This window comes from Trachypithecus francoisi, unplaced genomic scaffold (assembly GCF_009764315.1).
Source record: "Trachypithecus francoisi isolate TF-2019V2 unplaced genomic scaffold, Tfra_2.0 Lachesis_group12, whole genome shotgun sequence".
Lineage (NCBI taxonomy): Eukaryota > Metazoa > Chordata > Mammalia > Primates > Cercopithecidae > Trachypithecus > Trachypithecus francoisi.
The window spans coordinates 65,709,609-65,837,465 of NW_022681457.1; the positions used below are offsets into that span (position 1 = coordinate 65,709,609).

Here is a 127,857-nt window from a genome sequence, read left to right on the forward strand (position 1 = left end):
ACGCCATTCTCCTGCCTCAGCCTCCCGAGTAGCTGGGACTACAGGCGCCCGCCACCTCGCCCGGCTAGTTTTTTGTATTTTTTTTTTTAGTAGAGACGGGGTTTCACTGTGTTAGCCAGGATGGTCTCGATCTCCTGACTCGTGATCCGCCCGTCTCGGCCTCCCAAAGTGCTGGGATTACAGGCTTGAGCCACCGCGCCCGGCCGGGATATTTTTTCTGTTATGTAATTACTATTACTATGTACTAAACTATTGGTTTTTGTCTAAGGATTGTAACATTGATGAACTACTTTAGTAGATGAAATGGTTTCTTCATGAGATTGAATTGTCTAAAGAGATGTTGGTATTATTTATAAATAAAAGTATTTGCCTATTCCTTTCTATATGCCTTATTTCTTTTCTTAATTTATACTTGTAGCTTGGATTATATGTCTAATACAACATTATATGGATTATATGTCTAATACAACACTAATACATTTTTGTATTGTTTGCAGAGATGGGGTTTTGCCGTGTTGTCGAGGCCAGTGTTGAACTTCTGGGCTCAAGCAATCTGCCCTCCTCGGCCTCCCAAATTGCTGGGATTACAGGTGTGAGCCACTGTGCCTGGCCAAGGAAATGTTTTTAATGTTCACCATTAAGGATGATTGCTGTAGGTTTATGGTTTTATTAATTAAAACTATTTTTGGCTGGGCACGGTGGCTCACACCTATAATCCCAGCACTTTGGGAGGCCAAGGTGGGTGGATCATTTGAGGTCAGGAGTTCAAGAACAGCCTGGCCACCATGGTGAAAACCCACCTCTACTAAAAATACAAAACTTAGCCAGGCATGGTGGTGGGCACCTGTAATCCCAGCTACTTGGGATGCTGAGGCAGGAGAATCGCTTGAACCCCAGAGGTAGAGGTTGCAGTGAGCCAAGATCTCACCACTGCACTCCAGCCTGGGCAACAGAGCAAGACTCTGTCTCAAAGAAAAAAACAAATTTTAGTAAAGGAACTATGTCAAAGTATAAATAAAACGACTTGGGCCTATATTTAGCCAGAGATTGTATCTTCCACTATTCAAAGAAAAGACTTCATGACTTTTTATATTTTTATTAAGTTGGTTGAGGTATAATTTACAAAGATTACAATTCATACTTTTAAATGAACACTTGATTAATGCTGATACTGGTATTTGTTTAGCTACCATCACAATCATAGAGGATGTTTCCATCATCCCCAAAAGTCTCCTCATGTCCCTTTGCAGTCAGTCCTTCCCTGCTTATTCGCAGCTTGCTGCAACTGCAGATCCGCTTCCTTTTTTTTTTTTTTTTTTTGAGACGGAGTTTCGGTCTTGTTGCCCAGGGTGGAGTGCAATGGTGCAAACTTGGCTCACTGCAACCTCTGCCTCCCAGGTTCAAGTGATTCTCCTGCCTCAGCCTTCCGGAGTAGCTGGGATTACAAGTATGTGCCACCACACCTGTATTAAAAATTTTGTAATTTTTAATACAAAATTAGCTGGATGTGGTGGTGGGCACCTGTAATCCCAGCTACTCGGGAGGCTGAGGCAGAGAATTGCTTGCACCCAGGAGGCAGAGGTTGCAGTGAGCTGAGATCGCACCACTGCACTCCAGCCTGGGTGACAGAGCAAGACTCCATCTCAAAAAAAAAAAAAAAGAAAAAAGAAAATGTAGTTTATGTACACGAGGGAATAATATTCAGCCATAAAAAAAGAATGAGATCCTGTCATGTACAACAACATGGATGGAATTGGAGATCATTATGTTAAGTGAAGTAAGCCAGGCACACAACGACAAACATCACAGGTTCTCACTTATTTGTGGAATCTAAAAATCAAAACAATTGAACTCACAGAGAGAGTAGAAGCATGGTTAATGGAGGCTGAGAAAAGTCATGGGGGAAGTGATGAGGGTTAATGGGTACAAAAAAGTTAGAATGAATAAGACCTACTATTTGATAACACAACAGGGTGACTATACGCAATAATAATGTAATTGTACATTTAAAAATACCTAAAAGAGTATAATTGGATTATTTGTAACACAAAAGATAAATGCCTGAGAGGATGGATACCCCATTCTCCATGATGTCATTATTATGCACTGCATTCCTGTATCAAAACATCTCATGTACCCTATATATACACCTACTACTATACACTGTTACTGTGTCTATTTAGAAAGAAGTAGACATAAGAGACTCCATTTTGTTTCCAGTTGCATGGGGTATCTTTTTCCATGTCTTCACTTTCAATCTGTGTGTACTTTAGTAGGTGAAGTGGGTTTCTTGTCAGCAGCATATAGTTTTATCTTTATTCATTCAGCCACTCTATGCCTTTAACTGGGGAATTGAGTTCATTTACATTCAGTATTATTTTTGATAAGTAAGTACTTACAACAGCCATTTTGTTGCTTGTTTTACTCCTCTCCTCCTTTCTTCTTTACTGTCTCCCTTTGTGATTTAAGTGATTTTTCTCTGGTAAGGTGTTTTAATTCATTCCTTTTTATTTTTAGTGACTCATAGGTTTTTGCATTGTGGTTACTATGAGGCTTACAAAAAACATAGATACAATAAATTATTTTAAAAAGATGACAACCTATCTTAGATCACAAATAAAAGAATAAAATGAAAAAAAAAGTCCACACTTTAACCCCTTCCCCCCATATTTTTACTTTTAGTTCTCCAAATTTGCATGTTTATATTACCTCTCTCTTAACAGGCTGTTGTGGCTATTATCGTTTTTGATAGCTATGTCTTTTTGGCTTCATGCTAGAGTTATAAGTGAATCACACACATTTATAGTAGTAGAGTATCCTGGGTTTGCCTGTTTCCTTAATTTTACTGGTGGGTTTCATACCTTCATTGAAAAAACTTTTTGCACATTAATGTTCTTTCTTTCAGATTGAAAAATTCCTAGGCTGTGTGCGGTGGCTCATGCCTGTAATCTTAGCACTTTGGGAGGCCAAGGCAGGCAGATACTTGAGCTCAGGAGTTTAAGACCAACCTGTGCAACATGGCAAAACCCCATCTCTACAAAAAAATACCAAAATTAGCTGGGCATGGTGGCACACACCTGTAGTCCCAGCTGCTCAAGAGGCTGAGGTGGGAGGATTGCTTGAACCTGGAAGGTTGAGGCTGCAGTGAGACAAGATAGCACCACTACACTCCAGCCTGGGTGACAAAGTGAGACCCTGTCTCAAAAAAATAAAAAGGAAAAGGACAAAAAAGAAGAAAGAAAAACTCCCTTTAGCATTTCTTGTAACATGGGTGTGGTGGTGGTGAATTCTCTTAGCGTTTGTCTGGGAAAAACTTTCATATTTGAAAGCTAACTTTGCTGGATATGGTATTCTTGGATGACAATTTTTTTTCTTTTGGCACTTCTAAAATGTCGTTTGACTCCCTTCTGTCCTGTATGGTTTCCATTGATAAGTCTGTTGCCAGATGAATTAGACCTCCTTTAAATGCCATTTGTTTATTTTCTCTTACTGCTTTCAGGATCCTCTCTTTTTTCTTGACCTTTGAGAGTTTATTATATGACTTGGGGTAGTCACATTTAGGTCAACTCTGTTTGGTGTTCTCTGACCTTTCTACACCTGGATATGTATATTTTTCTCAAGTTTTGGAAAGTTTGCTTTCCAAAGAAGACTGGAAAGTTATTAATATTTTAAAAAATAGTCTTTGTACCCCTTTCTCTTGCTTAACTCTTTCTTGAACACCAATGATTGTTTTCTTTTTTTTTTGAGACGGAGTCTCACTCTGTCGCCCAGGCTGGAGTGCAGTGGCCGGATCTCAGCTCACTGCAAGCTCCGCCTCCCAGGTTTACGCCATTCTCCTGCCTCAGCCTCCCAAGCAGCTGGGACTACAGGCGCCCGCCACCTCGCCCGGCTAGTTTTTTGTATTTTTTAGTAGAGATGGGGTTTCACTGTGTTAGCCAGGATGGTCTTGATCTGCTGACCTCGTGATCCGCCCGTCTCGGCCTCCCAAAGTGCTGGGATTACAGGCTTGAGCCACCACGCCCGGCCGAATACCAATGATTCTTAAATTTGGTCTTTTGAGGTAATTTTTTATATCTTATAGATGATCTTTGTTCCTTTTCATTGTGTGTTCTTTTTTTCTCCCTCTGACTTTGTGTTTTCAAATAGCTTATTTTGGAGCTCATGGATTCTTTCTTCTGTTGCACCCATTCTGCCATTGAGAGCCTATAACGAATTGTTTAGAAAATTCATTTTTTAGTTGCAAGATTTGTTTTTTTCTTTTTCTTCTTTTTTTCTTTTCTTTTTTTTTTTTAGACGGAGTCTTGCTCTGTCACCCGGGCTGAAGTGCAGTGGCCGGATCTCAGCTCACTGCAAGCTCTGCCTCCCAGGTTTACACCATTCTCCTGTCTCAGCCTCTGGAGTAGCTGGGACTACAGGTGCCCGCCACCTCGCCCGGCTAGTTTTTTGTATTTTTTAGTAGAGACGGGGTTTCACAGTGTTGGCCAGGATGGTCTCGATCTCCTGACCTCGTGATCCGCCCGTCTCGGCCTCCCAAAGTGCTGGGATTACAGGCTTGAGCCACCACGCCCGGCGATTTCTGTTTTTTTCTATTTTTTTCAATTTCTTTGTTAAATTTCTTTGATATATTTCTGAATTGCTTTTCAGTCTTATCTTGGAAATCACTAAGTTTCTTTAGAACTGCTATTTTCAATTTTTGTCAGAGAGCTCACATATTGCCATCTTGTTAGGGTGAGTTACTACTGGTTTCTGGCTTTGTTCATTTGGTAAGATCATGGTTCCCTCTTTAGGTGTGTTTCATATGGATGTACACTGATGTCTTTGCATTGAAGTATTATTTATTCCAGTGTTCTCTGACTGGCTTGTTACAATTTTTACGGGACATATTTGCTTAGAGGTTCTTTATCATGAGGTTACTGCCTCCTTTTCAGCTCTAGGTGGTGCCTTAAAACCTGGTTTGCCTTAGCTTTAGTAACAGTTGGAGCAATTCACTTCCTTAATGGGGTAGGTCCCAAAGAGGGTATTCTGGCCGTGTGGGAGGGCTGGCTAGGGGTTTGTGCCCAAGAGATCTGTGGAGTGAACCTCCTACAGCATGGTGCTGTTGACCAGCCACACTGAGTTTAAACAAGATCTACATGTTGGGCTTAGAGGATAAAGCTCTTATATATCTTATTTATTTATTTATTTATTTTGAGACGGAGTCTCACTCTGTCATCCAGTCTGGAGTACAGTGACATGATCTCGGCTTACTGCAAGCTCTGCCTCCCAGGTTCACGCCATTCTCCTGCCTCAGCCTCCTGAGTAGCTGAGACTACAGGCGCCCGCCACCATGCTCGGCTAATTTTTTGTATTTTTAGTAGAGACAGGGTTTCACCGTGTTAGCCAGATGGTCTCGATCTCCTGACCTCGTGATCCACCCGCCTTGGCCTCCCAAAATGCTGGGATTACAGGCGAGAGCCACCGCACCCAGCCTAACCACACTGATTTGGCATCTCCTCTGGCCAAATTACAAACCAGAGTTTCCCATGGGTTAAGGCAAGGCCAAGATGGTCGGGAGGCTGGTGGTGCACCTCAATCTCACTTTTTCCACTACAGAAACCATGAGTTGAGGGGAAATTTTCTACATGTTTGGTGCCAGGCAGAATGGGGGAAGAGGTGTCATGGGTGTGGAAGTCTGATTCTGCTACCACTGCTCAGAGATTTTTCACTTCTCTATAGCTCCAGAACTGACTCATCTTCGTATCTGAGTTCTAGGATATTGTTGGTGATAATCTTGGTGATGCACACTTGTTTTTGGTTTTCTGTTGGTGGGCAGTGAAGCCAGTTTTCTTCTGTTCCGTCATTTGGAAAGAGTAGTCTTTGAACATTTAAATTTTAGAGCCAATGACAACCTATTTGCTTTATCACCAACCTCACCACATACTCTTTCATTACTCTCTAAACTCTCTTTGCCTCCTTCAAGTTGTGTAAAAACATTATTGAAATATATTTCTAATGTACATTATTTTCAATTCATCACTTATCTCCACAGTTTTGGGTTTTTTCTCCTGGTGCAGGAAAACAACATCTGTTTTCTTGCTTTTTTCAGGTTTGGACACCAGGTATGACATAAATACATTATTTCCAGAAGAAAAAAATTTGAAATACATTAGCTGGAATACTTGACAAAGAGAAGCTGCCCACTGATGCTACTTGGATACCCCACTGGTATTGTTCACATAGGATAACCAAGATATATTTTTTCCTTTTAGATACCAGTTTTTAAGATAATAACTTTGCTCCTTATTGTTCTGTGATCACTGATTCTTTAATATTGCTATAAATTTGGGAATTTAAATGTATTTGGTGTGTTTCAAATATAAATTATTTTTATATTTAAGCTTGATTTGTCCTATCCTTGGTCATTGGGAGCCTTTCCAAGTTGGCAGTGCTTTGTCATTAATCTACTGATTTTTTAAATTAGCTTTGTTATTATTTGGTATGAGAAAATACTGCAGGCTCATTAAAGATTTTCTGCCAATACTTGGAATCAGCCACTTCTCCCAAGAAATCCTGGTTTCTTTTAGCAGGAAATGGTCCATAAATACCATAATGTATGTGCTAGTGATATGTATTGCTGCCAGACTGGTCAAAGTGATACTCCCACCAATTAAAATTCAGGAATAGAGAGTATTTACTTATTTTTCCTCTATTTCATGCAATTGAATTAGAATCATTGTTCTCGCCGGGCGCGGTGGCTCACGCCTGTAATCCCAGCTCTCAGGGAGGCAGAGGCGGGAGGATAGCTTGAGCCCAGGAGTTCGAGACCTGCCTGGGTCATAGAGCGAGACCCCGTTTTCCACAAAAAGGAAAAAAAAAAAGACAAAAAAAAAAAAGAATCATTGTTCTCAATAACCTCAATTCGGATTTGTCTGACGTTTCCTCATTTTAGATACAGGTTATACATTTTAAGCAGAAATACCATTACAGCAATGATGTTGTATCCTTCTCAGTGCATCTCATTAGGAGGCACATGGCATTGGTTTATCTATTATTGCCCTAAATAAAAAAACAAATGAACAAACAAATAACAGGCCAGGAGCAGTGGCTCATGCCTGTAATACCAGTACTTCGGGAGGCCAAGGAGGGCGGATCACGAAGTTAGGAGTTCAAGACCAGCCTAACTAACATGGAGAAACCCCATCTCTACTAAAAATACAAAATTAGCTGGGTGTGGTGGCATGTACCTGTAATCCCAGCTACTCGGGAGGCTGAGGCAGGAGAATTGCTTGAATCTGAGAAGCAGAAGTTGCAGTGAACTGAGATCGCACCATTGCACTCCAGCCTGGGTGAAGAAGTGAGACTCTGTCTCAAAAAAAAAAAAAAAAAAAAAATCTACTCTAACCAAAAAGCACAGGAAAAAAAAAAGAAAGAACCCAAAATACCTGATGCCACACATGCACCTTACAAAGGCTGAGTAGGGAACCTAGACTTCTACTCTCACTAGGCTGTAACAAGATACTCTGACCTCCCTGCCAGGATGGTTTCAGGAAGACTGAAGGGAGCCAGGACTATCACACTGCAGATGGAATTACGTAGGGCCCCTGGAGTCATTTGGGGAACCTGGATTTTCATCCCCATATGCAGCAGTAAAAAGGTACTTGTTAAACTACCTGCTAGGCCAGTGTCGGAGCAGGCACTGTAAAGTCAGGATCTTCACCACTATCCCGCCTAACAGGGCCAGCCCTGCCTCTGTGGTGTATATGGAAGGCAAATGGAAACCATTAACAAGGCACCCCTGGCTCTTATTGGGGTATAAGAGAGGTATAAAAAGGTGACTAATAGGGAGCCAGAACTCCTCATTCACACCTAACTGTGAGGAGGAGCACTTCCACCCAGGTGTCAGTGGAGGGTGAGTGGGAAATCTGGATTCTCACCCCCTATGTGGCACAGCAAAATGGCACACTTGCCAGGGACCATGCCAGGGTGGTATCAGAAAGCCAGCTAAAACAGGTTTAAATAAGATCTACAATCTCAAAATAGATAAAATTGCACATTTCAATGGAAATTCAATAATAGTAACCAGGAGAAACAAATGAGATACATTATCTCAACAAAGAATTAGTCCAGACAAGAAATTAGAAGACATGCAAAATAACCAAACAGAGAATATAGAATTGAAAATATAACTAAAATAAGCTCAAATGGAGGGACAAAGAGTGGAAACAGAGGCGAAAGAGGAATCGGTGAACTGCAATACAGAACAATAGGAGTTACCCAATCTGAACAACAGAGAGATAGTACACTGAAAAAAATAACATGAAAAGAATGAGGAACTGTGAGAATGTAACACAAGATTAACATTCATGCCCTTGAAATCCTGGAAGGAGAGGAAAAAGAAGACACGGCTGAAAAAGTACTTAAGGAAGCCTGGACAACATGGTGATACCCTGTCTCTATAAAACATACAGAAGTTAGCCAGGCCTGGTGGTGCGTTCCTGGAGTCCCAGCTACTCAGGAAGCTGAGGTGGGAGGATCGTTTAAACCCAGGAGTCGAGGCTGCAGTGAACTGTGATTATGCCACTGCACTCCAGACTGGGTGACAGAGCAAGACAACCCCTCTCCCCTACCACAAAGGACTTAAAGTAGTAATTGCTGGGAACTCACCAAATTTGGCAAAAGACAGATTCAAGAAGCTGAGTGAATTTAAACAAGATAACTCTTCCCATCCCCAAAATGTAACACCACAACACATCATCCCCAACTTGCGAAAATTAAAGACAAGGTCAGGTGCAGTGGCTCACACCTGTAATCTCAGCACTTTGGGAGGCCGAGGCAGGCAGATCACCTGAGGTCAGGAGTTCGAGATCAGCTTGGCCAATAGGGTGAAACCCCGTCTCTACTAAAAATACCAAAATTAGCCAGGTGTGGTGGCATGCACCTGTAATCCCAGCTACCTGGGAGGCTGAGACAGGAGAATCGCTTGAAACTGGGAGGCAGAGGTTGCAGTGAGCAGAGATCACATCATTGCACTCCAGCCTGGGCAACAAGAGTGAAACTCCATCTCAAAAATAAAAATAAAAAAATAAAAAATAAATCAAAGAAAATTAAAGACAAAAAATAAAAATGTTGAAAGTAGCAAGAGAGAAATACCATATTTTTAGAGGAAAAAAATTTTAAATAGCAGATTTCTTATGAGAAACCATGAAGACCAGAAATAAGTGACATTTTTCAAGTGCTGAAAGGAAGAACTCTCAATCCCAAATCCTATTTTTAGCAAAATATATTAAAGAATGAAAGAAACCTACATTATTAATCATTAGGGAAATGTAAATCAAAATATCAATGAGATACTTGACACCCACAAAAAAGGCTATAATTCAAAAAATTTTTAAAGGAAAATAAGTGATGGGAAGAATATGGAGAAATTTGAACTTTTTTTTTTTTTTTTTTTTTTTGGAGATAAAGTCTCACTCTGTCACTCAGGCTGGAGTGCAGTGGCATAATCACGGCTCACTGCAACCTCTGCCTCCCAGGTTCAAGCTATTCCCCTTCCTCAGACTCCCAAGTAGCTGGGATTACAGGACCCCACCACCATGCCCAGCTAATTTTTTTTGTTGAGATGAAGTCTTGCTTTTTCACCCAGGCTGGAGTGCAGTGGCGCGATCTCTGCTCACTGCAATCTCCGCCTGCCTGGTTCAAACAATTCTCCTGCTTCAGCCTCCTGAGTAGCTGGGATTACAGGCCCGCGCCACTAAGCCTGCTAATTATTGTATTTTTAGTAGATATGGGGTTTCACCATGTTGGCCAGGCTGGTCTTGAACTTCTGACCTCAATTGATCGGACCGCCTCAGCCTCCGAAAGCGCTGGGATTACAGGCATGAGCCACCACACCTGGCCTGAGAAATCTGAAACTTTTTGCATTGCCATTGTGAATATAAAATGGTGAAGCCACTGTGGAAAACAGAATGATGATTGTTAAAAAAAATTAAACACAGCAGGCCGCAGTGCTCACACCTGTAATCCCAGCACATTCGGAGGCCGAGGTGGGCGGATCACCTGAGGTCAGGTGTTCAAGACTAGCCTGACCAACATGGAGAAACCCTGTCTCTACTAAAAATACAAAATTAGCTAGGCATGGTGGTGCATGCCTGTAATCCCAGCTACTCAGGAGACTGAGGTGGAAGAATCGCTTGAACCCAGGAGGCAGAGGTTGTGGTGAGCTGAGATCGTCCCATTGTACTCCAGCCTGGGCAACAAGAGTGAAACTGTCTCAAAAAACAAACAAAAAAACTGAAATAAAGACAGTTTCATAAGAAACTATTTAAATCAGTTTTTCATGCAAAGAATATGTTAAAACTGAAAGTTATGAGCATGATTATGGAAAGATGCTCAATGATTATTATACAAATACTTTTGTGAATTGTTTATATACCCTACAATGGAAGTTTTCTTATATAACAAAACATCCTTAAATAATCTCTGGGTTCGTGATTGTATTTTGAGATGGAGTCTCACTCTCTTGCCCAGGCAGAAGTGTAATGGCATCATCTCGGCCCACTGCAACCTCCACCTACTGGGTTCAAGTGATTCTCCTGCCTCAAGCCCCCAAGTAGCTGGGATTACAGGCATGCGCCACACACCTGGCTGACTTTTGTATTTTTAGTAGAGAGGGGTTTTCACCATGTTGGCCAGGCTGGTCTCAAACTCCTGGTCTTAGGTGATCCACCCACCTCAGCCTCCCAAAGTGCTAGGATTACAGGTGTGAGCCACCATGCCCGGACTCAAAGTTTCAAAGTTTGGCCATTTATAAAACTGCCCATTAATACATCATACTTTCTAGTTCTTCATATCCAAGAGCTATAAAACATGAATATATATAGTATGTTTGAAAATAAAGTGGACATTGGATACAATGTTCTACTGAAACAGTACAGGGCTATTTCATGATAATCAGTAAATCAGGAGACAGGGCAGCACATGTAGTGATACCACAAATACTTTTTATTTTTTGTGGTAGCCACTGAAATGTCTGGAAATGCAAAATCAAAGGGGAGTACAATGTTCCAGAGAATGTGACTCACATGTTCCCCAAATCTTTGGTGGGTTGATGCTAGGACAAACATCCAGTTAGGCCATCTTCTCCACCTAGAAAAACAAGGTAGGCTTGCATCTTTGGTCATGAGTACAATTCTTCCATTAGTCACCACTGTTAGCATATACTACTATAACTCCCCTATAAATTCACAATGACAACATCCTTGGGTTCTCATGGGTTCTCACAGTTTTTTTTTTTTTTTTTTTTTTGAGATGGAGTCTCACTCTGTCGCCCAGGCTGGAGTGCAGTGGCCAGATCTCAGCTCACTGCAACAAACTCTGCCTCCCGGGTTTATGCCATTCTCCTGCCTCAGCCTCCCGAGTAGCTGGAACTACAGACGCCCGCCACCTCGCCCGGCTAGTTTTTTGTATTTTTAGTAGAGACGGGGTTTCACCATGTTAGCCAGGATGGTCTCGATCTTCTGACCTCGTGATCCGCCCGTCTCAGCCTCCCAAAGTGCTGGGATTACAGGCTTGAGCCACCGTGCCCGGCCGGGTTCTCACAGTTCTGATTATAAGTCCTATAATTACCTGTTTTAGTTACCTTAATAGGTTTATCCCATGTATATTCTTTAAAAAATCTTTATGCATACATAAATTAAGGCTAAATTTAATGATGCCTGTCTAGTCATTATAGACAAGGCATTTTACATATATACACACATACACACAACGTGTGTTTTCTGTATGCTACTATCAAGTCTAAATTTTTATGCTTTTGTCTCATCATCCTGTTCATATTTTGCTATGAAATTATCAGAAAAATAAGGATTGACAACAATGGTTCCATTTACTTCTGATTGGCAATGGCTGTCCCTTTCTAACAGGCTAGAGGGTCTGTTTAATATATTTAAAGTCAAATATTTGAACCATGAACCATCTTCCTGTTTATGCAGATATGGTTTACAGTTCGAAATCTTTTAAAAAATAATTGTCAGGCTGGGCACGGTGGCTCACGCCTGTAATCCCAGCACTTTGGGAGGCTGAGGCAGATGGATCACGAGGTCAGGAGTTTGAGACCAGCCTGGCCAACATAGTGAAACCCTGTCTCTACTAAAAATACAAAAATTAGCTGGGTGTGGTGGCACGCACCTGTAGTACCAGCTACTCGGGAGGCTGAGGCAGGAGAATCATCTGAACCCAGGAGGCAGAGGTTGCAGTGAGTTGAGACCATGCCATTGCACTCCAGCCTGGGCGATAGAGACTCCATTTCAAAATAATAAATAAATAAATATAAATTTCTACTGAATTTTATTACAATGACTTCATGAATGTAGTAAATATTGGTTGTAAGTAATCCTTCCCAGGAAGGACCTGCAATAACGCTATTCAAGTTGCCGCTGAGCTTATTCTTCTCGCCAAAAGGATACTGTGGAAGTCACTGTCTTAGCAGATTTCCAATTCTCAAACATAAAAATCTCTAGTCACTTATTTGGGATTTTCAGAGACTTACATTTCCTATGACATAGATTAAGGTATAAAAGGCTTGTGTTGTAGCCAGGCACGGTGGGTCACCCCGTAATCCCAGTACTTTGGGAGGGTGAGGCAGGAGGATCATGAGGTCAGGAGTTCGAGACCAGCCTGACCAACATGGTGAAACCCCGTCTCTACTAAAAATATAAAAATTAGCTGGGCATAGTGGCACACGCCTGTAATCCCAGCTACTCAGGAAGCTGAGGCAGGAGAAGCACTTGAACCCAGGAGGCAGAGGTTGCAGTGAGCCAAGATTCCACCATTGCACTCCAGCCTGGGCAACAGAGCGAGAATCCGCTTCAAAAAAAAAAAAAGAAAGAAAGAAAGAAAAAAAAAGACTCTGATACTCTCAAATCTTCCTCACCTATTTCCCTTCTCAATGTCCCTTTCTTTTGTATGAATTCTAATTCCTTGATATTAAATAAGGTGTAATAAGCTATGGCTAAAGTACCCCTAAAATCATGACAACTAGAGGATTTCCCTCCCATATGAATTTGCTTGTTTTGCATTTAAGCATTGAGAGACAGCTAAAGGCTGTCTACATTTACTGCATTCACATGTCCACGATCTATCAATAGCCTTTTCACAATTATAAAACCACAAGGTTTCTTTTTAGTAGAAATTCTCCAGTCTGAATGACCAAAAAAAAAAAAAAATCTCCACACCTGTAATCCCAGCACTTTGGGAGGCCCAGGCAGGCAGATCACAAGGTCAGGAGATCGAGACTACGGTGAAACCCCGTCTCTACTAAAAATACAAAAAAAAAAAATTAGCCGGGTGTGGTGGCGGGTGCCTGTAGTCCCAGCTACTCAGGAGGCTGAGGCAGGAGAATGGCATAAACCCGGGAGGCGGAGCTTCCAGTGAGCCGAGATCGCGCCACTGCACTCCAGTCTAGGCGACAGAGCGAGACTCCGTCTCAAAAAAACAAACAAACAAACAAACAAAAACCTTGTATACACCCTTGGAATGAATAATTCCGGTCCCAGGTATAAATTCAACAGAAATACATACACATAAACACACATGACATAAACAAGAATATTTACAGCAGCAATTTTATTATTACACAAAAGTATAAAAATACAAATATCCATCAATAGGATAAATAGGAATATATTCTTAAAATGGAATAGTATGCAAAATTAAAATACACTACTGCCACATGCAATAATGTATAGATCTTAAAAACACTGAGTGAAATAAGCAAGACATAAAAGAATTCATGATGTCTGATAAAATATATATATATATAAAATTGTAAACATGCAAAAACTACGTTTTGATGTTATAGGCTACGGAAGTGGTAACTCTTAGGTAAGTAACAACTAACTGCTTTTTATTACAGAGTGCAACGAGAAATATAGTTCATAAGTATTTTCTCTTATGGAGATTAATGCTTATAATCATTCTGTATCTTGTCTCTGCCTGTGTTATATAAGTATTTTTAAAAAATAAACTATTTGAGTCAGTAGGAAGAGCAGTTGAAAACTTTAAAATTTAGCTTCATAGCCAACAGAGTTCAATAATAATGATCACACCCATTTTATATGCTAGTAAATAGTAGACAGTTATTCAGTATGGTACTTTAATAATTATTAGACTTGTGATTTAAAATTACATTAACATGTTTCAGCATGCTTTTCTTTTTAAAACTAAAGGTTTACAATAGCTTGTAAAGAATTCATATAAGAAACCACATCATTTATTGCATTTCAGTGTTTTCTCCCTTGTGAGTTCTTTGATGGACAATGAGGTTTCTCTTATAACTGAAAGATTTACCACATTCATTACAAACATAGGGTTTCTCACCTGTGTGAGTTCTCTGATGTACAATAAGATTTGTCTTCTGGCGGAAGCACTTTCCACATTCACTACATTTATATGGTTTCTCTCCCGTATGAGTTCTTTGATGATGAATGAGATACGACTTCCTGCTAAAGGCTTTCCCACATTGAGGACATTCATAGGATTTCTGGCCTGTATGTATTTTCTGATGTACAGTGAGGGTTGCTTTCTGGCGAAAGGACTTCCCACATTCATTACAAATATAGGGTTTCTCTCCTGTATGAATTCTCTGATGTAGATTGAGATTTGTCTTTTGACTGAATGATTTACCACATTCATTACATTCATACGGTTTCTCTCCTGTGTGAGTTCGGTGATGATCAATGAGGTATGACTTCATTCTAAAGGCCTTCCCACAGTGAGGACATTCGTAAGATTTCTCCCCTGTATGTGTTCTCTGATGTGCCACAAGGGTTGTCTTCTGGCGGAAGGACTTTCCACATTCACTACAAATATAGGGTTTCTCCTCATTATGAGTTTTCTCATGAAGAGCAAGGGTTGTCTTCTGGGAGAAGGATTTCCCACATTCATTACAAATGTAGGGCTTTTCCCCTGTATGAGTTCTCTGGTGTACAGTAAGATTTGCCTTCTGGTGAAAGGACTTCCCACATTCTTTACAAATATAGGGTTTCTCACCTGTATGAATTCTCTGATGTAGAGAGAGTGTGGTTTTCTGGCGGAAAGACTTCCCACAGTCATTACACTCATATGGTTTCTCTCCCGTGTGAGTTCTCTGATGACGAATGAGGTGTGACTTCAATCTGAAGGCATTCCTACATTGCAGACATTCATATGATTTCTCCCCTGTGTGTGTTCTCTGATGATCAGTGAGGGCTGTCTTTAGGCGGAAGGACTTACCACATTCATTGCAAACAAAGGGTTTCTCTCCTGTGTGAGTCCTCTGATGATCAATGAGATATGATTTCCTTCTAAATGCATTTCCACATTGATGACATTGATAGGGCTTTTCTTCTGAGTGAATTCCCTGATGCAGAATCAATACTGATTTCCTGCAGAAGGATTTACCACATTCATTGCATGTATGTTTTTTTTCAATATTGGTTGCTCTTTTCTTTTTATTATATACAGATGGATTTTCTCCTCTGTAAGGTCTATTATGTGTAATCAGGCCTCCCCTTTTAAGGAATGATTTTTCACAGTCATTATATCCAAATGACTGTGCTGGAGTTTCTGTTTTCTGATACTGCATAAGAACTTCATTATGACTGAAAGCTCTGTCACTTTGATTATGAGATTTGACTTCAGGATGAGTAGTCTCTTGTTTAGTACTCAAGAGTGATTTCCCATATCCATTATACTCACTAAGTCTCTTTCTTGCAGGATTTAGATTACTGATGATTAATTCTGAAACATTTTTCAAAATCGTTCCATGAGAATCATATTCAGGAGGTAGATTTTTTGAATTAACAGGGTTTTTGCCTAGAGTAAATGTCTTTTCATATATTTTACTTTTCTCCTTCACCAGTTTTTTGTGGTTGATGCTTACAACTGATCTAGAATACTTCTCTTGGTGTTCCTTGAATTTTACTAAAAAGTCTTCAGCTTTCCAGTTTTCTTCTAGAAAAGAATATAATTGATAACAATTTGTGAATCTTCACACATTTGCTATGCAAAGGAATTTTACTAGGGTCTAGCATATGGCACAAAAAGAGACCCAGGACAAATGACCACTGGCCTGGCAGGGGTGCGGGGAGGGGAACCTAAACAAAAACTGCTTCAGAGTGGAAAAGGATGAAGATGTAAAGAATAAGCATTAATACCTTCTGCATTTTGCACTAGAACCTAGAGAAAGTGAAACCAACCAGGAAGTCAAAGAATGGTAGAAGGGGGTTGATGGTTAGGTAAGTATTCAGAAAAAATGAAGTGAACCTATCAAAAGCATTAAAATGTAAGTAGGATGGACAAGAAAAATTAGTAAAAATCTTTGTTTAGTGAAAATACTAGAAGAAAGATTACTTCTGGAGGACACAGATCACCTGTAATTTTTTTTTGTTTGTTTAAGACAGAGTCTCACTTTGTTGCCCAGGCTGGAGTGCAGTGGCATGATCTCAGCTCACCGCAACCTCTGCCTCCCAGGTTCAAGCAATTCTCCTGCCTCAGACTCCTGAGTAGCTGGGATTACAGGCACATGCCACCACGCCTAGCTAATTTTTTTTTTTTTTTTTTTTTTTGTTGAGACGGAGTCTTGCTCTGTCGCCCAGGCTGGAGTGCAGTGGCCGGATCTCAGCTCACTGCAAGCTCTGCCTCCCGGGTTTACGCCATTCTCCTGCCTCAGCCTCCCGAGTAGGTGGGACTACAGGCGCCCGCCACCTCGCCCGGCTAGTTTTTTGTATTTTTAGTAGAGACGGGGTTTCACTGTGTTCACCAGGATGGTCTCGATCTCCTGACCTCGTGATCCGCCCGTCTCGGCCTCCCAAAGTGCTGGGATTACAGGCTTGAGCCACCGCGCCCGGCCACTAATTTTTTATATTTTTAATAGAGACGGGGTTTCACCAGGCCAGCCAGGCTGGTCTCGAACTCCTGACCTCTTGATCTGCCTGCCTCGGCCTCCCAAAGTGCTGGGATTACAGGTATGAGCCACTGTGCCTGGCCGATCACCAATACTTTTATACACACATCCCTAGATGACTGTGGTAAAACACATACAGCTGTTGGACCCACCTCCTCTATGTAGCTGTCATTGATTAATTTAGCTTTTAAATTATCAATTCATTTTCTAGTATTTAGCAAAACAATCCTATAGTCTATGCTCTAATTCTCTACATAGGTAGGAATTATTTTCTCTTATGAAGGGAAAATTAGTAAAATACTTCCAATAGCAACTTTAAAGCAGATCAGAATATATTCAATTGCTGTATTCAGACAGCTGCTAAATCACTTCTTTCAGGATTGTTCAATAACAAAGCTCTCATGACTAGTCCTCTTTTCAGTTACTGACTCACTTTTTCAGGTTTAAGGAAAGACTGGCTTACATCCTTCCCCAATGCAGTAACATTCCTTTATTCCAGCTTTTCATATGGTAGATCAGAATACTAGTTTCATATGGTAGATTAAATAATCTGGTCCTAGATCATACGTTAACTTTAACCTTCATTTCTCTTATAAAAGTATAGCTGTTTCTAACTTTACTTACCTTGCAATCATCTATATCTAATGAAGCAATGTTAAAGCTATGCTCAAAAATCTGTTTCTTCATTGAGTCCAAAAACTCCAATACTAACATATACAAGGAATTTCTCCTGTAAACAAAACTATATTGTCTAGATTCATTTTTTATATTCTCACAAGTTTTCAGGGTTGTCCACATACCTGACAGATCTCACCTGTTTATAACAGGTAGTTTTTGCCTCAGTCACGCCTGATACTTACTGACCTATATATACCTTACTTATTCCTAATAACACACTTGTGTACACATTATTTTAATTAATTAGCTTGCCTTCCAGGTTTACTTCCATTTATCTTCAGAGAATCTTCAAAGAAATCATATCATTCCACGATCTCATAAACCCTTCATATATTCCCCCACCATTTTAAGCTCTATTTCTTTTTTTTTGAGATAGAGTCTCGCTCTGTCAACCAGGCTAGAGTGCCGCGCCTGGCCTTAAGCTCTATTTCTTTAAAATTTTCAATATAATTATTGTCTAGAAAAATTATGTTAACAACTCTTTTAACAACCTTACACTTTGACATAAGTATTTCATGAAAAATGCAGACTTGAACGTGCTCCTTTGTCATAGAAATACTTTTTTGGTGATCTTTAAACTCTTTTGGGCTGGGCACAGTGGCTCATGCCTGTAATCCCAGCACTTTGACAGGCCGAGGCGGGCAGATCACCTGAGGTCAGGAGTTCCAGACCAGCCTGGCCAACATGGTGAAACTGTCCCTAATAAAAATACAAAAAAAGCTGGCCAGTCATGGTGGCATGCGCCTGTAGTCCCAGCTACTCCAGAGGCTGAGTCAGGAGCATCAGTTGAACCTAGGAGGTGGAGTTTACAGTGAGCCGAGATCACACCACTGCACTCCAGCCTGGATGACAGAGCTAAACTCCGTCTTAAAAAAAAAAAAAAATTCTTTTGAGTTTACATGATCACTGCATAATCATAGTTAGGTGATGTCTGGCAGAATGCAACCACTTCAAGCACAATCTATAGGGACACAGCATGAGTAGGTACATCTAAAAAGAACTTGCTAGTATATGCTTTCTGAATGGATGAAAAGATATCTCCCTTACATAGCTCCATAAGCAATTAACGCAGCAACTACTGAACACCTAACATGTTAAATAATACCACAGTAATGAAGGTTCAAAATGGATCTTATCTTTGAAGAAAAGAATCCTTAAGAATGCTTGATTCCCTCAAAGAAAGGAAGATTCAAAAGGGATCTTATTTTTGAGGGAAAGAATCCTGAAGCATCCTTAAAAATCCTTAAGCATAAACAATTAGGAATGAAATTATACGACTGTATCCAAGAATTGTGCATGTTTGTGTTATAGTCAGTAGTTAGCACAGGAATTCAGAAAAAAAGTAAGGTAGATATGATGTGCAGTAATCAAGGAAGAATTCACAGAGAAATCCTGAGACTTAGAAGATATATAGTATAGGCCGGGCACGGTGGCTCACGCCTGTAATCCCAGCACTTTGGGAGGCCGAGGCGGGTGGATCACAAGGTCAGGAGATCAAGACCATCCTGGCTAACATGGTGAAACCCCATCTCTACTAAAAAATACAAAAAATTAGCCAGGCGTGGTGGCGGGCGCCTGTAGTCCCAGCTACTCGGGAGGCTGAGGCAGGAGAATGGCATGAACCAGGAAGGCAGAGCGTGCAGTGAGCCAAGATCAAGCCACTGCACTCCGCCTGGGCGACAGAGTGAGACTCCGTCTCAAAAAAAAAAAAAAAAAAAAAAAAAAAAGATATATAGTATAAAGGGAGAACACAACACAATGAAAAGTATCTATGTGATAACAAACCCTACATTCATGAACAACAATTAGGAGACTAGATCATGTAGAAATTATCAAGAATTTTCTCCAAGAGAAAGTTGAAAAGACCACATGAGGGCTTATTGTGACAGTTCCTGAAAGAAATTTCAATTTCATATAATAAATGATAAAAAAATAGGGAAAAACTGATGGGATACTTTGTGAGGAAAGTAACAATAAACATTGAATGAATCCAGACAAAACTTATCACAAAGACAAATGGTAATTCCAGTAATAAATACATGAAATAAGATAGTTGTCATTTTGTATGATGTCAGTGAGCAATGAGAATATGGGAGGATGTCAATATATTTCACAAGCAGATAAGCATATCACAAATTGCAAAGAGATGATAAGAGAAACAGAAAAACCAAGTTGACTTTGTAGTAGAAACAAAATTATTTTGAAGGGGTTGGACGCGTTGGCTCATGCCTATAATCCCAGTACTTTGGGAGGCCAAGGCGGGCAGATCACCTGAGGTTAGGAGTTCAAGATCAGCCTGTCCAACAGGGAGAAACCCCATCTCTATTAAAAATACAAAATTAGCCGGGCATGGTGGCACATGCCTGTAATTCCAGCTACTAGGGAGGCTGAGGCAAGAGAATTGCTTGAACCTGGGAGCTGGAGGTTGCGGTGAGTTAAGATCACCCCATTGCACTCCAGCCTGGGCAACAAGAGCGAAACTCCATCTCAAAAAAATATATATATATAACAATAATAATAATAATAATATTGAATTAAACAATGGGAGGACAGGCACAGTGGCTCATGCCTGTAATTGGACCACTTTGGGAGGCCGGGCACAGTGGCTCATGCCTGTAATCTGAGCACTTTGGGAGGTCAAGGCGGGTGGATCACCTGAGGTCAGGAGTTCAAGACCAGCCTGGCCAACATGGCGAAACCCCATCTCTACTAAAAATACAAAAATTAGCTGGGCGTGGTGGTGGGCACCTGTAATCCCAGCTACTCTGGAGGCGGAGGCAAGAAAATCACTTGAACCCAGGAGGTGGAGTTTGCAGTGAGCCAAAATTGCACCACTGTACTCCAGCCTGGGCGACAAAGCAGGACTCCATCTCAAAAATAATAAATAAATATGGCTGGGCGCAGTGGCTCATGCCTGTAATCCCAGCACTTTGGGAGGTCAAGGCGGGCAGATCATGAGGTCAGGAGATTGAGACCATCCTGGCTAACATGCTGAAACCCCATCTCTATTAAACATACAAAAAATTAGCTGGGCGTGGTGGTGGGCGCCTGCAGTCCCAGCTACTCGGGAGGCTGAGGCAGGAGAATGGCGTGAACCCGGGAGGTGGAGGTTGCAGTGAGCTGAGATTGCTCCACGGCACTCCAGCCTGGCCGACAGAGCAAGACTCTGTCTCAAAAAAAAATAATAATAATAAATAACAAATAAATAAATAAATGGGAAAAATTTTAAGAGCTGAAAAAGGCAGTGATTTTCATTTCTGACACATTGTCAGAAAATAGGTGAGATGATAGACTATAGTACGCCTGATGAACTGGAGTGAAGGTAGGAGAAATGTGCTTTGTATATTGACGTCAGTGCCATCTACACATAAAATAAAGAGTGTCAGTCTGAGAATGGATGGAATCATTATAATTGGAAGTTAGATCATGGGAAGGCATATGAGAGAAATGAGACCAAATCTCCAGTGAAATAATGAACATATATTTAAAAAAATAAAATCTGTTGTGACTATTATATGCCAAGCATTTTTCAGGTGATATGGCCACAGTGGTGAAGAAAAGAGGCCAAGTTGTAAATAAGCATTCAAGGAATTAGGATAAGAATTAGTGTTATGTCACTTAAATGAAAGATTGATTGCAGGAATGATGAAAAGCCATGTAAAATGAACCACAAAGGTTTAATGGAAGAAAATGGCAACTTCGACTTTATCAACCTAGGTCGTGTTAAGTGAGTTCTAAAATTAACAGCTAAATTTGTAGTGAGAAGGGGAACTTAGCACAGAAAATAAAGCCGAGGTGGTATGAAGGAAAGGAAATGTTAAGTAAGTAAGGAGAGGACCACTAACAAATAATTTTCTCTCTTTTTAAAGACAGGCTGAAGAAAGCCTGAAAGAAATCTATTATAATGGTGCCAGGTACAGTGGCTCAAGTCTGTAATCCCAGCACTCTGGGAAGCCGAGGTGGGCAGATCACAAGCTCAGGAGTTTGAGACCAGCCTGGCCAATATGGTGAAACCCCATCTCTACTAAAAATACAAAAAAGTTAGCTGGGCCTATTGGTGCACGCCTGTAATCCCAGCTACTTAGGAGGTTAAGGCAGAAGAATTGCTTGAACCTGGCAGGCAGAGGTTGCAGTGAGCTGAGATCACACCACTGCAATCCAGCCTGGGCAACAGAATAAGATTCCGTCTCAAAAACAAAACAAAAAACAACCAAAAATAAATAAATACATAAAGCTTTCCTGATGAAATCTATCACAATGGCAAGATAAGGACTGAGAATGCTGGAAAAAGAGACACAAGTCAATAAAAAAGATCTAAAAGAAAGAACGCTTATGGTACACTCAGAGTGGCAGTTATTTTTGATAATATGAAGCAAACTAGGAACAAATGTATTTGGGAGTGATATATACATATGTGTGTGTGTGTGTGTGTGTGTGTGTGTGTGTTTTGAAATGGAGTCTTGCTGTATTGCCTAGGCTGGAGTGCAGTGGCACGATCTTGGCTCACTGGAACCTCTGCCTACTGCGTTTAAGCGATTCTCCAGTCTCAGCCTCCCGAGTGGCTGGGATTACAGGCATGTGCCACCACACCCAGCTAATTTTTGTATTTTTAGTAGAGACAGAGTTTCACTATGTTGGCCAGGTTGGTTTCAAACTCCCGACCTCAGGTGATCCACCCGCCTCAGCCTCGCGAAGTGCTAGGATTACAGGTGTGAGCCACCGTGCCCAGCAGAAAGAGTGATATTTAAGAATCTGGTTCTGTTTTTGTTTTTGAGACAGGGTCTTGGCTCTGTAGCCCAGGCTGGCATGTAGTGGCGTAATCCTAGCTCACTGTAACCTTGAACCCTTGGGCTCAAGTGATTCTCCTACCTCAACCTTCTAAGTAGCTGGAACCACAGGTGTATGCCATCATTCCTGGCTTTTTTTTTTTTTTTTTTTGAGACAGGATCTTGCTCTGTCTCCCAGGCTGGAGTGCTGCAATCATGGCTGACAACAGGTTTGACCTCTTGGGCTCAAGTGATCCTCCCACCTTAGCTTCCTGAGTAGCTGGGACTACATGTGCACAACACCATGCCCAGCTAACTTTTTTTTTTTATAAAGATGGCGTTTTGCCATGATTCCCATGCTGGTCGCAAACTCCTGGGCTCAAGGGATCTGCCCATCTTGGCCTCCCAAAGTGCTGGGATGACAGGTGTGAGCCACCACACCCAACCTTGGCTAAGTTTTTATTTTTGTCTTTTTGTGGTGATGGGGTCTTGTTATGCTGTCCAGGCTGGCTCTGAACTTGTGGCCTCAAGTGATCCTCTTACCTTGGCCTCCCAAAGTGTCAGATTATAGGCGTGAAGGTTTTCAGAGGTCAGGAGCCTTTAAAAAGATACTCCTGGCCGGGCGCGGTGGCTCAAGCCTGTAATCCCAGCACTTTGGGAGGCCGAGACGGGCGGATCACGAGGTCAGGAGATCGAGACCATCCTGGCTAACACGGTGAAACCCCATCTCTACTAAAAATACAAAAAAGTTAGCTGGGCCTATTGGTGCACGCCTGTAATCCCAGCTACTTAGGAGGTTAAGGCAGAAGAATTGCTTGAACCTGGCAGGCAGAGGTTGCAGTGAGCTGAGATCACACCACTGCAATCCAGCCTGGGCAACAGAATAAGATTCCGTCTCAAAAACAAAACAAAAAACAACCAAAAATAAATAAATACATAAAGCTTTCCTGATGAAATCTATCACAATGGCAAGATAAGGACTGAGAATGCTGGAAAAAGAGACACAAGTCAATAAAAAAGATCTAAAAGAAAGAACGCTTATGGTACACTCAGAGTGGCAGTTATTTTTGATAATATGAAGCAAACTAGGAACAAATGTATTGGGAGTGATATATACATATGTGTGTGTGTGTGTGTGTGTGTGTGTGTGTGTTTTGAAATGGAGTCTTGCTGTATTGCCTAGGCTGGAGTGCAGTGGCACGATCTTGGCTCACTGGAACCTCTGCCTACTGCGTTTAAGCGATTCTCCAGTCTCAGCCTCCCGAGTGGCTGGGATTACAGGCATGTGCCACCACACCCAGCTAATTTTTGTATTTTTAGTAGAGACAGAGTTTCACTATGTTGGCCAGGTTGGTTTCAAACTCCCGACCTCAGGTGATCCACCCGCCTCAGCCTCGCGAAGTGCTAGGATTACAGGTGTGAGCCACCGTGCCCAGCAGAAAGAGTGATATTTAAGAATCTGGTTCTGTTTTTGTTTTTGAGACAGGGTCTTGGCTCTGTAGCCCAGGCTGGCATGTAGTGGCGTAATCCTAGCTCACTGTAACCTTGAACCCTTGGGCTCAAGTGATTCTCCTACCTCAACCTTCTAAGTAGCTGGAACCACAGGTGTATGCCATCATTCCTGGCTTTTTTTTTTTTTTTTTTGAGACAGGATCTTGCTCTGTCTCCCAGGCTGGAGTGCTGCAATCATGGCTGACAACAGGTTTGACCTCTTGGGCTCAAGTGATCCTCCCACCTTAGCTTCCTGAGTAGCTGGGACTAAATGTGCACAACACTATGCCCAGCTAACTTTTTTTTTTTATAAAGATGGCGTTTTGCCATGATTCCCATGCTGGTCGCAAACTCCTGGGCTCAAGGGATCTGCCCATCTTGGCCTCCCAAAGTGCTGGGATGACAGGTGTGAGCCACCACACCCAACCTTGGCTAAGTTTTTATTTTTGTCTTTTTGTGGTGATGGGGTCTTGTTATGCTGTCCAGGCTGGCTCTGAACTTGTGGCCTCAAGTGATCCTCTTACCTTGGCCTCCCAAAGTGTCAGATTATAGGCGTGAAGGTTTTCAGAGGTCAGGAGCCTTTAAAAAGATACTCCTGGCCGGGCGCGGTGGCTCAAGCCTGTAATCCCAGCACTTTGGGAGGCCGAGACGGGCGGATCACGAGGTCAGGAGATCGAGACCATCCTGGCTAACACGGTGAAACCCCATCTCTACTAAAAATACAAAAACTAGCCGGGCGAGGTGGCGGGCGCCTGTAGTCCCAGCTACTCAGGAGGCTGAGGCAGGAGAATGGCGTAAACCCGGGAGGCGGAGCTTGCAGTGAGCTGAGATCTGGCCACTGCACTCCAGTACGGGCGACAGAGCGAGACTCCGCCTCAAAAAAAAAAAAATAAAATAAAAAATAAAAAAAAAAAAAAATAAAAAGATACTCCTGAAACATTTCAAAGGTATCACCCACCATTTGACCCCTTTAAATTTACATTCTGCTAGGTCTGCCTAGGAGCCAGAAACTCACCCAAGCAGGTATGACCTGAAAATGATGTCCATGGCTCTTCTCCTCGTTCCAACTTGAGGATCACATCAGGTTTGGTCATGTGACACCCTGATAAGGGAAAAAAAGACTTACATTGATTGGGCTATAATATTGTTGGAAAATGAGGAAGGGTGCATGTTCAGTACTGCAAATTAAGATACCCATTTGTGTATCAATCTAGGTAGCACCTTGCACTGGGCAAGTGAAGACACAATCATTCATTCTGCTAACCAAAAGGAATTCATCACCTCTTATTCCTGAAATTCAAGATTATACATACTTTAGGCACTTTGAGAGGAAGTACATGCTACTGAAAATTTCAAAGATAATTTTTCTTACCCACAGAGATGAGGTGGCAATAGTTTTCCAACATCACATCCATATATAGAGTCTTCTGAGCATGATCCAGGTGCTGCCACTCCTCCTGAGTGAAGTCCACAGTCACATCATTGAATGACACTGATCCCTAGAGTGGAAGGAACTGTAATCAGAACAGGTGGACTTGGCTGGGTACAGTGGCTCACGCCTGTAATCCCAACACTTTGGGAGGCCGAGGTATGTAGATCACTTGAGGTCAGGAGTTAAAGACCACCCTGGCCAAGATGATGAAACCCCATGTCTACTAAGAATACAAATAATTAGCTAGGCATAGTGGCATGCACCTGTAATCCCAGTTACACGGGAGGCTGAGGCAGGAGAAAGGCTTGAAACCAGGAGGCGGAGGTTGCAGTGAGCCCAGATCATGCCACTGCACTCCAGCCTGGGTGACAGAGCAAGACTCCGTCAAAAAAAAAAAAAGAAAGAAAAGAAAAGAACAGGTGGACTGGATATTGGGAACTACTTTTGACCCTGCTTCCTTGTGGCATTCATATGAATCCTTGTATAGAAAGACTACAATTTTCCCTGTTTTATGATTTATATTGCATGGGAAACAAAAATCAAGGTAAAAATACCCATCAGTTAATTTTTAAACAACACATTCTAAGAATATTTACTGTGAAGTCACTTAATGCCGAAAACTGTATTTATTTATGGAAGTGCCAAGACCAACACCGTTTCTGCTCAGAAGTTACCAGAGGCATGTAACACATACTTGCAAGAAAATGTAAGTCAAGACAAACCTGCAAGGTGTCACAGGTACAACAAAGAAATATGTACAAGATAGAGCATGTATCACAAAGGTAGAACAATTTCTCAGGCTTCACTAATGAGGTAAATGTTTCCCAATTTAATGTGAGTATGTTATACATGAAGAAAATGGTTTGTATGTGCTTGGTGAGATTTTTAAGCATGCAGCAATAACAGAGTAAAACAGTCAGGGAAACATTCCCTCAGATAATAATTATAAAATGTGCACATGCCGTACAATAAACAACTAATAGAAGGCACTGGAAAGCAACCAAAGCAGGCAGAAATGGGAAAATAGCTTATCCTTGAAGGACAGCAACTGCAATGTATAATAACTGCTAATTTTGTGGCTTTTTTTGCATCATGGTACCTGAAACCCCACAGCTCTCATGGCATAAAACCACCACTTACTTCCTCAAAGGTGATGGAGGACAGAAACGAGAGCCTGAGGCCGGGCGCGGTGGCTCATCTGAGGTCAGGAGTTTGAGACCAGCCTAGCTAACATGGTGAAACCCTGTCTCTACTAAAAATACAAAAATTAGCTGGGTGTGGTGGTGGGCACCTGTAATCCTAGCTAATTGGGAGGGTGAAGCAGTAGAACTGCTTGAATCCGGGAGACGGATGTTGCAGTGAGCCACACTGCAAGCTCCGCCTCCTGGGTTCCCGCCATTCTCCCGCCTCAGCCTCCGGGGCAGCTGGGACTACAGGCGCCGCCACCACGCCCGGCTAGTTTTTTTTGTAGTTTTTAGTACAGTGTGACCCTGCACTCCAGTCTGGGTGACAGAGAGAGACACTGTTACAAAAAAAAAAAAAAAAAAAGAATAAAAAAGAAATGAGAGCTGGAAATTTAGGTTAATTCTGGAAGCGAGGGAACTGCAGAAAGGATGAAAATGAAAATCTGAGCATAAACTCTGCCAAAACTCCTGGTTGATAAAATATGCATGTGTTGGAGAGATCACAGAGGGCTTAGCAAACAGCAGACAAAACTACAACAGAAAAGAATCTTGAAAAATAAAAGTGCACCTAGTAAGATTCTAAGGCTTCTGCTTCTTGACTGATGGTATTCTACAACCTGCTCACAGCCCAAGAAGAATAAAACTGGAGGCTTACGGGATTAAGGTGTCAGAGCTTGCACTGACAAAGCAGCAGGAAGTGTAGAGGGTAAAACTTGAAAAAGAGAAATGCAGGATGTAAGCCCCCAAATCTAAACACTCACCAATTCCTTGATTGAGAGAAAAGTACATGAACACAAGGGAGAACCTATCTGCTTTCAGGAGGTTAGGGTAAAAGGCAGCAGCTAGAAGCTTGAAGAACCAGGGGGATATATCAGCTGCTTTACACTGAGCAGGGAGACAAAGTTTGATGTTTGATTATAAGCAAGCTAATTATCTACTACTACTACTACTAATAATAATAATTCTCAAAGAACCTAACAGACGTAACAGAATTTGGATTACAATACTATTTATCATGTCCAGTTTTCTAGCAAAAATTACTAAACATGCAAACAAAACAAAACAAAACAAAAAGGAGTGGGGGAATAAGACCTGTAGTCACCAAAAGACAATCACAGAAACTAACTCCTAGTGAGCCCTGATGTTGGATTTTGCAAAAAAAAAAAAAAAACCAAAAAAACAAAGGTTACAAAGTAGCTGTTCTAAATGTATTCACAGAAATAACTGAAATAAAAAATTAACTAGATAAGCTCAATAGCAGAGCAGAAATACAGAATCAGTATCCGTGTAAATTAATCAAGAGAAAATAAGTAATCTGAACAGAAAGAAAAAGGAATCATGAAAAATGAACAGACTCACAAAGATCTGTGGGTCATATTCAAAAATCCAACATGGATATAATTAGAGTCCCAGAATGGGGAGAGAAAAAGAAAGGGCATAAATAAATTTTATGGAAATAATGGCCTAACACATCCAAATTTGGCAAGAATTTTTTTTTATTTTTATTTTTTTTTTTGAGATGGAGTCTCGCTCTGTCACCCAGGCTGGAGTGCTGTGGCCGGATCTCAGCTCACTGCAAGCTCCGCCTCCTGGGTTCCCGCCATTCTCCCGCCTCAGCCTCCGGGGCAGCTGGGACTACAGGCGCCGCCACCACGCCCGGCTAGTTTTTTTTGTAGTTTTTAGTAGAGACGGGGTTTCACCGTGTTAGCCAGGATGGTCTCGATCTCCTGACCTCATGATCCGCCCGTCTCGGCCTCCCAAAGTGCTGAGATTACAGGCTTGAGCCACCGCGCCCCCGGCAAGAATTTTCAACTCACATATTCAAAGAGTTTAACCCTAAAAGGATAAACACCAAAGAAAACCACACTTAGCCAAATCCTAATTAAACTGCTACACAGCCAAGAATTCTACATGCAGCAAACTCTATATTCAAAATGAAGGCAACATCAAAATATTTTCAGATGAAACCTAGAGAATTCATCACCAGCAGGACTGCACCACCAAAAATGCTAACAGGCCGGGCGTGGTGGCTTACTTCTGTAATCTGGGCACTTTGCGGGGCTGAGGTAGGAAGACTGCTTGAAGCTAGGAGTTTGAGGTCACCCTGGGCAACAAAGTAAGACCTCCATCTCTGGGGCAGGGGAAGGTGGGGGAGTGGGGCCTATAGGAAATTCTTCAGGCTTAAGGTAAAAATAACACTAAGGTCTTTAAGAAGGTATGAAGAAAATAAGAAAAATTTTAAGAGTAAAAATATTCGTTTCCTTTCTTCTTTATAAGATATGACTATTTCAAGCAGCAGTCAGGGAATGTCTCTGCTATTTTAGCATGAAAGCAACCATAGATAATATGTAAATAAATGAGCAAAGATGTGTTTCAATAAACTTAGTTATGGACACTAACGTTTAAATTTCATGAAGTTTTAGTGTGTCAGGAATATTTATTCTTGTAAATGTTTTCAAACGTTTCAAATGCAAAGACAATTCTTAGCTCACAATCTGTACAAAATAGGTTTGAAATAGGCTGGATTTGGCCTGTAGACTATAGAACCTTGGCTTAAAATAAACATTCCAATACCATTTATTACAAACATAAATATCATATATATGGCAAACAAAAAAGTAAAAGACAGGTATTAATAAATGAAACTATAATGTGGCAAGATTGATATATTTTTACCATAACTAATTTAACATTAACCCTAAGAAAATCCTGATAAATTGAAGATCCATACTGTAATCCTAGGGCAATCACACAAAAAATGCAAACGCATAACTAAAAAGGTAACAGAGGAATGAAAATGAATCATTAAAAGGTATGTGACTGACACAAAATACAACAGAATGTAGGAATAGATAAGCAAAAACAGGTTAGGAGGAATTTAAATGCATATTACCAAGTGAATGAAGCCACTCTGAAAAGGCTACATGGTATATAGCCTTCCAGATTCTAACCATATGGCATTCTGGAAAAAGCAACATTTTGGAGAGAGTAAAAAGATCAGTGGTGGCCGGGTGCGGTGGCTCAAGCCTGTAATCCCAGCACTTTGGGAGGCCGAGACGGGTGGATCACAAGGTCAGGAGATCGAGACCATCCTGGCTAACCCGGTGAAACCTCGTCTCTACTAAAAAAATACAAAAAAAAAAAAAAAAACTAGCCGGGCGAGGTGGCGGGCGCCTGTAGTCCCAGCTACTCGGGAGGCTGAGGCAGGAGAATGGCGTAAAACCCAGGAGGCGGAGCTTGCAGTGAGCTGAGATCCGGCCACTGCACCCCAGTCTGGGCGACAGAGCGAGACTCCGTCTCAAAATAAATAAATAAATAAATAAATAAAAGATCAGTGGTTTCCAGGGGGTAGCAGGGAGGGAAGGATAAACAGGCAGAGCAAAGAGGATTTTTAGGGCAGTGAAACCATTTTGTAAGAAAATATAATGGTGAATATATGCCATTATATATTTGTCAAAACCCACAATAGCAATATCAACAGTGAACCCTAATGTAAACTATGAATTTTGGGTCACAATAATGTGTTAATGTAGCTCCAGCGTTTGTACAAATGGACTTCTCTGGTGCCAGATAGTGAGAGACACTGTATGCGTGCAGGGAATAAGTATATAGGATCTTTCTGTTTTTCTGTTCAGTTTTGACATGAACTTAAAACTGCTCTAAAAAATAGGCCTGCAATCCTAGCACTTTAGGAGGCCGAGGCTGGCGGATGACCTGAGCCCAGGAGTTTGAGACCAGCCTGACCAACATAGCAAAACCCTGCTCTACCAAAAATACAAAAATTAGCTGAGTGTGGTGGTGCACACCTGTAGTCCCAGCTACTAGGGAGGCTGAGGCAGAAGTTGCAGTGAGCTGAGATGGCACCACTGTACTCCAGCTTGGGGACAGAACAAGACTCTGTCTCAAAAAAAAATAAAAAAATAAAAATGAAATGCAAAACCAAACAGGTTAGGCAATAATAAAACAAATAGCGAAAATGACTGCCCTAAATCCAACTATACCTTTACTTGTATTCAATGTAAATGGACTAAACACTCCAATGAGAAGGCAGAGATTATCAGTGTCTATGAAAGCAAGATTCAAATAGGCTGGGTGTGGTGGCTCACAGCTGTAATCCCAACAGTTTGGGAGGCCAAGGTGGGAGGATCACTTCAGCCCAGGAGTTCATAAGCAGCCTGGGTAACATAGTGAGACACTGTGTCTCCAAAAAAAAAAAAAAAAATTACCTAGGCGCTGGGCGTGGTGGCCCACCCCTGTAATCCCAGCACTTTGGGAGGACAAGGCAGTCAGATCACTTGAGGTCAGGAGTTCAAGACCAGCCTGGCCAACATGGTGAAACCCCCACGTCTACTAAAAATACAAAAATTAGCTGGAAGTGGAGATGCATGCCCATAGTCCCAGCTACTCCAGAGGCTGAGGCACAAAAATTGCTTCAACTCAGGAGGCAGAGGCTGCAGTGAGCCAGGATTGTGCCACTGCACTCCAGCCTGGGCGACACAGGGAGACTCTGACTCCCAAAAAAAAGTAAAAAAAAAAAAAATCAGCTAGGTATGGTGGCACATGCCTGTGGTCCTAGCTACTTGGGAGGCTGAGATAGGAGGAGTACGTGAGCCTAGGAGGTCAAGGCTGCAGGGAGCGCCTACGAGGTCAAGGCTGCAGTGAGCATTGATTGCACCACTGCACTCCAGCCTGGGCAACAGAGTAAGACCCTGTCTCAGAAAAAAAAAAAAAAAAAAAAAGACTTGGCTGGACGCGGTGGCTCATGCCTGTAATCACAGCACTTTGGGAGGCTGAGGCGGGTGGATCACAAGGTCAGGAGATCGAGACCATCCTGGCTAACATGGTGAAACCCCATCTCTACTAAAAATACAAAACAAAAAAAAAATTAGCCGGGCGTGGTGGCAGGGGCTTGTAGTCCCAGCTACTTGGGAGGCTGAGGCAGGAGAATGGTGTGAATCCAGGAGGTGGAGCTTGCAGTGAGCTGAGATTGCGCCACTGCACTCCAGCCCTGGCAACAGAGCGAGACTCCATCTCAAAAAAAAAAAAAAAGACTCAAATATATTCATTCTGTCTACAAGAGACTTATTTTAAAAAAACAAAGATACAAATAGGCTGAAAGTAAAAGGATGAAAAAAGATAGAGAAACACTAACCACTAAAAAGACATACAAACACAAGCTGAAGTGGCTATAGAAATCTCAGACAAAACAGATTTCAACTAGAGGAGTGTCACTACTAGAGACAAAGAAGGACATTTCATAGTAATAAAGAACAAATACATCTGGAAGATGTTACAGTCATAAATGTATAGTCACCTAATTAAATAGTTCCAAAATACATTAAGCAAAACTTGACAAAAGTAAAATGAGATTTTTTAAAGTCCAAAATCATGGTTGATGTTAATATTTGTCAGCAACTGAAAGAAACAAACCAAGGGGGTAAATATGTAAACAGCCAGAATATGTAAAGAATATACCAACCATCTAAACCCATTTGACATTTATAGAAAAGCATTTTCAGTAATTTTACAATACATACCCTTCTCAAGAGCAAACAGACTACTCACCAAGGTGGAACCTGAACAAGTCTCAATAGAGTAAAGACAAACTCATATGGAATATGTTCTCTGACAACAGTGAAAGTAAATTAAATCTCAATAAAAATAAGATGTCTAGATAAGCCCCAAATGTTTGGAAACTAAACAATATACTTCTAAATAACTATTAATAATTTGGGGTCGGCCGGGCGCGGTGGCTCAAGCCTGTAATCCCAGCACTTTGGGAGGCCAAGACGGGCGGATCACAAGGTCAGGAGATCGAGACCATCCTGGCTAACCCGGTGAAACCTCGTCTCTACTAAAAAATACAAAAAAAAACCTAGCTGGGCGAGGTGGCGGGCGCCTGTAGTCCCAGCTACTCGGGAGGCTGAGGCAGGAGAATGGCGTAAACCCGGGAGGCGGAGCTTCCAGTGAGCTGAGATCTGGCCACTGCACTCCAGCCTGGGCGACAGAGCGAGACTCCATCTCAAAAAAAAAAAAAAAAAAAAAAAAATAATAATAATAATAATAATTTGGGGTCAAAGAATAATCAAAAAGGAAATTTTCAGAAAATATTTCCAACTAAATAAAAACATCAAAATTTGCAGATGCAAGCTGAGAGAGACTTATAAATTTAAATTTAATACAAAAAGCGTGAATCATAAAATTTTAAAAACATTGAATTTCATATAATGAAAAACTTCGGCTCTGAAAAACACCCTTAAGAAAATAAAAAAATCAAGTCACAGACTGAGAGAAGATATTCATAGTCCTTTTATATGACAAAAGAATTGTATCCAGAAAATATGTGGTGCTATTAGAACTCTCATGCATTTGATCATGGGAAAATAAAACAACACAACTGCTTTGAGTTCGCAGTTTCTGATAAAGTTAAACAAACACTTTCCACATAACTCACAGATTCCACACCTGGGTATTTACCCAAAAGAAATAAAGGTGACTGGATAAACAAATTGTAGTATATTCACGCAATGGAAAAATACTCAGCAATATAGGGGTGTACTGACATACAGAATATGAGTGACTTTCAAAAACATTACACTGAGTTAAGCCAACCTCCCAAAAAGCTATATATTCTATGATTCCATTTTTATGAAATTCCAGAAGCAAAACTATAGTGACAGAGGCAGATACATGACTACTGAAGCTGGAGCTGGCAGTGGAGCAACTAATTGTATGGCGCATGAGGCAACTTCTGGAGTAATGAAAATTCTGTAATCTTGATTGTTGTGGTGATTATGTAGAGCTATACACTTCCGAGCTTCATTAACTATATGCTTAAAATGAGTATTTATTGTTTAAGTTGATTAAAAAATACAAACTCTGCTTTAGAGAACGGCAAAGTAGCTTTTATTTGACTATGTTACTGAAAATGACATTGTTAATCCTGGATAAAATATAAAAATAACTATCTGAAGGCACTGCAAAATGTCTCAAACAGACAGACTGGAGTGGGGGGGTCTACACTGGGAAGAACAGAAGAGCAATGGGATAATTAGCAATTTATATTACTTGTGGCCTGGGGGCAGGTCCCTTGTAGACACCATGTGTGGCAAATGCAATTCAGGTGGGAACCCATGGCCTGCCTTACTTGAAGAAGCAAAGGACAGAACTCAGGTCAACAACAACAGCTGGAAAGAAAGTGGAGAAATCCTATGAAACTGAATGTGGAGTTGGAGAAAAGACACTGAATAAACTTTGTTAACATTTTTGGCTGATACCCAACTCAATTAGGTATGCATGGGTCAGAATCCAAGCAGCCTGGTAAAAAAAAAAATAAAAGAAATAAAGTGGGGATTCAAGCTGTCACCAATCGCAAGGAATAGTCTGAAGTTTGAGTTCAGTCAAGTTAACTGCCCAATAAAACAGATATTTCTGACTTCCTTTCATGTCAGAAGAATTAACTGCTATGAGAAATTCCCTCCCACCATAAACAACTAAAAAGATTATAAAAACATATTAAACAACAGAAATATATTAATGCTTGAAGCACTGACCAGCTGACAGCACAGAATGGTGATCTTTGCGAGAGGTAAACAAAGTAAGCCCTATAATTGCCCCAGCTTATTGCCTAAAAGCATTTTCTAGGCCATAGCACAAGGAAGGGGAAGCACAAACAGCCCAGCAGCGTCCCTGAGTTGAACAAACAGGCCGGGGCGGTGGCTCACACCTGTAAACCAGACCTTTGGGAGAACAATGTGGGCAGATCACTTGAGTCAAGGGGTTTGAGGTTGCAGTGAGCTATGATCATGCATAGCTTTTTCTTGTTTTTTTTTTTTGTTTGTTTGTTTATTTAGAGGCAAGAGTTTGAGTCTGTTGCACTCTAGCCTGGGCAACAGACTGAGACTCTTATCTCTAAAAACAAAAAACGGCCAGGCGCAAAAAACGTCTGAGAGCGGTGGCTCACGCCTGTAATCCCAGCACTTTGGGAGGCCAAGGCGGGCGATCACCTGAGGTTGGGAGTTTGAGACCAGCCTGACCAACACGGAGAAACCCTGTCTCTACTAAAAATACAAAATTAGCAGGGTGTGATGGTGAATGCCTGTAATCCCAGTTCCTCGGGAGGCTGAGGCAGGAGAATCGCTTGAACCCGGGAGGCAGAGGTTGTGGTGAGCTGAGATTGCGCCATTGCACTCCAGCCTGGGCAACAAGAGTGAAACTCCATCTCAAAAAAAAAAAAAAGAAAACAGAAAAACAGAAAAACAAGAAACAGAGATTTGGGGAGTCCAAGATGACTAAAACTGTTGGAAGAAAGCTGAAGAGGAAGAAATAGCAGAGAGAGAGACAGACAGACATGGTGGCGGCAGGGGCAGGGAGAGAGAGAGAGAAAGAGAATGTTACAGAGAAAGATCAATCTGCAAAGTTGTCCCTCTGAATCCATGGCTAAACACTGATCTGCAAATATATGGGGGTAAAATTACATGAAGAATTACATAAAATTACATGAAGAATCAGAGGAAAGTCGAACAGTCCTGGGAAGTTTGCGTTCCTATCAGCCAGAGTAGAAAGAATTGGTAATACACAAGTTTTAGGTAGAGCAGGGCTTGACAAACTTTTTCTGCAAAGGGGCAGATAAGTATTTCAGGCTTTCTGAGCTGAATGGTCTCTGTCTGTCACAGCGACTCTGCAGTTAATATGAAAGCAGCTATAAATGGAATGTAAATGAGTGAGTGTGACTGTGTTTCAATACTCATAAGCCAACAGAAAGCTGGATCTGGATCTCAGGCTATAGGTTGCTGACCTTAGGAATGGGACTAAATTAGCCGTAGACCAAATGCTGCTCTTGGACCTACACTAACAAAAAATTAAAAGCAAGCCTCAAAAGGATCAAAATGGACTGAAGTAACTTAATTCTTTAATGTAACAACAGAATCCAGCATTCAGCAATTTAAAATTCAAGTAAAAAATTTCCAAGCATGCAAAATAGGACTAATATTCATGAAGGAAAAAAAAGATCAAAAGAAACAGACCCAGAAATGAAACAGGCCCAGAAATGACAGAGGTGATGGATTTAACAAGCAAGATGGGCTGGGCACAGTGGCTCATGCCAGTAATTCCAGAACTCTGGGAAGCCAAGGCAGAAAGATCACTTGAGCCCAGGCGTTTGAGACCAGTCTGGGCAACATAGCAAAACCCTGTCTCTACAAAAAATTTAAAAATTAGCCAGGTGTGGTAGCACACACCTGTGGTCCCAGCTACACTGCAGAGACTGAGGTGGGGGGATCGCTTGAGCCCAGGAGTTGGATGCTGCAGTGAGCTCTGCTTGTACCACTTACTCCAGCCTGGGCATCAGAGTGAGACCCTGCCTCAAACAAACAAAAAACAAGAATGCTAAAACAGGACTATTATAGGCCGGGCGCAGTGGCTCAGGCCTGTAATCTCAGCACTTTGGGAGGCCAAGGCAGGCGGATCACCTGAGGTCAGGAGTTTGAGACCAGCCTGGCCAAAATGGTGAAACCCCATCTCTTTTTTTTTTTTTTTTTTTTTTTTTGAGACGGAGTCTTGCTCTGCCACCCAGGCTGGAGTGCAGTGGCCGGCTCTCAGCTCACTGCAAGCTCCGCCTCCCGGGTTCACGCCATTCTCCTGCCTCAGCCTCCCGAGTAGCTGGGACTACAGGCGCCCGCCTCGTCGCCGGCTAGTTTTTTGTATTTTTTAGTAGAGACGGGGTTTCACCGTATTAGCCAGGATGGTCTCGATCTCCTGACCTCGTGATCCGCCCGTCTCGGCCTCCCAAAGTGCTGGGATTACAGGCTTGAGCCACCGCGCCCGGCGAAACCCCATCTCTATTAAACATACAAAAATTAGCCGGACATGGTGGCATGTGCCTGTAATCCCAGCTACTCAGGAGGTTGAGGCAGGAGAATCACTTAAACCCGGAAAGCAGATGTTGCAGCGAGCTGAGATCACACCATTGCACTCCAGCCTGAGCGACAAGAGTGAAACCCCATCTCAACAACAACAAAAAAACATGATTATAAACATACCCCATAAGCTCAAGAATGTACAAAAAAAGATAATCATGAGAGAAACGGAAGATATAAAAAGGATCAAAGAAAACTTCGAGAAGAGAAATACACGATATGAAAAATACAACAGGTGGTAGTAACAACAGATTACACATTGAAGAAAGAAAAGATCAGTGAACTTGAAGAGAAAGAAAGCAATATAAACTATGCAAAATGCTTTCACAGTTGGCTGAGTTCCAATAAAACTCTACAAAACCAGGCATCATGCCTGACTTAGCTCAAATGCAATGGTTTGCCAACCTCTGGCCTAGAGCAACCACTAAAAAACAAAACAAACAAGAAAATAAAGAGGTACTTCTAATAAGTGACTCATACAGAAAAAAATGAAATCATAAAAAATTTCTCAATCTGAAAGGAAAAATATAATTGGAAAAAATAGGAAGATGGCATGTTTAAACTCAACTATATTGATAATTACATTGAATGAACTAAAAACTCCAATTAAAAGAGTATCAGATAAGAGAAAAAAGAAAAACCAAACCATCTACTAGCTGTACCAGATTAACTATAAACATTAAAACATAGGTAAATAAAAGAATAAAGGAAGGGCAAGGTGCAGAGGCTCACATCTATAATCCCAGCACTTTGGGAGGCCGAGCAGGAGGATCACTTGGACCCAGGAGTTCAAAACCAGCCTAGGCAACATAGGGAGACCCCATCTCTACAAAAAATTTAAAAATCAGCCAGATGAGGTGGCACATGCCTGTGGTCCTAGCTACTCAGGAGGCTAAGGTGGAAGGATTGCTGGATCCTGGGAAGTTGATCGCACCACTGCACTCCAGTCTGGGTGACAGAACAAACAAAACAAAACAAAAAATAAAACACACACACACACACACACACACACACACACACACACAAAACAACAACAGTAAAAAGGATGGAAATCAGGTATATCATATACTATAGTTCGAATGTGTCCCCTCTAAAATTCAGGTGTATTCCAGGCACGGTGGCTCACACCTATAATCCTAGCACTTTGGGGGGCCAAGGCAGGCAGACTGCTTGAACCCAAAAGCTCAAGACCAGCCTAGGCAACATGGTGAAACTGTGTCTCTAAAAAAAATAGAAAAATTAGCTGGGCATGGTGGTACATGCCTGTAGTATCAGTTACTCAGGAGGCTGAGGTGGAAGGATCACCTGAGCCCAGGATGTTGAGGCTGAAGTGAGCCATGATTGTCCCACTAAACTCCAGCTTGGGCTATAGAGTGAGACCCTATCTCGAAACAAAAACCAAACAACATTCAGGTGTTGCCAGTGTGATAGTATTATGAAGTAGGGCCTTTAATACGCCATTAGGCCAGTCATTAAGGTTTCTCCCTTTGTGAATGGGATTAAGGCCCTTGTAAAAGGGGCTTCATGTAGCATGTGGCTGGCTTGTACTTTTGCCATGTGAGGACACAGCCTCAAGGTGCCATCTTGGAAGCAGAGAACACTGATCTTTTCTTTCTTCAATGTGTAATCTGTTTTTACTACCACTAGACACCCAAACCTGCCTGAATCTTCATCTTGGACCTCCCAGCCTCCAGAATTGTGAGAAAATTTATTTTTGTTCTTCACAAATTATCGTTTCAGGCATTCTGTTATAGCAGCACAAAGAACAAAGACACCATACAATCGTAAGAAAGTTAGAATAGCTATAAAAATATTAATCAAAATAGATCTCAGGACAATATTATTCAGAATATTATCAGGGATTAATTAAAGCATTTCATAATAAAAGGGCAGGGTGAATTCACGAGAGGACACAATAATCCTGAATATAAACGCATCTAAAAACAAAGCTTAATTATAACAGAAGATTTCAATTTTCTTCCTTCGGTCACTGCTGTAACAGACTGAAGAACAATAAGAATACAGAAAACTTTCAACACAATCAACCAATTTAATCTCACTGCTATTTACAGGATACACTCAACAACATAAGAATATGCATTCTTTACAAGGGCACAGAGAACACTGACCAAACTAAACTGTACTCTGTGCTATAAAAGAAGTCTTCATAAATTTAGGAAGACATCATATAGACTCTGCTGTGGCTGCAACAGAATTAAACTACAACCAGTTACAGGAAGCTATCTGGAAAATCCCCAAATATTTGGAAATGAAACACATTTCTAAATAACCAATGGGTAAAAAACAAACATGAGAAAATTAGAAAATATTTTCAACTGAATAAGAAAATGCAACATGTCAAAACTTGTTGGGAGCCCTTTAAATAGTGCTTACAGAGAAATTTACAGCATTTAAAGCTTCTATTAGAAAAAAAGAAATGTCTTAACTCAATATACACTTCCATCTATGTAAGAATTCGAAAAGAAGAGCTAATTATACCCAAAGTCATGAGAGAGAAAGGAAATACAAAATAAAAGAGGAGAAATGAGGAAACAAAAATACTAGAAGAAATCAATGAAACTAAAAGCTGGTGTGGTACTTTGAAAAGATCAACTACGTTGATATACCTGTAGCCAATGAACCAGGGGAAAAAGTGACAGATACAAATCATCAATAACAAGAATAAAAAAGGGGTATTGCTACATATTATACAAACATTAAAAGGATAAAAAGAGCAACAACTTTATGCCAATACATTTTACAACTTAGATGAACTGAACAAAATTCCTAGTCACAAACTACAAAAGCTCATTGAATTAAAAGAAAAACTGATAACCTGAACAGTCTTCATTCTATTACAAAAATTGAACTATTGGGCCGGGCGCGGTGGCTCAAGCCTGTAATCCCAGCACTTTGGGAGGCCGAGACGGGCGGATCACGAGGTCAGGAGATCGAGACCATCCTGGCTAACACGGTGAAACCCCGTCTCTACTAAAAATACAAAAACTAGCCGGGCGAGGTGGCCGGCGCCTGTAGTCCCAGCTACTCGGGAGGCTGAGGCAGGAGAATGGCGTAAACCCGGGAGGCGGAGCTTGCAGTGAGCTGAGATCTGGCCACTGCACTCCAGTCCGGGCGACAGAGCGAGACTCCGCCTCAGAAAAAAAAAAAAAAAAAAAAAATTGAACTATTGGTTAAACATCTTTCCACAAAGAAATCTCCAAGTCAGATAGATGGCTTCACAGTGAATTCTAACAAATGTTAAAGAAGAAACAATACCAATTGTACATAAATTCTTTCAGATAATAATAAGAGAATACATCCCAATTCATTTATGAGATAGCATTACCCTGACATCAAACAGAAAAACATACATTAGATCCGTTATGAACCACAGATGAGAAAAATCAGTAACAATATATTAGCAAATTCATCAAAAATCAGTAACAATATATTAGCAAATTCATCATATATATTACTTTATATATGAATCAAATTAATATATGAAGCAATATATACAAAAGTATTATATCATGACCAAGTGGAGTTTATCCCAGGACAACTACATGTAACATTTCAAAAATCAATCAATATAATTCATTATAGTAATAGCCATATAATGTGAAAAACCAATAAATGAAGAAACACTTTTTTTGTTTTTGTTTTGAGACGGAGTTTTGCTCTTTGTTGCCCAGGCTGGAGTGCAGTGGCACGATCTCGGCTCACTGCAACCTCCACCTCCTGGGTTCAAGCGATTCTCCTATCTCAGCCTCCTGAGCAGCTAGGATTACAGGTGCCCACCACTACACCCAGATAATTTTTTTTGTATTTTATATGTTGCCCAGGCCAGTCTTGAACTCCTGGTTCAAGTGATTCACCTGTCCTGACCTCCCAGAGTGCTAGGATTACAGGCATGAGCCACTGCACCTGGCCCAGAAAAACTTTTGAGAAAATTTAACACTCATTCATGATAAAAACTATCAGCTAACTGGAATGTCTTCAATCATTTAAAAAGAAATTCAAGCCGGACATGGTGGCTCACGCATGTAATCTCAACACTTTGGGAGGCCAAGGCGGGCGGATCACTTGAGGCCAGAGTTCGAGACCAGACTCGCCAATATGGTGAAACCCCGTCTCCACTAAAAATACAAAAATTAGGCCAGCATGGTGGTGCATGTCTGTAATCCCAGCAACATGGGAGGCTGACATGCCAGAATCTCTTGAACCTGGGAGGCAGAGGTTGCAGTGAGCTGAGATCCACCACTGCACTCCAGCCTGGACGACAGAGCAAAACTCTGTCTCAAGGGAAAAAGAAAAAGAAAAAAAAATCCTAATCCTATAGCTAATATCAAACCTAACAATGAAAAACAATGCCTTTCGCCTAAGTTGGGCACAAAACAAGAATGTCTGTTCTTAGAACTTCTACTCAACATTGTACTGGAGGTTCTTGACAATGTAGTAAGGAAAGACAGAAATGAAGGGAATATAGATTAGAAAAAAAGAAAACAGTCATTATTCACATATGACAGGATTGTCCATGTAGAAAATCCTAAGAATCTATAATAAAAAAAAAATTACTAGAATAAGGGAGTTTTGAAAGGTTGCAGGTCAAGATAAAAAAATCAATTGCATTTTCACAAACTAGCAATAAATAGTGGGAAATTTAAATAAAAATGAACACCATTTACAGCAGCATTAACAAAAAAATCCAAGGATATAAAAAACATTTACAAGACTGGTACACTGAAAGCAACAACATTACTGAGAGAATTTAAGGAAGATCTAAATAAAAGGAGATGTGCATCATGTTCATGAATTGGAAAACTCTATTAGCATTAATGATTATTATTCTTGTATTTAAACTGTTATAAGCATTTTAACATTTTCTTGTCTTCTAATGAAATGTCTATATATTCCTCTAAGGCATCTTCCATCTGATGCTATAAAGAATAAAACGGGGAGTAACTGTTTAGTGTTACTGGTACAGAATTTCTAAGTGAAATGAAGAAAAACAGTTCTGGAAATAGATAGCAGTGACAGTTACACAACTTGTGAACGTACTTAATGGCTTTGAATTATACACTTAAAAATGGTTAAAACGGTAAGCTCTCTGTTATGTATATTTTACCATAATAAAAAGTTAAACACAAAAGCACAGAAAACAAAAATATGTAAGCAAGCCCTGGGGTGAGACCCTCGGAGAAGTGGAAAATAAGTGAAGATGTTAAATGGGAAGACAAGTGACCACTATGAGACAGGAACCCAAATAAAGACAATATCAGTGGAGGATGGAGGGAACTGTGGTAAGAGGAACAGAATTTGCCACTCAATGGTTTTGCAGTGAATGGGAGATTTTAACTCATGTTGGCTGTATCAGCAGATGGGTAGGGGTTGGGGCCCTAACCAGATTGGAAAAAACAAAAGGATAGAATGGGCAGAAGGAGACAATGAGGTGAATCTCAGACATATGCATGAAGGATCTGTGGAACATGTAGGTGGTGATATCTAGCTGGAGGCTGGATATATAATTTTGACTATCCATCAAAAAAGACAGAGGTTTAGAATTAAAATTACATGAGCATCATTAGAATAATAGTGGTAGATAGTGAACAGAAGAGTGTAAATAGAAGAGAACCAATACAGAATATGGAGAACACCAGTATTTAAGAAGTCCAGATACAAAGATAAATGTTCTGAGTGAAACAATAGAGTAGTGTCTTTGAAACCAGAAGCAGAATATTTTAAGAGTTACACTTCTAGTTTAGTATGGTGGTCTATACAAATATATTTACTTCTACATCCAAACATAAAATTGGAAGAAATGTGAAAACAGAAATAAATCTAGAATTAATATACTAAGCAGGTGTTATTGGAAGGCCACATATTTTTAGAAATTGTTAGCAGTTGTGAGCAAAACTGAAGATAGAGGAGAAACACAAGATTCTCAGTTCTTTGTACAAGTTGTCAATCATATCTCCATCCTCAAAGCCTCAACACAAGACTTCTTGCTACTTACTAATTCTATATAAATTCTGTCAATTTCACTACTATCTAGACTCCAGTCTGTGGATGCAATAAAGTCGTATATATTTTTTTAATCTACACAAGACAGGTTCATTCAGTAATACATTTTCATTTAATTCAAGGAAATGCATTTTTGTCCCTGCATAGCTTCGGGAAGAAGACTGAGAGAGGAGATGGTGAATGATATACCATTTTTTTTTTTTTTTTTTTTTTTTGAGACGGAGTCTCGCTGTGTCCCCCAGGCTGGAGTGCAGTGGCGCAATCTTGGCTCACTGCAAACTCCGCCTCCCGTGTTTACGCCATTCTCCTGCCTCAGCCTCCTGAGTAGCTGGGACTACAGGCGCCCGCCACTGCGCCCGGCTAATTTTTTGTATTTTTAGTAGAGACGGGGTTTCACCATGGTCTCGATCTCCTGACCTTGTGATCCCGCCTCGACCTCCTAAAGCGCTGGGACTACAGGCATGAGCCACCACACCCGGCCTTTTTTGTTTGTTTGTTTTTTGAGACGGAGTCTCGCTCTGTCGCCCAGGCTGGAGTGCAGTGGCCGGATCTCAGCTCACTGCAAGCTCCGCCTCCCGGGTTTACACCATTCTCCTGCCTCAGCCTCCCGAGTAGCTGGGACTACAGGCGCCCGCCACCTCGCCCGGCTAGTTTTTTGTATTTTTTAGTACAGACGGGGTTTCACCGGGTTAGCCAGGATGGTCTCAATCCCCTTACCTCGTGATCCGCCCGTCTTGGCCTCCCAAAGTGCTGGGATTACAGGCTTGAGCCACCGCGCCCAGCCTTTTTTTTTTTTTTTTAAATAAACAGTCTTGTTTTGTCACCCAGGCTGGAGTGCAGTGACATGATCATGGCTCACTGTAGACCTGACCTCTGGGTTAAAGCTATCCTCCCACCTAAGCTTCACAAATAACTGGGACCACTTCGCATGCCACTGCACCTGCACTGTGCTAATTTTTTTCTTTTTTTGAGACAGAGTCTCACTCTGACACCTATGCTGGAGTGCAGCAGTGTAATCTTCACTCACTGCAACCTCTGCCTCCCAGATTCAAACAATTCTCTTGCCTCAGCCTCCTGAGTAGCTGGGATTACAAGCGCCTGCCACCAAGTCCGGCTAATTTTTATATTTTTAGTAGAGACAGCATTTCACCATGTTGGCCAGGATGGTCTCAAACTTCTGACCTCAGGTGATCTGCCTACCTCGGCCTCCCGAAGTGCTAGGATTACAGGTATGAGCCACTGCACCTGGCCTTTTTTTTTTTTTTTTTTTTTTTTTAAATTTCTGGTGGAGACAAGGATATCTCTACGTTGCCCAGGCTGGCTGGTCTTGAACTCCTGGGCTCAAGCAATTCTCCTGCCTCAGCCTCCCAAAGTGCTGGGATTACAGGTGTGAGCCACCATACCTGGCTTGATATATTCACTTAACGTGTGAACACTGGTTAAAATTGGGAGCATTTGTGGAAGATAGAGTCATATCTAACCAATATGGGAAGAAGTGAGGACCAGTTTTCTGAAGGGAAACAGGCAGGAAGATGTAGGACAAGACAGACATATACCCAAATATCCTTTAAAAAAAAAAAAAAAGACTTTCAGAAAGGAGAGAGAAACCATCGCCTTACCTGAGCCATGGTTTTGAGATATGAAAGAGATGACCAGTCCTTCCTTTGGGGTCCTCTTTAGAAAAGAGGCAGCTCCTAAGGAGGCAAAGCCGAGACAAAAAAAGCCACATGAGACCACATGTGCCTCGCAGCTCTTATAATTCTATTAAAATTGCCTCCATTTCCCTTGTATTGATCCTTGTCTACTCTGAACATGCCACATAAATATAGAGGGGAGAACCAGCTAGGCAAATCCCGTTTTATCCCCAAGGCCAGAGATACAGGCTTTTGGGGCAGCAGGATGGATTTTGGGCAAGCTCATCTCCCCTCAAGCACTACCTTTTCCCTCCTAGTCAGCCTATTGTTATTAACTACTTCCAAGCTGCTCTACATTAAGGCTGTATCATTTATACTACTGCCAGCAATATATGAGAATACCTGTCATTCCACACCAAGGAATACTACTGATACAAATTTTTTTATGCTTGTCTATCTAACACATGTAAATTGTGGTTCTACTTTCCAGTTTTCTTACCATGAACAATAAGCTTCTTTTCATAAGTTTAAAGAACGCTTTTAGCTTCTTATCTGTGGTCTCATCATTTATTTCATTTTCTATTATTTTTATTTTCTGAAATGTTGCTAGACTTCTTTAAAGGAAGGAAATTAATCCTTTATTTTTGTGGTAGGAGTTCCAAATAATTTTTCTTTTTTAGAGACAGGGTCATACTCTGCCATCCAGACTGGAGTACAGTGGCACTATTCTGGCTTACTGAACCCTCAAACTCCTGAGCTCAAGCAATTCTGTCTCAGCCTCCCAAGTAGCTAGGACGAAAGGCACACAATACCATGGCTAATTTTTTAAATTATTATTTTCTTTTGAGATGGGGTCTTGCAATGTTGCTCAGGCTGGTCTCAAACTCCTGGCCTCATGTGCTCCTCCTACGTGTGATTACAGGCGTGAGCCATTGTGCACAGCCCCAAATAATTTTTTATAGTTTCTCATTTGATTGTTTTTTTCCATGTAAAAATACAATTTTAAAAATTAGGCTGGGCGTGGTGGCTCACGTGTGTAATCTCAGTGCTTTGGGAGGCTGAGGCAGGCAGATCACCTGAGGTTGGGAGTTCGAGACCAGGAGAAACTCAGTCTCTACTAAAAACACAAAATTAGCTGGGCGTGGTGACACATGCCTGTAATCCCAGCTACTAGGGAGGCTGAGACAGGAGAATTACTTGAACCTGGGAGGTGGAGGTTGCGGTTAGCTAAGATCGTGCGCCACTGCACTCCAGCCTGGGCAACAAGAATGAAACTCTGTCTCAAAATAAATAAATAAATAAAAAATAAAATAAAAATAATTTGTCCATCTAGTTTGGTATCACAAGGTACTCCACAATCTGTATTTCCTTCACTCATCAAAACTGCCATTTTTATCACATATTTTATTTCCTTTAATATATCTAAGTAGACCTGAGCTTTATATTTATTTCCACTGAACTGTTCATTTAATTGTCAGGATCACCTTACAGTTATCAGTTTTAAAACAGTTTAGCGGCCGGGCGCGGTGGCTCAAGCCTGTAATCCCAGCACTTTGTGAGGCCGAGACGGGTGGATCACGAGGTCAGGAGATTGAGACCATCCTGGCTAACACGGTGAAACCCCGTCTCTACTAAAAAAATACAAAAAACTAGCCGGGCGATGTGGCGGGCGCCTGTAGTCCCAGCTACTCGGGAGGCTGAGGCAGGAGAATGGCGTAAACCCGGGAGGCGGAGCTTGCAGTGAGCTGAGATCTGGCCACTGCACTCCAGCCTGGGCAACAGAGCGAGACTCCGTCTCAAAAAAAAAAAAAAAAAAGGCCGGGCGCGGTGGCTCAAGCCTGTAATCCCAGCACTTTGGGAGGCCGAGACGGGTGGATCACGAGGTCAGGAGATCGAGACCATCCTGGCTAACACGGTGAAACCCCGTCTCTACTAAAAAAATACAAAAAATTAGCCGGGCGAGATGGCGGGCGCCTGTAGTCCCAGCTACTCGGGAGGCTGAGGCAGGAGAAGGGCGTAAACCCGGGAGGCGGAGCTTGCAGTGAGCCGAGATCGCGCCACTGCACTCCAGCCTGGGTGACAGAGCGAGACTCCGTCTCAAAAAAAAAAAAAAAAAAAAAAAAACAGCTTAGTGTCTACGAGGGCTACTTCCCTGACAGTTTCTCTCCCAGAATTTCTGGTGTTTATCTTCTCTTAACAATGCTAGAAAGTCCAAACATTTTTATTAAAATTTTAATGGAAATCCATGAAATGTTAGGAAGTTTTGACATTTTATCATGTTGTCTTCCTGTCCTTTTATTCAAGTCTTATTTTCATTTTATTTTTGAAACAGGGTCTCACTCTTTGCCAAGGCTAGAATGCAGTGGCATGATCATGGCTCACTGTAGCCTCGACTTCCTCAGCTCAAGCAATTCTCCCTCCTGCATAGCAGGGACCATAGGCGTGCACCACCCACATCCAGCTAATTATTTTTTAATTTTAATTTTTTTGTTTTTGAGACAGGGTCTCACTCTGTTGCCCAGAATGGAGTGCAGTGGCACCATCACCACTCACAGCAGCGTCGCATTCCCTGGGCTCAAATGATCCTCCTAGCTCAGCCTCCTGGGTAGCTGGGACTACAGGCGCACACCATCAAGACCGGCTTTTTTTTTTTTTTTAAAGAAATGATGTCTTACTATGTTGCTCAGGCTAGTCTCCAACTCCTGGGCTCAAGTGATCTTCCTGCCTTGGTCTCCCAAAGTGCTGGGATTATAGGTGTGAACCACTGCATCCCGCCTACTCCCAGCGTTGCTGGAAACTTTGAGAAAGGGTAAGTGGCTCACAGGGGCAGGTATGGGAGAAGATATTCTGCATGGCTTTGTCCAAAAGTGCCTAGAGTAGGAAACAGAATTCATGTCCAACAACAGGGAATCAGACACCATAGGCACTTCTCAGTCTTGCAGCAGGCTCTTTTTAAAATTTATTTTTTTATTTTGAAATGATTTTTTTTTTTTTTTTTTTTGAGACGGAGTCTTGCTCTGCCACCCAGGCTGGAGTGCAGTGGCCGGATCTCAGCTCACTGCAAGCTCCGCCTCCCGGGTTCACGCCATTCTCCTGCCTCAGCCTCCCGAGTAGCTGGGACTACAGGCGCCCGCCTCGTCGCCCGGCTAGTTTTTTGTATTTTTAAGTAGAGACAGGGTTTCACCGTATTAGCCAGGATGGTCTCGATCTCCTGACCTCGTGATCCGCCCGTCTCGGCCTCCCAAAGTGCTGGGATTACAGGCTTGAGCCACCGCGCCCGGCCGGATATTTTGAAATGATTATAGATCCACAGAAGCTTGCAAAAATAGTGCAGAGAGGTCTCATTTACCCTTCACCCAGCTTCTCTACAATGGTCACATCTTCCATAACCATAGCACATGGTCAAAATCAGAAAACTGGCTGGGCACAGTAGGTAGCTCATGCCTGTAATCCCAGCGCTTTGGGAGGACAAGGCAGGAGGATTGCATGAGCTTAGGAGTTTGAGACCAGCCTGGGCAACATAGTGAGACTCTGTCTCTACAAAATAAAAATACACAAATTAGCCAGCATGATAGCGTGTACCTGTAGTCCCAGCTACTCAGGAGGCTGAGGCGGGAGGGTCACTTAAGCCCAGGAGTTTGAGGCTACAATGAGCTATGACTGTGCCACTGTACTTCAACCTGGACAACAGAGCAAGACTCTGTCTCTAAAAAATAAAAATAAAAAATCAGAAAATTGTCATTACACAATGCGCCAACTTCTTTCAGATATCACTAATTTTCCATGTACTCATTATGTGCATGTTTTTACCATTTTATCACACATTTAGATTTGTGTCACCACCACCACAATCAAGAGGCCAAACTATTCCATGTAAAGATACCATTTTAAAGTAATTGTTTAAACCACCCATCAATACCACTCCTGAGTATCTATCCACGACAAACAAAAACATGTATCCACAAAAAGACCCCAATGTGAATGTTCATAGCAGTTTTATTCATAAGCACCTCAGAACTGGAAACAACCCATGTGTGCATCAATGGATAATTGGATAAATGGGCCGGGCGCGGTGGCTCAAGCCTGTAATCCCAGCACTTTGGGAGGCCGAGACGGGCGGATCACGAGGTCAGGAGATAGAGACCATCCTGGCTAACACGGTGAAACCCCGTCTCTACTAAAAAATACAAAAAACTAGCCGGGCGACATGGCGAGCGCCTGTAGTCCCAGCTGCTTGGGAGGCTGAGGCAGGAGAATGGCGTAAACCCAGGAGGCGGAGCTTGCAGTGAGCTGTGACCCGGCCACTGCACTCCAGCCTGGGCGGCAGAGCGAGACTCCGTCTCAAAAAAAAAAATAAAATAAAATTGGATAAATGGATAATCAATGGAAACCAACTGTGATCCATCCTGATCCATCCAGACAGTGGAATACTACTTTGTACTAAGAATGAAGCAATGATACATGCAATAATATGAATGAATTGCAACATGCAACTGAACTAAGCTCATGCCTGCAATCCCAGCACTTTGGGAGGACAAGGCAGGAGGATCCCGTAAGCTCAGGAGTTAGAGACCAGTCTGGGCAACACAGTGAGACTCTGTCTCTACAAAATAAAAATACACAAATTAGCCAGCATGGTGGCATGTACTTGTAGTCCCAGCTATAGCTTACTGATTGCAACATCCTTACTGAATGAAGCCAGACTCAAAAGGTTACATTCTGCATGACTCCTTTTATATGAGATGAAATTAGAACAGAAGTTACTTTTGTGCCAGGGTAACTGGATGGGGGCTAGAAGTGTTCTGTTTTTGTTTTCTTTTTAAATTTGGGTGATGGTGGTGACACGAGTTTAAAAAAATGCAAATATATACATTTGCTTATATTAAAATAATGAAAGGATAAGCTGAAAACTTAGATAAAAGATAGAATACGATATTCTCTATTGCTTTTGTCACTAACAAAGCATCCTGGAGGCCAGGCAAGGTGGCTCACGCCTATAATCCCAGCACCTGAGGAGGCCAACGTGGGCAGATCACTTGAGCCTAGGAGTTTAAGACCAGCCTAGGAAACACAGCAAGACCCCAACTGTACAAAAAATTAAAATAAAATTAGCCAGGTACAGTTGTACATGCCTGTAGCCCCACCTACTTGGGAGGATGAGGTGGGAGGATCATCTGAGCCCAAGGAGGTCGAGGCTGCAGTGAGCCATGATCAAACCACTGTACTCCAGCCTGGGCAATGGAGTGAGACCTTGTCTCAGAAACAAACAAAACAAAAAAACAAAAAAATCCGAAGTATCTTGGAGGCCCTTCTTCATAAATCCATGCAATTGATCCCTTTTCATGGCTGCATACTTCTCAGTGGCACTGTACTTGGTTAATTCAATCAGTTTCCCTCTCTAGGATAGTTGGAATTCAATTATTTCTTTACACTTTCCAAAATAATTCCCTGTGATATAGATCCAACGACCCTCACGAAAACCCTGAGTGAGGTAGGTCCCATTATACCTGAAATTGACTAACATGACTAACAGAGGAGACACTCATGGCTTGCTCAGTTACACATTGCAGAGGTGGCCTAGCCAAGATTTTTCAAATGACGGCATTGAGATATAATTTACACACCATAAAATTCACTCATCTAAAGTATACAATTCAATGGTTTTTGGTATATTCACAGACCATCATAATGAACAATCATCCACAATCTAATTTTAGAACATTTCAATCACCAGGAAAGTAACTCCAAAAGAATGTATGCCAAATTTAAGATCATTAAGATGTATGCCTATGTGTTTTTTCCTAAGGGTTTTATAGTTTCTTTTGTTTTGTTTTGAAACAAGGTCTCAATCTGTTGCTCAGGCTGGAGAGCAGTGGTGTGATCATGGCTCGCTGCAGCCTCAACTTCCCTGGGCTCAGGTGATCCTCCCACCTCAGATGCCTGAGTAGCTAGCCACCCGGCGTGTGCAACCACGCCTGGCTAATTTTTGTATTTTTGTAGAGACAGGGTTTCACTAAGTTGCCCAGACTAGTCTTGATCTCCTGGACTCAAGCAGTGCACACACCTCAGCCTCCCAAAGTGCTGGGATTACAGGTATGAGCCACCGTGCCCCACCAAAAGTCTTATTTTAAGATGTGCTCTTTAATGACATATCATGTAATTAGTAAAGTCACTTCCTTTGTATCCCTTATTTTGATGTAAATAAAGTCTTTTTTCCCTATACTTTCCACATACACACTCTATTGATTTGTTAATGTTTTTTCCAACAACCCCGAGTTTTCTAATTGTTATCACTATTCATTTTTAATAGGATGAAAACTTAGAAGTCTTTCTGCCTCAGCCTCAGCTGACATCCCAAAGATGGTGAATGAAACAAAATTCTAAGAGAAATTCATTTCAGAACAGGATCTTACAACAGCTGTTGAGTATAAAATTCTGCTATCATTAAATTCCTCCTTTAGGAGGGTGGAGAGGCTGAGAGAAGAGAGAAGAAAATGTATCTTTAAGAGATTATTTTTAGAACAGTGTTTTTCCAGGAGGAAAAACGTGAGTGATTCTCCCTTCTTTACAACACAAAGCGGTCCCTCAGACCCTGAGTTCACCAGGAACCAAAGTGGTGAGAGAATTCTTGGCAAAAATGTACATGTTTCTAGGATTTGGGAGGGCAAAGTGACTGAGGTGGCTAATTCTCACCTTAGCATTAGGTGAAGACCCCATGGGTGAAGGCTGTCTGGGTTGTCTTGGGTCCTATCAAAGAGGACTGATTGGACAAATCCACCCACCAGAGTGGGTGGGCCACTGCATGCCCAGAGGAAGCACTGGGGAAGCAGCTGGAGAAGAGGCTATGTCCATGAGAAGGGAAGCGTATCTGGAGGTTCCAAGCAGCAGGTTCTCTTGGAAGGTAAGAGATGACTTACACTAAATTATAGCGGTATCAGTCATGTTAGCCTCTTCTTGTCTCTGACTTCTGTCTTCTCATTCCTTTCCTAGCTCCGAATCCATAAGAGCTGAAGACTACCTATAGGGAGTAAAGAGGAGACAAAATAAAGGTTGGGGAATTAGAGAAGAAACTAATCATGTATCCTTTCACATTGCAGGCTTCCAGCAGAAGAAATTCATCCAGCAAAAAACCAAAAAATACAAATACACACACACACACACCCAAATAGGAATTTTGAGAGTGACAATTAGGAGATACAGTTTTTTTTATCTTTAAAATACTAGTCCCAGTGGTGTTCTATTCATTTAAACATATCAGTCATCAGTCAATACCAGGTTTTCCCAATACGTGATCTATTGTGGAGGGAGAGGGACAGAGTCTCGCTCTGTCGCCCAGGCTGGAGTGCAGTGGTTGGCTCACTGTAACTTTCACCTCCGAGTTCAAGCGATTCCCTTGCCTCAGCTCCCGAGTAGCTGGGGCTACAGGCATGCGCCATCATGTCCAGCTAATTTTTATGTTTTTAGTAAAGACGGGGTTTCACCATGTTGGTCAAACTTCTGACCTCAGGTGATCTGTCTGCCCCAGCCTCCCAAAGTGCTGGGATTACAGGCGTGAGCCACCGCGCGTGGGTCCAATCTTACCCTCTGAAAATTATTTTGCCTTTTCCTCTCCATTAAAAAAAAAAAAAAAAAATCACTACTTTACTTGTCTAATTACCAGACTCAAATTCTGTGGGCATATATAAAATGCCCAATACTCGGAAATCAATCTAAACAATGCATACTTTAGTCAGCACTCGGTTTCTCAAGCACTCCACCTAAGTCGCAGTGTGCCACATTCACCGTCATCATAGGTCGTGCACACAAAGTATTTTAAAAATTAAGCATATTCATAGCCGTATCACCCACTACATAGTCATAATCCCATAGGCCCCCACGTCGTGCACAATTTCACTGAACTTATACTTCTACAAAAAGTAACAACCTTTCACTCACAATGCCCTCACTGTCGCCTCTCCGAAGTCGGACATAGGCTCAAACACAAATCGACTCGCACCTAATTTAAGTTAAAACTTAAGACACGCAGGGACTGCATCACTTTCATAAACAACCGGTTCCACAACGTCACGCAGAATAACACATTCCCCTACCACAACACACAGGACAGGTACGAAAAGCCACACACATACGGAGCGCCAGTTGTATGCCAGGCCGTGCTCCAGGAGCCGGGGGACGAAAATCAGACGAAATTCCTGCCACTGCGGAGCTCACCCCGCCTCTGGCAACCGGTTCCCTTCTTCAGGCACTCCCCGGCCCGCGCTCTGGTTCCTGCTTCCCTCCCAGCCTTCTCCGGGGCCCGGACTCGCACTTTCCTCCCGTCAACTCCTCGTCCCACGTTGCTCCTCTTCCCTTCTTGCTTTCCCCAGCCCAGGTTCCCGCCCGCCTCCTCTGCCTTCCCTACCCGTCCCACCACCCGCCTCCACGCCAGGAGGACCAGCCAGCCTCACCTTCAGTCGCCGGCCGGGCGTCTGCGCATGCGTACTCCCGCGCGGAGGGCGACTCCCAGGTGTCTCCGCGGCGCATTCCTGCGGGCCACCGGTTACGCGCGCCCTCTCCACATCCGGGCGTTTTCGGCCTTGGACTACATTTCCCACAGGCTCCCGGGCCGTTTTCGAACTTTGAGCTCAGGTTCCCCTTCCAACTTCTCATAGTGCATGGCTGGGGTGCGGGCGGCGCTCACAGTGAGGAAGCCCCGAGCTCTCGGCACGCAGACAGGGTGTGCAGGGCCGTAGCTCGGACCTGTGTATGCGTGTGTGCGTGTTTGACGCCAGGACAAGGCGGCTGTGTGCGCGGCGAGGAGGCTGCAACAGGTGCGTGATTGTGTTCCTGTCCCTGCTCGGATGCGGGACCTTTGGGTGGCCGTGGTCGGCTGTCATGTGGGGTGTGTGACACTGTAGGGTTTGAGACCTTCCATCATGACAGTGTGGTCTAGTGTGATGGAAGAACCTTTAAGCCTGTGGTGTTCTGTGTGTAACGGGTAAAGCTTCATTTCTGCAGTCCTGTGTTTAATGTTGGGACTGAGGGGTCTGTCTAAGATCTCCCCCATGTGCCTGTGAGGACTACGATCGATGCCTATGTTAAGCAGAGTCATCTTGCAATGAAGCATGGCCCGAGTTGTCTTCTCAGGGCACCCCCGCCCCAGTTCTCAGCCTGGTGTTTAACACGGGATCCTGGTAGAGTCCCCACCTAAGTGGCAGTTTTAGACTCGATTGTTTCTTGGGCTCTGCATCTCTTGAGTTCCCAGCTTACTTTTTTCTCCTGTTTTATAGCTGTATAGACCCCAGCTGCAGTGAAATAGCCATAAAAAGGGAAGGGATAATCGAGTGGTGGAGTAAAATCTGCAAACAGAAAAAGCACAGACCTGTTTTTGGAACGAGGCTTTTCGAGTTGTAAGTGTCCCTCAGGCAGAGTTCTGGGAAGACGTGATGGGGAGAACCTAGGAGTAGGATTCCTTCCTCAGAGGCTCTCCCTTGGGAACTCTCAGAGGTCAGGTTCCATGTGAACCACATCATTCCCAGAGATGTCTCCCCGGGAGACTTATGTGAATTTAGAGAAAGTCCCCAGTCCTGGGAATCAGTGACCCTGGCCTTTCCCTTGAATATTAAGAAAGATTATCAGTACTCCCATCTCCCTTTTACTTCCATCTGTGTATGTGTATGGTAGATGATGAGAGCTTGTGTGGTGGGAATAATTTTTTCCAGTTTAGCCAGTCTGGGTTCCAAGAAAGGTCTGGTGTCTCATGATTCCTTACCCCTTTCCTTTCCCCTTCTCCCTTGCCTTGAGGTTCTGTAAGAGCCCCAAGGAAAGGGAACCATTGCTGAGCATATCTGAAAACCAAGGTCAAGGAAGTTCTGTTGTATTTTCTATTTTTGTTCTCTTTGATTTTGATTTTCAGAAAGGGACTATTTTTTTCTCCTCCTAAAATGCTAGTCAGTGGTTTGGTTACTATTAGGCAGGGCCTTGTGAAATGCTTTGACCAATAGAATGTGGTGGAAGTGGTATTGTGAGACTTCTGAGACAAAGCTTCAGGAAGTCATGCAGCTTTTTTTTTTTTTTTTTTTTTTGAGACGGAGTCTCACTCTGTCGCCGGGCTGGAGTGCAGTGGCCGGATCTCAGCTCACTGCAAGCTCCGCCTCCCGGGTTCACGCCATTCTCCTGCCTCAGCCTCCCGAGTAGCTGGGACTACAGGCGCCCGCCACCTCGCCCGGCTAGTTTTTTGTATTTTTTAGTACAGACGGGGTTTCACAGTGTTAGCCAGGATGGTCTCGATCTCCTGACCTCGTGATCCGCCCGTCTCGGCCTCCCAAAGTGCTGGGATTACAGGCTTGAGCCACCGCGCCCGGCCACCCGTGCAGCTTTTTCTCTTCCCCTTTTCCTGCCCTGAGACCACCATGACTGAAGGCTAAGAGCAGCTTGCTAGAGGATTAAAGATCTCTTGGAGAGAGAGGTCCAGTGAGTAACAACGGCCAGATATTTCAGGGAGACCATTTTGGACCATCCAGCCTCCACCAAGCCAACAGCTGACAGCTGTCACATGAATATGATCAGCAGAAGAACCACTCAGGCAAGCTAAGCCCAAATTGCCAACCCCCACAAATAATAAGCTAATTATTTTTCGTTTTAAGCCATAAACTTTTGAAGTGGTTATATAGCAATAGATAACTGAAACAGGTGTTTAACTTTCCAGACTTTTAAAATGGCCATATTGATATAATTGTATTGTTCAATCTGTTTTGTAAAGTGATTTCTCTGATATAGTATCTTGAAAAGATTCCTTATCCTTAACTATTTTCTACAGCTTTGCATTTGTCTTAGTATTATATTACATGGATAGTTGGTAATTTATTTGACTACTAACTTCCCTTTGCAATTCCTTTTCCTTGCTGTCTAGCTCCCATATCTTGACCACCTTTACATTCCCCTCCAGGACCTTATGGGCACACGGTTTCCTGTCATTTCACGGGTATGTAGACTCAGGAATGTGGCACTGACTTCTGGGTGGAGTACAGATGACTGACACACATACCCCCAAATCAGAGGAATTTATTCAGGGGTGTGATATAACAACACCTACCTACATTTAACTAGCCACTTGGGTCTCCCCTTTTTTTCTTTTTTTTTTTTTTGAGACGGAGTCTCGCTCTGAGTCTCGCTCTGTCGCCCGGGCTGGAGTGCAGTGGCCGCATCTCAGCTCACTGTAAGCTCCGCCTCCCAGGTTTACGCCATTGTCCTGCCTCAGCCTGCCGAGTAGCTGGGACTACAGGCGCCAGCCACCTCGCCCAGCTAGCTTTTTGTATTTTTTAGTAGAGATGGGGTTTCACCGTGTTAGCCAGGATGGTCTCGAACTCCTGACCTCGTGATCCACCCGTCTCGGCCTCCCAAAGTGCTGGGATTACAGGCTTGAGCCACCGCGCCCGGCCGGGTCTCCCCTTTTTTTGTTTTGAGAGCGATTGTCGCTCTGTCGCCCAGGCTGGAATGCAGTGGTGCGATCTCGGCTTAGTGCAACCTCTACCTCCCAGGTTCAAGGGATTCTCCTGCCTCAGCCTTCCGAGTAGCTAGGACTACAGGTGCCCACCACCATGCCCGGATAATTTTTGTATTTTTAGTAGACATGGGGTTTCGCCAAGTTGGCCGGGCTGGTCTCAAACTCCTGACCTCAGGTGATCTGCCTGCCTTGGTCTCCAAAGTGTTGGGATTACAGGCGTGAGCCACCGCAGCCAGCCGGGTCTCTCTCCCTTTTTACATCTGTTTTCCCCTTTCCAGTTCAAATTCTGTATTTTGGGAACATCTTACTTTCTTCACCCTGATTGATTAGGGAATCTTCAGGGTTCTTGGGTTATTTTCTGAAGGACTAGTTTAAGATTCCTAGAGGTGGAAATGGGCATCTCTCCTGTGTTATTTATAAAGTGTTATCACCCTAATCCTTCAGAATACTTTCTTAACTTCTTTCTGCTTGATGATTAAGGAACGGTCTCTACTCTTCATAGCCACATCAGACCAAAATTCCATTTCTTTGCCTATGTGAAGGATTTATTATTAATTACCCTATTAATTTATGTCCAGACCAGATGTGATTTCCTTCTTGGAGCAATAGTTCGTGAAGAGGTTGGTTAACAGGAGTTCTGTGTCCAGGTATATGAGAGGTAACTGAGAAGAGAACTCATTGTGTATAAAATCTTAGGATTCTAGAACCTTTGAGACAGTATTTGAATTAATGCTCTGGAATGTCTATGAAGAAAGTTTGGGTCTCGGCCGGGCGTGGTGGCTCAAGCCTGTAATCCCAGCACTTTGGGAGGCCTAGACGGGCGGATCACGAGGTCAGGAGATCGAGACCATCCTGGCTAACACGGTGAAACCCCGTCTCTACTAAAAAAAAAAAAATACAAAAACTAGCCGGGCGAGGTGGTGGGCGCCTGTAGTCCCAGCTTCTCGGGAGGCTGAGGCAGGAGAATGGCGTAAACCCGGGAGGTGGAGCTTGCATTGAGCTGAGATCCGGCCACTGCACTCCAGTCCGGGCAACAGAGCGAGACTCCACCTCAAAAAAAAAAAAAAAAAAAAAAAAGGAAAGTTTGGGTCTCTTCAGCCAGAATTCAGACCATTTCAACATTGCATTCCAGGTATCATACACATATCTCCTTTTATTATTTTTTTCTGTTCTCAAAGCAGATTTCTCTCATTGTAAAATTAGTAGATTCTTAATTCAGAAGATTGGAGAATATTAAAAAAAGGTTAAAGTAAGCACTTTGAACATTTTATTCCAAATAACTTCACCTCATTTGTGAATAAGTGCATGGATATAGGCATATAGGATTTTTTCATTCAGAACAGGGTTATATAACAATTGTTTTGAAATCTACTTGTTTCTTCTAACAAAATATAGTGAACAAATTTTCATGTTACTAAATTATGAACTGTGACATAATCTTTTAATGGCTGCACTGTTTTGTTTGGATATGTAAGTTCTGTCTAGCTTTTTCCCATTATATACAATGTTTTACTGCATATGCCTTTCTGTGCACATGTGAATTGTATCTTTTGGATAGAGTCTTAGATATTTTGCTGAGAATGAGGCTTTCATAGTTAAAACCTGCTTACACATCTTTATCAATTGCCCTGATTAAGTTTGCACCAATATACAACATACTATGAGAATGTCTATTCACTACTATATGGTATCATTAGTCTTTTATTTATTTATATTATTATATTTTATTATTATTATTTGAGACAGAATCTCACTCTGTTGCCAGGCCAGAGTGCAGTGGCATGATCTCGGCTCACTGCAACCTCCGCCTGTCAGGTTCAAGCAATTCCCCCACCTCAGCCTTGCAAGTAGCTGGGACTACAAGGCGCATGCCACCATGCATGGCTAATTTTTTGTTTTTAGTAGAGACGGGGTTTCACCATGTTGGCCAGGATGATCTTGATCTCCTGACCTCATGATCTGTCTCCTCGGCCTCCCAAAGTGCTGGGATTACAGGCGTGAGCCACCGCACCTGGCCATCATTAGTCTTTTAAGTCCACCAATCCAGCGGAAATTGTGTTTATTTAAATGAATTACCCATGCACAGGTTTCATTAAGTGTAATAAAATTTGGGCTTCAGAAACAAAAACCAGAACTGAAAGAAAATTGGTTTTGTAGTTAGAAAAATGTGATTTAAAAATGCAGATATTCCATTTATTTTGAGTGTATATATAGAGTGTATATACAGTATTTTGAGTGTATATACACAGTGAGTATAGCTCACGCCTGTAATCCCAGCACTTTCGGAGGCTAAGATGGGTGGAACACTTGAGTCCAGGAGTTTGAGACCAGCCAATATGGTGAAATCCCCTATCTACTAAAAATACAAAAAATTAGCTGGGTGTGGTGGCACACCTGTAGTCCTAGCTACTTGGGAGGCTGAAATGGGAGGATCACCTGAGCCCAAGGAGGTTGAGGCTGTAATGAGCTGTGATTGTGCCAATGCACTCCAACCTGAGCATTGGAGTGAGACCCTGCCTCAAAAAAACAAAAACAAAAAACTCTTAAAATCGAGGGAAAGACCCAAAAACCTGATAGAAAAAGGTGGGTAAAATAAATGAACACATGAAATCACACACACACAGACACACAAAGAGCAAGGAAACAAAAATTTTAAAATTATAGAGGCCGGGTGCGGTGGCTCAAGCCTGTAATCCCAGCACTTTGGGAGGCCGAGGTGGGCGGATCACGAGGTCAGGAGATCGAGACCATCCTGGCTAACACAGTGAAACCCCGTCTCTACTAAAAATACAAAAAATTACCCAGCCGTGGTGGCGGGTGCCTGTAGTCCCACCTTCTCTGGAGGCTGAGGCAGGAGAATAGCATGAACTCGGGAGGCAGAGCTTGCAGTGAGCCAAGATGGTGCCACTGCACCCCAGCCTGGGTGGCAGAGTGAGACTCTGTCTCAAAAAATAAAAAAAAAATAAAAAAATTAACCCATGCGACCACCATTAAAGACATAGAAACTTTCCAACATCCCAGAAGTCTCCCTTATATCTCTTCCCAATCATTACACCTCAAAGTTAACCATTATTTTGACCTCTATAATAGAATAGTTTGGTTTGGTTTTGAACTTTATATAGATGGAATCACATAGTATGTACTGTTGTGTCTGACCTCCTTTGCTCAACATTATTTCTATACATAGATACATATAGATATAACATTATATTCATGTTGTTGTACATAGTAGTAGTTTGTAACTTAACCTTTCTTTTTTATTTTCGAGACAGTGTTTCATTCTGTACTCCAGGCTAGAGCGCAGTGACACTATCATAGCTCACTGCCACCTTAATCTCCTAGACTCAAGTAATCCTCCCACCTCAGCCTCAGCTCCCCAAGTAGCTAGGACTACAGGTGCATACCACCACCACACCCAGATAATTTAAAAAGTTTATAGAGATGGGGTCTCACTATGTTCCCCGGGCTGTTCTTGAATGCCTGGCCTCAAGTGATCCCCATCTCAGCCTCTGAAAGTGCTGGGACGACAGGTGTGAGCCATAACACCCACCCTTTATCGTGTAATTATTTTGTTAATTCCCTCTTGTTCACTCTCTCTACATATATCTGGTTGTATGTCTTAAGTCTTTAATTTACTACATAAATTACTAGAAATTAAGAGTTAGGTTGATCAGTGTGTACAAAGTTTCAGTTATACGAGAGGAATGAGTTTTGGTGTTCTATTGCACAACACAATGACTATAGTTAATAATATTAAACATATGAACGGAGGGGGAACAAATTAGTCTATAACAATTCCCAATATATATATTAAAAAAACAAAAAACAGCCTGTAATCAATCCCAGCACTTTGGGAGGCCGAGACGGGCGGATCACGAGGTCAGGAGATCGAGACCATCCTGGCTAACACGGTGAAACCCTGTCTCTACTGAAAAAAAAAAAAATACAAAAAACTAGCCGGGTGAGGTGGCGGGTGCCTGCAGTCCCAGCTACTTGGAAGGCTGAGGCAGGAGAATGGCGTGCACCCAGGAGGTGGAGCTTGCAGTGAGCCGAGATCATGCCACTGCACTCCAGCCTGGGCGACAGAGCGAGACTCGGGCATCTCAAAAAAATTAAAAAAAAAAAAAATCCATTCATACATTGATGGGCAATTAGCTTGTTTCCTTATCTTAGTTATTGTGAATAATTCTACAGTGAACATGGGAGTGCAGACATCTTTGACATACTGATGTCAATTCCTTGTGGGATTGCTGGATCATATGGTAATTCTATTTTTTGTTTTTTGAGGAAGCTTTACACTTTTTCAAACTGGCTATAGTAATTTACAGTGCTCTCAACAGTGTGCAAGTGTTCCTTTTTTCTACATCCTCACCAACACTAATCTTTCATCTTTGTTTATAACAGCAGGTGTCTAACAGGTGCACGGTAATATCTCATTGTGGTTTTTTTGTGGGGAATGCAGTCTCACTCTGTTGCCCAGGCTGGAGTGCAGTGGCGCGATCTCGTCTCACTGCAACCTCCACCTCCTGGGTTCAAGCGATTTTCCTGCCTCAGCCTCCCAAGTAGCTGGGACTACAGGTGCGTATCACCATGCCTGGCTAATTTTTTGTATTTTTATTAGAGGCCGGGTTTCACCGTGTTAGCCAGGATGGTCTCGATCTCCTGACTTCGTGATCTGCCCGTCTCAGCCTCCCAAAGTGCTGGGATTAGTCGTGAGCCATTGCGCCCGGCCCCATTGTGGTTTTAATTTGCATTTCTCTGATGATTACAGATGTTTAGCATTTTTCATATATGTGTTGGCCATTTGTATGTCTTCTTATGAGAAATGTATACAAGTCCTTTGCCCATTTTTAATAGGGTTATTTGTATTCTTGTTAAGAAGTCTGAGTTCCTTTTACATTTTGGATATTAGCCCCTTATCCAATATATGATTTGCAAATATTTTCTCCCAGTCTTTGGGTTGTCTCTTCATCCTGTTGTTTCCTTTGCTGTGCAGAATAGGATTCTGTTTTCTGAATTTTAATGCTTAGTATGTATTTCTTTTATAATCAGAAACTCTATAAGGCTAATCCTTCCCTCCTTAAAACTGGAAGAATTATAGAACGAGCTATGGGTACAGTGACACAGGGGGATGATGGTGAGGTGTCTTTGGGAACTCAGACTGAAAGGACCTCAGTTCTCTCCACTGGCCACTGAGGGAAAAGTTTCTCAAACAATACCTGGAAGTTTTGACTCTCATTTCAGCTGAGCATTTACCTGCAATGGCTTCCCTCTTCTTTGAGCCACTTTTTTTGAGACACTTTTTTTTTTGGAGATGGAGTCTCGCTCTGTTGCCCAGGCTGGAGTGCAGTGGCTGGATCTCAGCTCACTGCAAGCTCCGCCTTCCGGGTTCACACCATTCTCCTGCCTCAGCCTCCTGAGTAGCTGGGACTACAGGCGCCCGCCACCTCGCCCGGCTAGTTTTTTGTATATGCTAGTAGAGACGGGGTTTCACCATGTTAGCCAGGATGGTCTCGATCTCCTGACCTCGTGATCCGCCCGTCTCGGCCTCCCAAAGTGCTGGGATTACAGGCTTGAGCCACTGCGCCCGGCCTTCGAGCCACTTAAACACTTTACTCTCTACACATTCATAGCTATCTCCCTTTCTTCAATGGGGAAATCACATCTGGCTTAGAGATAAAAGGTCCTGTATATAGGAAAAGAAATTGGACTTATGCCTGTTATGGTGATGTCAATTCAGGGACAGAAATAAATGAGACAGAGGAAGATAAAGTCACCTTAGGTGTCAAGAAAATGAAACCTTAATAATAAAAACACAGTCGAGTGTTTCCAGCTATAAAAATGCCAAATTGGTTCTTCAAAAGCTCTCAAGAGACTCACAATGAAGGAAAACACTCCCAGCAAGCAGATTATAAATAATAAAGGAAAATATTGCATAAAATTTTTATTTAGTTTTAATTTTTTTAAATTGCATTTATTTTATTTATTTTTTGAGATGGAATCTCACTCTGTCACCCAGGCTGCAGAGCAGTGGTGCAATCTCAGCTCACTGCAAACTCCACCTCCTGGGTTCAAGCTATTCTTCTGCCTCAGCCTCCCGAGTAGCTGGGATTACAGGCGCACACCACCATGCCTGGCTAACTTTTGTAGTTTTAGTAGAGATGGGGTTCTGACATGTTGGTCAGGCTGGTCTTGAACTCCTCACCTCAGGTGATCCACCTGCTTCGGCCTCCCAAAGTGCTGGGATTAATGGCGTAAACCACCGTGCCAGGCCTTTTTTTTTTTTTTGATACAGAGTCTCGCACTGTCGCTCAGGCTGGAATGCAGTGGCACAATCTCAGCTCACTGCAATCTCTGCCTCCCAAGTTCAAGCGACTCTCCTCCCAGCCTCCCAAGTAGCTGGGATTACAGGTGCCCGCCACAACACCTGGCTAATTTTTTGTATTTTTAGTAGAGACAGGGTTTCACTATGTTGGCCAGGCTGGTCTTGAACCCCTGACCTCGTGATCCGGATCCGCCCGCCTTGGCCTCCCAAAGTACTGCAATTACAGATGTGAGCCACCGCACTCAGTCTTTTTTTTTTGAGATGGAGTTTTGCTCTTGTTGCACAGGCCGGAGTGCAATGGTATGGTCTCAGCTCACCACAACCTCTGCCTTCATGTGATTCTTCCGCCTCAGCCTCCTAAGTAGCTGGGATTACAGGCATGTACCACCACACCTGGCTAATTTTGAATTTTTAGTAGAGACGGGGTTTTTCTATGTTGGTCAGCCTAGTCTCGAACTTCCGACCTCAGGTGATCTGCCGACTTCGGCCTCCCAAAGTGCTGGGATTACAGGCATGAACCACCACACCCAGCCCTATTTTTTATTTTTATAAATACAGATGAGGTTTCACCAAGTTGCCCAGCTGGTATCGAGCTCCTGGGCTCAAGCGATCCCCTGATTCTGGCCTTCCAAAGTGCTGAGATTACAAGCGTGAGCCACTGTGCCCGGCCAGGAAATTATTCTTAACTAGCAAGATTAGGCTCTGACATCACATTCTTGCAGTTACATCCCTCTAAGCAGGGTTCAGCCACTCACTCTGCACCTGGAGAACTTTATAGTTATCCCTGGAAGTGACAGTCCTGCAAATGACAAAAAACACTCCAAATCTATTAGGTTGGTGCAAAAGTAATTCCACTTTTTGCCACTGAAAGTAAGTCTCACATGACCCTGAGGGAAATGGGAGGCTGGGGTATACATAGTAGCTGGGTAGCATATGGAAGAAATTTCTCTGGCTTGGTTCGGCTTTGAGTTTAGCAGGAATATACTAGTTTAAACATTCCAGAACTTCTTCACAACGAACTATTAAGTGATCAGTTAAAAAAAAAAAAAAAAAGGTTGGCTGGGCACAGTGGCTCATACCTATAATCCCAGCAGTTTGGGAGATTGAAGCGGGCAGATCACTTGAGGTCAGGAATTCGAGACCAGCCTGGCCAACATGATGAAACCCTGTCTCAACTAAAAATACAAAAATTAGCCAGGTGTGGTGGCAGGAACCTGTAATCCCAGCTACTCGGGAGGCTGAGGCAGAAGAATCGCTTGACCCAGGAGGCAGAAGTTGCAGTGAGCCGAGATGGTGCCAGTGCACTCCCGCCTGGGCAACTGAGTGAGACTCCGTCTCAAAAAAAAAAAAAAGTTGTAGAATAATAGAAAAATATAGACAAATCCAAAACATGCTAACAGTGGCTAAAGCAGGTAACTATATAATATGTACAGCTGTACCATTTATCAAAGTATACATATGTACATACAGATACATGTACATATACATACAGATAGAATGTCAGACATTAGCAATAGAAAGAAAAATATCTAGAGGTATACTGAGTTTTTTTGTTTGAGACAGTCTTGCTGTATCACCCAGGCTGGAGTGCAGCAGCATGAACATGCTCACTGCAGCCTTGACCTGCTGGGCTCAACTGATCCTCCTGCCTCAGCCTCCTGTTTAGCTGGGACCATAGGCACACGCCACCACACCTGGCTAATTTTTTATTATTTTTTAAATTTTTATTATTTTTTTGAGATGGAGTCTCTCTTTGTCGCCCAGGCAGAAGTGAAGTGGCACAATCTCGGCTCACTGCAACCTCCACCTCCTGGGTTCAAGCAATTCTCCTGCCTCAGCCTCCTGAGTAACTGGGATTACAGGCACACGCCACCATGACTGTGGCTAATTTTTGTATTTTTAGTGGAGACGGGGTTTCACGATGTTGGTCAAACTGGTTTCAAACTCCTGACCTCGTGATCATCCACCTCAGCCTCCCAAAGTGCTGGGATTACAAGCATGAGCCACCGCGCCTGGCCAATTTTTAATTTTTTTGTAGAGATGGGGTCATACTCTGTTTCCCAGAGTGGTCTCCAACTCCTTGGGCTCAAGTGATCCTGCTTCAGCCTCCCAAAGTACTGGTATTACACGTGTGAGCCACCACACCTGGCCAAGGTATCCCTTTAACATTTAACATTTAATAGGCTGTGATACTGATGTTTTGTTTTAAGTATACTTCTATAAATTTAAACTTAAGTATACTTGTTACATATACTTCCTATTTTCTTTGCATGAAACATCTGCTGATTTTAGAATATATGTTTAAGGCATTTTATTAAATGGAAGATTTTCAAAAAGTAGATTAAAAAAGCTTTTAGGCCGGTTGCAGTGGCTCACGCCTGTAATCGCTCCACTTTGGGAGGTCAAGGTAACCTGATCACTTGAGGCCAGGAGTTTGAGACTAGCCTGGCCAACATGGTGAAACCCCATCTCTACTAAAAATACAAAAATTAGCCAGGCATGTTGGTGCATGCCTGTAATCCCAGTTACTTGGGTGGCTGAGGCATGAGAATCGCTTGAGCCCAGGAGGCAGAAGTTGCAGTGAGCAGAGATCATGCCGCTGCACTCCAGCCTGGGCAACAGAGGGAGACTCTGTCTCAAAAAAAAAAAAAAAAAAGCTTTAAGAAGTCTTTACATGTACAGCTAAGCACATTCTAAATACTATGTGATGAATGATTTCTCTTATGTTCAAAAAAATATATTAATTTTGACCCAACTATGACTGTGGGTATTCTGCCCAGGGAAGAAGAGCTAAGAGGCTTAAACCTTACCTTGGACTTGCTGCTTTGTTTTCTATGCCTTCTTGACAGAAGGATTTATTTCACTTCTGAAATGCTAGCCATAATGCCCTGCTATGGGTAAGAGGACAGCCTTGCTCCATTAGTACCCTTTAGACCCAACATCAAGAGACTCTAATCTGTAAGACATACACATGACAAGAGGGCATTCATTCACACACAGAGCTCCTGTGAATTCTTTTTTTTTCTTTTTTTTTTTTTTTTGAGGCAGAGTCTCGCTCTGTCGCCCGGACTGGAGTGCAGTGGCCGGATCTCAGCTCACTGCAAGCTCCGCCTCCCGGGTTTACGCCATTCTCCTGCCTCAGTCTCCCGAGTAGCTGGGACTACAGGCGCCCGCCACCTCGCCCGGCTAGTTTTTGTATTTTTAGTAGAGACGGGGTTTCACTGTGTTAGCCAGGATGGTCTACGATCTCCTGACCTCGTGATCCGCCTGTCTCGGCCTCCCAAAGTGCTGGGATTACAGGCTTGAGCCACCGCGCCCGGCCAGCTCCTGTGAATTCTTGGGAACTCCCAGAGTTCTCATCTGTACTTCTCTAGAAGTCTTTGTCATGCTCTACCTTTCACTTTTATTGCCCCTGTTGAATCATAAGCAATGCAAAGGCAGTAATTATATCTTAGTAATTTGTGCTTCTTCCAAGTATTGAAGCACAAAGTCTTACATGTTGCCAAGCATGCCCAATGTCTTACTCAGAAATCCCACTTCTAGAACACTTTGTCTCTTAGGAAGTAATTATAAAAATGAACAAAATAGTATTACAAGAATGCTCATCGAAGAATTCCTGATAATAATTAGTAAATAAAAATGTTTGAGAATAAACAGTGTGTTAAATATCATAATAATAGAATCCATAATCCTAATGATTTTCCTTCCAAATTAGTTGGCAATAAAGACACTCATCAGGAGTGGCTTTGTGAAGCAGATGGGATACAGAATAGAAGGTGTCAAGTTAGAAAATGGTAATCTAATAGTTAAAGACTGAAGGCTTTGAAATTCAAATTCCAGTTCCATCTCTTAGGAACTCTGACATTTTACAAGTTATTTAAGCTCTTGGTGCCTCACCTGCATCACCAGTTTACTGGGAATGGTATCAATAACTCCCTCAGGGTTCTCAGGGGAGTTAAATGATACTAAACATGTAAAATACTTAGGACAGTACATTAGGGTTCTCTAGAGAAACAGAACAAACAGAGGTGTGTGTGTGTGTGTGTGTATCTGTGTGTGTGTGTGTATGCACGTACACAGAAATATTTATTTTAAGGAATTGGCTCATGCAATTGTAGAGCCTTGGTATGTCCAAAATCTGCAAGGCAGACCAGCAGGCTGAAGATTCAGACAAGAGTTGTGGTTCGAAGTCTAAAGGCAGTCTGCTAACACAATTCCTTCTCGCTCAGGGGACATTAGCTTTTGTTCTATTAAGAACTTTAGGCCCGGCGCGGTGGCTCAAGCCTGTAATCCCAGCACTTTGGGAGGCCGAGACGGGTGGATCACAAGGTCAGGAGATCGAGACTATCCTGGCTAACACGGTGAAACCCCGTCTCTATTAAAAAATACAAAAAACTAGCCGGGCGAGGTGGTGGGTGCCTGTAGTCCCAGCTACTTGGGAGACTGAGGCAGGAGAAAGGCGTAAACCCAGGAGGCGGAGCTTGCAGTGAGCTGAGATCCGGCCACCGCACTCCAGCCTGGGCGACAGAGCGAAACTCCGACTCAAAAAAAAAAAAAAGAACTTTAGCTGATTGAATGAGGCTTACTCACTGTGTGGAGCATAATCTGCTTTATTCAGAGTCCACTGATTTAAGTGTTAATCTCATCCAAAAAAAAACAACTTTCACAGAAACATCCAGAATAATGTTTGACCAAATATCTGGGCATCATGGCCCAGTCAAGTTGACACATAAAATTAACCATCATAAGTCCACCCTTGTCAACTTGGTACCCATAAGCATCTCTTAAAACCACACTTCATATCTGAATAAAGACAGTAACAAGGTTATACTTCTGCTTAACATGATACAACTATGCTGCATACAACCAAAAATAACTAACCCTTCCCTAGAAGAGGATGCAAAGTCTGGATGATATTAATGCTTCTCCCTGATATCCCATGACTTAAAAACTGATATAAAGTTAACAATATTTAAATACTCTAGTATAAAGTCAGTATATCTTACTGTACATGATAAAGAGATATGAAAGGGAGGAAAACAGCTTTGTTGTACACATATTCATTACAAAATAAAGAAGATACATTCATGACAATTACAGTTTTTGTTTCTGTAGCTGCTCATAGCTGCTATTCATGCCTCCCTTCTTCCCTTACCCATTATGTATTCCTTTTCCCCTCAGCAAGCAAGCTCCTCAGCTAATTGTGGTTCTTTAACTGGTGGGGTGACCCAAACCTTCATTCGTTAAGGGTCTGGATGGTAGTTTTGGCAGAAGCATTTTGTATAAGGAAGACAAATTCGTATCTAAAGTGTGTATTCCAGTAAGAAAAAAAATACTGTCCCTTCCATGATGAAAGCAATCCAATGTATCAGCCTGCCACCAGGGAATGGTGCCATACTGGGCAACCAGTGTTGGTCTTGGCTGCTGGCACACTGGGCACTCCGCAGTAGCTGTAGCCAGTTTGGCTTTGGTAAGCAGAAGTCCACGTTGCTGAGCCCATGCATAACTTCCATCCCTGCCATCATGACCACTTTGTTCACGAGCCAATTGGGTGATAAGGGTAGCTGGGGAAAGAGGCTGACTGATATCCACAGAATGGATCATCCTATGCACCCGACTATTAAACATCCTCCTCTGCTAAAGTTACCCTTTGGTAAGTATTCATATAGGGCACAAATATCTTTATATTTCTTACCTGTTCAGCAAGGTCCATATCTCTTCCCCAGAATTCCTTGTCACCAGTTTTTAAATAATGTTCCAAGTCCCTGACCATCCAGCCAGACCATTGGCTATAGTGCATAAGTTGGTATATAATGTCACATCTGGCTATTTTTCCTTCTAGGAAAAATGAACAACCAGGTGCAGTGCTCTGAGTTCCAATCACTGGGAGGATTTCCCTTTACCACTGTTCTTTGAGGATGTCCCAGAACAGAACTGTAGTGCTGTCCAGGTGGTGTCTGTCTATCATGCAGAACCATCCGTAGACCAGGCCTGAGTCTTCTCTGCCTCTATCAACTGATCATAGGGAACTCCCCATGAGGCCACGAGTGCAGACTGGGAGAGAAAGGTATTGTAGCAGGAGGGGAACGATGGGGTTTTGGACCACTTCTTCACATGTGTGCCTTCAGGGCCTGCTTAGGCCTGATCACATTTATACCACTTGCATTTTATGATAGAGTACTGCTGTGCACACCCAATTTAATGACTTCATGGGTCAGATAACACCCATTTCATAATGGGTAGTGCAGGTTGCATGGTAACTTGGTGGCCCATGATTAAATGGTCAGTCTCTACTAAGGTCCAGTAGCAGGCCAAAAGCTGCCTCTGGAGAGGTGTTTTCTAAAAAGGAAGATGGGGCTTTGCTCCAAAATCCTCAGGGCCTATCCTGTGATTCTTCTGTTGCGCCCTGCCAAAGGCTCCAAACAGCATCCCTCTCTGCTACTGACACTTGAGGCACCATTATTTGTTGGATCACGTGGCCCAAGTGGCACACATCAGCTTGCACAGCAGCCTGGACCTGTTGGGGAGTTTTCCCTTGTTCTGGGCCCCACCGTGAACAGCTTTTTGGATAACTTGGTAAATGGCCAGCAGAATAACACATCCAAGTGAAGAATGTGTTGTCTCCAAAATCCGAAGAGACCCCGTATGCATTGTGCCTCCTTTTTGACTGTAGGAGGAGCCAGATGCAACAATTTATCCTTCATCTTAGAAGGGATATCTCACCATGCTCCACACCACCGGACCCCTGGGAATTTCAGTGAAGTAGAAGGCCCCTGATTTCTTACTGGATTTATTTCCATCCTCTGACATGCAATGTCTTACCAATAAATCTACAGTACTTGCTACTTCTTGTTCACTAGGTTGAATCAGTGTAATGTCATCAATGTAATGGATCAGTGCAGTATTTTTTGTTTGTTTGTTTTGGGATGGAGTCTTGCTCTGTGGCCCAGGCTGGAGTACAGTGGTACGATCTCAACTCACTGCAACCTCTGCCTTCTGGGTTCAAGCAATTCTCCTGCCTCAGCCTTCTAAAGAGCTGGGATTACAGGTATGCGCCACCATGTTCAGCTAATTTTTGTATTTTTAGTAGAGACAGGGTTTTGCCATGTTGGCCAGGCCGGCCTGGAACTGCTGACCTCAGATGATCCACCCACCTCGTCCTCCCAAAGTGCCAGGATTACAGGCGTGAGCCACTGTGCCCGGCCCAGTGCAGTATCTCGCGGAAGGAAAAGGCAATCAAGATCCCTGTGAACTAACTTACAATATATGTCTGGAGAACTGATATACCCCTGAGGCAGCACAGTGAAAGTGTTGTTACTGGCCTTACCAATTGAAAGCGAGCTATTTATGGTGGTTTTAAATAACAAGGATGGAGAAAAAAGCATTTGCCAGCTCAGTAGCTACACATCAGGTAGCAGAGGACGTGTTAATATCCTTAAGCAACAAAACCACATTTGGTACAGCAGCTACAGCAGGAGTCACCACCTGGTCAAGCTTATGATAATCCAGTGGCATTCTTCAAGACCGATTTGTCTTCTGCAGGGCCAACTAGGCAAGCTGAATGGGGATGGGGTGGGAATCCTCACCCCTGCATATTTTTCTTAGTGGTGGTACTAATCTCTGCAATCCCTCCAGGAATGTGGTTTTGCTTCTGATTTACTATTTTTCTAGGTGGAGACAGTTTTAGTAGCTTCCACCTGGCCTCTCCCACCAGAACAGCCCTCAGTCCACATGTCAGGTAATCAGTGTGAGGATTCTGCCAGTTACTAAGTAGATCTAGTCCAATTATGTGTGTGGTATTGGGGATACAACCACAGAATGCTTCTGGGACTTGCTGTGCCCATTGTGAGATAGACCTGAGCTAAAACTCCATTCATTACCTAACTGCCATAAGCCCCTATGCTGACTGGTAGATGACAGTGATGTTTTGGGTCTCCTGGAATTAACGTCAGTTCAGAGCCAGTGTCTAATTTAAAACAAGTTAATAAATATGAAACAATGATTTATTGTGATACAGAATGCAAAATGGCCATGAAAGAACATGTCAAAGAAAATATCTGTTACAGGGTAACTATCTGGGAAGATGGCTGGTATTCTTTGGTGGAAGTTAAATAGAGGGGAAATCTACTAAGCGTTAATTGATTTGTGTAAGTGGAAGACTTCTAGGTCAAGTGAACAAAAGCGTAACTTGATTCATAAAGACAGAAAGTCAGGTCCCTCAATGAATACCCAGACTTGAGTCAGTGCAGACACCCAGAAGCCCTAGAATGAAGGGGAGGCCAGGTCCCCTTGAGGAAGAACATCAGTATACTTCCAGGAATTTATACTGTTAATCTTTCTCCCAGTCTTCCAAAAGGGACCTATGGCTTTATTAGAGTGACTATGCAAAGACCAACACTGAGTCCCCAATATGGCACCATTCTCTGGTGGCAGGTTGGTTACATTGAACCGCTTTTTTCTCACTGAAATAGACACTATGGATATGGATTTGCCTTCCTTACACAAAGTGCTGCCACCAAACTACCCTGAAAAGTAATCACTGAAAGGTCTGATTATTTATTTTCCCCATTGTAACGTATCCATGGGTCCCAGATACCTGCATTCTCTTATGTAGTTACATTTATATAACCTCGCCATCTTTCATTCAGATTTTAACTCACAAGTCACATTCAAACACATCAAATCTCACATGATCTCCAGCTCAATCATAATTCTTTAAAATATAGACATCAACCTCAAAGCCACAACAGCCTAATCACGTACTCCTTCACTGTCATACAATTCATCCAGAGACTTGAGCATATTCACAAACCACTTTCACATACAGTCATCCCTCCAGGACTCCTCCCTACCAAAATCCACAGATGCTCAAGTCCCTTATATAAAATGGCATAGTATTTGCATAATCTATGGAAATCCTCCTGTATTCTTTAAACCCTCTCTAGATTACTTATAATACCTAATAACCATGTAAATACTATGTAAATAGTTGTTATATTCTATTGTTTAGGGCATGATGACAAGAAAAAAAAGTCTGTACAAGTTCAGTACAGATGCAAACATCAACTTTTTCCCAGATATTTTCAACTGAAGGTTTGCTGAATCCCCAGTGCAAGACCCATGGATAGGGAGGGCCAGCTGTACATCATCTATTTCACTCTCCTTTCAGTGACAGCTTCAAGAGCAAACCATCCCACATACATGAACAAGAATCAGACACAAGCAGAATCACTTGTTCTCAAGCACCATTTCCTCATATTACACTTGGTGACAGAGTTACTGGTCTCTCAGCAAGGTTAAAAGTCCTTACCATGGATCTGTCCCTTCTGGCAGATAACATGTACCAGCTTCCACTCCTCTCAGTCAGCTCTGGACTCTCACACACAACCAAACACAGTCACCTCACACCGCTCCTATGCATACATCTAAGGTTCAGGACGCCCTGGTCCAGAGATCTGTCATTCATCCATCTCAGACCCTCCTGGGTCCCAACCAGCTTTTTCCCTTCCCAGGGGCCGCCACAGTCACACTAGTCCTCTAATCATGGGTGGACCCAGCGCAAAAAAGCCTCACACAGAATGTCACAGGATCCCTGTGCACGTGGCTGCGCTCCCGCAAACATGGCAATCACACGGGTCCAGGTGGCCTCTCACATTTAAGCCACATCACGTATCACCCCACAGGGGCCACTGCGGGAGTGGCGGCGCTCGCCGCATGAACCCCACGCGGGCATATAGCACAGCCATTCGCAAAAGGCCTCAAAACCGTTTCACGACCCAGCGCGGTGGTTCACACCTGTCATCCAATACTTTGGCAAACGAGGTGGGAGGATCGCTTGAGTCCAAGAGTTCGAGACCACCAGCGTGGGCAACATAGCGAGACCTCGTCTTTACCAATAAATAAATAAATAAATAAAAATCGTTTTGGCCGGACCTGGTGGCTCACGCCTGTAATCACAGCACTTTGGGAGGTGGATGCGGGAGGAGCTGAGGAGGTAGAGACTGCAGTGAGCTAGGATCCCGACACCACACTCAGCCCGGGCAACAGGGCATGAAGACCCTGTGTCAAAAAAACTAAAAAATTTTTAAAAAGTTGAGTGAAATATATGACGTACAGTTTTTGTTTTTTTGTTTTGTTTTGTTTTCTTGCCCAGGCAACAGGGCAAGAAGACTCTGTCTGAAAAAATATATAAATAGGTCGGGCGTGGTGGCTCATGCCTGTAATCCCAGCACTTTGGGAGGCCGAGACGGGTGGATCACGAGGTCAGGAGATCGAGACCATCTTGGCTAACACGGTGAAATCCCGTCTCTACTAAAAATACAAAAAAGTAGCCGGGCGCAGTGCCGGGCGCCTATAGTCCAACTACTCCGGAGGCTGAGGCAGGAGAATGGCGTGAACCCGGGAGGCGGAGCTTGCAGTTTGAGACTCCGTCTCAAAACAATAGTAATAATAATAATATATATATATGAGATAAATTCAGTCAAATATATGACGTACAGTTTTGTTTGTTTGAGAAGGAGTTTTGCTCTTGTTGCCCAGGCTGGAGTGCAATGGCGCAATCTCGGCTCACCGCAACCTCTGCCTCTCGGGTTCAAGCGATTCTCCTGTCTCAGCCTCCCGAGTAGCTGGGATTTCAGGCATGCGCCATCACGCCCGGCTAATTTTGTATTTTTAGTACAGGCTGAGTTTCTCCATATTGGTCAGGCTGGTCTCGGGTGATCCGCCCGCCTCGGCGTGAGCCACCGCGCCCAGCCAAAAAAAATTTTTTTTAAAAAATCGTTTCACATACAAATCTCACGCGCTACACCCTCACAGGTCGGTTCATATCCACCTTCTCCACTAGAGTCACCTTCGGATACGCGCACGTGCGTCTCGCAACAAAACACCTCTCTCACCACAACTCCACAAAGGGAAGCCGGATTAGTCCGCGCCGGCCAAAAATTATCTTCAGCCACACCCCGCGGCGGCCGCCTTGAGGAGGTCGGGGCAGCCACTGTCCCTATTCTGAAATCCGTTCTCAGCGGAACCCGAAGTCTGGTATCCAAAAACGAACCCTAAGAGGTTGGCGTCACTCCAGCCTCGGGTGAAACTGCGCAAGTGCATTCCGGAGCCCAGCGGAACACACCCTTTCCATCCCAGGCGCTCTCCCCTCGGACTGCATTTCCCAGAGGACACCGCTGTCCACAGCTACTTCCGGTAGGAGCCTCGGAGGAATGGTCTTCGGGTAGAGGCAGGTAAGGATGTCCCGGGCCAGTGGAGAAGCTAGAGCGGCCTCGCCTGGAATCCGAATCAGAACTTGGACCAGAGCCTTCCCTGAGGATGCTGAAGGTGAGAAATCCTGGCTCACCAGTGCCGTGGAAGGGGAATGTCTGTAGTTTTAAGCCTCTGCGTGCGGGATCACCCCTTAGGTGGATGTGTTTTGCATGCGTGAGGAAGTAGGGTTTATCTTTGGGCTAAATGTGTGTGACTGTTGGGACAGCGACCTGGTGTGTGGGTGTGCTTTAGTGACAGTGTGATTCTGTGCCCGAATCATTTGTGTAAATGTAGGTGACTGTGACCATTATTGTGAATGGCTATTTGTTTAAGTCCTATTTATTTACATGAAAGAAAAAGCACAGGCCGGGCGCAGTGACTCACGCCTGTAATCCCAGCACTTTAGGAGGCCGAAGCGGGCAGATCACCTGAAGTCGGTAGTTCGATACCAGCCTGATCAACATGGAGAAACTCCGTCTCTACTAAAAACACAAAATTAGCCAGGTGTGGTGGTGCATGCCTGTAATCCCAGCTACTCGGGAGGCTGAGGCAGGAGAATCGCTTGAACCCGGGAGGCGGAGGTTGCGGTGAGCCGAGATCAAGCCATGGCACTCCAGCCTGGGTAACAAAAGTGAAACTCCGTCTCCAAAAAAAAAAAAAAAAAAAGCATTTACTTTATCCTCAGGGTCACACGATCAGTCAGAGAGCTTCCACTCCTCTCAGTCAACTCTGGTCTCTCACACACTGACACACGCACAGTCACCTCACCCCACTCCTGTGCGCACATCTAAGGCTCAGGACGCGCTGCTCCAGAGATCTGTCATTCAGCCATCTCAGCCCCTCCTGACTACTTGAGTTAGCTGTAGATTTACACATACAACACAAGCCAAAATCACATTGCTACCCCGCATTTATCATCAAAGCCTCAGAAAAACACCACATATGTAGTATGCTTATGTACATATGTGTTTGATTTTTTTTTTTCTAAGATTAGGCTAGGCCACAATACATACACATTGTTCTGCAACTTCTTCTTCTTTTTTTTTCTTTTTTTGAGACGGAGTTTCTCTCTTTCGCCCAGGCTGGAATGTAGTGGCGCGATCTGGGCTTGCTGCAACCTCCGCCCTGGGTTTTCAAGCAGTTCTCCTGCCTCATCCTCCCGAGTAGCTGGGATTACAGGCATCCACCACCACACCCACCTCATTTTTGTATTTTTAGTAGAGACGGGATTTCACCATGTTGGCCAGGCTAGTCTTGGGCCCCTAACCTCGTGATCCGCCTGCCTCGGCCTCCCAAAGTGTTGGGATTACAGGCGTGAGCCACTGCACCCAACCTCTGCAACTTCTTACTAGAAGATATTTATGTCCTTTTGTCTGTATTCAAAGACAAACTTAAGAATATTTCTCAGGATGTTTGCAGGTACGATTCTTCTTTAATTCTTACAGCACTGTACTTCAAACTAAAGACTCAATTTATTTTGTTCTTCTCTTCCATCTGTGTTGTTTCAGTCTCTTATTTTTGAAATTCCTGTTATACATACATTGGGTCTTTTGGGTCTGTTTTCTGTTTCCCTAATCTTTTCTCATAATGTCCATTACCTTTTCTTTTTCCTCTTAATTCAGTAAAAATCTACTCAGGGCAGTTCTCAGCACCCTGATCCTGGCTTCCATTTCATCATAGTATTGGGACACTGGGCTGGCCTAACTATCCCTTCTGCTGAAGAGAATGATCTTTGCTTTTCTTGAGTCTATCGTGCTGTAGCTGGATTTCCTCATGGTTTTGAGTAAAGCTAGGATTTGTCCAAATTCCCACTAATAATTTATGTATGTATGTATCAGGTCTGGGAATAGGAGATATGAAGGGGGAAGAAAAATGTCATTCTGAATTAACGTTTTGGGAGCTTAGAGGCAATAATCTCCTGTCTTTTTTTTTTTTTTACTCCCCTCTCCCCCAGCAACACCTTCTTTGGACTGAGTTTCTTCCAGAGGGAACCAAGAAGAGGATTAATTAATACATTCCATTCTAAAATAAGCCATGGCCCATGTAAGTTGTTTTTTTCTTGCTCCTAATTAAAATAGTTTTTTTGTTTTTTGTTTTTTTTTTGTATAGGGCATGTGACTATTTCCATTTTTTTTTTTTTTTTTTTTTTGATTCATAGCCTCATTCTGTCTCCCAGGTGGGAAGGTTAGAGTGCGGTGGCACCATCTTGGCTCACTGCAGCCTCCACCTCCCAGGTTCAAGTGATTCTCCCACTTCAGCCTCTCAAGTAGCTGGGACAACAGGCACGTGCCACCACACCCAGCTAATTTTTGTACTCTGAGTAGAGACGGGTTTTTGCCAAGTTGGCCAGGCTGATCTCAAACTCCTGGCCTCAAGTGATCCGCCCATCTCAGCCTCCCGAAGTGCTGGGATTACAGGTGTGAGCCACTGCGCCTGGCCTGCATTCTTTATTCTGACATTGTTTCTTACCTGAGAATTATACAGTAACTTACTAGTGAGTAAGTGACGATACCAGAATTTCAGGGCCTTCATTTTTGCTTCTCTCCTCTTCGACCTGTGTTCATATACTTGTTGAATAAATGATTCTTCATCTCCCTTACGTGAAATCTTTTAATAGAAACAAGGAGAAAACACAAATCATATTCTTTTGAAGAAAATATTAGTGTTTCTCTTGTCAGAACTTTGATTGGATGAGGTGATTTAACGGATATTTACTGAGTACTTACTATGCGACAGGCATTCTTCTAGGTAACTAGGAATAAATCAGTGGGGAAAAAATATCACATACATGCATATCTTCCCTTCTGAAGCTTAACTGGTATTGAGAGACAAAAAATAACTTACGTATGGTAAGACTTAAGACACACAGATATATGCAGAGAAAGTGAGCAAGACGGAATTAACAAAATAATCATGTCATAAAAGCCAGGCATGGAGGCTCACACCAGTAATTCTAGCACTTTGAGAGGCTGAGGCGAGAGAATCATTTGAGTCCAGGAGTTCCAGACCAGTCCAGGCAACATAATAAAACCCCATCTCTACAAAAAAATTTTTTTTGTTAATCAGCTGCTTGTAGTTGTGTGCACCTGTAGTCCTAGCTACTCGGGAGGCTGAGGCGAAAGTGGGAGGATCACTTGATCCCAGGAGTTTGCAGCTGCAGTGAGCTACTATCACACCACTGCACTCCAGCCTGGGTGACAGAGCAAGCCTCTGTCTCAAAAAAAAAAAAAAATTACATGGTAAAGTTAAGACCAGAGAGCAAATATATATGCCTTATTAATATATGCAAATTGCATTTAACTCACCTATTAAAAGACTTTGTTCAGATTGAATCACGAATTAAAACCCAGACACCTGAATGATTCACTAATTTAGAAAGGTTAAGAAAAGGACTGGCAAACTATATCAGACAAATAGAATGAAAAGAAAACAGGGCCGGGCACGGTGGCTCATGCCTGTAATTCCAACACTTTGGGAGGCCAAGGTGGGTGGATCACGAGGTCAGGAGATAAGACCATCCTAGCTAACAGGGTGAAACCCCGTCTCTACTAAAAATACAAAAGATTAGTTGGGCATGGTGGCGGGCGCCTGTAGTCCCAGCTACTGGGGAGGCTGAGGCAGGAGAATGGCGTGAACCTAGAAGGCGGAGGCTGCAGTGAGCTGAGATCACGCCACCGCACGCTAGCCCGGTTGACAGAGCGAGGCTTCGTCTTAAAAAAAAAAAACAAAAACAAAACAAAACAAAAAAAATGAGATTTAATTAAAGCAGGATGCTGGCCAGGTGCAGTGGCTCATGCCTGTAATCCCAGCACTTTGGGAGGCTGAGGTGGGCGGATCATGAGGTCAGGAGACCAAGACCATCCTGGCCAACATGGTGAATCCCCATCTCTCCTAAAAATACAAAAATTAGCTGGGTCTTTGGGAGGCCGAGACAGGCGGATCACAAGGTCAGGAGATCGAGACCATCCTGGCTAACACGGTGAAACCCTGTCTCTACTAAAAAAAAATACAAAAAAACTAGCCCGGCGAGGTGGCGGGCGCCTGTAGTCCCAGCTACTCGGGAGGCTGAGGCAGGAGAATGGCGTAAACCCGGGAGGCGGAGCTTGCAGTGAGCCGAGATCCGTCCGGCCACTGCACTCCAGCCTGGGTGACAGAGCGAGACTCCATCTCAAAAAAAAAAAAAAAAAAAAAATTAGCTGGGTGTGGTAGCATGCACCTGTAATCCCAGCTACTTGGGAGGCTGAGGCAGGAGAATTGCTTGAACCCAGGGGGTAGATATTGCTGTGAACCATGATCTTGCCACTGCACTCCAGCCTGGGTGACAGAGCAAGACTCCATCTCAAAAAATAAAATAAAAAAGCAAGACCCTAAGGAAAAATCATAGCTTTGAATGCTCCTACCAAAAACAGTTAAAATATATGAATTAGAAATAGATGGAAACGGCTAGGTGCTGTGGCTCACGCCTGTAATCCCTGCATTTTGGGAGGCTGAGGCGGGCAGATCACCTGAAGTCGGTAGTTCGATACCAGCCTGATCAACATGGAGAAACTCCGTCTCTACTAAAAATACAAAATTAGCCTGGCATGGTGGTGCACGCCTGTAATCCCAGCTACCTGGAAGGCTGAGGTAGGAGAATCACTTGAACCCAGGAGGCAGAGGTTGCAGTGAGCTGAGATTGTGTCATTGCACTCCAGCCTGGGCAACAAGAGTGAAACTCTGTCTCAAAAAAATGAATAAATAAAAAAGAAATACTTGGAAATGTGGAAAGAATTTGCAAAGATAAGAAATTATATGTGTTGGAAAACAGGAAAAAATGTCTAGTTGCTTTTCCTTCCTTCCTGTGATCTGAACTTCCATCCTGTATCATTTATCTTTAGCCTGAAGATCTTCCCTTAGCATTTCCTGTAGTTTGGGTCTTTGGTGACACATTCTCTCAGATTTTATTATGTAAAAATGACTTTATTTCATCTTAATTTTTTTTTTTTTTTTTTTTTTTTTTTTTGAGACGGAGTCTTGCTCTGTCACCCAGGCTGGAGTGCAGTGGCCGGATCTCAGCTCACTGCAAGCTCCGCCTCCCGGGTTCACGCCATTCTCCTGCCTCAGCCTCCGGAGTAGCTGGGACTACAGGCGCCCGCCACCTCGCCGGCTAATTTTTTGTATTTTTAGTAGAGACGGGGTTTCACCGTGTTAGCCAGGATGGTCTCGATCTCCTGACCTCGTGATCCGCCCGTCTCGGCCTCCCAAAGTGCTGGGATTACAGGCTTGAGCCACCGCGCCCGGCCTTCATCTTAATTTTTTTTTTTTTTTTGTTGTTGAGACGGAGTCTCGCTCTGTCGCCCAGGCTGGAGTGCAGTGGCCTGATCTCAGCTCACTGCAAGCTCCGCCTCCCGGGTTTACGCCATTCTCTCGCCTCAGCCTCCCGAGTAGCTGGGACTACAGGCGCCCGCCATCTCGCCCGGCTAATTTTTTGTATTTTTTTTTTAGTAGAGACGGGGTTTCATGGTGTTAGCCAGGATGGTCTCGATCTCCTGACCTCGTGATCCGCCCGTCTCGGCCTCCCAAAGTGCTGGGATTACAGGCTTGAGCCACCGCGCCCGGCCCGGCCTTCATCTTAATTTTTAATTAATTTTTAAGTTTTAGTGTCAGGGCAATGCTGGCTCCATAAAATAAGTCAGGAAATATACTGTAGTTTGACCACTTAAATTTAATGTAATTAGCAATATAGTTAGGCTTTACTCTATCATTTTGTCAACTGTTCTTTTTAAATTTTTTTCCTGTTTTCCTGCCTTGTCTTTGGATTAATCTTATTTTTTTAGTATTTAATTTTATCTTCACTATAGGATTATTTGCTGTATCTCTTTGTTTTGCTGTTTTAGGAGTTGTTTTAAGGTTTGCGATGTGCTTTACATTATTCGCGTCATTTTAGAACACTTCAGGTATAATGTAAACATCTTACAGCTGGACACTTTTCTTTTTTTTTTTAAGAGACTGGGTCATGCTCTGTTGCCCAGGTTGGAGTCCAATGGTGTCATCATAGCTTATTGCAGCCTCGAACTCCTAGGCTCAAGTGATCCTCCTGCCTCAGCCTTCCAAGTAACTAGGACTACAGTTGTGTGCCACCACGTCTGGCTAATTGTTTAATTTTTTGTAGAGATGCCATCTCACTTTGTTACCCAGGCTGGTCTCAAACTCCTGGCCTTAAGCAATCCTGCCTCCCTGCAGTGGCTTACAGGGGTGAGCCACTGCACCAGGCACAACTGGATACTTCTATTTCCCCTTCCCGTCTTTTTTTTTTTTGTCATATATTTTATTTCTAAATTTGCTTAAAGCATATATTTCTTTCTATAGTTGATTATCTTTTAAAGAAATTATTAAATGAAAAGAATATCTTATGTTTTAACCCTATGTTTACGATTTCTAACACTCTTTATTCTTCTGTATAGACTGAAGATTTTATCTAGTATAAATTTTTTTTTCCACGTGAAGAATTTCCTTTAACGTTTTTGTACACCACCATGCCTGGCTAATTTTTGTATTTTTAGTAGAGACCAGGGTTTCACCACATTGGCCAGGCTGATCTCGAACTCCTGACCTCAGGTGATCCACCCGCCTCAGCCTCCCAAAGTGCTGGGATTACAGGTGTGAGCCACCACACCCAGCCTCATATAGTTCATTTCTTAGTTTCGGGATTTGCCTTGGGTTCTTTTTTAGAGTATTCAAATTTCACCTGAAATTTCCCTTTTTCCCTCCTGTAGATTTTTAAAATATATCTTATAGGTTTTTTTTTTTTTTTTTTTTTTTTTTGAGACGGAGTCTCGCTCTGTTGCTCAGGCTGGAGTGCAGTGGCCGGATCTCAGCTCACTGCAAGCTCCGCGTCCCGGGTTCACGCCATTCTCCTGCCTCAGCCTCCCAAGTAGCTGGGATTACAGGCGCCCGCCACCTCGCCTGGCTAGTTTTTTGTATTTTTTAGTAGAGACGGGGTTTCACCATGTTAGCCAGGATGGTCTTGATCTCCTGACCTCGTGATCCGCCCGTCTCGGCCTCCCAAAGTGCTGGGATTACAGGCTTGAGCCACCGTGCCCAGCCTATCTCATAGTTTTTATGGTCTTTGCCAATTTCAACATCTGTGTCATTTGTAGATATGTTTCTATTAAGTGGTTTTCTCTTGAAAATCATATTTTTTCATTTCTAGTAATTTTATTTATTTATTATTTTTATTTATTTATTTTCTTGAGACGGAGTCTCACTCTGTTGCCCAGGCTGGGATGCAGTGGCACAATCTCAGCTCACTGCAACCTCCACCTCCTAGGTTCAAGCGACTCTCCCGCCTCAGCCTCCCAAGTATCTGGGACCACAGTTGTGTGCCACCACACTCGGCTAATTTTTTGTGTTTTTAGTAGAGATGGGGTTTGACCATGTTGCCCAATCTGGTCTCAAACTCCTGACCTCAAGTGATCCACCTGCCTCAGCCTCCCAGAGTGCTAGGATTACAGGTGTGAGCCACCATGCCCAGCCCATTGTACACTTTTTATTGCATGTTACGTGTTGTTGACTCAGGGTTCTGTTAATTCCCTCTGTAGAGGGGACATTAGCTCTACCAGGTAATTACACATAATTACATATAATGGAAAGGCACAATACTGAAAACATGATAATTGGATCAAGTGAACAGAATAGAAATCCTAGAGTTATACCTACAAATGGGAATATAACTCATGGTTAACATGACATGTCCAATCGTTAGGCTAAAGATGGACTGTTGATAACATTATCAGATAGGTAGCAATTTTGGAAAAAGATAAAGTCCAATCTATAGCCCATGTACCATATAGGATAAATTACAATAAATCAAATAATTTAATTTAATTCTTAAAAATACAACGATAGGCCAGGCGCGGTGGCTCAAGCCTGTAATCCCAGCACTTTGGGAGGCCGAGACAGGCGGATCACAAGGTCAGGAGATCGAGACCATCCTGGCTAACACGGTGAAACCCCGTCTCTACTAACAATACAAAAAACTAGCTGGGCGAGGTGGCGGGCGCCTGTAGTCCCAGCTACTCGGGAAGCTGAGGCAGGAGAATGGCTTAAACCCAGGGGGTGGAGCTTGCAGTGAGCTGAGATCTGGCCACTGCACTCCAGCCGAGGCGACAGAGCAAGACTCCCTCTCAAAAAAAAAAAAAAAAAAAAAAAATACAACGATAACAGCACTAGAATAAAACATGGGAGAATTCCTCCATAACTTTGGTTTGGGGAACGCTTTTCTAACTAGGACTCAGAATCCAAAAACTAGAAAAAGAAAAGATTAACACATTTTACCACATAAAAATAAAAAAACTTCTGCATGGCGAGAAACACTTGTTTGTAAGCAAAGTCTGAAGACAGATGACAAACTGGAGTAAAGTATGTACCACTCATAAACAAGGAAAGAGCTTATTATTTCTCTAATATAGAGAACTTTTAGAGAAAAAAAGATGAATAGCCCAGTAGAAAAAAGGCCAAAGGACCTGAATAGAGAGTTCACAGAAAAGGAAATATAAAGGGTTCTTCTAAAAAGAAAAGTACTAAACTCACAATTAAAGAAATGTCCACTAAAACTCTATGGTAGTAGAGTTTATGACATAGAGTTTTAGTGGACATTTCTTTCTTGTTAGATTGGTAAAAATAAAATGTTTTGACAAAGCACCCTGTTAGTGAGTCTGTGAGGAGAACAAAATGGTCTAACTGCTTTCAAGGGCAATTTGACATCTACCAAAATGTATTTTCCATTTTGACCCAGCAATCCAACTCCTGGTACTTTTTCTTACAGATGTACCCATATTTGTATGAAATGATAAATTCACAGTAGCATTCATTGTACCGTTGTTTTTTTTTTTTTTTTTTTGAGATGGAGTCTCGCTCTGTCACCCAGGCTGGAGTGCAGTGGCCGGATCTCAGCTCACTGCAAGCTCCGCCTCCCAGGTTCACGCCATTCTCCTGCCTCAGCCTCCCAAGTAGCTGGGACTACAGGCGCACGCCAACGCGCCCAGCTAGTTTTTTGTATTTTTTAGTAGAGACGAGGTTTCACCATGTTAGCCAGGATGGTCTCGATCTCCTGACCTCGTGATCCTCCCGCCTCGGCCTCCCAAAGTGCTAGGATTACAGGCTTGAGCCACTGCGCCCGGCCTGTACCGTTGTTTATAATAGCCAAAGACTAGAAATAATGAATCTATAGGTTTAACTGATAAACCATCAGTGTTAATACAAATAATTGGACTATATATACTTATGTAAAAATAAGGAAGCCATTCATCACAGATACGGCAAGATACTTTGAATTTAATAAGTGGAAAAAAAAAAACAAGTACCAAACAGTGCATATATTATAATATGTTACCATTTGTATAAAAGCATGAAAAATTATATGTATGTGTTTACTTATAAAGGTTTTTTATAACTTTTTGCACTCATGGGGGCAAGAGGTGGGAGACAAAATGGAAAGGATAAACATGAGGCAAGACATCTGAATGTATACCTTTTTAGTTCTTAACCATTTAAGAAAGGAAAAGAAAAATATAAAAATATGCCAGGTGCAGTGGCTCATGCCTGTAATTCCAACACTGTGGGAGGCCACAGCAAGAGGACTGCTTGAAACCAGGAGTTTGAGACCAGCCTGGATATAAAGACCCCCATCAGTACAAAAAAAAAAAAAATTAGCTGGGTATGGTGGCACATGCCTATAGTCCCAGCTACTTGGGACACTGACATGGGAGAATCAATTGTGCCCGGGAGTTTGAGGTTGCAGTGTGAGCTATGATCTCGCCACTGGACTCCAGCTCGGGTGACAAAGAAAGATACCCCACCCTTACCACCCCTCCCAGAAAAAAAGAGAAAGAAAATATAAAAATAAAACTTGTTATTAAGTTTTATAATTTTCTCTAGCCATTTTTAGCTACTTAGATTTGGTGATGCAGTAGAAAGAGAGATGGATTTATCAAGGATTCAGGCTTTGTCAAGCAAGTGCAAAATGAGAGGGTTAAGGGAGCTCATGTTGGGAGTGATTATAAAGTTAAGTGATTAGTTGAGCATGGAATTTAAGTTGGATAAGAAGAGGGAGAAGAGGCACGGAGTGGGTGAGTGCCAATGTGAAGGGGATCAGAGAAGGATACTTGATATTTTGGAGGTGATGCAGTTATTGCTAATCACAAGGTCTAGAGTAGTAACGTGGGGAGTGAGTACAGTAGAGTGGAAGATAAGCTCATAGAAAAGTAGAAGAGGTTAAGGAATTGGGCCCATGATGTTAGAAGAACTCAGTATACGGATATTTGAAATCACTGGAAATTAAGATTAGTAGTATTAGAGTTAGTGATACTGAGCCAGGAGCGAAAATTCCTGAGGGGCAAAAACCTGCATGTGAATATATCACTGCAATGGAGAGAGAGATAATACATGGTATAGACTGATGAAATGATGACATTATATTTTAGAGAAGGGGCCCAGGTGCGGTGGCTCACACCTGTAATCCCAGCATTTTGGGAGGCCGAGGCAGGCGGATCACTTGAGGTCAGGAGTTTGAGACTAGCCTGGACAACATGGTGAAACCCCTTCCTTACAAAAAATACAAAAATCAGCCAGGTGTGATGGTGTGCACCTGTAATCCCAGCTACTTGGGAGGCTGAGGCACGAGAATCGCTTGAACCCAGGAGGCAGAGGTTGCAGTGAGCTGAGGTCATGCCACTGCACTCCAGCCTGGGCGACAGAGTGAGATTCCATTTCAAAAAAAAAAAAAAGATTTTAGAGGAGGAAAGACAGTTGTCTGACATCAACGATTAGAAACAAGGAGGACAGTGGTACGAAGGCTGTGGGAGAAAAAAAAAGCTACCACTTGAGGTGTCCTCAGGGAATGAATAGTTAATTAAATCACATGTGGGAAATCTTTGAACTTCACAATTTTGAGTTTTCCGGTGAGATGTGATAGGAATTGGTGTTGGGTGATCTCATTGAGCAGACAGACTTTGCTGTGTGACGCTTTAGCATTAGATGGAGATAGGATTAGTGCTTGCATGGAAAAACTGAAGATCTTGCCAGAAAATATATGATCACCAATTACAAACTCCAGTTTTAGATTGAACAGCATATGTTAGACTTGGGTCACATCTATGAGAGTCTGGATCATTCTACATTAGTATTCTTTAGTTTAGGAACATAGTAAATATACAGGGAGAGGTGGTGGATGGTAACAGTTAAGACCTCTCAGGTGTAATTACAAAGCAATGGAATACATACCTTAGAAAATACCTTAGAGATTTTATTCACCCCAGAGATTCAAGCTTAAGATAATTATTAAATCTTTTATTGTAAGATTAAATGAGGCTGGGTGCAGAGGCTCATGCCTGTAATCCCAGCACTTTGGGAGGCCAAGGTGGGAGGACTGCTTGAGCCCAGGAGCTCAAGACCAGCCAGGGAAATATAGTGAGATCCCGTCTCTTAAAAAAAAAAAAAAAAAAGGCCGGGCGCGGTGGCTCAAGCCTGTAATCCCAGCACTTTGGGAGGCCGAGATGGGCAGATCACGAGGTCAGGAGATTGAGACCATCCTGGCTAACATGGTGAAACCCCGTCTCTACTAAAAATACAAAAAAAAAAATTAGCCGGGCGAGGTGGCAGGCGCCTGTAATCCCAGCTACTCGGGAGGCTGAGGCAGGAGAATGGTGTGAACCCGGGAGGCGGAGCTTGCAGTGAGCTGAGATCCGGCCACTGCACCCCAGCCTGGGCAGCCGAGAGAGACTCCGTCTCAAAAAAAAAAAAAAAATTCAAATGTTATGTTACCAATAAAAATCATATTACAGTTACAATAACTATTCTAGATAATAAACCAACCCAAAATTTAGTAGATTAAAACAACAATCATGGTTGGGCTTGCAAATCCACAATCTGAGCAGAGCTCAGTAGGAATGGCTCACCTCTGTTCCGTGTGGTATCAGCTGAAATGGTCTGATTGGGAACTACATGACCCACTTTCTTTTTTTTTTTGAGACGGAGTCTCGCTCTGTCACCCAGGCTGGAGCGCAGTGGCCGGATCTCAGCTCACTGCAAGCTCTGCCTCCCGGGTTCACGCCATTCTCCTGCCTCAGCCTCCCGAGCAGCTGGGACTACAGGCGCCCGCCACCTCGCCCAGCTAGTTTTTTGTATTTTTTAGTAGAGACGAGGTTTCACCGTATTAGCCAGGATGGTCTCGATCTCCTGACCTCGTGATCCGCCCGTCTCGGCCTCCCAAAGTGCTGGGATTACAGGCTTGAGCCACCGCGCCCGGCCTAACCCACTTTCAAGATAATTCCCTCACATGGCTTGCAAGCTGTTGCTGACTGTTGTTTAGGGAGGCTTGGTTCCTTTCCCCATGAGCTATCCCATGGGCTGGTTAGGCTTCCTAGGAACAAGGTGGGTGGGTTTCCGGAACGAACATCCCAAGAAAGTAAGGCAGAAGTATGATATGTTTTTGTGATCTAACCACGGAAGTCACATAATCACTTCTGCCATATTCTATAGGTTGAGTAAGTCTATAGGTTGAAAGATGTCCTTTCAGGTTCAAGAGAAGGGGACACATAACTTTACACCAATTGGAAGGGGGATGTCAAGATTAAATTGAAGAAGAATATATGCGACGCAAGATACAGCAGTGTCTATCTATGGAAAATATAGTCTGCACCAGATGTCTACTAAAGAATTTGCAGGAAAACTAAAAATGCCTATGGCATGTTAGTCATAATCATGAAGTAAAATTTTCAAGTTATTTTTCTCAAGATAGAGATTTTAATTAGACATTTTGGAAAGATTTAAACATTTTTAACTATTTAATTTAATTGGGAGCCTGTACTTATTTTCTTAATTTTGAGATGACTGATAAGCAGGAGTTTCCCACCTATACAAGAAGATGTGTCTGCAGAAATTGAATTGTTTAAGAACATGTGGGCACTCCGCTTCAGTCACACTAAATTCCTCTTTGACCCGTGTCCCAGGCTTAGCCTATATATTCAGTAGACTGTCTCCTTTCTTGCAGTGCCTTCTTTTAGCACCTCTCTTTTCTTTTTAAAAATGTTTCTTATAATTTCAAAAATAGTACTATGATTTGTCATTTTAGGAGTTGGTGATGTTCAGAGATGTGGCTATAGATGTCTCTCAGGAGGAATGGGAATGCCTGAACCCAGCACAGAGGAATTTGTACAAGGAGGTGATGTTGGAGAATTATAGCAACTTGGTGTCACTTGGTAAAGTTATCTAAAAATTAAGAACCTGACAATTCAGAATTCCTCTAACAATTCACAATCTACTTGGAATTTCTTCTTTCTCCCCTATTAATTTAGGGCTAGCTTTCAAATAACTGGATGAATTTTCTCTTTATGTATTGTAGAAACAAGCACAGCTAAATGGAGGGACATTTTCATTTTCCCCATCCTTACATGTTCTTTTGGTCCTTTCTTATCATAACTCTTCTTTGGTGTTTAAGGGGCAGAATTGGAAATCTGCAATGTTAAAGCATAACGCTGTCAAAGAAAGCACTGTGTCTTTTTTTCACGTCCACTGTACTTAATCTACCAGTGTACTAGCATAAAATTAAAACTAGACACGTGGGTTCCAGGAGTGAAGCTTTTTTCTTTCCTGGGTAACAGAGTGGTAGGCTGGAGTAATAAAGGTTAATTTACTATTCTCAAAGGAATACCACTCCATTTCCTATAATAAATGTCCTCTTTCATTTTTTATTTTATTTATTTGTTTTTTGAGATGGAGTTTCGCTCTCATTGCCCAGGCTGGAGTGCAATGGCGTGATCTCAGCTCACCGCAACCTCTGCCTCCCAGGTTCAAGCGATTCTCCTGCCTCAGCCTTCCGAGTAGCTGGGTTTACAGGCATGCGCCACCACGCCTGGCTAATTTTGTATTTTTAGTAGAGACATGTTTTTTCCATGTTGGTCAGGCTGTCTCAAACTCCTGACCTCAGGTAATCACCCGCCTCGGCCTCCCAAAGTGCTGGGATTACAGGCGTGAGCCACCACACCCGGCCTTTTAAATTTTTTCTTCTTTTTTTGAGACAGAGTTTCACTTTTGTCACCCAGGCTAGAGTGCAATGGCGCATCTCGGCTCACCGCATCCTCTGCCTCCCAGGTTCAAGCAATTCTCCTGCCTCAGCCTCCTAAGTAGCTGGGATTACAGGTGCCCGCCACCAGGCACTGCTAGTTTTTGTATTTTTAGTAGAAACAGGGTTTCACCATGTTGGCCAGGCTGATCTCGAAATTCTGATCTCAAGTGATCCACCCGCGTTGGCCTCCCAAAGTGCTGGGATTACAGGCTTGAGCCACCATGCCTGACCTGTATTCTCTTTTAAATGATTTGCCTTTGGAAGTTATTTTTTAAGAACTTTGTACAGTTAACATTTAAAAAATATGAGGCCGGGTGCAGTGGCTTATGCCTGTAATCCCAGTACTTTGGGAGGCTGAGGCGAGTGGATCACCTGAGGTCAGGAGTTTGAGACCAGCCTGGCCAATATGGGCGAAACCCCGTTTCTACTAAAAATGCAAAAATTAGCCAGGCACTGTGGTGGGTGTACTGTAATCCTGGCTACTTAGGAGGCTGAGGCAGGAGAATCACTTGAACCCGTGAAGTGGAGGTTGCAGTGAGCCGAGATTGTGCCATTGCACTCTAGCCTGAACAACAAGAGCAAAACTCCATCTCAAAAAAAAATTTTTAAAAACAGTATCTCAGGAAGCTTCTTTTTTTTCCTCACAACAAAATAAGAGAAAGCTTACATAAATTTAAGTACTATTTTATCGCCTATTTGTTTGCTTGGTTTGTTATGATCCTGTGTTCATCTGAATATGAGGATTTCATCTCTTCTCCTTTATTTCCTCTGTATCCCTTATCAAGTACCATTTTTATCTGTGATTTATTTTTATTTTAATTAGTTCTAAATTACTGTATTTGGATACATTCATTTCCATCTCATCTCAATTTCTTTTCTTATAACTAGGACTTTCTGTTTCTAAGCCAGCCGTAATCTCCTCATTGGAGCAAGGGAAGGAGCCCTGGATGGTTGTGAGGGAAGAGACAGGAAGATGGTGCCCAGGTGAGTGAACAAGCACAGGAAGCCCTTGCAGGGAGCAGACCAGCTGGTCAGAATGTTGGGTTGGCAGGGTTATTTTAAATCAAATACTTAGGGAAAACCTGATTTCGAAACATATTACAAACCTATAGTAATCAAACAGTGTGGTACTGGCATAAAGGTAGACTTGTAGATTAATGGAATAGAATAGAGAGCCCAGAAATAAACCCTTGCATAAATAGTCAAATGAATTTAGACAAGGGTGCCAACACTTCCATGGAGAAAATTGGATTATCCACAGGCAAAGGAATACATTTGTACCCTTGTCTTATACCAGATAGAAAAATTAACTCAGAATGGATAAAAGACCTAAATATGAGATCTAAAACAATAAAAACTCTTAGAAGAAAATATTGGAGAAAAGCTTCATAACATTGGATTTGGCAATGATTTATTGTGTATAACGCCAAAAGCACTGGCAGCAAAAGCGAAAAGAGACAAATGGGACTACATCAAACCTAAAAACTTCTGTACATCAAAGGACACAATCTACAGTGTTTATTAATTTTTGTTTGTTTGTTTGTTTGTTTTGAGGCGGAGTCTCGCTCTGTTGCCCGGACTGGAGTGCAGTGGCCAGATCTCAGCTCACTGCAAGCCCCGCCTCCCGGGTTTACGCCATTCTCCTGGCTCAGCCTCCCGAGTAGCTGGGACTACAGGCGCCCGCCATCTCGCCCGGCTAGTTTTTTTGTATTTTTAGTAGAGACGGGGTTTCACCGTGTTAGCCAGGATGGTCTCGATCTCCTGACCTCGCGATCCGCCCGTCTCGGCCTCCCAAAGTGCTGGGATTACAGGCTTGAGCCACCGCGCCCGGCCTGTTTGTTTGTTTTGAGACAGGGTTTTACTCTATCATTCAGGCTGGATGTAGTGCAGTGGTGCAAACTCGGCTCACTGCAACCTCTGCCTCCCTGGCTCAAGCAATCCTCTCACCTCAGTTTCCTGAGCAGCTGGAACTACAGGCACATGTCACCATGCCTGGCTAATTTTTTAAATTTTTGCAGAGATGAGGTCTCACTATATTGCCCAGGCTGGTCTCGACCTCCTTAAGCAATCCTCCCACCTCAGCCTCCCAAAGTGCTAGGATTACAGGCATGCGCCACTGTGCCCAGACTGTTTATAATTTTTTTGAAAAGATTCAGGCTGGGCTTAGTGGCTCACACCTGTAATCTCAGCACTTTGGGAGGCTCAGGTGGGAGGATTACTTGAGCTTAGGAGTTTGTGACCAGTCTGGGCAACATAGCAAAAGCCCTGTCTTTACAAAAAATTAAAAATTAAAAAATTAGCCAGGCATGGTGGTGCATGCCTGTAGTCCCAGATATTCAGCAGACTGAGGTGGGAGATCATTTGAGCCCAGGAGTTTGAGGCTACAGTGAGCCAAGATTGTACCACTTTACTCCAGTCTAGGTGACACTGCAAGATGCTGTCTCAAAATAAATAAATAAAAGATTCATACAAGTTGCTTTGCTAGGTGATGGGAATACATTTTTAAAGTGTTATAGAGACATTTTCAATCTAGTAGGGGATCAAGAATACATGGATGGATATTCTAATAGAATCACTAGGCAAAAAAATAGTGTTGATTAGAAATTAGGAAAATTAGAGAAAGTAATATATGACTGTATTGAGGAGGTAGAGATGGCAGAGGGATGATTGAGAAGAAAGGAGATCAACCAGGAAAGTTTGGGGTGTGTAGGCCAAGAGCAGATCCATTCTATAGGCCAGAGTTCTTTGATGATGTCTATGACTCATTGAAGCGCTATAGGCTGAACGTGGTGGCTCGCGCCTGTAATCCCAGCACTTTGGGAGGCCACGGTGGAAGGATTGCTTGAGCCTAGGAGTTTGATACCAGTCTGGGCAATATAGTGACACCCTATCTGTAGCCTAGCATGCACCTGTAGTCCTATCTACTCAAGAGGCCGAGTTGGGAGGACTGCTTGAGACTGGGAGGTCAAGGCTGCAAAGAGCCATGATTCTGCCATTGCACTCTAGTAACAGAGCAAGACCCTGTCTCAATAAATAAATAAATAAATAAATAAAGTGCTACAGAACTGTGAGAGAATACATTTTTTTTGTTTTAAGCCACCCAGTTTGTGGGACTTACTGTTGATGGCACCCCTAGGAATCTAATAGAGAGGAATCATGGAAAAATGATACATATTCTCATACATGTTTTAATGTAAAGATAACATTCTTTTACCAGTTTTTAAATACCTGGTTAGGCTTTTTCCTTGGCATGGATTTTCTTTTTAAAAAAAACTTTTATTTTGAAGTAATTATGGATTCACAAGAGGTTGCAAAGAAATGTACAGGGGAGTCCTCTGCACCCCTTTTGCAGCTTCCCCCAGGGTTAATACCTTACCCAACTATAGTACAATACCATACCAAAAAATTGACATTGCTACAATTCATAGAACTTACTCAGATTTCACCAGTTATACATGCACTCATTTCTGTGTGTATATTTATAGCTCTATGCAGTTTTATCACATGTAGTCTTGTGTCACCACCACAACAGTCAAAGTACTCAACAATACCATCACAAGACTCCCTTGTGTTACCTCTTTATAGCTATATTTGTCCCATTTCTCTTTTTCCTATCCCTTGTGATATGGTTTGGCTGTGTCTCCTCCCAAATCTCATCTTGAATTATAGCTCCCATAATTCCCATGTGTTGTGGGAGGGACCAGGTGGGAGATAATTGAATCATGGGGGCAGTTTCCCCCATACTGTTCTCGTGGTAGTAAGTGTCACAAGATCTGATGGTTTTATAAGGGGTTTCCTCTTTCGCTTGGCTCTCATTCTGTCTTGCTTGCTGCCATATAAGATGTGCCTTTGCTCCTCCTTTGCCTTCTGCTGTGATTGTGAGGCCTCCCCAGCCACGTGGAACTGTGAGTCCATTAAACTATTTTCTTTATAAATTACCCAGTCCCAGGTATGTCTTTATCAGCAGCATGAGAACAGACTAATACACCTTGGCAACCACTGTTCTGTTCCCTGTATAATTATGTAATTTCATAAATGTTATATAAATAGAATCCTGCAATACTTGTCCTTTTGAAAATGGCTTTTTTTCTTTTATTTCATATACACATACACATATATATGGGTTTTTTGTTTTTTACATTCATGTACAAACTTGTACATGAAAATAAGTCTTCATTTGTTTACGATAAATGCTCAAGAGTGTAGTTGCTGTGTAGTGTAATAAGTTCATTTTTAGTTTTTCAAGGAGCTGCTAAATTATTGTTGACAATCTTTGTACCATTTTACTTTCTTACCAGCAATGTATGTGTGATCTAGTTTCTCTAATCATAGCCAGCACTTGGTGTTCTAATTGTTTTTCATTCTAGCCATTCTAATAGGTGGGTAATTATATCTCATTGTGGTTTTAATTTGAATTTCCTTAATGGCAAATAATGTTGAACATCTGTATGTGCCATCTGTCTATCCTGTTCAGTGAAATGTGTCTCCATGCCTTGTGCCCATTTTCTAATTTGGTTGGTTTTATACTGTTGTGTTTTCAAAGTTCTTTTTGTATCTTAGACAGAATGCCTTTGTTGGATATATGACCTGCAAATATTTTCTCCCAGTCTGTAATTTGTCTTTTTTTTTTTTTTTTAAGCAAGGTTTATTGTGAAGAGTGAAAGAACAAAGCTTCCACAGCATGGAAGGGGACCCCAGTGGGTTGCCCTGTAATTTGTCTTTTTATCCTTTTAACAGGGTCTTTACAGAGCAAAAGTTCTTAATTTTGATGAGGTCTAATTTATCTTCTTTTCTCTTGTGAATTGTGTTTTTGGTGTGTGTATGTGTATTTAGTGTCAAGTCTAATAATTGTTTGCCTACTCAAAGGTCCTTAAGATTTTCTTTTTTAGACATTTTATAGTTTTGTTTGTTTGTTTGTTTCTGGTGACGGAGTCTTGCTCTGTCACCCAGGCTGGAGTGCAGTGGCGTGATCTCAGCTCACTGCAACCTCTGCCTCCCAGGTTCAAGCGATTCTCCTGCCTCAGCCTTGCAAATAGCTGGAATTACAGGCACGCAGGCACGCGCCACCACACCCTGCTAACTTTTGTTTTTTTTTTTTTTTTTTTTAGTAGAGATGGGGTTTCACTATGTTGGCCAGGCTGGGCTCAAACTCCTGACCTCAGGTGATCTGCCCGCCTCTGCCTCCCAAAGTGCTGGGGTTACAGGCATGAGCCACCACGCCTGGCCAGAAATTTTATAGTTTTACATTTTTCATTTAAGTTTGTGGTTCATTTTGAGTTCATTTTTGTAAAGTTGTGAGATTTAGATCAAGGTTCTTTTTTTTCTATGGATTCCCATAGCATTTATTTAAAAGTTATCCCTTCTCAAGTAATAGCTTTTTCACCTTTGTCAAAAATTAGTTGTGCACATTTGTGTGGCAGTCTCTCTCTGCATTCTCAGTTCTGTTGCATTGATCTTTGTGACCATCTCTCTTCTAATGCCACCTTTCATGATGGCTGCAGGTATGTAGTAAACCTTAACATTGGAAGGAGTGATTCTTCCCACTGTGTTATTTTTCATAATTATTTTGGCTATCCTTAGGACCTTTTTCTTTCCATATAAATTTTAGAAAAGCTTGTCTGTATCTACAAAAAATCTGCTGAGATTTTCATGGGAATTGTGTTAAGTCTATAGATGAAGTAAGAGAAAACACCTTTGTTCTGTTCAGTCTTCCAAAGCATGAACACAGCATGCCTCTCCAAATATTTTTGTTTTTCTGATTTCTTTTATTAACATCTTACAATTTTCATCATATAGAATCTGTACAAGTTTTGTTAGTTTTATACCTAAGTATTTCATTTTCTTTGGAGCTAAGTATTTCATTTCATTTGTAAATGACATTGCATTTTTATCTTTGAGTGCAGTTAATTTTGTATATTAATCCTGTATTTTGTGACCTTACTCAACTTGCATATTAGTACTAGCTTTTTTTTCTTAGAGATTCCTACTTATAAACAGATTATTTACAAATAGATAATTTTGTTTTTTCTTTTTTTGTAATCTATGCCTTTTATTTCTTTTTCTTGCCTTATTGGAGTGGCAAGAACTTCTAATACTATGTTGAATAAGGGTGGTAAATGTGGTCATCCTGTGTTTTCCCCATTTTGGAGGGAAAGCATTCAGACTTTTAACATTAAGTATGATGTTAGCTCTAGGAATTTTGTAGATACTTTATATTATAAGGTTGAGGGAGTTCCCCTCCTTAATGCTCTGGGAGGTTGTTTTTTGAATATGAATTAGTGTTGATGTCATCATGTTATTTTTCTTATTTATCATATTTATATAATATATTGAACTATTTTAAAATATTAAATTAGCTTCTTATACCTAGACTAAATCCCACTTAGTCGTGGAATATTATATTATGCTTTTTATTCATTGTTGGGTTGGATTTGATTTGCTAAAATTTAGTTAACAATTTTCTCATTTAAGTTCATGAAATATATTGATTTGTATTTTCTTTGTTGTGTCACTGTAGTCTTGTTTTGGTATCACAGTAATACTGGCCTTATAAAGTGAGTTGAGAAGTGTTGTCTTTTCTTCTGTTTTCTGGAAGAACTTGTGTAAAACATCATATGAATGTTTGGTAAACTTCTCCAGTGCAACTGTCTGAACCTGGAGATTTCTTTTTGGGAGCTTTTTAATTATAAATTCAATTTATTTAATAGCTGTAGGACTATACAGATTACCTATTTTATCTTAGTAGAGTATTGGTAGTTTGTGATTTTCAAACGTTTGGTCCATATCTTCTAATCTGTTGAAGTTATAAGTGTAAAGTTGTATGTGGTGTTCTTACTATTCTGTATATTCATATATATAAAGGATGTATATATGTATTTATAATTGTTTTGAATATTTTTTCCTTTGAGACTCCCTTTTTGACCCATGGATGATGATGATGATGGTGATGATGATGATGATGATTTAAGACAGAGTCTCACTCTGTCACCCAGGCTGAAGTGCAGTGGCAATCTCAGCTCTCTGGAACCTCTGCCTCCCGGGTTCAAGTGATTCTCCTGCCTCAGCCTCCTGAGTAGCTGGGATTACAGGTGCCCACCACCACACCGAGCTAATTTTTGTATTTTTAGTAGAGACGGGGTTTCACCATGTTGGCCAGGCTGGTCTCGAACTCCTGATGTTGGGATCCACCCACCTCAGCCTCCCAAAGTACTGGGATTACAGGCGTGAGCCACTGTGCCCAGCCGGATTATTTTTTAAATTTTTTTTATTTGAAAAATACAAATTGTATGTATTTATGGTCTACAATATAATGTTTTGTTATACATATATATTGTGAAATGATTACATCTAGCTAATTACCATATCTATTACCTCACATGCTTCTTTTTTTGTTCTTCCACAATAGTTGTCTTAGAAACTTATTTTTTGTGTATGTGGGAGAGCATTTAACATCTACTCTCCTAGCAGTTTTTAAGTTTACACTATACCGTTTCAGCTGGGTGCGGTGGCTCAGGCCAGGCACGGTGGCTCAGGCCAGGCATGGTGTCTCACACCTGTAATCCCAGCACTTTGGGAGGCCGAGGCAGGTGGATTACCTGAGGTCAGGATTTCAGGACCAGCCTGGCCAACATAGTGAAACCCGTCTCTACTACAAATACAAAAAATTAGCTCGGCATGATGGCCCAGCCTGTAATCCCAGCCACTCAGGAGGCTGAGGCAGGAGAATTGCTTGAATCCGGGAGGCAGAGGTTGCAGTAAGCCAAGATTATGTTATTGCACTCCAGCCTGGGCGCCAAGAGTGAGACTCTGTCTCAAAAAAAAACATAAATAAATAATAAAATATACTGTTTCAAGAGAATTTACAATTGATTGGCAAAGCCTTTTTGTGAAGCATGTTTTAAAGTCTTTGTCAGATAATTCCAAATGTGAGTCATCCTTGTATTTGCATTAGTTGATTGCCTTTTCTTCTTCAGATTTTGGTTCTCTTGGTTTTTGGTATGACAAATGATTTTCAGTTGTACCTTGGATATTTCAGTTATTATGTTTCAGAGTCTTGATTCTATTTAATCAATTTGAGTAAGTAGTTATCCTGTTAGATTTAGGAAAGATCTGATCTACTTTTGTAGGCTTTAGTTCCAATGCAAGTTTAGTTTTCAGAACCATTACACTGCTATTCTGATCTGCTCCATACCTCTCGTTCTGCTGGGGCGGACAAGCATATGAGGAGATGTTCAAAATCACTAGCTATTAAGGAAATGCTAGTCACAGTCACAATGAGGCTGGGCATGGTAGCTCATGCCTGTAATCCCAGCATTTTGGGAGGCCAAAGCAGGTGGATCACTTGAGGTCAGGAGTTCAAGATCAGCCTGGGCAACATGGTGAAACCCCATCTCTACCAAAAAATACAAAACTTAGCCGGGCATGGTAGCATGCGCCTGTAGTCCTGGGTACTTGGGAGGCTGAGGCACAAGAATCACTTGAACCTGGGAGGCAAAGGTTGCAGTGAGCTGAGATCGCACCACTGTACTCTAACCTGAGTGACAGTGAGACTGTGTCTGAAAAACAAAAACAAAAATGAAAACAAAAAACGAAAAAAACCACGTAATGAGATATCACCTCACACTCAATAGGATGGTTAACTTAAAAAAAAATACATAACAAATGTTGGCAGGAATGTGGAAAAATTGGAACCTTTGTGCACTATTGGTGGGAATGTAAAATGGTACAATGTATTAGATCATTCTTGCATTGCTGTAAAGAAATACCTGAGACTGGGTAATTAGAAAAGAGGTTTAACTGGGTTATGGTTCTGCAGGCTTTATAGGAAGCATGGCCCTGCTCAACTTCTAGGGAGGCCTCAAGGAGCTTTTATTCATGGTGGAAGGCAAAGCAGGAGCAGGCACTTTACATGGTGAAAGCAGGAGTAAGAGAGAGAGTGGGGGAACGGGGAGGTGCCACACTCTTTCTTTCTTTCCTTCTTTCCTTCTTTCTTTTCTTTTTTTGAAACGGAGTTTTACTCTTGTTGTCCAGGCTAGAAAGCAATGGTGCAATCTCAGCTCACTGCAACCTCTGCCTCTCGGTTTCAAGTGATTCTCCTGCCTCAGCATCCTGAGTAGGTGGGATTACAGGCACCTGCCACCACACCCAGCTAATGATGTTTTTTTTTTTGTTTTTTTTTTTTTTTTTGAGACGGAGTCTCGCTCTGTCACCCAGGCTGGAGTGCAGTGGCCGGATCTCAGCTCACTGCAAGCTCCGCCTCCCGGGTTCCCGCCATTCTCCTGCCTCAGCCTCCTGAGTAGCTGGGACTACAGGCGCCACCACCTCGCCCGGCTAGTTTTTTGTATTTTTTTAGTAGAGACGGGGTTTCACCGTGTTAGCCAGGATGGTCTCGATCTCCTGACCTCGTGATCCGCCCGTCTCAGCCTCCCAAAGTGCTGGGATTACAGGCTTGAGCCACCGCGCCCAGCCTAATTATGTATTTTTAGTAGAGATAGGGTTTCACCATGATGGTCAACCTGGTCTTGAACTGCTGACCTCAGGTGATCTGAGTTTCACCGTCCCAAAGTGCTGGGATTACAGGGGTGAGCCACTGCACCCGGCCCACACACTTTCAAGGACCAGATCTAATGAGAACTCACCATCATGAGGATAGCACCAAGGGAATGGTGCTAAACTGTTTATGAGAAAACCACTCGCATGATCCAATTACCTCCCACCAGGCCCCACCTCCAACACTGGGGATTACAATTCAACATGTGATTTAGAGGGGATACACATATCCCAGCTGTATCATACAGCCACTGTGGAAAACAACATGGTAATTTCTCAAAACATTACAAATAGAATTGCCATATAATCCAGAAATTCTACTTCTAGGTATATATGTAAAATAATTGAAAGTAGGGATGCAGACTGATGGGGTTTTTTGTTTTGTTTTGTTTTGTTTGTTTTTGTTTTTGAGGCAGAGTTTCACTCTTGTTGTCCAGGCTAGAGTGCAATGGCGGGATCTCGGCTCACAGCAAGGGCCGCCTCCTGGGTTCAAGCAATTCTCCTGCCTCAGTCTCCCGAGCGACTGGGATTACAGGCAGGCGCCACCACGCCCAGCTAATTTGGTATTTTTAGTAGAGATGGCATTTCTCCATGTTAGTCAGTCTGGTCTCCAATTCCGACCTCAGGTGATCCGCCCGCCACAGCCTCCCAAAGCATTGGGATTACAGTCATGAGCCACTGTGCCCGGCCTTTTTTTTTTTTTTCGTGACAGAGTCTTGCTCTGTCACCTGGTGGAGTGCAGTGGCACGATCTCAGCTCATTGAAACCTCCACCTCCTGGGTTCAAGCGATTCTCCTCCCTCAGCCTCCCGAGTAGCTGGGACTACAGGCACGCAGCACCATGCCCAGCTAATTTTTGTGTTTTTAGTAGACACAGGGTTTCATCATGTTGGCAAGGATGGTCTCCATCTCCTGACCTAGTGATCCACCCACCTCGGCCTCCCAAAGTGCTGGGAGTACAGGAGTGAGCCACCGCGCCCAGCCGCAAACTGATGTTTTTACACCCATGTTCATAACAGCATTATTCAAAATAATCAAAAGGTGGAAGCAACCCAGTGTCCATCAATAGATGAATAGATAAACAAAATGTGGTGTATGTATACAATGAAATATTATTCAGCCTTACAAAGGAAGGACATTGGGCTGGACACGGTGGCTCACCCCTGTAATCCCAGCACTTTGAGAGGCCAAGGCGAGTGGATCACCTGAGGTCAGGAATTCAAGATCAGCCTGGCCAACATGGTGAAACCCTGTCTCTACTAAAAATACAAAAATTAGCCAGGCATAGTGCTGAGCGCTTATAGTCCCAGCTACTCATGAGGCTAAGGCAGGAGAATCTCCTGAACCCTGGAGGAGGAGGTTGCAGCAAGCTGAGATCGCACCACTGCACTTCAGCCCAAGCCACGGGAGTGACTCTGTCTCAAAAAAAATAATAAAATATATAAAAAGGGGCCGGGCGCGGTGGCTCAAGCCTGTAATCCCAGCACTTTGGGAGGCCGAGACGGGCGGATCACAAGGTCAGGAGATCGAGACCACCCTGGCTAATACGGTGAAACCCCGTCTCTACTAAAGAATACAAAAAACTAGCCGGGCGACGAGGCGGGCGCCTGTAGTCCCAGCTACTTGGGAGGCGGAGGCAGGAGAATGGCGTAAACCCGGGAGGCGGAGCTTGCAGTGAGCTGAGATCCGGCCACCGCACTCCAGCCTGGGCGATAGAGCCAGACTCCGTCTCAAAAAAAAAATAAAATAAAATAAAAAATAAAAATAGGCCGGGCGCGGTGGCTCAAGCCTGTAATCCTAGCACTTTGGGAGGCCGAGACGGGCGGATCACAAGGTCAGGAGATCGAGACCATCCTGACTAATACGGTGAAACCCCGTCTCTACTAAAAACTACAAAAAACTAGCCGGGCGAGGTGGCGGCGCCTGTAGTCCCAGCTACTCGGGAGGCTGAGGCAGGAGAATGGCGTGAACCCGGGAGGCGGAGCTTGCAGTGAGCTGAGATCCGGCCACAGCACTCCAGCCTGGGTGACAGCGCGAGACTCCATCTCAAAAATAAAATAAAATAAAATAAAAATAAAAATAAAAAGGAAGGACTCTCTGACACATGCTGTAACTTTGAAGAACCCTAAGGACATTATGCCACGTAAAGTAAGCCAGTCACCAAAAAAAAATGCTGCATGATTTAACTTATATGAGGTGTTTAGAGTAGTCAGGTTCACAGAAACAGAAAGCAGAATGGTGGTTGCCAGTAGCTGGGGCTAGGAGGGAATGGAGAGTTGTTCATCAGTATAGAGTTTCAGTTTTGCAAGATGCAAAAGTTCTGAAAATTAGTTGCACAACAATATGAATACACATACGACTACTGAAGTATACACTTAAAAATGGTTAAGGTGGTAAATTCTATTTTATATGTTATTTTACCACAATTTTTTTTCTAAAAATACTAGAGGTATATTGTAAGACTAGCTGTGTAAGGGTTGTATTTAAGCCTACAGAAAGAGTGTAGGTTGAGAGGAGGGCTGGCCAGAGACATTCCAACATTTAGAGGTCAGGGAGAGGAGGAGGATGTGTTAAAGGGAACTGAAAAAAAGTGGTCAGAGAGGTAAGAAGATAACCAGGAGAATATGTTATACAGGAAGCAAAGGGATTGATTAGGTGTGTTGTGATGCTGAAGAGTTAGGTAGAGTAAGAATGGGTGCTTGAACACTGATTTTGGCAAGGTGATTTTCTTGGTGACCTTAGCTAGAGCTGTTTCAATACAGTTCTAGGAGTTGAAATATATATGGGAGCGGACTACAGAGAAAATGGCTAATTTATACAGTCATTTGACTTAAGACAAAGGTAAGGAAAGGATGGTCTTTTCAGTAAATGATACTGAGTCAATTGGGTATCTGGAAAAATAGAAAGGTTGATTCTGACCTCACACCAGAAAATGTAATCCAGGTGGATTATAGATCTCAATAGGAAAGATAAAACAGTTAAATTTCTAGCCGGCTGCAGTGGCTTACGCCTGTAATCCCAGCACTTTGGGAGGCCGAGGCGGCCAGATCACCTGAGGTCGGGAGTTTGTGACCAGCCTGACCAACATGGAGAAACCCCATCTCTATTAAAAATACAAAATTAGCCAGGTGTGGTGACGCATGCTTGTAATCCCAGCTACTTGGAGGCGGAGGCAGGAGAATGGCGTAAACCCGGGAGGCGGAGCTTGCAGTGAGCTGAGATCCGGCCACCGCACTCCAGCCTGGGCGATAGAGCCAGACTCCGTCTCAAAAAAAAAAAAAAATAAAATAAAAATAAAAATAGGCCGGGCGCGGTGGCTCAAGCCTGTAATCCTAGCACTTTGGGAGGCCGAGACGGGCGGATCACAAGGTCAGGAGATCGAGACCATCCTGACTAATACGGTGAAACCCCGTCTCTACTAAAAACTACAAAAAACTAGCCGGGCGAGGTGGCGGCGCCTGTAGTCCCAGCTACTCGGGAGGCTGAGGCAGGAGAATGGCGTGAACCCGGGAGGCGGAGCTTGCAGTGAGCTGAGATCCGGCCACAGCACTCCAGCCTGGGTGACAGCGCGAGACTCCATCTCAAAAATAAAATAAAATAAAATAAAAATAAAAATAAAAAGGAAGGACTCTCTGACACATGCTGTAACTTTGAAGAACCCTAAGGACATTATGCCACGTAAAGTAAGCCAGTCACCAAAAAAAAATGCTGCATGATTTAACTTATATGAGGTGTTTAGAGTAGTCAGGTTCACAGAAACAGAAAGCAGAATGGTGGTTGCCAGTAGCTGGGGCTAGGAGGGAATGGAGAGTTGTTCATCAGTATAGAGTTTCAGTTTTGCAAGATGCAAAAGTTCTGAAAATTAGTTGCACAACAATATGAATACACATACGACTACTGAAGTATACACTTAAAATGGTTAAGGTGGTAAATTCTATTTTATATGTTATTTTACCACAATTTTTTTTCTAAAAATACTAGAGGTATATTGTAAGACTAGCTGTGTAAGGGTTGTATTTAAGCCTACAGAAAGAGTGTAGGTTGAGAGGAGGGCTGGCCAGAGACATTCCAACATTTAGAGGTCAGGGAGAGGAGGAGGATGTGTTAAAGGGAACTGAAAAAAAGTGGTCAGAGAGGTAAGAAGATAACCAGGAGAATATGTTATACAGGAAGCAAAGGGATTGATTAGGTGTGTTGTGATGCTGAAGAGTTAGGTAGAGTAAGAATGGGTGCTTGAACACTGATTTTGGCAAGGTGATTTTCTTGGTGACCTTAGCTAGAGCTGTTTCAATACAGTTCTAGGAGTTGAAATATATATGGGAGCGGACTACAGAGAAAATGGCTAATTTATACAGTCATTTGACTTAAGACAAAGGTAAGGAAAGGATGGTCTTTTCAGTAATGATACTGAGTCAATTGGGTATCTGGAAAAATAGAAAGGTTGATTCTGACCTCACACCAGAAAATGTAATCCAGGTGGATTATAGATCTCAATAGGAAAGATAAAACAGTTAAATTTCTAGCCGGCTGCAGTGGCTTACGCCTGTAATCCCAGCACTTTGGGAGGCCGAGGCGGCCAGATCACCTGAGGTCGGGAGTTTGTGACCAGCCTGACCAACATGGAGAAACCCCATCTCTATTAAAAATACAAAATTAGCCAGGTGTGGTGACGCATGCTTGTAATCCCAGCTACTTGGGAGGCTGAAGCAGGAGAATCGCTTGAACTCAGAAGGTGGAGGTTGCATTGAGCTGAGATTGCACCACTGCACTCCAGCCTGGGCAACAAGAGCAAAACTCTGTCTCAAAAAAAAAAAAAAATTACATTTCTGGAAGACAATATGAGTATATTTTCGTAACCTTGGGATTGGATTACTTAAAATTGAGAATTTTTGTTCCTGCCGGGCGCGGTGGCTCACGCCTGTAATCCCAGCACTTTGGGAGGCTGAGGCAGGCAGATCACGAGGTCAGGAGATTGAGACCATCGTGGCTAACACGGTGAAACCCCGTCTCTACTAAGAATGCAAAAAATTAGCCAGATGTGGTGGCGGGTGCCTGTAGTCCCAGCTACTCGGGAGGCTGAGGCAGGAGAATGGCGTGAACCCAGGAGGCGGAGCTTGCAGTGAGCCGAGATGGTGCCACTGCACCCCAGCCTGGGTGGCAGAGTGAGACTCCGTCTCAAAAAAAAAGAATTTTTGTTCCTTAAAACATATAAATTAACCAGGTGTGGTGGTGCACACCTGTAATCCCAGCTACTCAGGAGGCTAAGGCAGGAGAATCACTTGAACCTGAGATGCAGAGGTTGCACTGCACTGAGCTGAGATTGTGCCACTGCACTCCAGCCTGGGTGACAGAGCAAGACTCTGTCTCAAAAAAAAAAAAATATATATATATATATACACACTCACATACACACACACGTATATTACACATATATGTGTATATAGTAATATATGTATATATTACTAAGAGAATGAAAGTGCCAGTGCCAGTCCTAGAGTGGGTGAAGACATCTGTAATGCATAACTTGGTCATATATAGAACTTACAAAGAGTTTCTATAAATCATTAAGAAAAGACAACCCAGGCTGGGCTCAGTGGCTCAAGCCTGTAATCCCAGCACTTTGGGAGGCCGAGGCGGGCAGATCACGAGGTCAGGAGATCAAGACCATCCTGGCAAACACGGTGAAACCCCATCTCTACTAAAAATACAAAAAAAAAAAATTAGCTGGGCATGGTGGTGGGCGCCTGTAGTCCCAGCTTCTCGGGAGGCTGAGGCAGGAGAATGGCGTGAACCCGGGAGGCGGCGGAGCTTGCAGTGAGCAGAGATCGCGCCACTGCACTCCAGCCTGGGTGACCGAGCGAGACTCTGTCTCAAAAAAAAAAAAAAAAAAGACAAGACAACCCAGAAATCACCCACATGTCCAATTTACTGATGAATGGATAAACAAAATGTGGTATATCCATACAATTCAGCCATAAAAAGAAATGAATACTACAACTTGGCTGAACCTTGAAAACATGCTGAGTGGAAACAGCAAAACCCAAAAGGTGGCATATTGTATGATTCCATTTATATAAAATGTCTAGAAGAGGCAAAATCATAGAGACCTAAAACAGATTAGTAGTTGCCCAGAGAGGGGAAAGGGGAAAGTGGGAAGTGATTGTGAGTTTTAGGTTTCTTTCTGGAGTGATGCAAACGTTGTGGAATTAGATGATAGTGATGGTTGCACATCATTGAGAATGTACTAAAACTTATTGAATTGTGTACATTAAAATGCTTAAAATGGTGAGTTTTATGTTACATGACTTTTACATTAAAAATCAGTAAAAATGGACAAAAGGCCTGGATGGCAGTTTATTAAAGATATCCAGTTGGCCAATAAACATATAAAAAAGTGCTCAGCCTCATTTTTCCTTATGGAAATTGCAAATTATACTACGATGTAAACACACATGCCAGGATGACTAAACATAAAAAGATTGACAATAGCAAGTGTTGATAAGGATGTAAAGAATCAGAACTCTCTGACAGCCTGATGAAATTTTAAATTAGAATTTTATTTATTTATTTATTTTTGCTTTTTTGAGACAGATTCTTGCTCTGTCACCTAGGCTGGAGTGCACTGGCACATCTCAGCTCACTGCAACCTCCACCTCCTGGGTTCAACCGATTCTCCTCCCTCAGCCTCCCAAGCAGCTGGGATTACAGGCACCCACCACCACACTGAGCAAATTTTTGTATTTTTAGTAGAGACGAGGTTTCACCATGTTGGCCAGGCTGGTCTCAAACTCCTGACCTCAAGTGATTTGCCTGTCTCAGCTTCCCAGAGTGCTGGGATTACAAGCATGAACCACCACACCTGGCCTAAATTAGAAAATCGTTGCATAATGTCAACTACAGCTGAAGAAATTTATATCCTATGATGCAGCAATTTCACTCCAATGTGCATACCCAATAGAAAAGAGTAATTATTTCCACTAAAAGAAATGTACAAGAATGTTCATAGCAGCACTAATCATAATAGTCAACTATCGGAAGCAACCAGAATGTCCATCATTAGGTGTATGGAAAAATAAATTGTGTTAGAATGGAATGCTGTATATAGCTATCAGTCTCAAACTTTTTATTCTCAGGATGCCTTTATGCTCTTAAAAATTATTGAGAACCCCAAGAGCTCTTGCATATGTAGATTATATCCTTCAATATTAACTGTATTATAAATTAAATCTAGGAAAAAGGAAATATTCATTTAATTCATTTAAAGATAATGAACTGGCTGGGCGCGGTGGCTCAAGCCTGTAATCCCAGCACTTTGGGAGGCTGAGACGGGCGGATCACAAGGTCAGGAGATCGAGACCATCCTGGCTAATCCGGTGAAACCCCGTCTCTACTAAAAAAATACAAAAAAACTAGCTGGGCGAGGTGGCGGGCGCCTGTAGTCCCAGTTACTCGGGAGGCTGAGGCAGGAGAATGGCATAAACCCGGGAGGCGGAGCTTGCAGTGAGCTGAGATCCGGCCACTGCACTCCAGCCTGGGGACAGAGTGAGACTCTGTCTCAGAAAATAATTAAAAAAAAAAAGATAATGAACTATATGTTAACATAAATCAGTTATGTTTTCCAAACAAAACAAAAATATTTAGTGTGAAAAGTGGCAATGTTTTTCATTTTTTGCATATTTCTTTAATGCTGGGATTAAAAGAAGATAGGTGGATCTCACATCTGACTCTGAATTTAATCTATTAAATTAAAACTCACTAGTCTCTCTTGTTCTTTGAATGGTTCTCTTATCTATGGTACCTGTTTTGTAACATGGTTCATTAGTTATTTGGAAAATATTGCTCCAATTAGTTATGCAGATCTTCCAGACTTTGACACATTTTCTTATAAAATAGCCAAAAAATCATACTTGTTAATAATACCACTCATCTAATCAGAAAAGTCTTTAAGTATTTGGAAGCTGTCAAGCTCACAGGGGCCAATACAAACTTTCCTAAAGTCTAATTTTGGCCTGGTGTAGCGGCTCATGCCTGTAATCCCAGCACTTTGGGAGGCAGAGGTGGGCAGATCACCTGAGGTCAGGAGTTTGAGACCAGCCTGGCCAGCATGGTGAAACCCCGTTTCCACTAAAAATACAAAAAATTAGCCAGGCGTGGTGGCGCACACCTGTAATCCCAGCTACTCGGGAGGCTGAGGCAGGAGAATCGCTTGAACCTGGGAGGCGGAAGTTGCAGTGAGCTGAGATCATACCATTGCACTCCAGCCTGGGCAGCAAGAGTAAAACTCCGTCTCAAACAACAACAGCAGCAGCAACAACAACAACAACAAAATAGTCTAAATCTTGCCAGGCGCGGTGGCTCACGCCTGTTAATTCCAGCACTTTGGGAGGTCGAGGCGGGTAGATCACTTCAAGTCAGGAGTTTGAGACCAGCCTGGCCAACATGGTGAATCCCCATCTCTACTAAAAATACAAAAATTAGCCAGGTGTGGTGGGGTGTGCCTGTAGTTTCAGCAACTCAGGAGGCTGAGGCAGGAGAATCACTTGAACTCAGGAGGTGGAGGTTGAAGTGAGCTGAGATCATGCCACTGCACTCCAGCCTGGGTGAGAGTGAGACTCCATCTCAAAAAAAAAAAAAAAAAAGAAAGCACCAAAAATAGTCAAAGTCATAGAAGCAGAGAACAGAATAATGAGATGGGTAGGGGAAATGGGGAGATGTTGGTCAGGAAGTATAAAGCTTCAGTTATGCGGCCAGGCACGTACGCCTGTAATCCCAGCATTTTGGGAGGCCGAGGCGGGATCACGAGGTCAGGAGTTCCAGACCAGCCTGGCCAACATAGTGAAACCCTGCCTCTACTAAAAATACAAACATTAACCGGGCATGGTGGCTCACACTTGTAGTCCCAGCTACTCAAGAGGCTGAGGCAGGAAAATCACTTGAACCTGGGCAGCGGAGGTTGCAGTGAGCTGAGTTCGCTCCAGCCTGGTCAACAGAGCGAGACTCCATCTCAAAAAAAAAAAAAAAAAAGATAAAATAAAGCTTCAGTTATGCAAGATGAGTGGATTCTGAAGATCTGACTAATATATTATGACTCTAGTTGGCAGTACTGTATTGTATACTTGAAATGTGCTGAGGGTACATGTTAAATGTTCTCACCAGCAAAAAAAAAAAAAACAGTTAACTATATAAGGTGATGAATATGTTACTTAGCTGACTGTGGTGATTATTTCATAATGTAAATGTATATCAAATCATCAGATTGCATGCTTTAAATATATAAATTTTAACTGTCAATTTTCCCTCAATAAAGTGGGAAATAAAGTGTTTCTCAAAAAATAATAAAGTGTTCCTCAAAAACAAATATTGAGAAATTTAACTATGAATGCTATCATAAATATTTACTTACATTGGTGCTATGTGCTAAGAAATAGAAAAAAGTATTTATTAAATATGTAAACACTTTTAAAATTTTTCTTGTGTTGTAAATACTTTACATGAGATCTACCCTCTTAGTAGATTTTTAGGTGTACAATGCAGTGTTGTCAAGTGTGGGCACAGGGTTATACAACAGAACTTTTTTGTTGTTGAGATGGGGTCTCACTCTGTTACCCATGCTGGAGTGCAGTGGAGTGATCACAGCTCACTGCAGCCTGGACCTCTCAGGCTCAAGCAGTCTTCCCACCTCAGCCTCCCAAGTAGCTGGGACCACAGGTGGTGTACACACCACTACACCCGATATTTCTCTTTTTATTTTTTTTAGTAGAGACAAGGCCTCGCTATGTTGCCCAGGCTGGTCTCAAACTCCTCGACTCAGGTAATCCTCCCATCTCAGCCTCCCAAAGTGCTGGGATTACAGATGTGAGCCACCACACCAGGCCAGATATTTCAATAATAAAAGTAGTCTCAAAAAATAAAGAAACCTGGCCAGGCATGGTAGCTCACACCGCTAATTCCAGCACTTTGGGAGGATGAGGCAGAGAAATCACTTGAGGCCAGGAGTTCGAGACCAGCCTGACCAACATGGTGAAACCCCGTCTCTACTAAAAATACAAAAAAAAAAAAAATTAGCCAATGTGGTGGCATGTGCCTGTAATTCCAGCTACTTGGGAGGTTGAGGCAGAGAACTGCTTGAACCTGGGAGGCAGAGGCTGCAGTGAGCTGAGACTGTGCCACTGTACTCCAGCCTGGGTGACAGAGCAAGACTCCATCTCAAAACAAACAAACAAACTGGCCAGGCACGGTGGCTTATGCCTGTAATCCCAGCACTTTGGGAGACCAAGGCGGGGGGATCACCTGAGGTCAGGAGTTCAAGACCAGCCTGGCCAACACGGTGAAACCCCATCTCTACTAAAAATACAAAAATTAGCCGGATATGGTGGTTTGCGCCTGTAATCCCAGCTACTTGGGAGGCTGAGGCGGGAGAATTGCTTGAATCCAGGAAGTGGAGCTTGCACTCCAGTTGCAGTGAGCCAAGATCACACCATTGCACTCCAGCCTGGGGCACGGAGCAAGACTCCGTGCCCCTGTCCCACCAAAAAAAACATACTCTGTCTCAAACAAAACAAAACAAAAAAAAACCCAACATCCATTTTCAAGTATAAGAAATACATATTCTCGCCAGGCGCGGTGGCTCAAGCCTGTAATCCCAGCACTTTGGGAGGCCGAGATGGGCGGATCACGAGGTCAGAAGATCGAGACCATCCTGGCTAACACGGTGAAACTCCGTCTCTACTAAAAAATACAAAAAACTAGCTGGGCGAGGTGGCGGGCGCCTGTAGTCCCAACTACTCGGGAGGCTGATGCAGGAGAATGGCGTAAACCCGGGAGGCGGAGCTTGCAGTGAGCTGAGATCCGGCCACTGCACTCCAGCCTCGGCGACAGAGCCAGACTCCGTCTCAAAAAAAAAAAAAGAAATACATATTCTCAGCCAGGCGCAGTGGCTCACACCTGTAATCCCAGCACTCTGGGAGGCTGAGGTGGGCGGATCACCTGAGGTCAGGAGTTTGAGACCAGCCTGGCTAACATGGTGAAACCCCATTTCTTTTTTTTTTTTTTTTTTTTGAGACGGAGTCTCGCTCTGTCGCCCGGGCTGACGTGCAGTGGCCGGATCTCAGCTCACTGCAAGCTCCGCCTCCCGGGTTTACGCCATTCTCCTGCCTCAGCCTCCCAAGTAGCTGGGACTACAGGCGCCCGCCACCTCGCCCGGCTAGTTTTTTGTATTTTTTTTAGTAGAGATGGGGTTTCACCGGGTTAGCCAGGATGGTCTCGATCTCCTGACCTCGTGATCCGCCCGCCTCGGCCTCCCAAAGTACTGGGATTACAGGCTTGAGCCACCGCGCCCGGCCGGTGAAACCCCATTTCTACTAAAAATACAAAAAATTAGCCAGGCGTGTTGGTGCGCGCCTGTAATCCCAGCTACTGGGGAGGCTGAGGCAGGAGAATTGCTTGAACCCAGTAGGCGGAGGTTGCAGTGAGCCGAGATTGTGTCATTGCACTCCAACTTGGGCAACAAGAGCAAAACTCTGTCTATAAAAAAAAAATACATATTATCTTTTCATTGTATAATAAAATATTATTCTAAAATGAGGTATTCTTTTGTTTCCATGTAGGTACATGGAAAACTTGGGGATTTCACAATAATTTCTTGGACAATAATGAGGCTACAGACATAAAAGCAGGTATAAATAAATACAGTTTTTAAGCGCACAGTAGAAGTACTGATAACAAAGCTAATCTCTGAAAGTACATGTTTATTCCCCAAACCTACTATAGAAACTTCTAGAACACACAGAAACACATAATCACGCATTCTGTTAGATTTCAGAATGTGACATTATCGCACTTCTAGTAGTCTCTCAGAAACTCCCCTGTCCAGTGGTAAGAGAATAAGTAAAAAAACAAATGTCTCAGGATTAGTATGAAAATAGCTTTGACCTTATAGACTTCCTGATAGGGTCTCAGGTATCCTCCATGGTCCTGGGACCACCCATTGCGTACTGCTGCTATATAGTAATGAAAATGAAGAAACTACTACTATATGTAATATTACAAATGAACTTCACACATGATACTGGACAGAAGGTACTGGAGAAAAAAAGTACATCCTATATCATTCCATTTATTTGAAATTCAGAAATAGACAAAAACCACTGCATGGTGTAAGAAGGCAGGATACTGCTTACCTTTGGTGGGTAAGGTAAGCCCGGGAAGGGCCTTGAGGGCTCTGGGTTCCTGGTAATGTTCTGTTTCTTGGTTAAGTGGTGGTTTCACAGGTATGTTCACTTAGTAAAAATGTCTTCTGTAAGGAAGTGATGTAGAAAAGTGTGTGTTTGTGCTTATATCTGTACCTAATAAGTATGTGTGTGAGTGTAGTGGTTGTTTTAAACATGTCTGCTGGCCGGGTACAGTGGCTCATGCCTGTAATCCCAGCACTTTGGGAAGCCAAGGCGGGTGGATCACCTGAGGTCGGGAGTTCAAGACCAGCCTGGCCAGCATCGTGAAACCCTGTCTCAACTAAAAATACAAGAATTAGCTGGGCATGGTGGTGGGCACCTGTAATCCCAACTACTTGGGAAGCTAAGGCAGGAGAATCGCTTGAACCCAGGAGGCAGAGGTTGCAGTGAGCCGAGATCGCGCCATTGCACTCCAGCCTGGGCTACAGAACAAGACTTTGTGCCCCTCCCCCACCAAAAAAAAAAACATACACACACCATGTCTGCCATTTCTGTGACAGTCCTCGAACCCCCCCACCAAAAAAAAAAATGGAGTCTAACTTCCTGCTTTGAAAATGGGACAGCCCTAAGTGACTTGTTTCCAACAAATAGAACTACTTTGTGATTTCTGAGGCTAGGTCATAAAAGTAGACAGCTTGTGCCTAGCATATGCTCACATACCCTCCCTCCCTCCCTGCATTTCCCATATGCTTTTGGAGTCTTGAGTTGCAGGTAAGAGGGCATCTGTTACCTTGAAACAGCTATGCTGGGCACACCATGTAGAGAGACCACGTAAGGATAGAAAGCCTCAGGCATCATAGATGTTACAGTCCCAAGCTTTACATATTTCCTCAGGTCTGGTACCAGACATGTGAGTGAGGAAGCTATTGGAATGATCCAGCCTGACCAATGTGTGACTGTCACTGGAGAAACACCAAGTAAGGAATGCCTAGTTGAGCTCAGTTAATCCTCAGGACTGAAAGATAATGATAAATGGGTCTGGTGTGGTGGCTCGTGCCTATAATCTCAGCACTTCGAGAGGCTGAGGTAGGAGAATCACTTGAAACCAGGGGTTCAAGACCGGCCTGGGCAATAAAGTGAGATATTTTCTCTACAAAAAAAAAGATTTAAAAATTAGCAGGGCATAGTGGCACACCCCTATAGCTTCTCCAAAAGCTGAGTGAGGTAGGAGGATTTCTTGAGCTCAGGAGGTCGGGCCTGCATGAGCTGTGATTGCACCACTGTACCCACTCTCACGTGGGTGACAGAGCATGACTTAGTCTTCACTAATAATTACAACAGCAGTAGTAATAGTAATAATAAATGGCTTACTGTTTTAAGCCACTCAGTTGGAGTGGCTTGTTATAGATAGTCAAGTACATGGTTTATTTATGTATGTGTTTATATATAAAATCAGTGCAGTAGATGTAGGAGTGAATAGAAACATGGAGAGATGTTCAGTAGTTAATACAAATTTAAGGGCATTAAATGATTATGATTGTCAACTGTTATCTTTGTATTGTTTCTCTTCATCTTAATTCCTTTTCCTTAATAATTTAATTCATTTATTCAGCAACTGATTATTGAATACTTATTATATTGTAAAGGTTGGTTTTATAGTGATTTCTCTATCCTTGAGTAGCTTTGTGGGTTAAAAAAAATACACACACACACACACACACACACACACATATATATATATATATATATATTTGAGACAGAGTCTCACTCTGTTGCCCAGGTTAGAGTGCAGTGGCATGATCTTGGCTCACTGCAACCTCCACCTCCCGGTTCAAGGAATTCTCTTGCATCAGCCTCCCAAGTAACTGGGATTACAGGAGCGCACCACCACGCCTGGCTAATTTTTGTATTTTTAGTAGAGACAGGGTTTCATCATGTTGGCCAGGCTGGTCTCGAATGCCAGACCTCAAGTGATCTACCTGCCTAGGCCTTCCAAAGTTCTGGGATTACAGGTATAAGCCACCATGACTGGCCAAATATTAAAAAGATGAAAATAAATGAATATGTAATTCCAGTAGTACTTCAGGAAGGACTCCATTAGGTAATATTATCGGGAATACACTTTTGAGGAAGTGACTTTTACTCTGAGACTTGGATGAAATGAAGCCCGCTTTACAAAAAATCTAGGCAAAAAGATACTTAGCTCATGGAAGAGGCTATGAAACTCTAACATAGGAAAGGCTTTGGCATGTCCTAGTTGTTGACAGATTAATTTCATTATAACCTAATGAATAAAAAGGAATTGGACTCAAAATGAGATTATATTGATTAGCAGAAGACTTGTATTCTTATGACAAGGTGCTGAAGTTTTAAAATTTCCGTGGGGGCCGGGCGCAGTGGCTCAAGCCTGTAATCCCAGCACTTTGGGAGGCCGAGACGGGCGGATCACAAGGTCAGGAGATCAAGACCATCCTGGCTAACATGCTGAAACCCCGTCTCTACTAAAAATACAAAAAACTAGCCGGGCGACGTGGCGGGCACTTGTAGTCCCAGCTACTCGGGAGGCTGAGGCAGGAGAGTGGCGTGAACCCGGGAGGCAGAGCTTGCAGTGAGCTGAGATCCAGTCACTGCACTCCAGCCTAGGTGGCAGAGCGAAACTCCGTCTCAAAAAAAAAAATAAAAATAAAATTTCCGTGGGAAGCTGTATTTGTATATATGTAGATTAAGCTGCTTGTGACAGAGACCCAGAACAATAGTGATTGAAACGATATAGATGTTTAAATTAATTTTCTTTTTTTTTTGATACAATGTCTATAACCCAGGCATAGAAATCTAATTTTCTCTTGCATTAAAATCCAAGCTGGAAAGGTACCTACTCTGCAAAACCATTATTTGACAGACATGACAGCAAATCAATATTGCCATCAGCTTTGTTGAGGAAGAGGGAAAACAAGCAATATAGGGCTTGGGCCACCTGACTCTTAAGGAAAGAACTCAGATGGTATTACATAATATTTCTGTATTTCTTTAGGCAGAACCCAAGTTGCATGGCATTCCCAGCTGTAAAGGAGCTTGGGAAATGCAGAGTTTATATTGGCGGCTTTTTTCTCAAATAAAAAGCCGTGGGTTCCATTGATTTTTTTTTTTTTTTTTTTTTTTTTTTTTTTTTTTTTTTGAGACGGAGTCTGGCTCTGTCGCCTGGGCTGGAGTGCGGTGGCCGGATCTCAGCTCACTGCAAGCTCCGCCTCCCAGGTTCACGCCATTCTCCTGCCTCCGCCTCCCAAGTAGCTGGGACTACAGGCGCCCGCCTCGTCGCCCGGCTAGTTTTTTGTATTCTTTAGTAGAGACGGGGTTTCACCGTATTAGCCAGGATGGTCTCGATCTCCTGACCTTGTGATCCGCCTGTCTCGGCCTCCCAAAGTGCTGGGATTACAGGCTTGAGCCACCGCGCGCGGCCCCCATTGATATTTTAAAAAAAGGAAAATAGATATTTGGCAACAGCTAACAATCTGCCACATAAACCTTTGGCCTGATAGTGTTAAACATATGGACTCGGACTCAGTTGACCTCATTCTAAGACCAACTCTCTTAAATTCTGATTGAGTTGATTTAGAATGTTTCCTAAACATCCATAATTGCAACAAACTCTCAAGGTAATTCAGAGGCGGATCAAAATTTCAGCACCATTGAACTGACTTATTTCCCTAATTAACTCCTTCATTTGAGTGCTCTCATTTCCCTGTGCTCCTTTACCCACATAAGAGTTCTCCAAGCCTTTTATTTCTTATGTGAATTATTTGCAGTTATCTCTCATTGCTACCATAGATATTTTATTTCTCTTATACTACAAAATCAGGAGTTAAAATGTATTTCTTATCTTTCAGACTTGGCATCCAGAGATGAGCCCCAGAAGTTACCTCCAAAAAGTGATATTTATGAAACAGAATTATTCCAGTGGGTTAACATGGAAGAATTTAAAAGCCATAGTCCTGAGAGATCAATTTTCAGAGATATCTGGGAAGGCAATTGTCATTTTGAGCAACATCAGGGACAAGAGAAGGGTTATTTTAGACAACTTATGATTAACCATGAAAACATGCCCATTTTTAGCCAACATACTTTACTCACTCAAGAATTTTATGATAGAGAGAAAATCTCTGAATGTAAAAAGTGTAGAAAAATCTTCAGTTACCATTTATATTTTAGTCACCACAAAAGAACTCATTCTAAAGAACTTTCCGAATATAAAGGATGCACAGAAATTGTTAATACACCATGCCTTTTTAAACAACAGACAATTCAAAATGGTGACAAATGCAATGAGTGTAAAGAATGTTGGAAGGCCTTTGTTCATTGCTCACAACTTAAACAACATCTAAGAATTCATAATGGTGAAAAACGCTATGAATGTAACGAATGTGGGAAGGCCTTTAATTATGGTTCAGAACTTACTCTACATCAAAGAATTCACACTGGTGAGAAACCTTATGAATGTAAAGAATGTGGGAAGGCCTTTAGACAGCGATCACAGCTTACTCAACATCAGAGACTTCATACTGGTGAAAAACCCTATGAATGTAAGCAATGTGGGAAAGCTTTTATTCGTGGCTTTCAACTTACTGAACATCTGCGACTCCATACTGGTGAGAAACCTTATGAATGTAAAGAATGTGGAAAGACTTTTAGGCATCGCTCACATCTTACTATACATCAGAGAATTCATACTGGTGAGAAACCCTATGAATGTCAGGAATGTGGGAAGGCCTTTAGCTATCACTCAAGCTTCTCGCACCATCAGAAAATTCATTCTGGCAAGAAACCTTATGAATGTCATGAATGTGGGAAGGCGTTTTGTGATGGCTTACAACTAACCCTACATCAGAGGATTCATACTGGTGAGAAACCCTATGAGTGTAAAGAATGTGGGAAGACTTTTAGACAGTGTTCACACCTCAAAAGACATCAGAGAATTCATACTGGTGAGAAACCTCATGAATGCGTGATATGTGGTAAGGCCTTTAGACTTCATTCACACCTTATTCAACATCAAAGAATTCATACTGGTGAGAAACCCTATGAATGTAAGGAATGTGGGAAAGCCTTTAGCTATCATTCAAGCTTCTCACACCATCAGAGAATTCATTCTGGAAAGAAACCTTATCAATGTGGGAAGGCGTTTAATCATGGATTACAACTTAACTTACGTCAGACTCTTCCTACTGGTGAGAAGCCAGTCAGGTTTCCTCTTCTCCCTCCCCATCCTAGTCTAGCATGAAATTTGTTGATGGAAATATACATTGTCTTTGTTTTATTTAAGGAAAATGTTGGTAAGCCACCATGTTTCATTAGTATTGATTTATTTAATTCTTGAAAATCAAATGTTTTTAAGTGAGAAAATGGAAAACTAATTAAAGTGTAAATTTTGCTCTCATTTTAATGCTGTTTCTGAGTTATTGTATTAACCGTTATTGAGAATAAATTTTTTTTTATTGACAATAAATTTTCTAAAATTACGTTTCACTGAAACCAGTGAAATATAGCATAAATAAAATGAAAACCATTTCCTCTCATCCCACAAATCTCTGCGATAACCAGTATGTGTATTTCTTCTTCCTTTATGCTCAAACAGCCTGTACACAGAAAGTGTTTGTTCCATGTGTTTGGAGGAGCTTTTACCCCCTATATGGACATTTGACAGCATCTTGTCCTTTTCACAATAATCATGAATACTTTTCTAGGTCAGTACATAAAGATGTAACCCATTCTTTGTAAGGTTCAGAATATTTCTAGAATGGAATGGGTCTGTATTTTGAGCCATTACCTACTACAGACATTCAAGTTGTTTCTAATGTTCACCTGGAACTCTAGTTTTACCTTCTTTTCTTTCTGTTGTGCAGATTCCCAACAGTGGGATTAAAGAGTATCTGGCGTTATGTATTTTGGCATGACATTTGTTTTTTAAAACCTTCTACATTTTTTGTTTAATAGAAGCATACATTATAAAATTCAAAAATTACCAAAAATGTGAAAATTAATTCTCCCCTAACATCCAGTTCTGTAGCCACTCACCTTCTCTCCACAGGTGCAACAACTGCTAGCAGTTTCTTTTTATTCTAACAGGAATATTTCATGTAAATTTCATGAATTTTTGGACAAAAGTAGGTTATTCATAATACGTGATTTATTGCACATTCTCATCCGTAAGTTCACATTTGGCCCACTTTATTTTTTTTTTTTTTTTTTTTTTTTTTTTTTTTTTTGAGACACGCCCAGGCTGGAATCCAGTGGCACAATCTTGGCTCACTGCAACCTCCACCTCCAAGTTTCAAAATTCTCCTGCCTCAGCTTCCTGAGTAGCTGGGACAACAGGCGTGCGCAACCATGCCCCGCTACTTTTTGTATTTTTGGTAGAGACAGTTTTTTACCATGTTGACCAGGCTGGTCTTGAACTCTTGACCTCAGGTGATCCACCCACCTCAGCTTCCCAAAGTGCTTGGATTACAGGCGTAACCCACTTTGCCCAGCCCACTTCATTTTTTAATATATTCCAGGAATTTAAAAACTTTGTGCTAACTATCAATTTACTGCCTCTTGGCTCCGAATCCTTCATTGCCTGCTCTGCAGTATTGGAACTGGGTTCTGTGAACATTTCTCCTTTGTCACCTGGCATGATGTTAATTTCTGCCAGTAGAGTGTGGGGAGGACACTAGAGGAGGAGGGTTTTTTCTCTTCTTAGTTTTGTTTCACTCTTGTCAGGCTCCTGTAGCGCTTGCAGCAGTAGCCCTTGGCTCCTGTAGTGTGTGACACCCAGCAGGACCAGCCTCTAACACGCACTTGGGTGGCTACACAGCAAGTAATAAGAGGTAGTGGCATCTCTCTAAAGATGGCTTTTGCCGTCTACCAAGAGATTGACTTCTAGGCTACTCCTACAACTCTGCCATTCTGAACCATGTCTCTGCCCTTTCTAAGAAAGCCTGGATTGGCCGGGCGCGGTGGCTCAAGCCTGTAATCCCAGCACTTTGGGAGGCCGAGACGGGCGGATCACGAGGTCAGGAGATCGAGACCACCCTGGCTAACACGGTGAAACCCCGTCTCTACTAAAAAATACAGAAAACTAGCCGGGCGAGGTGGCGGGCGCCTGTAGTCCCAGCTACTAGGGAGGCTGAGGCAGGAGAATGGCGTAAACCCGGGAGGCGGAGCTTGCAGTGAGCTGAGATCCGGCCACTGCACTCCAGCCTGGGCGACAGAGCGAAACTCCGTCTCAACAAAAAAAAAAAAAAAAAAAAAAAAAAAAAAAAAAAAGAAAGCCTGGATTTTGGCCTGTGGGAGAGTGGGCTAGTTTGGGTTGGGTATCTCAGTCCATGCTTTCTAGGGTCAGTCACTGCTACGACTTTCTTTTGTATTCCAAGAATATTCCAGGTAAAATTTTTAAATCCTTTGGACAAAAAGAAACCAATGACTTCATTAATACTGTATTGTAGGGTGGATTTATGTATATTTATATTTCAGAGATTTTTTACTTCCTGAATCCAAGAATTCACATCCTTCATTGATTCTCAAAAATTCTCAACTATTTCCACTTATAATATTCCTTTCCCTCATTCTCTGCCCACTTCTTCCTTCTGAATTATATCCTCTGAATTATATGTTGAACTTTTCTTACTGTCTTTTTAGAAGGTCTTTTGCTTATTTGTCCAAAACTACTGTCAAGAACAGAATTCCTTGTGTGTACATTTTTTAACATTACATATTTTGTATCACGCTATGCAATCCAAAATTTGTTTCATTCAGTCAATAAGTTCATGAAATTTAGTCTCCTTTTGTGATTTACAGGGGTTAAGGAGGGAGTGAGGTCAAGGGGGATGTGGATGTGGCTATAAAAATGCAATATGAGGCCGGGTGCAGTGGCTCACGCCTGTAATCCCAGTACTTTGGGAGGCTGAGGCAGGCAGATCACGAGGTCAGGAGATTGACACCATCCTGGCTAACATGGTGAAACCCTGTCTCTACAAAAAATACAAAAAAAAAATTAGCCGGGCGTGGTGGCAGGCGCCTATAGTCCCGCTACTCAGGAGGTTGAGTCAGAAGAATTTCTTGAACCTGGGAGATGGAGGTTGTAGTGAGCCAAGATCGTGCTCCAGCCTGAACAACAAGAGCAAAACTCTGTCTCAAAACATAAAAGAAAAAAAGAAACATTTTTCTTTTCTAAGGTCACGAAGAAATTATTCTACATTTTTTTCTATTGACTTTGTAGTTCTACCTTACACAGTTAGGTCTTTAACCTATTCCAGAGTAAAATTTTGTATTTTCAAAAAAAAACTATTCTCCCATAATTGTCTTTTGCAGCCCTTCTCTGTGAGATGGTATTTTTTCCTGCCTCTGGATGAAATGTCTGGCAAGTGTCATTATAGTCAAAAATCCAGGGAGGCTGAGGCGGACAGATCATGAGGTCAGGAGATCGAGACCATCCTGGCTAACACAGTGAAACCCTGTCTCTAATAAAAAAAATACAAAAAATTAGCCAGGCGCAGTGGCAGGCACCTGTAGTCCCAGCTACTCGGGAGGCTGAGGCAGGAGAATGGCGTGAACCCGGGAGGCAGAGCTTGCAGTCAGCTGAGATGGTGCCACTGCACTCCAGTCCGGGTGACAGAGCGAGACTCCATCTAAAAAAAAAAAAAAAAATTGCAACATGAGGAATCCTGTGGTAATGGAAATGTTCTGTGTCTTGATTCAATGTCAACATCATGCTTCTGATGTATAGTTTTTCAAGATAATTAGTATCGGGGAAAACTTGGTCAAGGGTACATGGGATCTTTTTGTATTATTATTGCAGTTGCATATACTCTAAAATTGTTTCAAAATAAAAACCTTGATTTTTTGAAGTTTAGGAAAGATTGTTTCAAATATGTGAATCTGAGTTATCAATGTACTGTAATATAGAACAGGGGACTTTATTATGTTTCCCAGTGCTATTCTGAATGACTAGTGATTAGGTTGTCTTTTATTTTAAAAAATGAGACATTCATAGGCTACTTTTTTCTTTTTTGAGACAGGGTCTTGCTTTGTTGCCCAGGCTGGAGTGCAGTGGCACAATTATAGCTCACTGCAGCCTCATTTGTGGTTACTTGACTAATTTAGATTTTTTTATGTTTATACTTTCTCATTTATATACATTAAAATAATGATTTTTTTTCTTTTTTTTTTGAGATGGAGTCTCACTCTGTCACCAAGGCTGGAGTGCAGTGGCACCATGTCAGCTCACTACAACCTCCATCTCCTGGGTTCAAGCAATTCTGCCTTAGCCTCCCGAGTAGCTGGGATTACAGGCACCCGCCACCATGCCTGGCTACTTTTTATATTTTTAGTAGAGACAGGGTTTCACTATGTTGCCCAGGCTGGTCTCGAACTCGTGACCTCAAATGATCCACCCACCTCAGCCTCCCAAAGTGCTGGGATTACAGGCGTGAGCCACCACACCCAGCCAATGATCTGTTCTTAACAAGATAAAATATTGCCTAGGTGCAGTGGCTCACGCCTGTAATCCCAGCACTTTGGGAGGCCAAGGTGGGTGGATCATGAGGTCAGCAGATCGAGATCATCCTGGCTAACACGGTGAAACCCTGTCTCTACTAAAAACATAAAAAATTGGCCAGGCACGGTGGCTCACTCCTGTAATCCCAGCACTTTAGGAGGCCGAGGCGGGTGGATCACCTGAGGTTGGGAGTTCAAGACCAGCCTGACCAACATGGAGAAACCCCGTCTCTACTAAAGAAAAATACAAAATTAGCCAGGCATGGTGGTACATGCCTGTAATCCCAGCTACTTAGGTGGAGGTTGTGGTGAGCCGAGATCGTGCCATTGCACTCTAGCCTGGGCAAAAAGAGCGAAACTCCCTTTCAAAAAACTAAAAAATAAAAAATATAAAAAATTAGCCAGGTATGGTGGCGGGTGCCTGTAGTCCCAGCTACTCAGGAAGCTGAGGCAGGAGAATGGCGTGAACCCGAGAGGTGGAGCTTGCAGTAACAGTAAGCCGAGATCGCACCACTGCACTCCAGCCTGGGCGACAGAGTGAGACTCCATCTCCAAAAAAAAAAAAAAGACAAAATATTAATGACAGAAATTAGATACACACATGCATTAACCCATTCCATGTGGAAATCAACAAGAAACATGGTATATTCCTTCTTTTGCTTTGTTTTTTCTTTAGAGATGGAGTCTTGCTCTGTTGCCCAGGCTAGAGTGCCGTGGCACGATCGTGGCTCACTGCAAACTCTGCTTCCTGGGTTCAAGCCATTCTCCTGCCTCAGCCTCCCGAGTACCTGGGATTACAGGTGCACACCACCATGCCTGGCTAATTTTTTGTATTTTTAGTAGAGACGGGGTTTCACTATGTCAGCCAGGCTGGTCTCGAACTGCTGACCTCAGGTGATCCACCTGCCTTGGCCTCCCAAAATGCTGGGATTACAGGTGTGAGCTACCATGCCTGGCCAATAAGGTATATTTATTCTTATTTGATGTGGATGAAAATTGTCAAAACACAACCAATGGGTAATGTCAACATGCATTCTAACATGCAATTTATTGGATTTAGCCAATAGAATGTGGGTGGATGTCATTTTTGGTAGAACTGTTGGGAAAAGGACTTGTGGGGTGCCTGTATAAACTGGCCATAAAAATATGGGACAATAAGTTGTGGAAAGCCACAAGAGGCCTCTGAGGAGGAAAGCCTCCTAATTGCCATCACGTTCCCATGACCAGAGCGTGACCTGCTCTCTTATCTATAAACACTGTGCTCAAGGAGAAAGACACTCCTTTGAAGCATTGGAATGTGGCCAGATATGCGGCTCCTAGTTAGGCCCACTCCCCACAGTTGCTCTCTGATAAGTAAAAGAATAAATCAGTAGTTCAGTTTATGCTGCTTCAGCACAAAGGAAATATACCTAAACTGCCATTGCCCCCCTTTCACTGTTTCACCCCGAACATCTGCTTCTTAGATCTAAGTGACTATACTCAATAAATAGTGTGGAGACCAGAGCTTGGTGCCTTTGCAGCCTCTGATTTGCTCTGGTCCTCTGGCTCCCACCTTTATGAACTCTTAACCTGTCTTTTCTCATTCCTTTGTCGCCACTGGACTTCGGATACCCTATGGGTGGTGTTGAGGCTGGTCCCCAACAGAACTTTACATGTGCTTTCATGTTATGACTTGGTTTTTGCTATTGGCCATGAGAAGAACATGCCACATGTAGCCATTTGCTCATCCATGAAAACCTTCCAAGAATAGTGGCACTGCTTCACTTCCACCTTCTAAATCTCATGCAAATTTCACCAACATGGTGAAACCCCATCTCTACTAAAAATACAAAAATTATCCAGGTGTGGTGGCAGGTCCCTATAATCTCAGCTACTCAGGAGGCTGAGGCAGGAGAATTGCTTGAACCCAGAGGGCGGAGGTTGCAGTGAGCTGAGATCGTGCCATTTCACTCTAGCCCGGGTGAAAGAGCGAAACTCCATCTCAAAAACTAAGGCCGGGCGTGGTGGCCCATGCCTGTAATCCCAGCACTTTGGGAGGCCAGAACGGGTGATCACCTGAGGTCAGGAGTTAGAGACCAGCCTGGCCAACATGGTGAAACCCCCTCTCTACTAAAAATACAAAAATTAGCCTGGCGTGGTGGCACGCACCTGTAATCCCAGCTACTCAGGAGGCTGAGGCAGGAGAATCACTTGAACCCAGGAGGCAGAGGCTGCGGTGAGCCGAGATTGCACCATTGCACTCCAGCTTGGGCAACAGAGCAAGACTCTTTCTCAAAAAAATGAATAGAAATTTTAAAATGATCATTATAAAAAAGACAAACAATAACAGATCTTGGTGAGGGCAGAGAGAGGGAAACACTTTAGTACACTGCTGGTGGGAATGCAAATTAGTATAACCACTATAGAAAAAATTATAGAGTTTTTTGGCCGGGCGCGGTGGCTCAAGCCTGTAATCCCAGCACTTTGGGAGGCCGAGACGGGCGGATCACGAGGTCAGGAGATCGAGACCATCCTGGCTAACACGGTGAAACCCCGTCTCTACTAAAAAATACAAAAAACTAGCCGGGCGAGGTGGTGGGCGCCTGTAGTCCCAGCTACTCGGGAGGCTGAGGCAGGAGAATGGCGTGAACCCAGGAGGTGGAGCTTGCAGTGAGCTGAGATCCGGCCACTGCACTCTAGCCTGGGCGACAGAGCGAGACTCCATCTCAAAAAAAAAAAAAAAGAAAAAGAAAAAATTATAGAGTTTTCTCAAGAAACTAAACAGATAATCCACATAATCCAGAAATCTCACTGTGGGGTACATATCCAGAATGAAGGAAATCAGTACATCTAAGAGCTATCTGCACACCCATGTTTACCGCAGCACTATTAACAACGGCCAAAATATGGAATCAACCTAAGTCTCCATCAACGCATAATGGATTTATACACAATAGAATACTATTCAGCCATAAACAGAATGAAATACTACCATGTGCAGCAACATGGGTGGAAGTGGAGGTTAATTATGTTAAGGGAAATAAGCCAGGAACAGAAAGACAAACTTGGCGTGTTCTCATGCATAAGTGGGAGCTAAAAGAGTTGATCTCATGGAGGTCAGAGTAGAATGATGGTTACTAGAGGTTAGGAAGTGAGGGGCCAGAGGTGAAGAGAGGTTAGTTAATGGATATAAAAATATGGTTAGGGCCGGGCGCGGTGGCTCAAGCCTGTAATCCCAGCACTTTGGGAAGCCGAGATGGGCGGATCACGAGGTCAGGAGATCAAGACCATCCTGGCTAACACGGTGAAACCCCGTCTCTACTAAAAATACAAAAAACTAGCCGGGCGAGGCGGCGGGCGCCTGTAGTCCCAGCTACTCGGGAGGCTGAGGCAGGAGAATGGCGTAAACCCGGGAGGCGGAGCTTGCAGTGAGCTGAGATCTGGCCACTGCACTCCAGTCCGGGCGACAGAGCGAGACTCCGCCTCAAAAAAAAAAAAAATATGGTTAGATAGGGCTGGGTGCGGTGCCTCATGCCTGTAATCCCGGCACCTTGGGAAGCCGAGGTGGGTGGATCACAAGGTCAAGAGATCAAGACCGTCCTGGCCAACATGGTGAAACCCTGTCTCTACTAAAAATACAAAAATAAGCTGGGCATGGTGGCTCGCATCTGTAGTCCCAGCTATTTGGGAGGCTGAAGCAGGAGAATTGCTTGAACCCAGGGGGCAAAGGTTGCAGTGAGCCAAGATCACACCATTGCACTCCAGTGTGACAACAGAGTGAGACTCCATCTCAAAAAAAAAAAAAAAAAAGGTTAGCTAGAAAGAATAAGTTCTAGTGTTTGATAGGACAGTAGGATGACTATAGTTAATAATAATTTATTGTATATTTCAAAATAGGTGGAAGATAATATTTGAAATATTCTAACACAAGGAAATGATAAATGTTTGAGGTGAATATCCTAATTACCCTGATTTATTACATATCATATGCAGGTATCAAAATATCACACATATCCATAAATACGTACAATTATTATGCATCAATAAAAACATACACTGTAATCCCAGCACTTTGGGAGGCCGAGGCGTGGGATCACTTGAGGTCAGGAGTTCAAGACCAGCCTGGCCAATGTGGTGAAACCCTGTTTCTACTAAAAATACAAAAATTAGCCGGCTATGGCAGTACATGCCTGTAATCCCAGCAATTTGAGAGGCTGAGGTGGAAGAACTGCTTGAATCTGGGAGGCAGAGGCTGCAGTGAGCTGAGATTGTACCACCGCACATATACAATCAGGGGCCTTATTTAAGTGGCACTGTGTTGGAATTAAGAATACCGCTGAGGGCCAGGTGCGGTGGTTCAAGCCTGTAATCCCAGCACTTTGGGAGGCTGAGCCGGGCGGATCACGAGGTCAGGAGATCGAGACCATCCTGGCTAACCCGGTGAAACCCCGTCTCTACTAAAAAATACAAAAAATTAGCCGGGTGAGGTGGCAGGCGCCTGTAGTCCCAGCTACTCGGGAGGCTGAGGCAGGAGAATGGCGTAAACGCGGGAGGTGGAGCTTGCAGTGAGCCGAGATCGCGCCATTGCACTCCAGCCTGGGCGACAAGTGAGACTCCGTCTCAAAAAAAAAAAAAAAAAAAAAAAAAAAAAAAAGGCCGGGCGCGGTGGCTCAAGCCTGTAATCCAGCACTTTGGGAGGCCGAGACGGGCGGATCACGAGATCAGGAGATCGAGACCATCCTGGCTACATGGTGAAACCCCGTCTCTACTAAAAATACAAAAAACTAGCCGGCGAGGTGGTGGCGCCTGTAGTCCCAGCTACTCGGGAGGCTGAGGCCGGAGAATGGCGTAAACCGGGAGGCGGAGCTTGCAGTGAGCTGAGATCCGGCCACTGCACTCCAGCCTGGGCGACAGAGCGAGACTCTGTCTCAAAAAAAAAAAAAAAAAAAAAGGCCGGGCGCGGTGGCTCAAGCCTGTAATCCCAGCACTTTGGGAGGCCGAGACGGGCGGATCACGAGGTCAGGAGATCGAGACCATCCTGGCTAACACGGTGAAACCCCGTCTACTAAAAATACAAAAAAAAAATTAGCCGGGTGAGGTGGCGGGCGCCTGTAGTCCCAGCTACTCGGGAGGCTGAGGCCGGAGAATGGCCTAAACCCGGAGGCGGAGCTTGCAGTGAGCTGAGATCCGGCCACAGCACTCCAGCCTGGGCGACAGAGCGAGACTCCGTCTCAAAAAAAAAAAAAAAAAAAAAAAAAAAGAATACCGCTGAGAACCAGGGATAGCAGAATTGGCCCCACTTAGTATTATTCCCAATGATTGCATATGCCCAGATGACTATGTATTGACTGGTTTGTCAGCCATTGTTAGATGTGTTGGAGACGCCCAACAGAACACACACCCTGAGTTCCATCTTCCATAGGTGTGCCACCCCTAGACATGAAGCCTGCCACTCCAATGGAGGGCTGATCATCTGGATGGAGTTTACAAATATGGGCTGAGTGCAGTGTGTTCCTTGTGTTGTGAGTTGACCTGTGGAACAAGGATGAGACCATGTAAGAAGGCCTGTGTATGTGTAGACTGACTACTACTGGATATATAATTCAGAAGCCAGTCAAAGATATCTTTGGAGACACAAATCAGGAGGTACTGCTGCTAATGAAGCAGAGCTAGGGATTTTTATTTTTAAAAAATTACAGACAGTACAATTCACTTTTTTATACTTCTATTTTTTACACATGCATAGATTTTTGTTATCTATGACCACAAGCAGGATACAAAACAATTCCAACACCTCAAAGAATTCCCTCGTGCACCCCCTGTGTATTCAGATCCCACCCCACCCCAGACACTCAGCAACCTTTGATCTGTTTTCTGTGGTTATATTTTCACCTTCTCCAACATGTCATATAAATGGAATCGTACAGTATGTAACTTTTTGGGACTGGGTTCTTTCCCTTAGCATAATATATTCGAGGTTCATCTATATTGTTGCATGTTTCAGTAGCTCATTATTGTTATCGTTGAGTAGAATTCCATCCTGTGAATGTACCACAGTGTATCCATTTACACACTGAAGAACATTTGCTTGTCTCTAGTTTTTAATTTTTTTAAATTATAAATGATACTTGCAAACACTCATGTACAGGTTTCTGTGTGCACATAATTTTTCATTCCTCCAGGATAAATACTTATAAGTGGGATTGCTGGGTCATATTGGATGTGTAACTTTTTGAGACTGGCATATTGTTTTCCAGAGCAGCTTTACCATTTTGTCTTTCCTATTAGCAATGAATGAGAGTTCCAGTAACAAATCCGTATCTGTACTCCTGAATCTAAAATAAAGGTTAAAAAAGAAAGAGTTCCGGCTGGGCGCGGTGGTTCATGCCTGTAATCCCGAGACGGGTGGATCACGAGGTCAGGAGATCGAGACCATCCTGGCTAACACGGTGAAACCCCGTCTCTACTAAAAAATACAAAAAATTGGCCGGGCGCAGTGGCTCAAGCCTGTAATCCTAGCACTTTGGGAGGCCGAGACGGGCGGATCACGAGGTCAGGAGATCGAGACCATCCTGACTAACACGGTGAAACCCCGTCTCTACTAAAAACTACAAAAAACTAGCCGGGCGAGGTGGCGGCGCCTGTAGTCCCAGCTACTCGGGAGGCTGAGGCAGGAGAATGGCGTGAACCCGGGAGGCGGAGCTTGCAGTGAGCTGAGATCCGGCCACTGCACTCCAGCCTGGGTGACAGCGCGAGACTCCGTCTCAAAAAAAAAAAAAAAAAAAAAAAAAAAAAATTAGCCCAGCGTGGTGGCGGGTGCCTGTAGTCCCAGCTACTCCGGAAGCTGAGGCAGGAGAATGGCGTGAACCTGGAGGCGGAGCTTGCAGTGAGCCGAGATCTAGCCAGAGCGAGACTCCATCTCAAAAAAAGAAAAAAAAGGAGAGTTTCAGTTGTTCCACATTCTTGTCAGCACTTGGTATTGTCACATATCTAGGATTTTGAAAAGCCCGATTATAAACTGATGAATATCTCAAATAGTAGAACATCCCAAGTGAATGTTGAAGACTAGTGTTGGAGCCTGTGCTTTTGCTGTTGCATTTTACTTGTGAAGCAGGGCATGGTAAGCCTGGTTCTACTGCTAGACCAGAAACTGAGTGAAGCAATTAAAGCATTAGCTGGCAAGAAATGATCATATTTGAGATGTACTGTGCGCTATCTGATACTGGGGACACAGAGGGTGAGGAGATATGCTTGTTCACATACATTATCAGGAAATACACAGCAGTTATAGGAGCCATGTTTGTAGGATGGAGCTGATTTACAGTCAGACTGCAAAGCTCTAACATTATCTCCATGATGCCTGGATGTCTGGCTCTGACTCTTGGTTGGGATAAAGCCGGTGAGCTACATGAGGTACTGGTTAAAGTCTTTTTTTTTTTTTTGAGATGGAGTCTCGCTCTGTTGCCCAGGCTGGAGTGCAGTGGCGTGATCTCGGCTCACTGCAAGCTCTGCCTCCTGGGTTCATGCCATTCTCCTGCCTCAGCCTCCCAAGTAGCTGGGACTACAGGCACCCGCCGCCACGTCCTGCTAATTTTTTGCATTTTTAGTAGAGATGGGGTTTCACCGTGTTAGCCAGGATGGTCTTGATCTCCTGACCTCGTGATCTGCATGCCTCGGCCTCCCAAAGTGCTGGGATTACAGGCGTGAGCCACCGCGCCTGGCCGGTTAAAGTCTTATTTTCCCTGGGAGACTCCCAGAGCCAATTTGTTAATGATGGCTTTTTAACTTTTTTAAACTCACATAACCAGTTAAGATAGCCTGGCATGACTATGTAACCAGTGAACAGAGAGGAATAAAAAACCCATGCAGTGGCTGGGCACAGTGGCTCACGCCTGTAATCTCAGCACTTTGGGAGGCTGAGGTAGGCGGATTACCTGAGGTCATGAGTTTGAGACCAGCCTGGCCAACATGAAGAAACCCTGTCTCCACTAAAAACACAAAAACTAGCTGGTCATGGTGGCACATGCTTACAATCCCAGCTACTCGGGAGGCTGTGGCAGGAGAATTGCTTGAACCTGGGAGGCAGAGGTTGCTGTGGGCTGAGATCGCACCACTACACTCCAGCCTGGGCGACACAGCAAGACTCTGTCTCAAAAAAACAAAACAATGACAACAAAAAAACCCGTGTTGAGAAGTCCTGCCATCAGCTCTCCCTAAATCAAGTTTCATACAGATCTTAGTGGTTCAGTTCAGAGACAGTGTGCAGTCTGTGCGTGAATAAAACCACTAAGAAGCGTGCAGCTAGATGATTCTGAGCCCCAGTGCTTACCTTCCCTTTCTTTTGCTGAGCCACATCCTTTGCTTCTAACCAAAAACATTTCCTGGGTGTGCTCTGTGGAGTCTTGTTAGTCCTCTGAACTGATGAAATCATTTTGCATATGTCTTATGACCTTGCAGTTAGGTCTACAAAATATGAATTTGCAAAATCACTCCTATTTTGTCATATATATTTAGGCCAAGTTGACTTAAATTCTATAAACATGTTTGCTCCTTAGAGATGCCCAAACCTCATTGAGCAATAGATAAGTTAGATGAAAAATACTCATGCGGCACATGATATTTTGGTTCATGATGGACTGCATATACAATGGTGGTCTCATAAGATTATAGTACCAGCCAGGTGTGATGGCTCACGCCTGTAAATCCCAGCACTTTGGAAGGCCAAGGCGGGTGGATCATGAGGTCAGGAGATTGAGACCATCCTGGCCAACATGGTGAAGCCCCATCTCTACTAAAAATACAAAAATTAGCCACACTTGGTGGCTTGCACCTGTACTCCCAGCTACTCCGGAGGCTGAGGCAGGAGAATCACTTGAACCCGGGAGGCAGAGGTTGCAGTGAGCCGAGATCGCACCACTGCACACCAGCCTGGGCAATAGAGTGAAACTCTGTCTCAAAAAAAAAAAAAAAAAAAATTATAGTACCATATTTTTGCTGTACCTTTTCTGTGTTTAGATAGGTTTACATATATAAATAATTACCATTGTGTTACAATTGCCTATAGTATTCAGCACAGTAACATGCAGTACAGATGTGTAGCCTAGAAGCAACAGGCTCTACCATATAGCCTAGGTGTTTAGTAGGATGTACCATCTCGGTTTGTATCAGCACTCTGTGATGCTTGCAAAATCATGACACTGCCTAATGATGCATTTCTCAGAATGTATCCCTGTTAAGTGAGGCAATGCTGTATTTATCAATTCATAAAGTGAAAATCTCTAAAGTGAGTGAAGTGGCTCACACCTGTAATCCCAGCACTTTAGGAGGCTGAAGAGGGAGGACTGCTTGAGGCCAGGAGTTTGATACCAGCCTGGGCAACACAGCAAGACCCCATATGTATAAAAAATAAAAACGTTAA

At 42.9% G+C, this 127,857-nt stretch overlaps 2 protein-coding genes across 14 annotated transcripts; one reads left to right on the forward strand and one right to left on the reverse strand.

Annotated features, from left to right (window-relative positions):
• Nucleotides 1–10,959: 10,959 nt before the first annotated feature.
• On the reverse strand, nucleotides 10,960–52,572 carry ZNF567 (zinc finger protein 567). Of its 13 annotated transcripts, none has more exons than XM_033225922.1 (6): nucleotides 52,174–52,438; nucleotides 50,738–51,062; nucleotides 25,229–25,355; nucleotides 24,872–24,958; nucleotides 14,356–15,969; nucleotides 10,960–11,124 (listed from the first exon to the last, which is right to left on the reverse strand). In XM_033225922.1, exons 2-6 carry the CDS (start codon nucleotides 50,759–50,761, stop codon nucleotides 11,090–11,092), a joined length of 1,887 nt encoding a protein of 628 aa, XP_033081813.1. In that variant the 5' UTR covers nucleotides 50,762–51,062; nucleotides 52,174–52,438; the 3' UTR covers nucleotides 10,960–11,089. The 13 variants fall into 13 exon arrangements, with proteins under 13 accessions (XP_033081813.1, XP_033081807.1, XP_033081812.1 ...); XM_033225916.1 differs by lacking the exons at nucleotides 10,960–11,124; nucleotides 52,174–52,438 and adding exons at nucleotides 44,030–44,104; nucleotides 52,492–52,572 and having other exon boundaries at nucleotides 13,576–15,969; nucleotides 50,962–51,062; XM_033225921.1 differs by lacking the exons at nucleotides 10,960–11,124; nucleotides 52,174–52,438 and adding exons at nucleotides 44,030–44,104; nucleotides 52,492–52,572 and having other exon boundaries at nucleotides 13,576–15,969.
• A 92-nt stretch (nucleotides 52,573–52,664) lies between these two features.
• Nucleotides 52,665–114,429, forward strand: ZNF461 (zinc finger protein 461). Its single transcript, XM_033225926.1, has 7 exons — nucleotides 52,665–52,854; nucleotides 72,670–73,182; nucleotides 75,062–75,150; nucleotides 86,219–86,345; nucleotides 88,100–88,195; nucleotides 108,366–108,434; nucleotides 112,814–114,429. The coding sequence occupies exons 3-7, from the start codon at nucleotides 75,142–75,144 to the stop codon at nucleotides 114,202–114,204; spliced, it is 1,692 nt and encodes a 563-aa protein (XP_033081817.1). The 5' UTR covers nucleotides 52,665–52,854; nucleotides 72,670–73,182; nucleotides 75,062–75,141; the 3' UTR covers nucleotides 114,205–114,429.
• The last annotated feature ends 13,428 nt before the right edge of the window (nucleotides 114,430–127,857 follow it).

Excerpts from the sequence above, each read along its gene's own strand:
- ZNF567 (XM_033225913.1), bottom strand. The coding sequence starts at position 50,761 with ATGGGGTCTTCACCTAATGCTAAG. Across the intron at positions 25,356-50,737 it reads GGTCTTCACCTAATGCTAAG|GGATCAGTGTCATTCAATGA; the intron begins GTGAGAATTAGC and ends CTTCCACTCTAG. Across the intron at positions 15,970-24,871 it reads TTCAGGTCATACCTGCTTGG|AAGAAAACTGGAAAGCTGAA; the intron begins GTGAGTTTCTGG and ends ATTCTTTTCTAG.
- ZNF461 (XM_033225926.1), top strand. Across the intron at positions 88,196-108,365 it reads GACAGGAAGATGGTGCCCAG|GTACATGGAAAACTTGGGGA; the intron begins GTGAGTGAACAA and ends GTTTCCATGTAG. Across the intron at positions 108,435-112,813 it reads GGCTACAGACATAAAAGCAG|ACTTGGCATCCAGAGATGAG; the intron begins GTATAAATAAAT and ends CTTATCTTTCAG.